The sequence below is a fragment of the Nomascus leucogenys genome, chromosome 1a, assembly GCF_006542625.1.
Source record: "Nomascus leucogenys isolate Asia chromosome 1a, Asia_NLE_v1, whole genome shotgun sequence".
NCBI lineage: Eukaryota > Metazoa > Chordata > Mammalia > Primates > Hylobatidae > Nomascus > Nomascus leucogenys.
Window position 1 is genome coordinate 67542636 of NC_044381.1, and position 134412 is coordinate 67677047.

Consider the following 134412-nt stretch of genomic DNA (forward strand, 5'->3'; position numbering starts at 1 on the left):
ATATATCTCATCATTCATGAGCTGCTCAATTAAGAAAGTCTGAGCCACCCCTAAAGATGGCAACATGAAATAAAGCCATCTTTGAAGCACCCAAAATCACAAACAGGGCCTTGCCCAAGGTTAAGTCATGATTCTGCAGGTAAACTATGCACTGCCACAGTATACAGGGACCCCAAACTGGCTGGTGTGAAAGTCATCCTTCTATAATAGAAATGGAGTCCCAATGCTCTAAATCCTATACACATCACTTGGGGAATCTCTTTAAAATGAAGATTCTGATTTAGTAGGTCTGGAGTGCGGGCTGAGATTCTGCATTTGTAGAATGTGTTTAGTGAAATATTTTGATACTATCATTCTAAAGACCAATGATAAATACACTGAAACTTTATTAAGAGGTCAGGGTATATAGAAAACAAAAGGTATGTTTGCAAAATTATTTATTTACATCTTAAGCTCACATTAAAATTTTTCTAGGATAGAATGGCTAAGATGAAATATACAAAGCTGATATAAACACATAACTCATTAATCTTTATCTGAACAGAAATATAGAGATGGCTTTAGATAATCTGTTTTTCCTTCACAAAACCAATGTTCCCTTAAGTCATGCCATGATAATGTCTCCCCATTAAGAACTTAACTTGTATTGCCCAAAAAAGCTGAGAAGCAAAAAGCTAACTTTGATTTGTTAAACAGCTATTCATATGCCACAAAACCAAAACGATTTTACAGTGCTGAGAGGTCCAGATAGGTCCAAACGTGATGATTTTTAAATGAGTGCTTTGGTTAATTAGGCTTTGACTTGATTTTTGGCATTACTTGTATAATTATATCATTCCAATGAGTCACTACAGGTAATCCATTCAAAACATGACTTGCTTAATACTATCACAAAGCACTTAGCCTTGCCGTGACTGGAAATACCTTTAAGATGCTGACAATAGCAACAATTTCTCTTTTCTTTCACTCAGCAAGAGAAATCACAGAAATCACAAAATAAAAAATTCATTTCTCACATGTTAAAAAAGCAAAGTCTGCCATAAACCCTTAGAGAAGAAACAGTTTCTCATAATATCTGCCCTGGGTATTAGTGCATTATTAAAATACTAGACCTGTAAGATCTCTTCCTATGCCTTGGAAGCCTATGACTTCATGATCTACTCATGAAAAATATGCCGAAGGCTAAATATGCAATGCATTGAAATTTCTGGGAAGAATTCACATTTACAACCATTTAAAAAATCTGGATTTAGTAAGAGTTTTAGAAAAATAAATAAAACACTGTGGTTCTACTTCTCCCCTTCTACTCTCCCTTCACAAATCTGAGCTTAAGTGCAGGCTTCTAAAAAGCAGAAGAGAGCAAAATAGGATGAGAGAGGTGGGTTTTACTATCCACATTTTCCTTTTCTTAATGTAACGTATTATCACAAAGGCAAACTTGATTCCCTTTTCTTGAAACGAAGATCCCATCTTCTGAGACGATCTTAAATAATTGTTCTTAAATCAAAAAGCTTAAAAATCAGTGCTTTTAATAAGCAACCAAATGCCTATAAAATATATAACTTAATATTTGGAAGAGTGCTATTGTAAAGTTTGAAACAAGATCTAAACATAATTTTAAGTTTACATTTAATGTCTAAAAGGTCTTTTAAAAGCTATAAGCTCTATTATAAATTGCCAACTAAATTATAAATTGCCACTCACCTTCTCAAAAATTGTTGCACAAATGTATACATTTAAGGTATCTGTATGATATTTCTCATATTGATCTTTTTCCCAATCTCATAAGTGGGATAAAAAGAGAAATTAAGCACCTAGATGTTGGTTAAATTCATTTGAGCAGCATTTTGATTTTGAATAGAGATTCTAAATGTAGTCTAAACTTTCCAGAAAGTCATATTTACATTCATTGTACATTTTATATACACATAAATACAAATTTATAGGAAATAAACAAATTAACCTACACCTATCATAGTATAAAGGACAAAAATTAAAAATACAACAACTGTAATCACATGCTAAGGCCAGCTATCTGGGAAATATTATTATTCAGTTCCAACAGCAATAACCTTGAGTAACTTGACACATATCACATAAATACACTACAGGTACTTAGTTTATTGTCCTTAGCCTAGGCCAATCCACAGTTTTAAGTGAAACAATTTTCTGTGAAAGCTAATGCCATACAAGTAGTTAAACACTTACTAGAAATGTTTGCACCGCAGAAGAAAGATCTAAAGAAGACATGATAGCAGATGTCAAATATTTTGAAGTATAATTCTAGAGATGGATTAAAATTAACTCTTTATCTAGGGGGAAGTCAGGGCTTTCTGACAAGAGCTGTGCAAAAATTCAAAGGTCTGCTTCATCAGTGTGAACTCCCAGTCCCACAAAAAACAGTGCCTTGTTAAGGCTCTTGTAGGCCTCCTGGGTTGACCGGTGAGACTCATAAGCCCCAAGAAACCCTGAAGTTCCCTGATGGAAATTACTTTGTTGAGATTGAGTTTCTGACATGATGACTTCTTGGGCAGTTTGCTTTCTCTTGTGTTCCTGCCCATAAAGCAGTGCTTGGTTTTGCTGTTACACCTTTTGTAAATAGATGGGCTTGGCCCTCCAGGAATATATCAAAGCGAACTTTTTGGATTATTGTCTCATGAAAACAAGCAGGTTGTTGTGATGAGCTTGGATAGTGCCTTGCACCTAGTAAGTCTTCCACCAACTGCTGGCGGAAGTGGCTAGAGGCAGATACTATAATTGGAAGAAAAAAAGGTTACCGAATCTAAAATGTTGACTGTTCTATAAGGTTTTGATCTTGAGCATGAGTGGAAAGTCCTGTTTGGCACTCCTTGACCTCAGGTGGCATGCCAGTGATTATCACAGTAAGAAATTCTTAGAATCAGATTTGAGGTATAGAAGGAACAAGAAACACAGAAAATTTTGACCTATATTCAATAAACTCTTCTGTAAGTCAGGTTTTTAACCCTAAAATCAAGGCCTTTTTTTCCCCAGCATATTAAATTTACTAAAAATGTAGAAATAAAAATTCTACTATGGCTGTAAATATATGACAAATAGATGAGGTCACATGGTTTATACATTTCAAATTCTTAGAGAGGCCCTACAGTAGTTCAGGAAGACAGTTCACTGTATTGTTCCCTGAGTTCTTGAGGCAACCTCAAGTAAATTCATGAACTCCAAGATTTGAGAGACAGAAAACCTACATGGTCTGCTTATCCCTCTTTTCTAAGAGTAGCTATTTACTCCAAAGTGGTTTGTTCAGTGCTTTCCCTATAGTTCAACTGCTTTAATTATGTGGCTTTATCCATTTCTTAGAAGACCAGCTTCCCAAATGAAACTTTTAAGAGAAAGAAGAAAAGGCTGTTTAAAGCCAGTAAGCTTTTAACATTAGTTAAGAGTGCAATTGAGTAAATCAGTTCTAAATCTATAATACAAAAAGAGTGGTAATACTGTCACAGGTGTTAGAAGGTGAGAATTCTACAGATTTGGGTTTGTCTGACCTCAGTGGTTAATAACCACTTAATAAGCCCTGCCTCCTAACCAATTATACTCTACCAATTAATTGTGTACCAATTCAAAGAACCAAAACTATTATAATGACTTTCCAGTATTTAAATATGTAAGAACACCACCTAAATTTGGTTCTAAAATAAAGTTTATAACAACCATTCTCATCAGATCTCAAACTTCAAATATCTAGACTTTACACATAGATTTGTAATAATTAAAAAAAAATCAAAACCACAAAAACTCATTCAAAACTGGTATTTTTTAGGTTCTTGAATTGTTTTCATACGGCCACATTCTTGGTGGCTATTAGAATTTTAAAATAAATTCAAATCTTGGGAATAATTTAGCGAAATACGTATTTTCAAACTCCCATAAGGATCTATTTAGAAAAACTAATTATGATAAATGGAAACTCCAGTTCTGTTGCTGGCAGTTTTAGGTTAGGCTTCATTTTAACTTTGAGAACCTACTGAAATGTTCATCTATTTCAGTAAAGTGCACAAATATGAGTGTACCCTTTGGTTTGGCTATGACCTCAAAGGAGGTGTAGAAGTCAATGGCGCTGGTGTCAGGTTCCTAACTATATTACTGAGGCTGGCAATCTTCTCCTCCAGGAGGTAATTTTTCTTCTCTGCTGTTTTCTGTCGCTGTTCAGTTACTTCCAGAGCTTTCAACAACTGGGCATTTTCAACATACAAGTCCTTCACCACTGCGTCTGCCTTAGTGTTCTTGCAGAGCTAGAAACAAAACCAGAAACATCTTGACTCCATTTCTGTAACTCTTCTTAAACCTTCAGTTTAAGGTCTGACATAAGGACAGTTGTCTTATAAAGGCAAATCACTTCTTCTAATTACATTCTTTTATTTTACAATATAGCTTTAACATCAGACTTGGCATCGGGGACACCATTGGAAGAAATCCACTTTTTCCAAGCTATTTCTTTGCATGAGATATTTATGTAAGTTACTAATAGAACAGATTAATATTAGATGGCACCAAAACAAGTTTTTTTCTACCTAGATAGGCATTATTTCTTTATTTATTCTTTAAAAATATCAAATACTTTTATAACTTAAATTCCTGAGGTGTCAGGTGTGGACTGTTTAACTCTGCTTGTAACAACAGATGCTTGAACTTACCATTCATAACTACAACCCACTGATTATTTTAAAATTTAGCTCATGTATTATAACAGAGATAAGATTTGGGCAGTTACTTCTCCTGACTGTCTTTGTTTTGTTTGTTTTGTTTTGCATGGGGGCCTTGTCTAGTCTAATCTTTATAGTTAGAATATATGGTCTAGGTTGGGGTGGGAAAACTTGTTAGCAGCCTTGGGATACTCATTGTTGTTCTGGTTAATATTTTCCAGTCCCCCTTCCCATGTTACCTTTTAAGTGTTCATTTTACACCCAATTTCAAGTAGGGCATCTAAAAGTATAAAGGTTTATGAGAATAAAGAGTAAAGAGTAGCTTAACAACCTATTAGCATTTCAAAGGGCAGGGATAAGGATGACAGCACTCTCAAGTTCAGAACCTAGATGACTGGCAGACGTCACATAACATTTCAGAACCTATTTTCTGTTGAACTTCCCGAATACAACTTTTTGTTCCTTCCTCCCTCCTTTCCTTTCCTTAAAAAACACTTTGATGGTTCTTCATCGCCAACAGAATAAAAATCAAGCTTCTTTCTTGGCTCAGCACTGGAGGCCTACTGTCCTGTTCCCCCTTCCTCTCTAGTCTCTCCTCCTGCCTCTCCCAGGACAGTGTGAACTGGCAATGCTGAAGTGTTTATACGTGTCCACACCCCACATGTGGTCATAACCCATGATGTTCCCACAGCCTAGGATGTCCTTCCCCACACTTTCTTAACTAGTTGAAATCTTAACTCTCAAGATGCGGCTGAAGAGGTCTTCAGGAAGCTTTCTTTAAACTCCTGGGTTGGATCAAATATCTCTTCTCTTGTGTTCCCCTCTACTGAAAACAGGACGGATCCCACTTATTTCTGAACCTACCATTTGGCCAAATGCTTGGCACCTTGTAAGTGCATTCTATATGGGCAGGGGCTTTGTTCACTGTTGTATCCATGTGCCCACAACAGGACCTGGCTCACAGTAACTATGTGTTGAATGCTTGAATATGTGAAAAACTGAATGGATAAATGCTCACTGAACGGGACTTTTTCTTCCCTCTGTATTAAGAAACAGGACAACCAAAAGTTGCTGTCTACAGCTGAATTCAGACCCTCTCTTGGGGTTGTTATTCTTAGGTTTTAAGTATCTGAAGAACTAGGTTGGGCATTTTCTGCCCCCCACCCCACATGTTCATCTCAGTTTCCAGAGAGGCTATAACACTCTCCCAGAGGGCAGTACTTTCCGCTTGTCTCTTCAGTGGATGCACAACTAATTTCTAAACACCAAGGCCACATCTGCCACCAGCAGGTGAAATGGAGCAGGCTGTTTAGTGGTCCTGGAATCTGGGGTCTAGATTCTAATTCAAAGTACATGTTTTTGGAGTTTAGCTGTAACAATAAGATACTTTTTGAGGTTTTCATAAGCTGTTGGGAACAGGAAAGGTAAAGTTCCACTTATTATCCCCCTATTTTTTTAACCAATATCATTTTTCAATTTAAATAGGAATATTTCCTGTCTTGGGCAGAGAAAAATCTGTTGATTCACATGGACCTAAAGTATGTGAATGTACATGCTTTAGGTCCATGTGAATCAACAGATTTTTTTTGATCTTTAAAATCTTAGGTCCATGTGAATCATGTTAACATAGATTTACACTTTTAAATTGTGGACAAACATGCCTTAAACAGAGCTTTGGAAAAAATACAGAGTTCATATTTTTTGGGGTGGTATGAGGGAGAGCAAATCCTAAGTTCTTACAGACATTTATAATAGAATTTGCCTTTATTAGACAACATAAGTTAACGAGTCAATGGCAATAAAGGGATGTAAAACCGGAGTTAAAGCTGGAATGTGATGTGGGTGAACAGAGATGACCAGGGAGGCTCACTTGTTCTTTGAGCTGATTCACTTTCTCTTGAAGAAGCCTTTTCACTAGTTTCAGTTTCTGTTCAACTTCTATCATTCGTTCCTCCATGACAGTTACCAGTTGTTCCTGGTTTCCCTGAAGGGAAGAAAAGTGTATTATTCGAAAATCATGTCGCACTGAAAACACTGGTTTATTTTCCCCACAAGATGCCTAGAGAAAGGACGGCAAATGTTTTGCCTTTGTAACAGGAAGGATGGATTTCTCATGAAATGAGAGTTTTGAGCCCTGCATGGATTGCATATGTCAGAAGAGTAACCCTATCAGAGAAAGGATCAGATTGAAAAATCAAAAGAATCTTACCTGTGTTACCATCATCCCCCGATATAAAGCAAAATTCTGAAAACCCATAATTTAATACCTGTGGGTACCTCTAGTAAAATGGACATCCAAGGTAACTTAGAAGATAGTTATCAACCTCCCATCTGTGATCTGGGTCTCTGCAATGTTGTGGGTCTCTCAACAACAAAACAAGCACTGAATATATTCAGGGTTTCCTAACATATCCAATCAGCTTGCAATATGCATGTCTGTTTTTCCTTTGAAGTGGCTGATGACTGTGAGGGTGGTAAGTGTTTCTTTCTTCATAATAGCCTCTTCCTGCCAATTTTTCTAGTCATCTGTTTCCCACTTGTAAATGTGAAGCACACATCTGGATTGGAGGATAGGTTTACTATCAGAGCAGATTGAAAATGAAAAATCTGTTCTCTCACGACGGTGATGGGTTAAGGAGTAAGTGGGTTTTGTAGAGGAGAGAGACCTAGAGAGATTAGAATGCAATTGACTTATTAGAATGCAACCCCCATCCCTCTGCAGTCCACCAAAATGTCCCCATAAGGAATTTCAGATTTCATAAAGGTGTTAACAGCTGATGGTGGTTAAGACATACTTTAAAAGACATGCAGAATGACCAAACATGAGTCAAAGGCTACCATCTGTTTGGATACTAAGTAGTAACAGTCATAAAAGAAACCCTAAATCATGTGGTAACTATCCTGAGGATAAAAATTGTAATAGGCAAAGGTCTAATGTAGGAAGTAAGTTACAAAAAAATTGGGCCTGGAGGACATCTAGCTTTTGAAAAGGCCTATATTAAAAAAAAATAGCTTTTTAAAGTTCAAACATAAATATAAAATGTCTGATGTCTATTTGCCCAACAACAAAGCAAAACAAAAAAAATAATTCAAAGAACATAGAGTTGGCAAAAGAGTGGGAAAACAGGAAAAACAAAGGCAGTCATATACTTAAAATTTATTTTATTGTTTCATCAAAAATTTCCTGTCAAAAAGATTTATACATCTTATACAAAACAGTATAAATACCCCTGGTTTTCTTCAAATTCCATATATAAAAGTAGTACCTTTTGTTAAAAATAGTTACAACATATGGAATGAGAAAATATATAGACTACATCCTTTCAATAATCTTAAATCCACACTCTTTAGAGGGTATAAATAAAATGATTTGTAACAAGCTGATGTTTGTGAATTTGATTCACAAGATCTGTCATTTCTACATAAATAAGAGACATAATACTGCAAAGTTTAACAGTAAAAATAACAAAATAATTTAAAAGAGCACTTAATTCCAACATAGCTTAGCTTATGTTTCTGTGTGTGGTGTGTGTGCATGGGTGGGTGTGTGCGTCTGTCTGCCATGGTAAGAAATGCCATCAATAGCAGCCCAGTTTTCACAGGTGCCCAATCCTTCTGTAGGAATCTGCGTGCACTGCTCGCTGCTCCGGTAGCAAGGCCTAGAGAAAGAAGGCAAGTGGTACACTTCACCCTCATGTCAGGATGAGTTTTTAGGGGGAGTCTAAATTCACACATCTACAATGCAAACAATTTTTAAAAGCACACACATTAACACTACATAGGCAAGCAAAGCAACACAAAATGCAGAAGCGATCACATCACTCCACACACAGAAACGTGCAGATTTAACAATATTCTGTATTCTTAAAATTAGTGTCAGCTCAGCAGCGGGGAAGTGGAGAGCCTGCAGTAGCATTCTGGTGGGAGTAATAAGCAGTTTACCCTGTCATCTGGTTGGAGGATTTTTTTTTCTTTCAAAAATCTTAGTTTTTGTCTAATCCTGAAGGAATTGGAGGAAAAGGATATTTTTTAACATTGGTGGGTGGGTTGGAAACAGCAGGCTTTGAAAATAGTGTGTAAGAGAGCAATGAGTAGAATCTTGGCGGATCATTTGGTTAGAAGGTCCACTAAAAACTGAGATCAAGGTTTTGTAGTTCAATTATATACTGCAGAGTTAAAGCATCTAACACTCCACTGCCACAATTTAAGAACTTTAATATTGGGAAGTTGAAGAGGTATGTATAAAGCTTCCAAAAACAGATTTTAAAGCTCATAAGACAAAAACCTTCTAAAGTTTATTGGAAATACAGCATAGGTACGTATGTAGAGGGAAAAGTTTATTAGAACTGACAAGTGGTAGGAGTACTTCGTAATTAAGCATAGATGGATAGTAGAAGAAACAGAACTGTTCCTATGTGTAGAGTTCCAGGGAGAATGTGACTTTGCAAAGCCACTCTGAGGGGATTCAAATAAGAGATGGGAAATTCCTTATCAAGCATTAATTGAGAGACAAGGTATCTGAACACACAAGCGCATGCAAACCAGAAAGGATTAACATAGAATTCCACAAAGAAGGACTTTCTATTTTATTCCTAGTTCTGAATTAACTAAATAGGCAAGCCCCAAGAGTTAAGAAACTTCTGAGAAAGGATGATGAATGAAGCACTAAAGAGAAATAACTCTGCATACTTGAAAACCTAAGATCGGATGTGGTGGTAAGCTGGGATCATGCTAACGCAAACAAATGAGAAGATTTTTATTTTCTTAAATAGTTTTATGAACTATGTCAACTAGAAAGATGTCACTGACTACACACTCTATTTGTTGTGAAAAGTCATCACTTGTGATTTTCATGGGATGCAGCAGGCTGCACGGCTCTGGCACAGGAAAGCTCAGTGTACTTTGTTAGTAGAGCATATCCTAGCCACATGTAAATTTTGTAATATTTTTGGCATGGGATGGGAACATTAGGCCAATTGTGCGCTATGTTTAAGTGACCCTGATACTTCATCGCCTATTACAAATGGGCAAATCGTCTATTACAGAACACTAAATGACTCAGCTTAGAAGCTGAGAGCTCAAAAGTAGCACTGCAGTTCTATGGATTTGTCATACAAGTAAAATAACTCTCTGAAAGAAGATTTAGGATTGTGATTTTGTTTTGTTTTTTAAATTTAAGAGATGGAGTCTTGCTATGATGCCCAGGCTGGAGTGCAGTGGCTATTTACACGCATGATCGTAGCTCACTGCAGCCTTGAACCTCTGGCCTCAAGCGATCCTCCCGTCTCAGCCTCCCAAGTTGCTGGGACTACAGGTGTGTGCCATCAGATTTAGGTTCTTTCTCTCCACCTTTGAACTGGTATAACTTTCAACTAAACAAGTAAAAGTAACAGGTGATTAACAGGTGATCTACTAAAGAAGAGAGACCTTCATACCTGTGGTGTGTTGGTTTCGGAGGTCCTGTTTTCAAGTTCCTCCTGCAGGTGCTGGTTTATCCTTTCTGCCTGCAGCAGCTGGTGTTGAAGCTGCAGAAACTGCTCCCTGGGCACCATCAGACAGGCTTGCTGCTGGAGCAGCTGCAAATCCCAAGCATAAGGGGATGGGCTAGGCATCGCAGTGGACCTCAGGTGCTGCATCTGAAGGACAAGGGCAAAGCCCTGGTCAGCTGAGTCCCTTCAATCCCAGAGCTGCCCTTCATGGTGTCAGGCAGTGAGGAATGAAGACTATTAATTCATTAATAACCCCAGACCCACTGAAACTTGGAAATAGGACAGTATATGGGCCTGAGGAATATAGAAATGAGAAAAGCTATTTCTCTTAGCAGAGAATATGCTTAATAAGTAGCCTTTCTTAAAAGTTTTAGGCTTAAAAAGCCCCTCCCAACTCTGGAGTGATGTTAAGGGCATGATGTACATAATACATCTGAATTCTATTTCATTTTTTCTTACACTGGAAAAATTACCTTCCCCCTTTTAAAAACTGGGGTTGGAGAAAGTGGTTATGCTTTAGGGTTTTACCACTTTACCATACATAAAGATTCTTAAATGTTCAATGACTACATTTTTTCCAACCCCAAGTTAGCAATTTTTTTGGAAGAACCTCATCTTGCATCTAGAATTATTTTAACCTACCTTTAGTTTATCAATATGTAGTTATACCCTTAAACAGCACAAGATAGACAATTCTGGGGCATAAAGTAATAATATCCTAGAACATCTGGGAACTGGAGAACATGGAATGGAACTATTCAAGACAATGAGGAAATGTGTACCAACATGCCAGTCAAAGTGGCGGGGGAGGAAAGGGAGGACGATGCACGGCATTTTGGCCAGTGAGGCAGGCCACCTCCCATCTATACACACGCAGAGCATGCAACAAACATGACCAAGACTAAACTCAAGAAGCGGCACCTCCAGGCTTGTGAGAAGGTGGAAAAGGACCTCTAAGACTCGGCTATAACTAAATGTTACCATGAAATGTCAGAGCCACTATCCATTTCCTTCTATCTAAATTTCTAAGTGGGGGTGGAGACGTTGCCCACTTTGACATACCTCTAGTTGTAGATTCAGAAAACCACTTTATTTTCATGATAAAAATTATGGAGAATTATCCCATAATTTTATATCAGTGAGATAATTTTCTTAATACATAATGCTTTAAATACTGAGGAAAAGTTTGATGTAAACAGACACATTATACCATTAAAACAAAATGAATACTGGCTCTTAAGTACTTATTAACTGTTACAATCAGCAGAAATAACATGAGCAAGGGGTATAATGAGATGGCTCCATGCTATGAAGGTTCATTGAAAGAGAATGTTCTACCTTCACACACTATCTCAGGCAGAGAACTGCACCCTTCTCTGCTACTTCCAACCACTGAGTTCTAGGTACAGGTTAGCCACAGACAAAACAAAAAAAGAAGAGAAAATTACAGGAGTTATAAAAAGAGAAAAGTATGAGTTATAAAAAGAGAAAGAACAGTACTAATTAGGTCTATTATATACATGAATAAGAGCATATGAAAGATAGACACATTTTCCTGTATATAAATTTTACAGACATTAAAATGTCCTACAACTCTAATTCTGCAAGGCATCTTCACTTACTGTATCCTATTTGTGCCCCTCCCAATATAATGATTTATTAGATTCCAGGTCCAGGCCAGGCGCAGTGGCTCATGCCTGTAATCCCAACACTTTGGGAGGCCGAGGTGGGTGGATCACTTGAGGTCAGGAGTTCAAGACCAGCCTGGCCAACATGGTGAAACCCCGTCTCTACTAAAAGTACAAAAATTACCCAGGCGTGGTGGCACGTCGCCTTTGGTCCCAGCTACTCGGGAGGCTGAGGCGCAGGAGAATTGCTTGAACCTGGGAGGCGGAGATTGTGGTGAGCCAAGATCACACCAATGCACTCCAGCCTGGGTGACAGAGTGAGACTGTCTCAAAAAAAAAAAAAAAAAAAAAATTATATATATATATATATATATAGATCGGGTATGGTGGCTCACGCCTGTAATCCCAGCACTCTGGGAGGCTAAGGCGGGCGGATCACGAGGTCAGGAGATCAAGACCATCCCGGCAACGTGGTGAAACCCATCTCTACTAAAAATACAACCGGGCATGGTGGTGGGTGCCTGTAATCCCAGGTACCTGGGAGGCTGAGGCAGGAGAATCGCTCGAATCTGGGAGGCAGAAGTTGCAGTGAGCTGAAATCCCGCCACTACCTTCCCACCTGGTGACAGAGCGAGACTCTTGTTTAAAATAAAAAAGATTATTCCAGGTCCAGTATAGAATGGATCTGATATTAAATCTCTTACCACTTGGAAATGCAGAATGCAGTATAAACTATAAGCCATTTTGTTGTTTAAGTGTCTGAAATGTTGGCTATCATAGAGGTACACAATAGACTCGAGAACTGCTGATATAGCCTGTAACCCTTTTGTTGAATGTTCAAAACAAATTTATTAAACCGCTCACGTTGAAAAGCCCTGAAGTAGGAGTCAAATTCTAGCCCTAATTTTTTTCTTTTCCTAGTCTAGTGATCTGTGATCTTTAATTACAGTGGGGGGATGTGTTATGTTAGAACAGTGACTGTTAAACTAGTATATAGAGATGAGTCTACTTCCCCCAAGGGAGTGCACATATCAGATTAGAACCATGAAGACAGCTGTGCTCAAATCCCGACTCCAGAGATTCTGATGTAGAAACCTGTCCCTGCCCAGCCCGCCACCCGCTGCCCCAGTCAGGTAAGAATCCCTGCCAGAGTGAGAAGGAATGTACCTATCCCTCAGGTGAGCTGGGACACACTGGGCATCCCCCAAATTAACCTACTCTATAGATATCATACTATAAATAAAAATCCAACTTGTAGCGCTGGAGAGGGGGAATGGTTAATGCTTGATAGCTACAGCCGAGTGATGAACAGGTTTTGGAAGTAGTGGTAATGGTTGTAGGATGTTGTGAATTTAATGAATGCCACTGAATTGTACATTTTTAAATGGTTAAAATGGCAAATTCTATGTTAGGTATATATTTATTACAGGCTAAAAATTAATATACTAAAAACCATTGAATTGTACACCTGAAATATGTGAACTACACAGTATGTGAATTATACCTCAATAACACTCTTTTTGTTTTTTTGTTTTGTTTTGTTTTGTTTTTTGAGATGGAGTCTTGCTCTGTCACCCAGGCTGGAGTGCAGTGGTGCGATCTCAGCTCACAGCAACCTCCACCTTCTGGGTTCAAGTGATTCTTCTGCCTCAGCCTCCTGAGTAGCTGGGACTACAGGCACACGCCACTGCGCCCGGCCAATAACACTGTTTTTAAAAACTTCAATCTGGAGAAATCTCCCAACACTTTGGGAGGCTGAGGTGGGAGGATTGCTTGAACCCAAGAATTCAAGGCTGCAGTGAGCTGTGATCACACCACTGTACTCTAGCCTGGGTGACAGAATCCAAAAAAAAAAAAAAATATCCAATTTGTATAAATCTATAGCGTTAATAATTTTTTTTTTTTTTTTGAGACGGAGCCTTGCTCTGGTGCCCAGGCTGGAGTGCAGTGGCACGATCTTGGCTCACTGCAATCTCCACCTCCCAGGTTCAAGCGATTCCCCTGCCTCAGCCTCCCAAGTAGCTGGGATTACAGGTGCATGCCACCACGCCCAGCTAATTTTTGTATTTTTAGTAGAGACGGGGTTTCACCATGTTGGCCAGGCTGGTCTCAAACTCCTGACCTTGTGATCCACCTGCCTCAGCCTCCCAAAGTGCTGGGATTATAGGCATGAGCCACTGTGCCCGGCCAATAATTCAGTTCCATTTCCTAATGAAAGTTTCATTAGAATAAATAGGTATGAGATGTTCTTTTCAGTGTTCAAATAGAAAAATCCATGCTTTTTCCTTAGCTATTTGGCTCCAGCGTCAAGAACACTGTTTTCCTCCTCTGTTAGCAAATATTTACTACTAGGTCAGAAAAAAAAACAAGGGGAAATTGCTTACGATGGCTAATAATGTCAACTGGTGCTGGGTAAGACGGGAGCAGGTGGGAGAAGAACTGGCCTCTTGGCAGAGCCTCTGGAAAGGCTCTCACAGTGACTAAGTACACACTGCTACTTTTCAATTTGATACTAGACATATGGGCTTAGTTTTAGACATCTTATTCCTCAGAGAATATAATTATATTTCATCAGAAAAGCATGTCTACATCTAAGTACAGCCCACAGCTCAAAGTTTTTAATGCATTCATTATATTACGTAAAAAAAAGAAAAAATGGTTTAGATTTCACTAAAAGTTTCATGAATTTCCCCTTTAGTTAATAAATCAGAGAACACAAAATTGACAAACTTCATTGGTGATTTAAATGTTAGTGCTATGTGTTTGCCCATATTTCACATTAAAAATCAATGCTTGGTGCTTGGTTTTTAAAAGCTACCTTTGCATGTGGCCAGCTTCATAAAAGAAAACACTTACATAGTTCCATTTCTTCTTTTTTTTTTTTTTTTGAGATGGAGTCCAGCTTTGTTGCCCAGGCTGGAGTGCAATGACGTGGTCTCAGCTCACTGCAACCTCCGCCTCCTGGGTTCAAGCAGTTCTCCTGCCTCAGCCTTCCGAGTAGCTAGGATCACAGGTGACCACCATCACGTCCGGCTAATTTTTTTGTATTTTTAGTAGAGACGGGGTTTCACCATGTTTGCCAGGCTGGTCTCGAACTCTTACCTCAGGTGATCCACCTGCCTCAGCCTCCCAAAGTGCTGGGATTACAGGCGTAAGCCACTGCACCCGGCCCCATTTCTTCTTATAATTCTGGCTTAGAAATATGTGTATACATAGTACTTTTTAAGAGCACAAAAAGACAATTTCTACAGGTTCTTCTCTGCCTTACATAAGTCTTATAGTTCACTAAATGTTAGATTGACTAATTTCATTTACCCAAGGTATATCAATGAAATCCTTAAGAAGGATGTATACGTAAGTTTGTTATATCCTATAATTAAACTTGGTAATCAGAAAGCAATCTAGAAGACTGGAACTCAAAGTCCAAGCTGACAAGGTAGTTTTACAAATCTTTTTTTTCTTTTTGAGACAGGGTCTCTCACTGTCACCCAGGCTGGAGTGCAGTGGTGTGATCTCAGCTCATTGCTACCTCCAACTCCCGTGCTTAAACAATCCTCCTGTCTCAGCCTCTCAAGTAGCTGGGACTACAGGTACGTGCCACCACACCTGGCTAATTTTTAGATTTTTTTTTTTGTAGAGACAGGGTTTTGCCATGTTGCCCAGGCTGGTCTTGAACTTCTGGACTCAAGCCATTTGACTGCCTCAGCCTCCCAAAGTGCTGGGATTACAGGTGTAAGCCACCATGCCCAGCCACAGATACATTTTCATAGTTATCAGATGTACCTCTCACAAGGCAGTGCTGAGTTCTAAATGTAGTAATGAAGAACAGCAGCACTTGAAATTAAAACTTCCAAATGTTAATGCTCTCAAATTTCCCGCATGGATTTCCCAACTGAAGAGGGTGCTAGAGACCAATCATGTCTGTAAAATGCTGCAATATAGGAGGGATCAGTGAACTGGTATAATAAACACGGTGATGGCAAGAGTGCTCAGGGCCCCTTGGCTAATCAGAGAGTCCCTGCCCCCTGAATTTGCAGAGGTACAGGTCTTTGCATTTTAGGTCATCATTATTACTTACTCTGAAAAGCAGTATGGCTTCCTATAGCAGTATAATTAAGCAAAGTTGTCTGTTAAACTTGGTAAGGCAGACCAAAGAATTCAACTTGGCAGTGTACTCAGATTTTCACAACGGGAATTCAATGCCATGTCTAGTCTCTCCCAACAAATAGCTCATTCATGGATTAAAATATTCTTCATAGCTAAGGCCATCTGCTGAGAAACTTACCTCCATGAGCTGCTCATCCAGTTTTACTTGTTTCTTTTTCAGGCCTTCATTTTCCAAATGAATTGTTTCTAATTCTTGTTCAAGGGAATTCATCTGACTGACCTGTTTAAAAAAAATATTCCCTTTAAACAAAAACAAAAACACTTGAGTTGCTCTACTTTATTTTGACAAATCTGTGCTTGTCAGAAATCTCAACTCTTGGAAGAAAGCCAAGTTAATTCAGTGACAAACAAATAATATAATTCAGTGTATTGCTTACATTTAAGTAATCTAGTTTTAATCACCTGCCCTCACACAGAATAGATTCCTTAAGGCAGGTGGCTTTTAAACTTGGATGCCACCCACTGTAAGAAATACATTTTATCTTACAACACAGTACACACACCCACACATATGTACAGTACATATCACTGAAATATCCTTACCATGGACCATGCACTCTGATATTTTGTAGTATATTAATAAAAAATGCTGGTTTCCATTAAATTGATTTCATAATCCTCTACTATGGATCTGCAGCAGGAAAAATACTGTCTTAATGCAAACTTAAAGGCTTAAAATTGAGAGTACATAAAACCTGATTTATATAACTTTTCAATTTTAAAGATTTCATGAGTACCTTTTTTTTTTTTTTTTTTTTTTTTTTTTTTTGAGACAGAGTCTCACTTTGTCACCCAGGCTGGAGTGCAGTGGCACAATCTCAGCTCACTGCAACCTCCACTTCCCGGGTTCAAGCAATTCACCTGCCTCAGTCTCCCGAATAGCTGGGACTACAGGTGTGCATCACTGCACCTAGCTAATTTTTGTATTTTTTTTTTTTTAGAGATAGGGTTTCACCATGTTGATGAGGCTGGTCTTGAACTCCTGACCTCGTGATCTGCCCACCTCGGCCTCCCAAAGGGCTGGGATTACAGGCATGAGCCACCGCGTCCAGCCTCACTTTTATAAGTCTTTACTACAGGAAGAACCTAGTGAACTAGAGGACACTGAGTCAGAATATTGCTCAGTAAAAAACATACAACACTATCTTAGAAAACTGATTTTGGAGGAGAACAGCATGAATTGGGAAACAGAAGTGTAGTCTTCCAGGTCCATTTTAAAATTCAATATTAATTAAAAGCCTATCACAGACTTTTTTCCCCCTAATGAGCAGCTAAATGAAACCCATTTTCTTTCTGCAAAGTTTACTTGAATGTACCTGAAATTAAATGACATTTCAGCTTTAGAGCACAACCAGGCCTTCCTACTGCAAATGGTCATGATAACTTTCACAAAAACCAAAAATTTTATGAATATTTTATAGTGAAATATTTTTCTCAGATTTCTAAACACACCATATTTTTTATAAAGAGGTAATAGTGAAAACTGAGTTGCAGTTTAGAAAAAGAAAAGTAACAACTCTGAGAAGTCTGGTCTAGAACTCTAACTTCATGGGACAAATTACAGAAAGCAAACTGATTGGCACTGCAGAGGTGTGACCAGGGGGTAGCCAGCCTCCAGGAGGCCTCAAATGAGCCCCACCTCCGGGTATTCACACCCTTATACAGTCCTCTTCCACACTATACTAGGGTTTAGTCTGCGTGACAAATACAATGCAGCAGAAATGTTGGTATGTCACTCGCAGGATTAGATCATAAAGGGACCACAGCTTCTGTCTTGGTCTTTCGGTCTCAGTGTCTGTTTCATCACTCCTTCTGGGGGAAGCCAGATGCGACACCCTGAGAAAAGGTCCAGGTAGTGAAGAGCTGAGGTCTCAGGCAAGCAGCCATCAAGGAACAGCAGCCTCTTGCTAACAATGAGCTTGGAAAGTAGATTCTCTAGCCCCAGTGAAGCCTTCGGGTAACTGCAGGCCTGGCCAACATGTAGACTGCACCCTCATGAGAACCCTGAGTTGGACCACCCAGCTAAGCTGCTTTTGAATTCCTGACTTGTAGATAAGACAAGAAATGTTGTTTTAATTTGTTACATAGCAATAAAAAAATACAGCCCATATTAAGATGTTTCTAATATTCGGGTGATAAATATTTTGCCAACTTATAAAGGCTTCTAATACTAATAAAGATGATTAACTGCCTTCTTTAAGAAAGCTTAAATATTGTGTGTGGTTTTTTTGTTTTTGTTTTTTTTTTTTTTGAGACAGTCTTGCTCTGTCACCCAGGCTGGAGTACACTGGTGTGATCTTGGCTCATCGCAACCTCTGCCTCCTGGGTTCCAGCAATTCTCCTGCCTCAGCCTCCCGAGTAGCTGGGACTACAGGCACGTGCCACCACGCCTGGCTAATTTTTGTGTTTTTTAGTAGAGATGGAGTTTTACCATATTGGCCAGGCTGGTCTCAAACTCCTGACCTAGTGATCCGCCTGCATCGGCCTCCCAAAGTGCTGGGATTACAGGCATGAGCCACCACACCTGGCCAAATTGTTATTTTTTCAACCATTATTCAATCAAAAAGAACCACAATGCTATTTTGACAAGATAACAGCATAAAGAGATACATGCCAAAATATGCCATCGTAATCATTTCCTTAGAAGTATACCTGAGAAGAAACACACTTAAGAACACATTATAGTGAGAACATAGATACTGGCCATATATTCTCAAAAACTCACCTTCCTGTTAGTAGGAGATTGTTCTTTCTGAAACTGATCACACTCTCTCTTTAAGCTCAATTTTTCTTGCTCTGTGGGTTTCATGGTACCTGATGGGTTTAGATGTTTTTGGTGCTTGGGAAGAAGATTGGATTCCAGTTGACGGACCTAACAAGAACAAATGTAAGAGGAAGCAATGCTAATACAATCACTCAGCCAGCAAAAACAACAAACATAGGGAAAGTTTTAATTCAGTACTTGGGTCCTGTTTAACTTCCTTTTTCAGTCAAGCCTGTAAATACTTGAAGCTAGCTTTTCTGGATTTCAAAAGACCCTTTCTAGGTGAGTCTGGTTGGGTCTGCAAACCCAACACTGTAGGAACAAGACAGGGAAGAAGAGACTTCTGGGTCTACTAACTCTCCAGGAGTCAACAGTGTATGTGATGTGGCTGCCAGGAAAACAGGCACAGCAGTCCCAGGCCCCTTTTTTCTGACATGAACACTACTTTTAGGAGAGAATGAGCTGATAGTCCCATCTGCTCTTATTGGACTGTTCACATCTAGAACAGTTCTATGAGGACCTGAACCATGTCTGTCTTGCTCACCACTGCAGCATCAGTGATAGCAGTTTCTGGCATGGAGTAGGTGTTCTAACTAAATATCTGCGACTCTTCAGAGTTCCTCCTCAAAAGAGGTGTTAAGCATAGCTTAAATATCATTGGGAGACTATGCAGCAGAGGTAAGGAATTCAAGCACCAAGTTGGTGGTTGGAAAAGACCTTAAGCCTTGAAATGCTGTCTGTTAAAGGAGGCACCTTTTTCTCTCATGAGGAGTTATTTAGACCTGCAAGATCTGAGTCTAGTTTTCCCATTTTTGTACTACTAGTCTTGGTGGCCGGCCAGTTTGAAGAATATATGGTTCACATAATTTCCATGAGTCTATATTTTGGATATGAAGATTAAAGTCACAAATATATTTTAATATAAAACTGCTTATAAAAAATACTTTATAAACATCAGGATAAAATTATATGTGAGTAAATGATAAATTATACATTCTTAAAATAAGTCTGCTATAGCAGGATACTCAAATCCATACCTTAGAACCATTCCAATCATATCCAACACTCATTTTCCTATCAAACTAGTCATTTTCAAACATATGCCATGATGTGCAGCTTCTCAAGTTACCTTCTCCCGGGAGTGCGTGAGTTCGGCTTTGGTGTTCTGTACCACGGTCTGGAGCCTCTCATTCTCTTGCCAAAGCAGCTGCTGTTCCTCATTCATCAGATGATCCAACTTGTCCCAGGACAGCCTTTTCTGCTGGTTATGGAGCCCTGATGGATGAGTAGCTATTTCTGGCGCCCAGCTCTTAAGAGAATTATAGAGTGTAAGCCTTAAAAACAAGCTATTGGGTAATTGCTGTTTTGAGACAGGTGTCATATTTACCCAATGACAATGACTCCTAGTAAGTACCTTTCAATTGTCCCCTTAGTCTTCTAACGAAAGTATGTGTAGGTACATATAAATATGAATAAAACAATATTCTTGAAGTTTGATTTAAACAAAAAGGTTTGGAGAGTCTCTGTTTAAAATGGTCTTTGACGGAACAGCCATGTCATGTCCAATAGTGAATATGACTGTAGGGCAAGGCCCAGTTCCATAAAGGACCCAATTGCATTGAGACTGGTGGCTTAAAAGTTGCTTCATTCTTATGAAGTTATCTTTAAGCCCAGAAGATACTCGATTCACAGAGGACATAAAGAGAAAGCTGAAATGCACTGCCAACTCAAAAGCTTTCACGGGCTAAACTCTACTTTCATTTTCACATATGCAATCATATCCTTTTTTTAGAATCCAAAGCACATATTGTCCATGTAATTAACGTCTGAATTCAGAAATGTGCTTTCAGCTACCAAAGTGATTTTTTGGATCTTGAAAATGATTTAAAAAATAAAAAAGATAACACAAATAGATAAGCCTCTTGCCTTTTAAACCAAACATGAAAAAAAAGGTACAATCTCATTTTCAGAAAAAGTCAACCCAGAAGTAATTTTAAAAATGGAAACTTTTTTTTTTTTTTTTGAGACAAGAGTCTCACTCTGTCACCCAGGCTGGAGTGCAGTGACACGATCTCAGCTCACTGCAACCTCCACCTCCCGGGCTCAAGCAATTCTTATGCCTCAGCCTTCCAAGTAGCTGCGATTACGGATGCGTGTAGTACCACACCTGGCTTTTTTTTTTTTTTTTGAGACAAAGTCTAGCTGTGTCGCCCAGGCTGGAGTGCAGTGGCATGATCTCGGCTCACTGCAACCTACGCCTCCTGGGTTCAAGCAATTCTCCTGCCTTAGCCTCCCGAGTAGCTGGGATGATTACAGGCATTCGCCACCATGCCCAGCTAATTTTTTTATTTTTAGTAGAGATGGAGTTTCAACGTGTTGGGCAGGCTGGTCTTGAACTGACCTCGTGATCCGTCCGCCTAGGCCTCCCAAAGTGCTGGGATTACAAGCGTGAGCCACCATGCCCGGCCATTTTTGTATTTGTAGCAGAGACAGGGTTTCGCCATGTTGGCCAGGCTGGTCTTGAACTCCTGGCTTCAAGTGGTCTGCCTGCCTCGGCCTCCCAAAGCACTGGGATTACAGGCATGAGCCACCACGCCCGGCCCAAAACAACTTATTTTTTTATTAAAAGTTTCACCAAGAGATAAAATAACTGAATGTGTCTACTTTTATTGTAGGACAAAATCTTGACATCTGCCCCAAAATGACATCTATAACATTGTTCTTAATTTATTTGCACACAGATTAGGCAGCATTGTGACTTATTAAAATGAGACACTTTCTACCACACCACCATAAGGTGTCAGCTAGCTAACACTTTAATCAGCTCTTCCTGGACTTTCTGGTGCCATAGCAACCTATTTGTAGCAATGAATTATCTCCTGAAATTCAATACTATTGTTTTATGCCTTTTTAGCAGAAGCTGTACTTTTTTGCAAGTCTGTGTATAAGTTCCCAGATTAATTTCTTGCAATGTTTTTCTACATTTGATATTTTTTAAGGTCACACAAATACTTTTATCTATCATTTAAGAAAATGTTTTAGTTTTGTTATTACAAAACTCAACTCAGCCATGGTCTGACTTGCTCAATACAAAAAAAAGATGTGTTTTATATCACTATGGTTTCATTTATATGAAGTTTAGAAAAAAGCATCCCTAAACTACAGTGACAGAGGGTACAAAAGTGGTTCCCTTGGGGTTACTAACTGGAAGGAACAAGAGAGAGCCTGCTGGGTGCTGGAAATGTTCTACATTTTTATCTAAGTGATGGTTATACAAACACAGATATATGAGATATGCATATTTATATATACATGCATATACACATAAAAATAACCAAGTTGTAGTCTTAAGATTTGTGTACTTTACTGTAAATAACTTATACCTAAATAAAAAAAGAACAAATCACCTTGCCACCAGCATTCTGAAGTTGCTTATGCAAAGATATCACTTCTTGTTTTAAAGCCTCCTTTTCCTGCTGAGTCACTCGTAGGTCAGATTTCAACCGGGACATTTGCAGGTTTACATTCTGCAGGGCGTCTTCTAAATTCTGAACCTGTATTGTGAGAACGATCTTTTACTGCTACACAAACTCTTGTGGTCTCACCTCTAGCATGTTCAGGAATGAATAAGGACAAAAGAACTTTCAAGTCCGTTTGTTTCTCTTTACTAAATCCAGCTTTCTTGTCAGTAGCTCAGTGGAAACCCAGGACAGTATGTATATTTACAGGATGTTAAATTATATTTAGGACAATGATGAACTATGGAGCAAGGTATTGCTGATAGTCATCTGGTAGAGTACTAAACGGTATCTTACAGAACCAATGGGTGCCAACTGGCATCACAAAAGATGGTTTCACTGAATTTTGTAGAAATTATGTTTTAGCCTATGATGTTGGACTGCAAAGGACCCTCTTAGCTGAAAATAAAAATATATACTTGTAGAATCCTATTCTAGGCTAGGCATGGTGGCCCACACCAGGAATCCCAGCACTTTAGGAGGCCAAGGCAGGAGGATCGCTTGAGCCCAGGAGTTTGAAACTAGTCTAGGCAAGATGGCAAGACCCCCCATCTCTACAAAAAATAAAAAGCTGAGTGTGGTGGCGTGCGCCTGTAGTCCCAGCTACCTGGAAGGCTGAGGCGGGAGAATCCTTTGAGCCCAGGAGTTTGAGGTGGCAGCAGGTGGTGATCTGGCCTGAGATACAAAGGGAGATCTCACCTCTTTTTTTTTTTTTTTTTTTTTTTTGGAGACAGAGTCTTGCTCTGTTGCCCAGGCTAGAGTGCAGTGGCACGATGGCTCACTGCAACCTCCGCCTCCCAGGTTCACGCCATTCTCCTGCCTCAGCCTCACCAGTAGCTGGGACTACAAGCGCTTGCCACCACGCTCAGCTAATTTTTTGTATTTTTTAGTAGAGACGGGGTTTCACTGTGTTAGCCAGGATGGTCTTGATCTCTTGACCTCCTGATCCGCCCACCTTGGCCTCCCAAAGTGCTGGGATTACGGGCGTGAGCCACTGTGCCTGGCTGAGACCTCACCTCTTAAAGAAGAATCCTATTTTACGCTAATATCGCATATAAATTTTAAAAATTTAAATTCATAAAAGGAATGTTGATACAGATCTTTAAAATAGGGCATAAACTGCCTTAGAGGTCCTATTTATAAATTAGGAACAAGCAGTCATTTTTATGCACTATTCTCAAGCCTTCATAATTAGTAAACTTTGAGGGAAATATCATTTAAATTATTTTGCTGCAATATATTTGCAATATTATTTAAATCATTTTGTCATACTATATTTACTTTTTTTTTTTTGAGATGGAGTCTCGCTCTGTCATCCAGGCTGAAGTGTACTAGCGTGATCTTGGCTCACTGCATCCTCCGCCTCCTAGGTCCAAACAATTCTCCTGCCTCAGCCTTCGGAGTAGCTGGGACTACAGGCACCTGCCATCACACCCGGCTTTTTTTTTTTTTTTTTTAAATTTTTACTAGAGATGAGGTTTCACCATGTTGGCCAGGCTGATTTCGAACTCCTGACCTCAAGTGATCTGCCCACCTCGGCCTCCCAAGGTGCTGGTGAGCCACCACGCCCAGCCTTGCCACACTATAAACACACATCAAGCGTTGGTCAAATTGAATCATTTGGAACCCTCTTAACGCTACTTCTACCTGGAACATTCTTTTTACTGGGATTTCTGTTGGAAGATCTAGGAGAATACTAACTGTGAAGATGAAACAAGAATTGTCCACGTACCTTTTCCTGAGAAGCCACCAGCTGTGACTTTAAGCTCGCACTCTGATGTTCCCAGGATTTCTGTTCCTGCTTCATCGTCGCAATTCTGTGCTCTAAAAGACTTGATTTTGCCAACTGTTTAAGGAAGGGAAAAAGAGGTAAGAGGGCATTTGTGCAAACATAGCTAGCCTTAACTTATATGCCTGCACTTACGCTGTCAAGAACAAGTACCATCTATTTATGTAGGGGAGCAGGGCAAGGTCAAAGGAAATGGTCTTCCTGGCTCCAAATCAAGACAATCCAAAGACTGTTTTATACATCTAATTTTGAGGAGTTGCTTCTTTTTGGAAATTTCCTATTTTTCTTTTCTATTGCCTCATATTTTGAGGGTGGAAGATGGTAAGCTGGAAGGCCATTAAAAATCTCAACAGCATACCATAGGAAGAAAACATAGAATATCTATTAAGGCAGGTGGGGAAAAAAGGTGGTGTTTTTGGATTTGCTAAAGAAAATAGAAAAAAAAGCGTTTATCTATGAAATTGATCTCAGATTATTAAATACATAATTTATATTATAACAAAATAGCGGTATAAAGTAGCACTGTGATATGATAATGAGAAATTTTATATTATCGAGTTTAATAATATAATTAGTAAACAACTAATTTAGACTTCATCAGTCTTGGCTGCAGGAAGTCTAGGGTCACAGAATGCCAAAGAAATGCTGCTCCAGGACACTCTGGAACAACAGACTACCACAGGAGGCCCCTGTGCCACTGTCCACAGAGAAAGGTTCATTACGGTGTGTATTGTATACGACGATGGTAAAGTCTTATTACTTCTACTACCTTATCGACACAGCTATTTAATTCCTCACTCAGAGCTTCCTTTTCTTTCAGCAGTTTTTCGTTGTAGGTTAGAACACTAGAGATTTTTTGCTGGAAGTCAGAGAGATCAGGACATCTGTGCAGCTGTAAGAGATAAACAAATGGACCCTCCCATCACATCTCATGGCTGTAAGTACAAAGGGGTATTTCTAAATAGGGCATTTTCACGGCTGCTGCTATTTGCTTATCTGTAGATATTTCAGAGGACATAAACTCTAGCAGAGACTGTAATAAACTTCAAGGATTCCCTTCTGGCTTCTTTCTGTTCCCCAGTTGACTGTTGAAATGTCTGCTTAGGTAGATTCAACCAGGCAGACATTGTTAAATAATGATCCTAGCTCTCCATTTTACCTTCAGGATAAAATAACATACTGCCATTCTATCATCAATTTAACACATGTGGCATATATTACATTTTCCTCATGCTTTTAACAAGAAAAATGTTTTTCAAAAAATCAGTCAAGACTATAGAATTGGGCTGCGGGGGTGGCTCACACCTGTAATCCCAGCACTTTGGGAAGCCAAGGTGGGGAGGATCACTTGACCTCAGGAGTTTGAGGTCAGCCTGGTGAACATGGCGAAACCCTGTCTGTATTAAAAATAATTAGCCAGGCGTGGTGGTGCATGCCTGTAATCCCAGCTACTCAGGAGGCTGAGGCAGGAGAATCGCTTGAACCTGGGAGGCGGAGGCTGCAGTGAGCCGAGATGACTGCACTCCAGGCTGGGCGACAGAGACTCTGTCTCCAAAACAAAACAAAACAAAACCCTAGAATTGGAATGAACCACATACAAGTAACAACCCAAAGGCAAGTTTAAAGATAAAACCGTGTTTTCAGCTTGTTCCCTGTACTCTTCCTTTCAGAAGGTGCCTATGCTGACTGGCCAGTAAAATGTTGTTGGTGTGAACACACTGGCTTTTTCTCTCCACTTCATGAAATCAAGACAAACCAAATACTGTTTTTATTCCTCTTCAACATCAGTGCTGGTACTAGTCTCATTTTGGGCTGGATAATTCTTCGTCAGGAGTTGGAAGTCGGGAGGAATTCTGGACACTGTAGGATGTTTCACAGCGTCTCTGGCTTTACTCAAAAGATGCCAGTAACCCCCCACCTTCTAGTTGTGAAAACAAAAAATGTGCCCAGACATTGATAAATGTTCTGGGGCAGGGGAGCAATCCTTACCCCTTCACCCTTTTGAGAACCCATGCTTTAAAGAGGCTGTTTCTTACACTTCTTAACCCTTTCCCATAGTTCATAGGTTTTTAACTTTCCTCTATTTCACTTGACTCTTCAATTCTTTATTATCATTATGATTTTACGACCATCTTTCTACTTCCTAAACCTGAAATTCTTTCACATTTAGCTGTAGGAATAGTATGACAAAACAGACTTTCAGGGTTGAATCTTGTCTTCAACTGGTGACAAATCCAGCATACCTTACAAATCTGAACAAGTCAGAAGGATATAGGAAAATGTATTTTGAAATACCCGGGCACTGGTTTAATAAAGGACCTTCTACTTTATCCACTGCCTTGTCTTCCCACCCTCCAGACACCCATAAAGCTTGATACCATTTTGGATGTCTGTAAACTGGTATGTGACTTTTGCTGACGCTATTTGTGTTTCCTTTCAGTGCAATAGATAACACACATAGAAGGGCTTTGTGAACTATGAATCACGATATCATACAGAGTGACACATGCCTTCTAGGTCCACGTTGTATAATAGCAATGATGGGCTGATGCTACCCTATTCTTGGGATCCAAAAGGTTCCAGATGTCTGATAAAACAACTTTCTACCAAAGGCAGACCAGGCTCACTATTTCTTCATCTCACTATTTATACCAATGCCTGTTTAAAAAAAAAAAAGGCAATAAAAAGGTGCTGAATGACATCCCCATCATGTTGTTTTTCTCCTAGCTCTGCTGCTTTCCTTCTGTTCTCCAGCTTAGCAAAGCCACAAAGCACACATTTCCCATACTATGAATTTGAAACCTATCATTATCATCTAAAGGCTGAACAACAGACAGGCTTTCAAAAAGTCAAGGAAAAAAGGATGCTCAAGTTAATTAAGATAAAGTTGGTAATAACAGCCTTGGAATACTTCACCACACCACAGAAAGGCCCTATGAGTTTTAACTTCTGTTATGTTTATATGGACAGGCGACTTCTCTATCACAGCAGAACATGCATTTTGCACAGCAGTAGTTGACTTGAAAAGATTCTTACAAAGCACCTATTGAGTACCAGTACTATACTAGGCATTATGAAAGACACACATACCCTGAGGGTTTTATAATGCTATTAAGAAAGCAAGACGCATAGGAATCAATCAGATCAACATAAACATAATACCAGATTTACAGACTCAATGTTTCCACATTCAGGAAAGGACAACTTTGTGCTTACAGGCTGAAGAGACAGAAGAAAGAAAATTTTATGAGTGCCATCATAATCTGATGCTGAAGTAAACAAGTAAAATGGAACAACTAAATTTTCCTACTTATAAATCAAGATTGTTCCAATTGAAAGACTCCTGTAAATACTGAAAACAGGACAATGTTTAGGACGCAAATTTTTTTTTCCAACAATGCATTTCTCCATGAGAGGACATAATTTTTAAGTTGAGACCTCTTTCATATTTTCATATTTAAAATTAAGCCTTTTTTCTTTCTTTTTTGAGACAGGGTATTCTGTCGCCCAGGCTGGAGTGCAGGGGCACAGTAGCACAATCTCAGCTCACTGGAGGCTTGACTTCCCGAGCTCAGGTGATCCACCCATCTCAGCCTCCTGAGTAGCTGGGACTACAGATGCACACCACTACACCTAGCTAATTTTTTTGTAGAGATATGGTTTTGTCCTGTTGCCCAGGCTGGTCTCAAATTCTTGGCCTCAAGTGATCTGCCCACCTTGGCCTCCCAAAGTATTAGGATTACAGGCATGAGCCACTGCGCGTGGCCTAAAGTTAAGCCTTTGAAACTTTGAAATAGGCTTCTGAAGGCCACAATCATAAGTGAGACTGCATGCCATCATGCTCTAGAACTGATGCCTCATAGTTGCTACAGAAAAAGGCAGAAGGATCAGCTTCTTCAGTGCCTCAAAAATCAGTGTGAACAGAATTAGAAAAGTTATAAGCAAATAGTCCCCCTCCTTTTAGACAAACATATGTTACTTTATAACCTGGCTGGGTGACAGAACAACAATTTCTTAAACTGAAGTGGTTGGGATTCATTTATGATAATAGAATTTTAGAGTGGGCCGGATGCAGTGGCTCACGCCTGTAATCCCAGCACTTTAGGGGGCTGACATGGGTGGCTTGCCTGAGCCCAGGAATTCAAGACCAGCCTGGCCAACATGGCAAAACCCCACCTCTACTAAAAACACAAAAATTATCTGGGCGTGGTGGTGGGCACCTGTAATCCCAGCTGCTCGGGAGGCTGAGGCACGAGAATTGCTTGAGCCTAGGAGCCAGAGGTTGCAGTGAGCTGAGATCACACCATTGCACTCCAGCCTAGGCAACAGAGGGAAGAAGGAAACTCTTAAAAAAAAAAGGGGGGGGGATTTTAGAGTGTACAACATATATGTTAGACACATGGATAATTAGCAATAGCCTTTACAAAAAGGATTTTGCACTTCAGGTCCTCAACTTTGCCAAGCAGTATGTCCTCAGCTACCAAGCTAGTTGACGGGACTTGGTACAAAGGACAACTGGTGGCTAGTAATACCAGCCCGACAGGAGCCCACCAGGTACATATTGTTCTGTGAACCCCCCTTAGCTGCACACAGCCTTACCTGTTTCATTTTCTCCAGTTCTTCTTTGAGAAGGAGGTTTTCCTGTTCCACAATATGGGTCTGTATTTTAACTTCAGAGAGCTCCGCCTCCAGAGAAGACACTAAAGTGGAGGACTAAGAGAAAAATAAAAAAGTCAAATAACAGACATACATATTTAGGCTAGGGAAACTTACCAGGTTCACAAAAGGCCATATTAAGGAAACAATAATATGAACTCAATGACACTATCTAATGACCATTTTTTATCCTTATATGTCAAAGACTTTCCACTTAAATGGCATGGAAAATTCAACATCACTTCATGCTAAAAACTCTCAATAAACAGGTATTGATAGAATGTATCTCCAGATGATAAGAGCTATTTATGACAAACCCACAGCCAATATCATAATGGGCAAAGGCTGGAAGCATTCCCTTTGAAAACTGGCACAAGACAAGGATGCCCTCTCTCACCACTCCTATTCAACATAGTGTTGGAAGTTCTGGCCAGGGCAGTCAGGCAAGAGAAAGAAAGGGTATTCAAATAGGAAGAGAGGAAATCAAATTGTCTCTGTTTGCAGATGACATGATCGTATATTTAGAAAACCCCGTTGTCTCAGCCCCAAATCTCCTTAAGCTGATAAGCAACTTCAGCAAAGTCTCAGGATACAAAATCAATGTGCAAAAATCACAAGCATTCCTATATACCAATAATAGGTAGCCAAATCATGAGTGAACTTCCATTCACAATTGCTATAAAGAGAATAAAATACCCAGGAATACAAATTACAAGGGACGTGAAGGACCTCTTCAAGAACTACAAACCACTGCTCAAAGGAAATAAGAGAGGACACAAACAAATGGAAAACATTCCCTGCTCATGGATAGATAAAATCAATATCATGAAAATGGCCATACTGCTCAAAGTAATTTATAGATTCAGTACTATTCCCATCAAGCTATCATTGACTTTCTTCACAGATTTAGAAAAAAACTACTTTAAATTTCATATGGAACCAAAAAGGAGCCTGTATAGCCAAGACAATCCTAAGCAAAAAGAACAAAGCTGGGGGCATCACGCTACCTGACTTCAAACTCTGCTACAAGGCTACAGTAACCAAAACAGCATAGTACTGGTACCAAAGCAGATATATAGACCAATGGAACAGAACAGAGGCCTCAGAAATAACACCACACATCTACAACCATGTGATCTTTGACAAACCTGACAAAAACAAGAAATGGGGAAAGGATTCCCTATTTAATAAATGGTGTTGGGAAAACTGGCTAGCCATATGCAGATTGAAACCGGACCCCTTCCTTATACCTTATACAAAAACTAACTCAAGATGGATTAAAGACTTAAATGTAAGACCCAAAACCATTAACAACCCTAGAAGAAAACCTAGGCAGTACCATTCAGGACACAGACATGGGCAAAGACTTCATGATTTCTAAGGTAAGTTTTGCATGTTTCTCCACTGTAAAATTACTGTCTTTTTCTTGGAGGAGATACTTTGAGACTATACAAATCCTATTTCTCCTCAAACTTCTGCTTATTAATTTTAACATCTATCAATGCATGTTGTCTACAACTATTATTACTGGGGTGTTTGCCTAATGATGATTTTCTATTTTCTTCTTCATTTATTAATTGGAATTAGAGCTGTTGTTTTCCCTCCCAGCTTAAATTTTTACATCAATATGGACTCATATTTATTTATTTATTTATTCAACTTTTTTGGTGGGGAGACAAGGTCTCACTCTGTTGCCCAGACTGAAGTGCAGTGGTGCAATCCTGGCTCACTGCAGCCTCGACCTCCCGGGCTCAAGCGATTCTTCTGCCTCAGCCTCCTGAATAGCTGAGACTATAGGGGCATGCCACCATGCCCTGCTAATTTTTTTTGTATTTTTTGTAGAGACGGGGTTTCACCATGTTGGCCAGGCTGGTTACAAACTCCTGGGCTCAAGTGATCCACCTGCCTTGACCTCACAAAGTGCTGGGACTACAGGCATGAGCCACTATACCTGGCTGGTATTTACTGTAGTCTGTTTATTTCATAATTATACTTACTTTATTCTACACTATCATTTATTTTGGTGATCAAATTGTTCCAGCTTTGGCCATCAGGACACAGGCCCTTTTGACATGTCCTTTTTTTTTTTTTTAAAACACCTTTTTCCTTCTGGCCCCATGAGATGTTCCAGGCTTATCCTGTATTTTTCTCTGCCCTAGCCCTAGAATCAATCATTTTTCCAAGGAACCCTGGTTCATTTTATAGGAGAATGGTGCTTAGTAAACAAGATCTGGGCAATCCATGCATATATACACATCTATGTTTCTGTATCTATCTAGCTTTGTATATATATTAGAAACCATGAGTTTATCCAAATATCTCAGATCTCAATCTAACATCAGAGGGCTCATCTTAGCATTCCCCATTGCCCCACTTGCGACTTCTTCTCCAACAGTGAGAAATCTAGTTCTTATTGCTCACAACATATTTACTTATTTGTTCAATTCTAGTAATACATATAGTAGTTTCAGAATTACCCATACCTCTCATAAGAATCCTGTTTACTGACTAGATTATCATAGCGTGTAGATACAGTTCATCTTGTCTTTAGCCTGGATAGTATCCAGTCAAGATATTAATTTTGGAATTACTTAAGATAATTGTTTTCTTCCCTAGTGTGGTTATATTACCCATTTATAACACAGTTAGGCTCATCTGTTCACGTATGTGCTCCCTTTGGGTTTCTTCTCCCACCACTACCATATTGATTAGTTTTACTTGTGCACTTATTTTGGGGGTAAGTAAAGAGTATGTGAAACATTACTATGGTTCTAAGAGTCAGAGCTATACGAAAAGATAAACTCAGAGAAGTGTCACTGTTCTTCCTCGTCCCTTCTAGCGCATTCTCATTCTTCTGTTCCATCCCTTTCCCACCCTCCCTTTTTAGTTTCTGGATTATCATTCTTGTGTTTCTTTTGCACAAATGACCAGACGTGTACTTTTTAATATCCCTTTCTTACATGCACAAAGGCATTTTATAGATACTTTTTTGCACTTTTCTTTTTTCACTTAACAGTATGTGTTGGAAATCATTTCATATAAATAGGGATTTCTTTTCTTCCTTTTTCTTGAACAGCTGCACAGTACTACTTCATGGTATGGACATACCCCCCACATTTATTCACCTACTCTCCTACATATCAGCATCTATGTTGTTTCCACAATTTTGCAATTAGAAACAGTGCTGCAGTGAGTAACCCTCTGCATATGAGTTTTCATATTGTTGGGGTGGTATCTTTAGGGTAGATTCCTAGAAGTGAGATTTCCAGGGCAAAAGCTAGGTACATATGTAATTTTGTTAGGTATTGTCAAATTCACCTACAAAAAGGCGGTATCAGTTTGTATTCTCCCAGCAAAGCATGAAAGAGTCTGTTTCCCCACAGCCTTACCAACAGAGTATGCTGTCATATTTTAAAATTGATGCCAGTCTTATAGGTGAGAAATTATACAACAGTGTTGTTTTATTTTGTGTTTCTCTAATTTTGAGTGATTCTGAACATTTTTCCATAGCTTTGAGGGCCATTTTAATAATTTGATTTTATTATTTAGAGATAGGGTCTCACCCAGGCTAGAGTAGTGGTACAGCCTCGAACTCCTGGGCTCAAGGGATCCTCCTGCCTCAGCTTCCTGAGTAGCTAGGACCACAGGTGTGTGCCACTATACCCAGCCAATTTTTAAACTTTTTGTAGAGATGGCGTCTTGCTATGTTGTCCAGGCTGGTCTTGAACTCCTAGGCTCAAGCTATTCTCCTGCCTCGGCCTCCCAAAGTGCTGGGATTGCAGGTGTGAGCCACCACGCCTGGCCCATTTTTATCTTTTGTATATGATTTATTTGTTCGTATGTTTCTCCCATTTTGCTATCAAATTTTTGGTCCCATGTCCCTCCATTTTTAAGAGTTCTTTACTAGCAGGGATATTAGGACTTCTCACTGTGGTATATGTTATGAATATTTTCTCCTAGTTTGTCAGCTGTCTTCTAACTTTGTTTATGGTATCTTTTTGCCAAGTAAACATTTTTTAACATATAATCAATGTTTTCTTTTATTGCCTCTGGTTTTTGAGTTACAGTTAAATAGGCTTTCTTTACACCAGGGTTAAAGACAAATTCACCCATATTTTCTTCAAATATTTGTATAGTTTTATTTTTTATATTTAGTCTCCTAATCCAATTAAGTTTATCCTTGTGCATGGAATGAAATATAGGTCTAATTTTATCTATTTCCAAATGTCTACTCAGTTGTTCAGGCACCATTAATTAAAAAGTCCATCTTTACCCCAGTGGTTTGAGAAGTGGCCTTGGCTATACATTACATTTCCATTTGTATTTGGGTCTAATTCTAGCCTTTCTATTCCACTTATCTACTTGTCTATTCATGTGCCAGGACCATACTGTTTTAATTACTAAGGCTTTATGTTTAAGGAAGTTTAATATAAACATTTCTTCTATTTCGTGGGATTTCCTCAAAAAAAGCTGTCAGGTGGCTACAGACCATACCTGCACTTTACAACGTTCCAGTTCTTCTTTCAGATTAAACTTCTCTTGTTCCCGTTCCTCCAATGCACTGTTTCCTGGCTCTTTTTCCTTCTGGCATAGCATTTCTGTTAGACGTTGATTAAGTTCTTGCAGTTTTTCCTGGTTTTGAGAGTTCTTTTGGCTAAGTTCTGTATTTTCCAAATCCAACTGTTGGTTTTTGATTTTTAATTCTGAAATCTAATTAAAATTAAAATAAGTTTTTAAAACTTGTTACCCTACTTGTGCTAAAAAAAAAAAAAAACAGATTTAGAGACATAATTGTCTTTTCCCTCTCTATATAAAGTTTAAAATATATATATATTTCAAAACAGAAATAATACACCCTCATTATTACAAATTCATTCCATTCACAAGTGTATGAAGAAGTGAGACACTCAGACTAACCCCACTCTACAGGGCAGCCCATTGTCCACAGCTGGATACGTGTCCCTCCAGATCATTTTCTATGCATATACAGAACCCATACACACATACAGATTCTTTTCTTCTCTTTAGCAACAATTTGGAAATTTTATGTTTGGACAGTTTGCTTTTTCTACTTACTTACTTAAAGACTCTTTCCAGGTGGGCACGGTGGCTCACGCCTGTAATCCCAGCACTTTGGGACGCCGAGACAGGTGGATCACCTGAGGTCAGGAGTTCGAGACCAGCCTGAACAATGTGATGAAACCCCATCTCTACTAATAATACAAAAATTAGCCGGGTGTGGTGGCATGTGCCTGTAATCCCAGCTATTGGGGAGGCTGAGACAGGAGAATCGCTTGAACCCAGGGGGCAGAAGTTGCAGTGAGCCGAGATCGCGCCATTGCACTCCAGCCTGGGCAACAAGAGCGAAACTCTGTCTCAAAAAAAAAAAAAGACTCTTTCCAAGTCAGTGTGTTCAGCAACCACCACATACTACTTTTTATTGGCTATAGGATATTCCATGTAGTAGGATATTCCATAATGCATTTATCTGTTCCCATATTGATAAAGTTTTAAAAATCATTATTTCTTTTAAATGGATCTTTTAGAAAATCCATTTATACATGGTAGCATTTTGTATTTAGAATTATTTTTTAGAAGTAGATTGCTGGGTTAGAAGATCTATGTGTGTGTGTGTATATATATATATATATATATATATATATATATATATTCATTACTGTTTCAACAGATATCTCCAATATGTCTTCCTCACAGTGCTACCACCTTATAATCCTAACAACAATGCATGGGCACAGTGATTTCCTCACATCCTTTTAAATACTAGATATCAATCTTAACTTTTTGCTAATTTAATAGGTTAAAAAAAGACACTTACTGAATTTGCACTTCTCTAATCACTAATAAGGCTAACCATTTTTTGTATTCTTTTTTTTTCTGTGACTTCACCATTCATATAGATTGCCTATATTTCAACTGGATTTTCCCATTTATTTGCAAGAGTCCAAAATACATTTTGGATGTCAACACCTTGTCTATTTCAAGTGCTGAAAATACTCTTTCCCAATATGTCCTTGTCTTTTGACTGGTTCAGACAGATTCTTAAATGGCCTTCCCTTTTTATAACTGCATGTTGTAAGATTATACAAATTGAGCACTGAATGGCAACAGCTATCTGAATAAATTGTAATTCTGTGAAATGATATGCTGATTAGCTGGCATTCTGTATATGTGAAATTCTGCCCTAAACTTTCTGCTTTCAATCATGGTGAGGAAAAAGGAAGGGCTAACATTGACTGAAACTGCACAAGGGCTAGAGCTAGTATTTCATAGGTATGGTTTTAGAGGTATCACCTCCTCAATTCTGCTGATTATAAAGCTTTATCAAGCACTTAGGGCCTAGAATAATATATACATTATTTAACATAAAACAGGAAGCTAGTTTAGAGTCAGTATGAGGTAAGTTTCCATTTGCAAATTCAGAATTTACAACCTTACCATCATTAGCTATATGCTATTCATTACCGTGTGCTGTAAATTTATAAATTTCAAAAAACGGGAAAATTTTGGAATCAAAAAACATTGAGAAATATTAAGTATTTCCTTACCTGTTTCTTTAAATTTTCAACCATCTTCTGAACTGCAGCATTTTCTTGTTTTACAGTTTCCGTTTTTTGCCTAAAAGGAATGATGAAAATAAAATTTAATGGTTAGGCTTTAAAAGCTGATGTAAAAGAATTTTAGTCTTTGCAAAAATGTCTTAGGAAAATGTAAGTATACGTCTTACCACATTTCTTCCTGAGATCCATTTAATGTCCCTAATTTCAGGTTAGAAATGCTATCTTCTTCATTTAAAGTAGTAATTTCATTTCTCAAAATAGAATTTTCCTGTTGAAGCTTTTCAGATTCATATCTGAAGCACAGAGATTGAAAAAAAAGTTACAAGGCAGTCATCTGGCATCTTTGGAAAATATTTTCTAGTAACATCCAAAAGGATGAGTATTCAATGCCAGTTAAAAAGAAAAGTCTAAATTAGTAGTCTCTTAGTATTTGGAAATTGAGTTACGACATATTGACACATTTCTTTTGGGAAGTAAGAATTTCACTAAAAGATGTTAGAGAAGTGTAGCTAAAAAACCCTTAAGCCTGGAGAAATGAATCGAGACTCAATGCTCATTCTGGTTGTTGATTTTTCTCAATGGCAAGCATACTGCTTTGAGCAAATGACTTCATTTATCTCAGTCTCAAGTCCTACCTGTTCTGAATACACATAAGCCACGTTACAAAGCTATATTAGCTTAGTTTTAGGCCCCCGGGTACCTAGGGAAAGAAAATTCTCTATGTAAATCAAAGGGCCATAATGAAATATGTATACTGTTTACTTTGTGATTTTATTCATCTCATTATATTCTGATTTTTAGGACTAAAAATGGTCTGAAGAAGAGGAAAAACTACATTCAGAATTAAATTATTTCAGAGACATTTCAGACTTCCTGTAATAGTTTACAAGTTTTTTTTTTTTTTTTTTGAAAAACCAAATTTGCTAGACTATGCAATTTTACAATGTCAAGTGGGCAGTGGTTCAAAATAATTCTGCTTGTATCTCTGCTTTTCAAGCATATTTATTAGAATCTGGAGGCTCCTCAAATTATATGTTCTAAGATAAATTTCCACTGTTTTGTTTTGTCTCTTTTTTTTTAAAGAGACAGGGTCTCACTCTGTCACCCAGTCTGGAGTGTGATGGCATGATCATGACTCACTGCAGCTTTTACCTCTCAAGCTCAAGCATCCCTCCCACCTCGGCCTCCCAAGTAGCTGGGACCACAGGTGTGCACCGCCACGCCCAGCAAACATTTTTTTTTATTTTTCTGTAGAGGCAGTCTCGCTATGTTCCCTAGGCTCGTCTGGAAACTCCTGGCCTCAAGAAATCCTCTTGCCTTGGCCTCCCAAACAGTTGAGATTGCAGGCGTTTAAGCCATGGTGCCTAGCCATTTGCACTGTTTATGGGTTATCAGCATGTGCTTCAAGTGATATGAGCACAAAACTATAAAGACAGAACATTTTTTCTATATTAGCATAAGAAGTGAGATCTTATCTACTAATAATACACAAAAAGTCATTCATTTGTATATAACATGTTTCCTCAAAATGAGGAAAGTACCACTTAGCAAAAAAAAAAAAAAAAAAAAAAACCCTATCCATCCAAATGAAATAAGTCCAAGAAAAAAGTTAAAGAGGTACATTGAGGATGCACGTGGTTAAACAGCAAACACTCGCCATTGTGAACTTTCACACCCCATATGAACATTTGTTTGCTACAGAGGAAGGGAATGCCTCCTAAACAAGGTTATTTTATTTGTTAACACGGCACAGAAGCAGAAGGAAGTCTAGAGAGTACTGCTCTCTTCTTGAAGACTAACAGGTTAGTTTCTCTAGGCACGGCAAGCAGTGGAAGTTAAATCTGGTGAGGTGCTCTGTGGGATTCGTGACGTCTAGAAGGTGTACATACATTACCTCAGAAGTTCAACTTTTTGCTGCATCTCACTGCACGTGATCTGCAAGTCATGCATCATTGCCTTCAGCTCTTCCTCCTTTTCTCCTTGAGAAAGCACATCTTTTTGCTTAACTAAAATAGTGACTCTCTCCTTCAACTTCCTAGTCAGCTCCTGTAACTTTGTTTTCTCCAGTTCTAACTCTGCTATTGTGGCCTGACGCTGAAAATGTTTGTCTTGAAAGCCTAGGAGAGTAGCGTTTTCCTCCAGTATAACTTGATTCTGTACTCTTGGCCTTTCTTGATGTGCCTGAATTGTTCCATGTAACCAGGCAATTTCGTGTGCTTTTACTTTTTCCAAGAGCTGTGTGTTCCCCTCAAGGTACTGGTTTTCTTGCTTACATTCTTCTATGACATGATGTACACTCCTAACGCTGGGCACACACTCTTCCAGTGTCTGATTGAGCTGGAGTATATTTCCATCAGGTTCGATTTCCAGGTTCTCTAAACTGGCTTCCCATAAGCAGCAGTCACACCGCTGGACCACGCTTTCCTGCAGCTTCTCAATCTTGCCTTGAAGTCTCAAAACCAGAACATTCAGCTCCTCATTTTCTATTTTGACCTCATCGTAACTCTTTTCCAGGCTAAGGAATGTTTCGGTGACTTCCTCCATTTTCTTCAGCTCATCCTGCAACCTGAAAACCTCTGCAGTGAGTTCTTTGTTATTTTCTAGTGCCTCATCGTAGCGTGTCTCCATCATTCTCAGCTCTTCCTGAAGGCAGTCATTTTCTTGGCTCACATCTTCATACAACAGCTTATATTTGGGAGAAGCCTCAGGGATTCTCTCAAGCATCTTCAGTTTCTTTTTTAGCACAGAAACATCAAAAAGTAGGTCCTGTTTCTTTTCAGAAGCTCGATCACAGTCCGCACATAACATCATTAGCTGTTCCTGAAGCTGACTAATCTGATTCTTCAGCTCCCAGGATTCAGTCCTGGTCTCTTCACTGTTTTCAAGCTCGGAAAAACCCTCTACTGAAGCTTCAGACTCCTCTCTTTTGACTTGCTGTCTCTGAACAGAGCTCGTCCCTGTACTTCCCAGGTCCCGGACCTCATCATCTTCCAGGTCACTTAGGACATGCCGCCTGGTCACACCTTCTACTTGCTTCGTTCGGTTTTGCTGTAAAAACGGCTCTGTTTGTCTCGCAGTATTTCCAAAAAACTCAGTAGCTGGCTCATCCAAACAAGAAGACATTACTAACCCTGGCTCTAACTTTTGTAGCCTCTGTTGCAATCTAGAAATTTCAGTAGCCATTTTCACATTTTCCTTCACTGCCTGTTCATGAGCTCTCTGCAGGCTTAAGAGGACGTCCCCATTTTCTTCCAACAGCTGCTCCCCTTGCTGAAGCAGAGACAGGGCTCCATCTCCTTCCACCTCCTCCTCTCCTATCACCTGGCAACCACTCTGAAGTGTGGAGAGAGGAGATGCTGCCTGCTGCATTTCCTTTATTTTACTCTGAAGTCTGGAGATTTCTGTGCTCATCTCAGCTCTTTCTCGATCTGCTTTCTCACAGGTCGCTTTGTGAATGTTCTCCATGGCCAGAAGCTTGGACATCATTTCCTGCCTTTCCTGGTCACGTTCCATTTCTAGTCTTTCCAGCCGCTGGCTGGCCAGCTGCTCCGAAGCCCCTGCCTGGCACAGGACCTCCTCGCGCTCCCTCAGTTCTCTTTTGTGACTGCTCTTCAGCTCGAGTATCTGGTCAGACAGCAGGCTTTGCTGGGTTTCAGATACATTTCTTAGGTCTTCCAGGTCTTGGAGTAGCTGCTCTCTCTCGATGACCATGCTGTTCAAATGTTCTTTGTATGTTTTCTCCAGCATCTCTCTCTCCTGGGTCAGGACCAGAGAAGTTGCTTTCTCTCTCTTAAGAGTCTCTTTCAGCAGCTCCTGGGCTTCTGCACACTCCTGGGTGAGCTCGTCCTTCTCAAATTCCCACTGGGATTTCTCCTCGCGCTGCTGTTCCCGGAGGTCCTTGAGCTCTTGGCGGTAGCGCCCCTCCAGGCTTTGCAGAGTGCTTTCACACCTCTCAGTGACTTTCTGACAATCAGACTGAAACTGGGCTTCTATCTGAGAGGTTCTTCTATTACACTCTGTTTCCATTTTTTCCCTAAATATAGTCAACATACAGCATTATTGAAACTGCCGCCAACTCCAGAAGCAAACAAAAACCATTTTCCCATGCACTGAGAAAGCTGCTGAGCAAACAACTGAAATACTCTCTAAAAATGGTCTTAACTTACTCCTGTGTGATTCATTTATACTGGAAAGGGATCTCATTTCTGAAGGCCAAGACTGGCAGCCATAATTCATTTAAAAGACTTACCTCTCTGGAGTTAGGGGGAAATCTTAGAAACTAATTTCTCTGGCATACTCCCGGATGTATTTGTTTATGGATTTTTAAACCAAAGACAAATGACCAAATGTATATTAATCTAATCCCTAACTTGGGAAATATATACCATTCCTTCATTTTAATTAAGCATGCATTATAGGATATCAGTCACATAAATGACACATATTAACAAATTCATTCTGCTTTTGCTTCTTACTTAACGAAGCAGCACCAAGTCAATCAGGATGTGATGAAACGAAGCCCTCAAATAAACCTGGGATTTCACATGAGGAAGGTAAGCACGGAGTGCTGTCTCTTAACTCTGGGAGGAAATGTAACCTTGCCTGGAATCCAGTTTATTAATAGCTTTTCTCAGAAAGCAACAGGATTGAACTAGGAAGGAACCACTTTTGGGATAATCTTATCCTCCTCTTGAGCTTTATGAGGTAGAATAAATCTTAATACGAGGAATACTTCCCTCTTTTACAAACATAACAAAATAAAAACAGTTCCAATCATCCCAAGGTAGGTTCACATCAAAACAATGGCAAAAACAGTAAAAAATATTTAAAAGAATCTACTCAATCAATGGGCTACTATGCCTTCTGATTTCTCCCAGTCTCTTAAGCGATTGGCACTTCTTATTTATTTATTTATTTTTTGAGACAGAGTCTTGCTCTGTCGCCCAGGCTGGAGTGCAGTAGCGCGATCTCTGCTCACTGCAAGCTCCGCCTCCCGGGTTCACGCCATTCTCCTGCCTCAGCCTCCCGAGTACCTGGGACTACAGGCACCCACCACCACGCCCGGCTAATTTTTTTTGTATTTTTAGTAAAGACGGGGTTTCACCGTGGTCTCCATCTCCTGACTTCGTGATCCACCCACCTCAGCCTCCCAAAGTGCTGGGATTACAGGTGTGAGCCACCGCGCCCGGCCACAACTGGCACTTCTAATGCCCTGAGGGATGGCACCCCAGGTAGCTCCATTTCCCTTCACTTTCTTACCTTCCCTCCTGAAGCTCCCTTTGGTGCTTTTCCAAGAGCTCTTTTCTTAACTCCTCTTTCTCAAGAGTGTGTTTCTCCACCAGGCTTGTCAGCTGCTCCTGATGAAACTGCTCTAGTTCCTGAGTCAAGCCTCTCACCTTCTCTTCTGTCCAGACACTACTCTGAAGGCCTTCCCTCTCCCGCTCAAAGCTTGCTTGAGCCTGTGTCAGTCTAGCCTTGAGCTCCACCTCATGTTCCAGCCTCAGCTTCTCCTGCAGGTGAGTCTTTTCCTCCTCAAGCTTCACTTGCAGTTGTTTTTTCTCCTCCTCATGCCTGCAAGTGGCCTCATGATGTGCCTCCTTGAGCACTGCTGCTTGCCCCTGAAGTTCAGCAATTTCATTTTTAAGGTCACTTATTTGTTTTTCTAAGGTGTGCATTTCGTTCTCATGCCTTTGCTTCATGTTCTCCTGTGCCTTCTCGCAGCTGACCACGGTTTTGTCCAGCTGCTTTTCATAATGGCGCACCTGAAGGCAGAGAGTGACACCACCACAAGATTACTCAGCTCAAGGTCACTGAATGTGAAGTGATGGAGCAGCAAGTACTTTTTTTTTTTTTTTTTCCGCACAAGACATTTCTCATTTCCCTATTTTGTTTTAAAGTAACTGAATTCAACACTTTAAGCAGGATATTAAGTCAGGCATGGTTTACATATCTCTTTTAAGTGGCTGAATTTTATTAGTGTCCGAACAACTTTATTAAGAACTGAGCAGCCATTGCACATAGATACCCTCTGTCTTCCCATGCATCCTTTCCAACTGTAAACTTGAGTCTTGAAACATATATATTTTTTGAGACAGGTTCTCACTCTGTCACCCAAGCTGGAGTGCAGTGGTGTAATTATGGCTCACTGCAATCTCCATCTCCTGGGCTCAAGCAATCCTCCCACCTCAGCCTCCTGAGTAGTTGGGACTACAGGCACACACCACCATGCCCTAATTTTTTTTTTGGTAGAGATGGGGTCTCACCATGTTGCCCAGACTGGTCTTGAACTCCTAGGCTCAAGTGGTCTGCCCACCTCGACCTCCCAAAATGTTGAGATTACAGGCATGAGCCACTGTACCCTGCTGGGTCTTAAAATACTTAATTAAATATTAATTGAACACCTATCAGGTACTTGCAGGCCTCAGAACACAACGCTGGGTAAGATACAGTCCCTGCTATCCAGGAGAAACCAGTCTAGACATGGATATGACAACTATAAGTACAGTAGGAGGCAGAAAATTAAAGGTATAGAAAAAAGAGCTACAATGTAACCCAGGGATTCAAAGGAGGGAAAAAAATCACATTTTAGTTGGAGAAATTAAAGAATGGCTTCATGCAAGAGGCAGCATTAGATATAAATCCTGAGGGGTAAGTAGACTTTCGAGAGGCAGAAAGAAACTAATATCAGCATAGTTTGCAACAGCACAAGCAAAAGAGGACAGAGTTTGATGGACAACTGGGAACTACCCAATTTAGCTGGAGGATAACGTAACTCAAAAAAATGGTGTAAGAGAAGACTGGAAACGTAAGTTGAAGCCTCATGGTGAAGAGTTTAGAGGCCAAGGTTCAGAACTTGTACCTAATTTGGTAGGCAATGCAACATCAAAGGGATTTTTTTGGTTTCACTGAGATGTTTTTAAAAAAGAAATTGGGAGATAATATAATGGGTTTCAAGCTTCAAGTTCTGTGATTGCCAGGGCTGAAGATATTACATTTTGGGGAAACTCTCCAGAAAAAAAGGGACTTGCTGTCAGCCTACAAAAGCATCCTGAGGATGTGGGTTCCCAACATAGAATGTGCTGCTCTATGAGAAAAAAGAATTGGAAATGCCCTACACACATAAGGCTGTCAGAGCCAAAAGAAATTAGAGAAGTGGATTGGTGGCAAGGACTTACTTTATCTTCGAGCTCCAGTCTGAGGCAACATATGTCCCTGTGATGTTGTTCTTTCATCTGTTCAATGACCAGCTCTGCCTCAATGCTCATATTCAATGGATTGCATTCTTCAGAACCGAGCCCTGAAAACACATGGGACTCATTGATCCTGCAGCAGGTTCTTTCAATAACACAATGTGGCATCTGAGGAGGGACATCCAGTTTAACTAAGGAATAATTTTCAGCCTGAATTACCAGAGATGTGAACTAATAGGAAATAACAGAGGCCAAGAGAAGTCTTTTCTCTTTTCAAGCACTAGGGCAAACAAGAAGAAATGAAGGTGAACAGATTCTTTCATGTACAGGCAGTGGAAAAAACCTTAATAGAATCTACCTCTTAGAATAGTAGGTGGGGGGGGCGGGGGTGGAAATTGTTGCTTAAAGGTGGCTACCTCCTAATGCAAATGCTGCAAATTGAGGTAACAGCATGAGGTAGTTTGGTCAAACCAACCAGACTCCTACCCATCCAACAGATACTGAATGACGATGTGGCAGGAAAATGAATGGCCAGCATACTTGTCGCTATGCCCTGAGGAGTTAGCTTCATGGGTCACACTATCCATAACCCATCACTCAACATTACAGAAGACTGGCTATTTCCTATGAATTTCCCGGAGTGTGAGTAGATCCCCATTTTAAATTATCAGCTAAAATTTTAAAAAATAGGGCATAGGTTAGGAACCAGGATACAGGCAGTTGTGGGTAGAAATTCTTCACTCATGCATGAGCTCATCTCTGCAACTGCCCATGATGATGACTCAGAATGACACTGAAAATGTGAAGCATAAGTTGGGGGCTGAGCTTGTACACAGAAGAAAAGATTATGACTAATCTCTTAAGGCAGTGGGACCCAAAATAGCTCTGTATGTGGGGATACACAGGCAGATGGAAGAAAGGAACTTTTCTTGGGTATAGGTCTAGCAGCTGCAACTGGCAGTCTTGCTTTGGGTCTTCTCTTCATATTTGATGGCATATTCCCAACTGAGAAGTAACACCCAGGGTGTGAGCCACACCATGATGGTGCAGCTTCTTGTCCTCCTGAGGAACAACCCCAACACTTGGCCGTCTATGGAAAAGTCCGTAACAGCTGCCGAGATATATAATATTATGAGATCCTCAGACTAGAATGAGCTAAGAATCAGAGGGGAGGTCTTAAGGCCTCTTCGTCTCCTCCTTCCCCAATCTGTTAATTATTCTGCAGTAAGAGGAGGAATAAACAACCTGTGTAAGAACGACACTCCTATCCCCAGTAGCAATGGGGAAAGTTATTTATAACAGAATAACTGATTATGAGCTGTCTCTGACATTTAAACTCAACACCCCCGAGAAAAGAGGTAGGCTATCAGGAGAGAGGAAAGGAGCTCATAGTTAATGCGGGAGGCTCCCAAACTCTGCCTTCCAAACTTGCCACTCAAAATCTTCTTCAAAGGCCCAGGAGGCCAGCCCTTATTTATCATCTTTGTTCTGCTGAGGCAATGCAGACATTCAGCACAGCCAGTATAAGAAAACCAGCTATGGATTCTGTAGTTTCTGGCTGGCCTGCTCTCCAAAACCATCTTCATATGAGTTAGGCACACTCTTCCAAGGGGACAGCAATAGCTCAGTGTCTGAATTCTAATACTCCCAAGGCCTGGATTCCCAGATTTGCAGCCAGTTTTTTGTTTGTTTTGTTAAACAAAGCAAATACCCTTGTGGTTTGATTCTTCCATTCCTTTGTTGATGCATATCAAAATCAGATGGAAATGTTCTCATAAAAACTTCAAGGACAAATGAAAAACCAGAACCACAAATGAAACAGCTCAAGAAAAGAGTAATGGCCAAATTCTTTTTTTTTTTTTTTCTTTTTTCAAGTTGCCAAAGTTTTGCAATTTTATATTGAACCACGGTTCTAAAAACAAGGGTAAAGGCTTTATCTACAGCCTGTCCGAATGTGTTTACCATGGTCGGGCTCAATGCCACCGCTGTTAGCATCAAGTTCTTCTGACGGTGAGTTCTTCAACGGAAGCCTGAGCACTCTGCCTTGTGCACGATATTCTTCCAGCTCAGACTGGAGTTCATCTACTTGGTCTTGTAGTACCTGGGATTTAAAAACCAACACAGGTCTTAGATGTGACACCAAAAGCACAAGCGACAACAACAACAAAAAAGATAAATTGGATATCATCAAAACAAAATCTTTTGTGCTTCAAAGGACACTATCATGAAAGTAGAAATGTTTTGCAAATTAAGTATCTGATAAGGGACTTGTAACTAGAATATATAAAGACTATTATAACTCAATAATAAGACAATTTTAAAAATGGGCAAATGATCTGAATTGATATTTCTCTAATGATGATACACAGATGACTAATATATACATGTAAAAGATACTCAGTATCATTACCTATCAGGGAAATACAAAACGAAGCCACAATAAGATACCATTTCACACTTACTAGGGTGGCTAGAATCAAAAAGACATACAATAACGACTGTTGGTGAAGAAGTGGAGAAATTAGAACTATCATACTAGTGGGAATATAAAACAGTGCAACCACTTTGCAAGAAGTTTAGCAGTTCCTAAAAAGGTTAAACAGAGGGTTACCATATAACCTAGCAATTCTACTCCTAGATATATGCCCACACAAAAACTTGCACACAAATTTTCATAGCTGCGTTATTCATAATAGCCAAAACCCCCCAAATGTCCATTAACTGGTGAGTGAACAAAATGTGGTATATCTACACAATGGAATATTATTCAAGAAATGAAGAACTGATACATGCTACAACATGGATGAACTTTAAAAACATTATGTTAAATGAAGGAAGCCAGTCACAAGGGCTAATACTGTAAGATTCCATTTATATGAAACGTATAGAATATGCAAATCTGTAGAGACAGAAAGTGCACTAATAATTGCCTAGAGCTGGGGGGCTTGGGAGAGATTATGGCTAAGTGGAGCAGGGGTTTCTTCCTGGGGTGATGAAAATGTTCTAAACTTGAGTGCGGTGATGTTTGCACAATCCTGTCGATACAATAAAAGACTGAATTTATACCTTCAATGGATAAAACATATAGTGTATAAAGCTGTTAAGAAAACAAGTGGATGAGGCTGGGTGAGTGGATCACCTGAGGTCAGGAGTTCAAGACCAGCCTGGCCAACATGGTGAAACCCTGTCTCTACTTAAAAAAAAAAAAAAAAAAAAAAAAAAAAAAAAAATCAGGCGTTGTGGCAGACGCCTGTAATCCCAGCTACTCGGGAGGCTGAGGTAGGAGAACTGCTTGAACCCAGGAAGTGGAGGTTGCAGTGAGCTGAGATCACACCACTGTACTCCAGCCTGGGTGACAGAGCTAGATTCCGTCTTAAAAAAAAGAAAGAAAGAAAACAAGTGGATGAACTGGGGGAATTTCTGAAGGTACAGCTGACAGATTTTACTGATGAACTCATTAAATGTAAAGACATTTAGAAAATACCTCTATTTAATTAGAACCAAGAGCTAAAGTTTAATTATAAAAGCAGTAGAAATGTTTTCTTAACCATGTATGTATATTTCCTGAAAAGGAGGGCTGCAAGTAACTTCATAACATGATTGTTTTACTCATCTCTGCACAATTAAACTTTTTATCTAAGTAGCTGGAACTCAGTTATATTTGTCTCATTAAAATAAACACGTGTTTCTGGTTTAAGAAAAAAATTCAAATTCCTAACTTTAGGGGAATTTTTTTTTAAGTCAAAGATTCTTGTTATTTCTAAAAATGTTTCCATCTCTCCTAGAAGAAATTGGGAATGATTTACTAGCTAAGACTTCAGTGGTTTCTGTTTCATTTGTATTTTATAAATAAATGGAGTAAAAAATGTATTCAGAAAAAAAAAACCCACAGGACGAAACCAAATGACATCAGATTAGATCTGCAGTGATCAATGAGGAAAGGCTAGTTTTTGAGTAATAATGTTAATAGCTAACATTTATGTAAGTGCTAACTCGATCCTTGGCTCTGCTCTAAGCACTTCACATATACTCACTGATGGAATTTTTGCTACAGCCTTTTGTGGTGGCTACTTTTATTTTTACCATTTTATGCATGAGGAATGGAAGTACCCACAGATGAAGTGACTTGCTTAGGGTCACAGAGCTAGGGAACGGGGAAGGTGGGGTCTGAACCCAGGCACTCCTGCACTTACTCAGTTCTCTTTGTCTACCTACCCTGCACTGCCGCTCATATTCATTTCTCATCTGTGTCAGTCTCTCTTCTTGCAGGAAGAACTCAGCACTGCTAGGATCGAGGTCACCAAACTAGAAGGGGAAAAGGGCAAAGCTGTAATTTTTCCCGAGTGTCCTTCTTTGACCCAACACAGCAAAGGCTCAGTTTCTGGTATTCACCCAGTCTCTTGAGTATGACAGGAATGTGACATGTAAGCACGAACACCACCAACTGGGTGATGGGGAGGATGCACTAGAGTGACGTGTTCGATGAACACAGGCATCATTTCTCAGTGCCAGGCAGTATTCTCCTTCATAACCAACTTAGTAAATTATATCCCTACAAAAGTGAGAGCACCCTTTAGCTACCCCAGTAAAATTCCCTAATAAAAATGTTCTGGTGGCATTGCTTCTGTTCTTTTGAGTAAACTACATAAAATAGGCTGCCTATCAGGAAATGAGATTTGAACAGGTTTACCTTTTCTGCTAACACATTTTCCAAATTTCTCTGAAGTTTGTTTGTCAGATTCTCATATCCTGCCAACTTCTCTGCATTTTCCAGAAGCTCATTTTCCAGACGACTGTTTTCCTGAACAAGTATGGGGAAATTAAATGTGGTACAGATTAAGAAATTAGCAAACTGTGGTATTATTTTATATACAGCATAAATCAGTACTGTAGATTAAAGATGTTCATCTATCTTAAAAGCTGTAGTAGACTACAGGAGGCAAAAGTAAATATAAAAGGTTGATATCTATTTTATAACAACAAAATAAGTTTGCCCTTTTGTTTTTGACCACATAGAACTGTGCTGTCCAAAACAGGTAGCTGCTTAGTAGCCATACTGGGTACTGAGCCCTTGAAGTGTGTCTAGTACAAACTGTAAGTTTAAAATACACACCAGACTTTGAATAGCCCCAAAATGTAAAATAGCTCAGTAATATTTTTTGTATACTGATAATGTGTCAAAATGATAATGTTTTAGAGATACTGGATTAAACAAGATTATCTGAAATTAGTTTCACCTGTTTCTTTTCACCTTTCAATGTGGCTACTTGCAAACTGAAATTATAATGCAGGCCACATAGGTGTATCTATTGGACAGCATTGCAGTAGAATATGAAAATATTCTCAATACATAATATTGACAAATGAAAGAAAATGATTACAAAATACCTTGTTCAGCTGCCAGCAAAAGAGAACTCAGAAAAAGTATAAAAAGTAGAGTAACTCTAGGCCAGGCACGGTGGCTCACGCCAGTAATCCCAGCACTTTGGGAGGCCGAGGCGGGTGGATCACAAGGTCAGGAGATCGAGACCATCCTGGCTAACATGGTGAAACCCCATCTCTACTAAAAATACAAAAATTTAGCCAGGCGTTGTGGCGGGTGCCTGTAGTCCCAGCTACTTGGGAGGCTGAGGCGGGAGAATGGTGTGAACCCGGGAGGCGGAGCTTGCAGTGAGCCGAGATCACGCCACTGTACTCTAGCCTGGGTGACACAGCGAGACTCCATCTCAAAAAAAAAAAAAAAAAAAAAGTAAAGTAACTCTAAAATCAATTTATTGATACCATGATTTGGTTTATATTTAATTTATAAACTTATTTTGGTTTAAAGATGTAAAAACTGTACATATAAATTGCTCACAATTTGTATATGTTTATATTATAATAACACATCAACTAAAATCCATAAAAGTTTTTTAAAAGGATTTGTATGTATAGTATTTTTAAGAAATATTTCCAACCACATTTGCCAAAACACACACACACACACACACACACACACACAGACATGCCATTTGACATTTTTCTTTTCCAGTGTTAAAGGCTGATTGGAAGAACATCATTTTCTAAGCACATTTTGCCAAAAGAATACAGAGCCAGTATATTTTTAGTATATTCTAGTTCACACCCTCATACAGCAATATAAGTAAAAAAAAAATGTACTTAGAGCATTTAAAAAATACTAACTTCCCCTAAAATGCCAATTCTATAACATTAATCTTTCAAAGTACACCTAAATGTACAGGCTAGAACAACATAGAGTAATCTCTGTGTATCAGGCAGTGCTGGTGCTCTGGAGATTGACAAATCAGATACTGTTGTTATCTTGGGGAGGGAGGCAGATGTGGATACAACTCTATATGACCCTGTAGGAAATGTGCTATCTCTTGGTAAGAAAAAAGTAAATGTAATGGGAATGAAAAAGTAATTTGGCCTGTAGTGTTGGGGAAAGCAGTGAAGGGGCATAAATGTGCTCTGCCCTCTGAGGCACGGAGAGAGCTGGGGTAGGTGCAGTGGGGTGGGGGAGGGCATGGCACTGGGACTTGGTGGCAGCAGCTCAAGTTTGAAAGGTATGAGGACGAGCTCCTTTTCAAGAGCCTTGACTGCTAACACATTGTTTTTGTTGTTTTTTTGCAAAGGGTGGTAACAACATGATTGTAACTGATCTTTAGTTAAGTAACTGGTAGCCATATGGAGGTGGAAGAGATGGAAGAAAGAACTGTTCAGGATACACATTAATTAGCTGAGACATCATGATGAATTCTGAACCTAATCAGAGGCTGGGGAAATGCAGAGGAAGGACATAAATCTGAGAGTCACTTCGGAGCATCAACATAACTTACAGACTGATGAGTAATCATGAGGGAAGATGACGAGGAATTTTAGCTTCTGAGACTTACACCTCATGGTGTTGATGTTGATTAGGGAGAAATTCACGAAATGAAACAGTTAGATGGCTAGGGAGTGATAATTAGCTCAGTTTTTGATGTGTGGAATATCAAGAACCTTTTGCGATAGCAATAACAGCAAACATTTCATATGTACTTATTATTTTCCAGACACTGTATGTGCCTCATCTCATTTAGCCCACACATCAATGCTATAGGGTAGGTATTATTATGGTGCCTATTTTTAACATTAGGAAACAGGCTGAGGAACCTGATCAAAGTTTTCAGTAAGTAGTGGTACCCAGATCTGAACCAGGCAGCCTGACTCCAGAGCTGTTGCACCTTATTATCTGGTGTAAGAGTCCAGCGAAGAGAAGGACCACTTCTTTCACTGAGACACAGGAAACAGGGGAGGATGTTTGAGAGGCAAGGCACATTTGGAGGCCGAGGTGGGAGGATCACTTGAGGCCAGGGTTTGATACCAGCCTAGGCATCATAATGAGACCCTGTTTCTACAATTTTTTTTTTTTTTTTTTAGATGCAGAGTCTTGCTCTGTCGCCCAAGCTGGAGTCTAGTGGCACAATCTCTGCTCACTGCAACTTCCTCTGCCTCCCAGGTTCAAGCAATTCTCCTGCCTCAGCCTACCAAGTAGCTCGGATTACAGGCATGCACCACCACACCCTGCTAATTTTTTGTATTTTTAGTAGAGACAGTGTTTCACGACTTTGGCCAGGCTGGTCTCGAATTCCTGACCTCAAGTGATATGCCTGCCTTGGCCTCCCAAAATGCTGGGATTACAAAACACATTTTTAATTAGCTGAGCATAATAACATGAGCCTATAGTCCCAGCTACTTGGCGGGCCGAGGCTTGAGGATCACTTGGGGCCAGGAGTTTGAGGCTGCAGTAAGCTATAACTGCACCACTGCACTCCAGTCTGGGTGACAGAGTGAGACCCCATCTCAAAAAAAAAAAAAGAAGAAAAGGCACATTTGGAGGCCGGGAGAAACAGGCATCCATGTAGCAGGAGGCAAGACCATCTGCTGAGAATGAGGGGGGCGGGCAGGCGAGGAGATGGGGATCTGAGGGTGAGGGCCAGGTTTGGAGTAGCAGCGGGAGGAATCAAGGGGTCAGCCAGGTGCCAAACAGCCCTGAAGACCTAGTGAACCCACAGTGGGAGAGAAGAACAAGAGATGCTAATCAATACTGTGAGCAAAGCAGGAGCCTGGGTAGCCCTGCTGAAATCCAGATTTTAGCAGGGCCCTGCCAGGTCTGGGTGAAGACCCAGCTGGGCAAACTTGGAGGATTTTTGGACTGAACCCTGTGCAAACATGCCCGCTTCCAAAGCTATAGTTTTCCACGTGGTGTTCCCAGCAGGGACGCAGACCACAGAACTAATAAGATGATTACCTTTAAAGAGAGGGCAAGGCGGTCCCGGATATAGTTCTCTTCTGTTTTTGCCTTTTCAATTTCCTGTTCAAGTTCTGAACGCTGCTTGCCTGCCTGCTGCAGGATCTGCTCTCTCTCTTTTTGGAGTTCATTTTTTAAGGCTGCTATTCGCTCCTTGTACTCTTCATCCAGTTTCCTGTAAGGAAGAAAAATGGACAAGCTGCCACCACGTCTTTCAGAAGTCCCAGAATCAATCTACCAAAAATGGAAACACAGAGGCACAGAGATGAAAAGCACCTGGATAAAATATCTAGTGTACCCTGCTTTCCCTTAGGGCTTGACCATATCTGAGTCACTCCAGCAAGGTGTGGCCAAGAGGCTGGCCAGAAAAGTCCCCAGTGCACTGTTCTGCCCCTGCAGCTGCAGGCACCATTGCCCTGGGCCAGGGTGGTGGGTGAGGAGGAGCCTCACTCTGCTGGCCTCACCTGAGGTTGTACTCATTCCGCCGCTCTATGGCCGCATGGTGATCATCCACCTCCGAGGCCATTAAAGACTTGAGCTTCTCGGCCTTGTCCAGATCTGATCGTAGCTTCTCTTTTTCTCTGACCACCTGATCAACTCGTTCCCTAGGATCAGAAGTACACTGAGTTAATGGGAAACTGTTTCTAAGCAACAAGTAGACCCAGAAAAGCTCTCATCTGGCTTGCATCAATACAGAAGCAAAACCAAGACAACCAAAACCCTCCCAAAGCAAAAAGGCATTCCACCCTTCCCTTCAAAAGCCTACATGTCAATCTAAGTTCTCCTCAATTTTCCTATAGTTTAAGGAAGATGTGTGCAGCAGTTGGATAGAAGATGAGCAACATTTGCATACAGAATCGAAGGATGTCTATCCAAGGCATCCAAATGACTTGCTGGACAAGTAGGAAAGGGAATGGGGCAGGCGAACCTTCTGCTCAACTCACAACAAATGCCGGATTTCAGCCTTAAAGCTGGCCAGAGCCGCCTGGTGAATGCTGTTCTTGGTGACCAAAAGTTCATTTTCAAGGGCCAGTGTTAATTCTGTCAAATTGATGTTTCCATCGAGGCTGAAATCCAAAGCCTAGAAATCAGAGCAAGGCATAAATTCCAAAACAAATCACTCAATCCATCCTCTGAAAGCAGAAAACGTGAAGGCTATACAAACTCTGAGAGCTGACAATGGTCTAGAAATTAGACAATTCCATTGCTTTAGTGATTGCTTAGGAACAGCCATCAGTCTAGAACATAGTTAAGTTTTCTCTAAGCAAAGCATAACATGGTTATTTGTGTTAAAAAGAAAAAAAAATTATCTTGGCCAGGTGCAGTGGCTCACTCAAAGTAATCCCAGCACTTTGGGAGGCCGAGACGTGGATCATTTGAGGTCAGGAGTTCAAGACCATCCTGGCCAACATGGTGAAACCCTGTCTCTAGTAAAAATACAAAAATAGCCCAGCATGGTGGTGGGCACCTGTAGTCCCAGCTACTTGGGAGGCTGAGGCAGGAGAATCTCTTGAGCCCCAGGAGGCGGAGGTTGCAGTGAGCCGAGATCGTGCCATTATACTCCAGTCCAGGTGATAAAACGAGACTCCGTCTCAAAAAAAAAAAAAAAAAAAAAAACCCAAAAAACAAACAATAACAACAACAACAAAACTATCTGGCCCTGTAAATAAACACAATTGTAAGAGTATTCCTCATGTCAATAATCTGGGGTTAAAAACATGGAAAGTACTTAACAAAAGGCTCCTGGTTAAAAGGGCTAAAAAAAAGTTACCTTTTATCTTTAAGACTTTGTGAACAGAAGTACCATTAAGGAGAAATAAAATCAAATCACAGTTTCCAAAAAAAAAAAAAAAAAATTGAAAATTTTCAACCCTTCTCCAGTTTGTCATTTTTCTCAATTTCAGCTGCCACACCTTCAGGATCTCCTGGCTGTTCTCAATGCCCTCTTCCTGCCAGGTGTCGAGTATTCTCTCCACAGATGCATGGCCCATCCCATCATCCAGGCAGGAGAAGACCCGAAAGCCAATGGTACTTGTCATTGCTGATGAGGTTGTGGTACGTCGTCCACTCTCATCGAAAGACTGGAAGGAGGAAGAGACTTGAGTAAGCCTAGCTTGATTCCAGGCATTTCAACAAGATATTGGTCAGCCCTGACCACGACGGGTAGAAGGCATGTTTCTCTAATTTACGGTGCCAGGAAAAAGTCATGCAGCCTCTCTGATCTCGGTTCCCAAGTGAGTCCAGCCTACAGAGCTTATCAAAACCAACTGTTTTGGTAGAGAGTTCTATGACATAGATGAGGTATGTCCCTAATTAACACCAGGTTTCTTCTGACCCAGAGCTGACATGACAAGGCATAATTAGTGGTCCTCCCACTGTAATTTATGGTCATTTCTCAAACCCAACCTTTCCTTCCTAATGGTTAAGTCTTTCTAATTCTTCTTTTGCTTCCCTCTCTTTCCTTAGTATTTTGCTTCAGACAACAGATTAATTTATTAGACATTACTTAAATGGGTTCTAACTTTTATTCACAAAGAAAGCACTTTTGCTTATTTTTTACCTGCATGGAAAGGTGCCTTTTTAGTTGTCTATATGGAGTAGATGCTGATGGTGTAAGAGATTTTCCATTTTTAAACAAACCGTAGAAAAAATCTTCTACACTCATTGTACCGTCAGGATCAAGATTATGGAATACTTCCTCGAGCATCTAGAAAAGAGTCATCACATATTTTAAATACTCCATTCAAGTATACAAGGCCCAAAGTATACTTCCGGCCAATACTAATCAGTACCATGGTTGGTCCCAGGACTCCAGAAATATAATTATGCCCCTTTATTCTCACTTTACTGATTTCCCTTTCCAGTAATGATATGCCCTCCTCCTTCCCATAAACTAAATAAAAGTCAATTTCCAACATCTTCATAATCTTATGCAATTTAGCAATTAACTATATTCTGTTTTACTCACACTCCTACAATAGGCAGTCTTTAATGTTGTTACACATTATTCTTACAAATTAAAAAAAAAATACCTAAATAATATAAAGATACAGCTTCCCAGTGTCGTAACAGTAGAAAGTGGTTGGACATCTGTTACACTTTTATACTGTGGTGACTCTCGGTGATATTTTATGTTGAATTTTTGAAATTGGTAGGCTAGCACAGCAAAATTTGGTCTGGGACAGATTACAATGATCTGATTACAATTAAGATTTGGAATCTGAAATCCATAACCTGGGGTTTAGAACCTTACTTGTAACAATACTGAGTGTGTTGGCTTTTTGCTTTAATGTTTTAGCACAGGAAAAACAAGACTTTATGTGTGTGCAATAGAAGGGTTCCAAGACATGTAAAGGCAAGGGAGTTTTGACTGGCTAGTCCGCACCCTCTGATGGTAATCAAATAGCCCCTGTCCTGTAATAGGGAAGGGGAGCTTGGGCTACAGCCCCATCTAGAGGCTTGCCTGGGAATGGCTGGTTCCCTAGCTCCACAGAGGAATGAGAAGGTAAATAGAGCAACGTGAATCATTGAAGCCACAGAACGAGGAGGAAAGGCAAAGCCCTCCCACTAACAGTCAGATTCCTCTTTATTCTGGGGTTAAAATGTTTCTATAGGAACATGCCTCCAATGTACAAAATGGAAATCTCTTGGAGAGCTTGTTAAAATGAAGACTCTAATATGGTAATTCTGGTGGTGGGGACTCAGATTCAGCATTTCTAACAAGCTCCCAGTTAAGGCCCATGCCACTGAGCAGTAAGGAGACAGAATAAGCAACAAATTGCTCTTGTTGCATTTGAGCCTACAACTGGACTCATTCTAACACAGGCCTAAATTATCTGCAACACATTCTCAAACTACTAACATTCATTTTGTAAATCTGGACTGCTGCTAGGATTTATACGATCTCATTATTGTTGATTTCATTCTTCGTGTAAGGGCTTAAGGCAATTCTTTCATCTCAAATGCCTTTTTTCCCCCAATTCACACCCAACAGGAAACATTAGTTTCCATTCTTGCTTTCATACGACTTCCTCTGGAAGGAACTCTGAAACAAGAAAACCATTCTAAAGAGTGGGAACGTTTGCAAGAAGCAACAATTCCTAAAAGAGGATCAAATCAATGGAAAGATATTTGGGGCAAGATTCTGAGGTTGCCAAGATCCCTTAACTTTTCTATCCTGTTCTTATCAACCAAAATAATATTTTCTTGGAGGACAAGGCTTTCAGGACCTTCATACCAGAAATTACAGTCAAGTCCAGGTGTGTTGACTGAAGTTAACAAGGTTAAAAGTTGGGCTCTAACCTTAGATCCACACTGCTTGACCTTGTGACATTAGCCAAATCAGTGCACAGCTTCCAGACTGCCTAAAGACCTCGCACCTAGAAAGTCCTTCCAGTTATTTTAGATGGTGGAGTGGGCAAGTGATGAATAAAAGAGTGTGGATTCAGAAGACGGCGGCGGGGGGGCGGATACGCAGAAAACAATGCCGGTTAAACGGCCAACTAGGGCACGCTCTACACTTTGAGCAGGAGCTGTCTCTGGAACTGTGAGGACATTCTTATTCTTACATGGACCAGGTCTTTGGATAAACTGGTTTACTGAAGTGTACGTTGGAAAATAATCACAAACCCAAACACTCAAAGAGGCCCAGCAGATGATGTCAACGAATGAGGCAAGATGGGTTTAAGACATCAGAAAGTAGTGAGTGCTGGGAAACTGAACACAGGAGTGCATGTCCTCTCCAAAGGAGCTGGCTGCATCTTACTGCCCATAAAATGGAGCCAAATCTTTGGATTTTTAGAAAAATCTGATTTTTTTTTCAATGTCGCAAAAAGTTCAATTTTAAAAACACTGGGCATGACAAATAAAATAGGCTTGGGGCCAGATTTGGCATCGGGCATGCTGGTTTGCCTCTCTGCCCCGTCATTGTTCTTGCTTTCGGAAAGGAGTGTGCTAGTTACAGGCATAAGACAGTGACTCTAGTTCCCCTTCACGAAAGCAGGGAACAGCCATGATTTCACTGTCTCTACCTATAAAATGAGAGGTGACTAAATCTAAAATGGCTTTCAGTTGTAAAATTTTAGGATTCCAAGTAAATGAGATCATCTTGAACTTCCAGCTCCTCTGTGGTTTAGAGCTAGTAATACTAAGTACTATAGAATTTCACTATTTTTCTTTAGCAGGAAAAACACTAAGTAAAAGCTATATTCATTGAGCAATCCTCTACTTGTCCTCAGGCCAGAGGAAAATAACTAAATGTGCTACTTCTTTTCCTGAGCTTTGGAAACCACCACAGAAGAAAATGCAGCTCTCCACAAGTGGCTACAGTTTATTCCAAGAATTGGTTTTCGATAAATAATCCAAGTTTGTGCAATATTTTTTGGCAAAAACAACCCAAGGTTCTGCATATTGCACTGATTTACAATTCAGGAGAATAAATTTAATTTTATGACTTAATAGTCACTAATGAAAAATAAATTACCACTAAGCCATTAAAAAGGTAAACAAAAGGTATACAATGGTCAAATATACATGGAAGAAGGGGAAAACAACAAAAAAAAATTTCTGTAAGCTAGGCTACTTGAAAACTTTTAATAATAAATCAAAAGCTATTATTTGTTTAGAAAAATACCACTAAACAAATATTTCTATTATCTGTTTAGAAAAATAATACCACTTATCCCCCGAGCAAGCAGAAAGCATGGTTTCAAATATCATTATAATCAAAGATTCCCAAAGCAACAACTGTAGCCCTAACCTAACTCTCTCCAATCCTTATTTTCAGCTCGTTGAAAGGCACATCGTAGAATTATTTCTATTCTTTTTTTTTTTTTTTTGAGACGGAGTCTCGCTGTCGCCCAGGCTGGAGTGCGGTAGTGCAATCTCGGCTCACTGCAGGCTCCGCCCCCGGGGTTCACGCCATTCTCCTGCCTCAGCCTCCTGAGTAGCTGGGACTACAGGCGCCCGCCACCTCGCCCGGCTAATTTTTTGTATTTTTAGTAGAGACGGGGTTTCACTGTGTTAGCCAGGATGGTCTCGATCTCCTGACCTCGTGATCCACCTGCCTCGGCCTCCCAAAGTGCTGGGATTACAGGCGTGAGCCACCATGCCTGGCGAATTATTTCTATTCTTATGTTTCACGGCTATTCATGCACCCAGTCCTATCAGTTCCTCTCTTAATTTTTTAGAAAACATAAAGCTCAGAGTTTTACCAAAGAAGAGTCTTTTTGGGGCTCCTTCAAAACTCTTCTTAGTATTTTCAAAACAACCAATCTACCCTTTACCATTTTCTCATGACCAGAATATTGTAATGGCTGCTGGCTGCTCTCACCCAAGGCTCTCTTCATGCCAATATGTAAAAGCAGTTTAGCTCCTCGTCAGCAAGCAAGATTTTTCTATATATTGCTCAATCTGCTTAAGAACTCAGAGATGATATTGAGATGTTCTTTCCAAAAACTTAAATTTATCCTTCTGGCCTTCAAAATACTCCCCCAACTCAAATCTACTGAAATCCTTGCTTAATTCTTCCTCCACGTTTCCCACAATTGACTCTGTGAATGGCACCTCTACAGATACATCTGACATCATGGCTACACAGAGCTAGTGCCTGACAGTTTCACATGGGGTAACCTGCCTAGCACAGTGAGCTTATAATAGCTGGGTAAGTGTCAGCTCTTGTCAGTTTTTGTTTTCCACAACACAACAAGAGCTCCTCGATGGCCGAATCTTCATGAATGACTTCTTAGGAAAAAAGAAAATGGAGTCTAACAAGCTGCAGAAGAGAACCACACTACAGCTGTTCCCAGCCTGTGGCCACCATCATTATTGTTCCTGAATTCTACTGCGAGGCTTACCTCTCCATCCACATTCTGTAAACCATACTGCTCACAGATGGAGATCAGCTTCTTCCGGTTCAGGTGACCGTCACGGGTGATCCCCAAGTCTTCACAAACTTCTTGCAGTTTCTCTTCTATCCAGTCTTGGGGAGGGGAAGATCCACTCTGTGAAGCATTCAAGTCATCTGGGTTCCAAAACCTTAACTGGCCTGAGAGAGAAGCATAAGTTGCACGGTTTCCAAAGGAATTGCAGAGAGAGTGCCTATTCTTAAAGAAAACTGTGCTTTTTGAAAATAAATATTATAAGAAAAAGGCAATAAATGTCAATTCCATTTTGATTTGGTTCTGAAGCTCCCATGAAACAGAATCAATGGTTCTAAGGCTGCAACTAGAGTAAATGGGTACTTTTTGGCTCCCTGACAGTCATACTTGTGTAATAAATATAATCTCCTGTGCAATACTGCAAAGTTCTAGGCTTGTTTTATTTCAACTGAGCACATCACAAGCTTAGGCTATAGTGATCATAACAGAAGGCTGGTTGAGGGCCATTATCGAGAACTCTGTAAGCTCTATCTCAACTATAGCTACCAGAATGTATTACCTCCACTTTCTTTCCAGTCTAAGTACTACAGCATCTTTTACTGAAAAGAAAATAATTTCATGATAAAAGTCTCAAGATTAGCCTGTTCCCAAATCCTTACATATGAATATTCTGACATACAGAAACCAACAGTCCAACTGAAAGAAAAAAAAAAACCAATGGTTGCAAGCTATAAGTTCCCAGTTATCTATACATTAAGGTAAATTTCATTGGAAGACTTAAGGATCAAACTACTTATTTAAAAATCAAAACTGCTTATTTATTCTCTATTAAAAGCCCTCACTTCTAAATTTTGCTTTACACATTAGAGATTCTGTAAAGTCATTACTTAAACATGAGATAATTACTGGCACAATTTTGTGTGCTTGGAAGAACCTCAGAGGGTTGAAAGCAGTATTTAGTGCTACTCCCACTCTTTACTGACAGGAATTAAGCCCATTACTGCTGTGGCGTTTCAACCTAGAGAACAGGTTGTAATTACACGTAAGTACAGTTAATCCACAGAGGGCTGTGAAGTGGGCTGAGGTTCTGTTAGCTGAACCACAGTGCCATCTGGTGGCCACAGGATCAACGTGTTCTGATGCTTCTTAAATACATTTGAAACTTGTCAAGGGATGCATTTTTAAATTAATTAATTTATTTATGTTGTTATTTTTATTTTTTGAGACACAGTCTCTTCTGCTATCCAAGCAGGAGTGCAGTGGCACAATCACGGCTCACTACAGCCTCCAACTCTCGGGCTTAATGGATTCTCCCACCTCGGCCTTCTGAGTAGCTGGGATGACAGGCATGTGCTACCACACCTGGCTATTTTTAGTAGAGACGGGGTATGCCATGTTTCCCAGGCTGGTCATGAACTCCTGGGTTCAAGTAATCCTCCTGTCTTGGCCTCCCAAAGTGCTGGGATTACAGGCGTGAGCCACTGTGCCTGGCCAAGGGATGCATTTTAATAGGTCACTATTTAAGACTGTTAGAAAATTAATCTGAAAGTCTGTATAAGAGAGAAATTAGCCCGTAAGTGAAATTATATATCTTAGTTACCATCTCTTGCATGATATTAAATGCTAGGATTTTAAAACTGAAAGCTATCAATTGGGAATAAATTTTTTGTTGCTGTTGTTCTTAATGTTAATTCCCAGCTGGCCTGCAGCGTAAGAGATCAGAAAGACGGGGTATGGAGAGCACCTGGCAGCCCTTCCCTTCCAGGCACGTCCTGACACACTCGGCTCTTACCTTCCGCTTCATACTCCTCACTGCGTTGCGTCTTCCAGTGCTAGAGAAGGCAAGAGAAGATTAGTGTGCTTTAGAACTTATTCAGAAAGAACTATCCTAGCTTTTCCTAGAGCAGATCACTCTCTGGCTCTGAAATCATCATCTAGGTGAGTCACATAATTTCAGGACTCTCTAGTGTATCCATCTAGATGAGTTCTCTTCAGTTAACCAGCCAGTCAGGACGAGACGCCTAAGAAACTCCACACAGCCTTCCGCAGCATTTCACCAAGGGTTTGTCCTCATTTGCTATGTCACTTATTCAACAGCAAAACCTATCACAATCAGTTAAACCCAGCCAAAGCAAATATCCAGTATCCATCAACCAACAAGTATCTGTATACATGCATTTATGAATTTATTCTTCAATAAATGTGTACTGAGTGCTTCTCTTTGTGCTAGGTACTGTGCTAGGTCTTGGTAATACAACCATGAACAGGACAAACATTTCCTCCCTCAAGAAGTTTATATGCTAATGAAGACATACAGACAAGAAAACAGGAAATACAACAGGGTAGTATTTTAAGTGCTATGACAAGGAAGTTCAGGATGCTATGTGGCTACACAGATGGGATACTTTAGACTTGGTAAATCGGAAAGAAGCAATGTCTAAACTGAGACCTGAAGGATAAACTGCAGAGAGCCAAATGAAAAGAAGGTGGCAAGCCGGGCACAGTGGCTCACGCCTGTAATCCCGGCACTTTGAGAGGCCGAGGTGGGCGGATCACGAGGTCAGGAGATCGAGACCATCCTGGCTAACACAATGAAACCCCGTCTCTACCAAAAATGCAAAAAATTAGCCGGGTGAGGTGGCGGGTGCCTGTAGTCCCAGCTACTCGGGAGGCTGAGGCAGGAGAATGGCATGAACCCCGGGGGCGGAGCTTGCAGTGAGCCGAGATCGCGCCACTGCACTCCAGCCTGGGCAACAGAGCGAGACTCCATCTCAAAAAAAAAGAAAGAAAAGAAAAGAAGGGGGCAGCTGTTATTTGCTGAAGCAAGGAGGCAAGAATGAGCCTGGTGTATCTGTGGCATTGTGAGGAGAGAGCTGCAACTTAAGTAGGCTAGAGAAAGTATAAAATGTACATTACCAGTAAATTACATTAAAGGCAGTTCAATGTATCTGAATTGGACCATTTTGCCACCTTATCAGGCTTCATTACTCCTGCCTCTTCTCCCAAGTCACAGCATACAGTTGTAATTTGTGTACTGCATAAAAGTGCCCCGCTAAGAGCACAGGGCAGGACCAAAATCCAGCCCTTGCTCCACTGGCTGGGGATAGTACAGGTTGTCTTTGGACTAGTTGCAACAAGCAGGTCCACAGTGGCTGTGGCTTCCAGCAAATGGCTTTAGCCTCTCCAGTAAACTGCCTAAAACTAATCACTGTTATGGGGGGTTACTACAACCATCAAAGAAAACCCTGTTAGAAAAGGTGAATCGCCCTTTCCAAACCGGGCTGCTGTCATAGCAGTGATCCAGCTTTACGAATGAAGCTGCCTTTGATAACAAATAACCAGCACATTTTCTGGGTAGCTGACTTGTACAAGACTAGTTGATTGCTTAGAATCCGAAAATAAACTCGACAGGAAAGTCAGCCTAATTAATACCTGTCTCTAGAACTTGGATTCCTCATGACAGATGGTATGCCACGTAAAATTTTTAGATGAAATGTTGTTTTTCAGTAGTTCATTCAAGTTAATACGAGTTGAAGTTCTTTTTTCAGGCAACCTACGCTCATCTACTTTATTCTCCACACTCACTAGTGGTAGTTCTCACCTCTTAAATGAGGGCCAACCACCTACCACAGTTTCACAGGTCCATGTTTTACTTAAATATTTAAGATAGTACCAATTCAGAGAGTTCATTTAATTTGGCCATACCAAGCTGACAATGCTGAGATGGGTTGTTGCTGACAAATGGAAGACATCAAAAGGCCATAACTCAAAATGTTTAAGTTCACTACAATTCATGCAGATTACAATGGAAAGTCACTAATAAACACAGTATCAGTGAAAAGTGAATTAGGACACGGTGTGATTTTTGCTGTGATAACAATTTCATCAGCTCACTCAGCCTACATTTCTACATAAAGACGTCTCTCTAATCTACTGGATGTCTGAGGAATGGTGGGGATGGGGAGCAAGTGGTAAAGTCAACAGTCCTTCATAAATTTTCTTACATTCTCATTTCTGGTCAGAATTAAATTGTTTTCACATAAGAAATTTTAAATCAACAAAACCATCCTGCCTGTCTGTCCCTCCACATTTATTTCCCTATTCAACAGAGCAGACAATTTAAATGCTCATACTACTTCGGCATACAAAATTATGAAAATTCATTATTTAGCATACCAGTTGGAAACACCCCAGAACTAAATCCACCAATTCCACCCATGACAAATAAAATAGGGTTTTATGGTCTCAGAACCATTGGTCGAAACCTACCAAATCTCAAGCAGGGCATGATTTCTAACAGCAGAAATGAATGGGAGAAATGGCAGGAGAATATGTTATCACTGGCCCCAAACCATAAAGAGAGTCCCAGTTGGAACATACAGCTGTAAAAATGCAACACACACACCTTCAAAAAATCCTTGTCATTACTAAAGCATTGGCTCATTTACTTCTCAGTTCATTTGAAAATAGTGAGCACAGAATTCAGAGAAGCGTGATGCTCCAATATACTGTTTCCAACGTCTTATGAGTCTATGGGACTGGGTGCCTATGTCTGATTCACTCTTTGGGACAGTACTTCCCTGCTGCCTTCTTCCCCAGATTCTTACTCCTAACTAATAAGGGATAGAGTATGGAGGCCACTGCATAGACTTAGGAGCCAGACTGCCTGGTGCTAAATCATGGCTTCCCTACCAGGTCGGCCTTAGGCAAGCTTCTGACCACTTCTGCCTCAGGTTCTCTGCCTATAAAATGGGAACAAAGTAGTACATATTTCATGGAGTTATGGCAAAGTGCTTAGAATTGTGCCTGGCACATAGTAAGCTCTATACAATTTTGTTATTTTTATTGGACATATGTTTATATGATACATATAGTATTTTAATTTCCATATTTAAACTTAAAGCATTCAATTGGGTAGGCCTGGGGAGGTATCTGTTATTCATCTACATTTGTAAGAAAAATGCCAAGTCTTCCCAGCAGAGAAGCAAGAAACACAGACAATTCACATAAGAGGCAACATAATTAAAAACAAACAAATAAAAAAAAAAAACATGGGGGAAGGTTCATCTCAACAGCAATCAAAGGATTAAAACCAAAAAGTCATTTTGTTCCCAAAAAAAAGGGTCATTTTCTTCCTACTAAATTAGCAAAGTATTTAAGATATGACTTCTACTACCATCAAGGTTATGATTTAAAATAGGCCTGTTTATATGTTATGGGTAGCACTGTAAATGATTATTACATTTAGTAATGTAAATGGCTTTATGTCTCAAAAGCAATAAAAATGTTCATTTTTTTTGATCCAATAATTTCACTTGGTATTCAAAGACAATGAAATCAAGGAGGAAGAAAAGCCGTATGTGTAAATATGTACATCATGGCACTTTTTGTAAAAAGAAAGTATTGAAAACAATTTAAATATTCAACAATAGAGCATAAAGTATAATACTACACTAGAATGCAGTCATTAAAAGTATAATTAAAAAACCACGTAGGAACATGGAAAAACATCTTATGAAATGTTAAATGAAAGACCATTACAAAAATGCTATCTATACTGTGATTACCACCAGCAAAAACATTTATACAATTAGACAAAGGCTGGAAGGAAATAGACATAATAAAAACAGATGCATCTTGGTTGAAGGACTATGGGAAACAATTTCCTTTTATTCTTTTACAGTTATAAATGTTGTTTATGCAACAGAAATAGGTACAACTCTCACTATTTGCCCACTAAATTCTCACTAAATTTATTTCCTGTGACTTGGGGGTGGGATAAAGGGAAGCTCCCTCCTTTGGGAAAGATTGCTCTGCAGCATCTGCAACATCTCCCCCTATTATGACAGATGAGGAGGTTTGGTGGGAAGCCCAGGTGCTGCTCAGGCTGGTGAATGTTGGATGCCAATGCCTCCTAAAGTGGCAAGATCAGAGACACTCGACTGAGACCTGCCTTGTGGACTGAGACCATCCCAAAGAGACATTCTTGAGACAGTCCAACCCAAAAGCGTCAGATACGGCACAGCCTTCGAAAGCCCAGGCAGCATCCTCATCTTCAATGATTTCACACAAAATCTTAAGGCAAGTGGGGGTGGGGGTTGGGGGAGAAGAATAGTTTAAACATGGTTTTTGTTTGTTTCTATTTTTAAGATGGAGTCTCACTCTGTTCTGCAGCCTCAACCTTCCAGGCTCAGGTGATCCTCTGGCCCTCCCCGCCGACCCACCTACAGGTGCCTGCTACCACACCCGGCTCGTTTTTGTATTTTTTTTTTTTGTAGAGATGGGGTTTTGCCATGTTGCCCAGGCTGGTCTCAAATTCCTGGGCTCAAGTGATCTACCCACCTCAGCCTCCCAAAGTGTTGGGATTACAAGTGTGAGCCACTGCACCCAGCCAGTTTAAACATGTTTTAAAGTCTTCTGGGAGTAGCAGTATCCCAAGAATTCCCCCCAGGACCCTTTGTAAGAAACACAGAACCAGCCAGGACCACCCTGTTAAAAGGAGAAGCAGGCTTATGCTAATGGCTACATTTTCATTTCAAGACCACCTCAGTTAGAGATGGGGCTTACCACACAGATATGAGGTATTCCGTGCTTCCTTCTACCTAGTCTCCACCAAGGGTCTGTTCCCTTAATAAGAGGGAGAAAAGCACAGGGTGGCTGTGCATTTGTTATTAAATTGCTATTTCAGGGGGGTGGGTGGGGGAAGATTCAATTCATTCACAGCTCATTTATTTTCATTCTCACTGCCTGGAGCCAGTGGTTCCAATTAAAAAGCAGGGAAAGAAGGAGGGGAAGGCAGGTTAGAAGGCTGGGGGGATTAAATCATTCGATTACTGGAACACCACCAGTAAAGGGAGGCATCATTCTGGAAAAGGGTCCTTTAATTGCTGATGGCTTACCCAGCACAGTGGAAGCCTGGCAGGTGGCCTGTAGACACAGATCTGCCATGAGCACTAGAAGGACGATTATCACAAAAATCTTTGGAAAAGTAGGGGGGAAAGCGAGGGACAATGGCTGAGATGTGTTCACAAGACTGAATTCATGAGATAAGTTTTATTTCTTCCCTTGAAATGTAGCCTCTCATTGGAGAAAGAATGGATATTAATATACATAAAACTCATCCTGTGGGACTTCAGTTTCTCCCTACTCTGGAGACACAGTTGCAGACAGATAAGCAAAAGGGTTTGGCAGAGACACTGTCTGGGTTGTTTGGCTCTGCCACTTTCCGTGACCCCTCAGTACCTTACAGAGTGAGGAGGACACTCCAGTGCACCCAAAGGGACATGGAGTCATATGCTTGGCACTTAGGAAACCTTAGCTATTGTTATTATTTCAGTCAGAAAAATGATGTGGTTAGGGGTTTGGACTGCAGAGCCATACTCGAGTTCAATTTCCGCTCTACCACTTACTCGTGGTGTGACCTTGGCCAAGTTACTTACCCTCTGTGTGCCTCAGTTTCCTCATGAGTACATGAATAACAATGCGTACCTCTGATGGTGTGCTTCATATTTGGAAAGCACTTACAACAGTGCCCATTAAGTGTCAAGCATTTGTTAATAAATATTACAATGACTACTGTTACTACTTGGATGTGTAAAACTAGGACGAGGGCAGAAAAAACAGCAGACAGACCAGTGCCAGCTTTAAAGAACAAACCCAGAAGAGACTCTCTTTAAAAGCTATAGCCTTGATATGTTAATTGGCTTGATTTAGTTATTTCACAATGTATCCACATATCAAAACATCATGTTGTACACTGTAAACGTACATAACTTTTATAATTATCCCTTAATAAAGCTAAGGAAATCCCCAGAACTACAGCTTTGAGCATGATGATTGTGATGAAGTGGTGAACTTCCAATTCAACTTAGGATCAGGGCTTCCCCTGGGGCCCCTCCCTGCAGTGTCCCCTAGGCAGCCACGGCTGGCAGGGGCTGTCTTGTCCTTCCTCATTACCATGCCAGTGTACTGGCCAACAGCCCCATTGAGAGTAGGCAGAGGGGCGAAGGTCAGAGGTTGTCCAGCTCCAAAATGGCTGCTCACAAGACAGTCCCCACCCCCTCAGGTAGACAAAGGGAGTCCCCCCAAACCCACTCTGTGGGCCGTGCATCTCAATGTCATTCTGGCCATTGTAGCCAGCTCTTGAGTTGTCCTACAGCTGGACAAGGGTGCCCTGCACACAGCGGCTGCACAGGCGGCACCGATTTCTGGAATGCTTTCTTTGGAGGGACACCTGCTTTGCCGGACTGCAGAGCAGATGGCCCGAGCCTCCTGGATCTCCAGCTTCCAGCCCCAACGCCGGGCCAGCATCTGCAGCCTGTGGTCCTGGTGTGGCCCCTGCCCACAATAGCCCAGCCGCCACCCCCACCAGCCATCTGCTCCAGCGCAGACCTTTGCGCCCCGCAGAATGTACGGCTAATTAAAACCATTACGGGGGCAGACACGGGGCATTCTTTCCCAGCAGAGGTTGCTGAGCTGATCTCAGCAGCCTCAGAGCCTGGAGTAGAGTTGTTGTTATTGTTGTTCGTTTTTTTTTTTGGAAAGGAAAAAGCCCTGTAAACCCAGAGAGAAGAGGAAGGAAATGTGCTAGAGTAACATAGCTCCCCAAACTGAGCTGTAGTGTGCATTTAGAAGAGCAGCACATTGAGCTGAGCACAGGAAGTCTGAAAAAACCAGAAATCAGTTTAAGGAGAGTGCCCATGAAAGAAACTTTAAGACTCTTAAAAAATACAGCATCTATGGCATATTTCACTAACAGTCCTAAGTATTTATAAAGCCTGTGCTCTGAGCTGGGTAGTGGAAGCTGAGTGCGCCCGGCAGGGCTGGCTATTGTTTCTGCAGGGACACACTTCCTGGAACTGTGGTTCATTTTCCACTATGCCACCTTTGAAGGCAAAGGCAATGGAGAGTCTGACAGCCCAGCTCCCAATCTCTCCATTCTGAACTCCGGGACAAGCTCCTAAGGCCAGGGTTGTCACGACCAGAATGCAAATCAGTGCCTTTATCTTTAAAGGCAATTAAGTGCTACAAGTGCCTGCGGGGGATAACAGGAATTAATACGATTTTTAAATGCACACACATTTAGATGAGTCCTACTACAAATTCACACACATTTAGATGAGTCCTGCTACACTGAAGGCTAAAAAAGCCTTTGGTACTGCTGGTCCAAGGAAATGCTGAATTTAAGAGTTTGGGCCTTAAGCCTCTTCTCCTACAAAGGTTGGGGACTAGTTTTGGTTCACTGGATTTTAAAGTCCCTAAAGGAAAGAGATTTAAAAAAAAATACCTTTTCTGCTCCTCAGAGCTGCTAAGTAACGAATACTACTTTTCTGTTGGAAAATATTTAATGATATGTAGGACAGAAAATGTTACTGTCATCATGAACATTAATTCTTGATTTCTTGTCTGTTTTAGTTTCTAGTTAGAAGATAAATATTAGAAATTGTTGATCTGGAAGGAGGTGGCAGTGGGGTCTGGTCTCCAAGACAATTCCCGCTGGGATCAAGTCAGGAAGGCTCACCAGGACACTAAAGCCTAGAAGTATGTGTCAGAAAAAGAGACATTTTATAAGCTTTGAAGGAGCTTCTTTCTATCACTTTCAAGTGATCTACAATTGCATCTTGAATGAATGTTTCATCTCTGGGAATAGCCGGATGATCTGATAAGACTTAAGACAATGAAGGAAAAGACTGGAATTCCATTAAAAAAAAAAAAAAGTCCATCCTGAAGACATCATAGCCTTTGGTAGAATAAATGGCATCAGCAATAAAACTACTTGCTTTGTCAAAGACTGGAACAGAAAATTTAAGAAGGGAGTAACAGGAAAATAGGTGCATTTCAGCTACAAAAGATGTTAGCAGAACTTCTCTTGGTTATTAAGTTTACTGCAGAATTAAATATTGACTCTGTATGATGTAAATGAATAATTCATAAACTGCAAAGTTATGCATACATGAAAATGAACATAAGGGAACAGATAAGTCAGTTTCACACTTCTTGAAGAAGTTTCATTTTATGTAGGGTAGTAAAATCAGTTTGTCTTTTTTTAAGCTTTTTAACAACCACCTCCCCATCCTCCTACCCTCATAGTCCCAACACAAAGACTGGATTTGCTTGTAGTGCAGTAATCAGCTTTAACTTTTCTCTCAGGTCCTCACTTAAACCACACTGTGCAAGCCAATGGTTTTGGCTTACACTACTATTGTCTACAGTTGGAAAAATGACTGTATAACACGCCTTGCTGTTGATAAGAATCTTACTAGACCCGATTTATTCCCTGTGGAGAAAAACAGTTAACAAGGTGTACCCTGTTTTCAACCAGGGCAGAAAGCAAAGTGGTCCTGCCCCAATTGTATTAATTGCACAACCTTTTCTACCAGGCCTGAGTAATCGAGAACAGAATTGAGAATTAGTTTAGTTTTGTTTTGTTTTCCCTTCCACCTGCCCTCAGAAGAAACATGAGCATAAAATTCGAGGTCAGTTCAGTAGCTATTAATATACAAGGGAAAAAATGTACTCTTCTTACTCTCACTTGTTTCTTAACAAAGTAAAGCAAAAACAGTGACAACCAAAATCTCATTAATCACACCTCAGGTTGGAATCAAGAAGGTGCCCTTTGTTAGTCTGGATTAATTTAGAATAGAAATGGCCAACTGAATTGACTTAAGCGAAAATGATCCCATAAAAAAAGAAAAATCACCACTTTCTTTTCAATATCACCCAAGATGAGAGGTCAGACTCCCAAGGGATCCATTTGCCAGATAAACACATGAAATTGGAAGTCGAACACTCATGGTAGCCTGATGGTGGGACCTACCTGTCACTTATGAATTAGCACATTCTGCTTCGGGATTTCCAAGTGAAATTCTGAAATGCGTATTTTAGTGCTGAAGATTTAGCTAGGTTACAGTAGCCTTTCCCTACAGAGTAGCTTTATTGCCTTGTAAACTAAACTTGGTAGAAGAGACATGCTTAGTAGCTAGGTTATATATTTTCTGTTTCAGCAGGACAGAATCAAAGTGTCTGATAGAAGCATGGGGTGGCGGAAGAGATTTCCATCTGAAAAGACTTAAGACAATAAAGGAAAAGACTGGAATTCCATTAAAAAAAAGTCTATCCTGAAGACATTATAGATGTAAACATGTAAAATGTTTACAATTTATGTTGGGGCTTTAACATATATGAACTAAAACAAAAGTAAAATATGATCAAAAGCAACTCGTAACAAGATTTACTTTCATACATTCTACTCAGGAGAGGAGGCCAAGGTGGCAGAACATTTGCTACCCCCTAGTGCCAACATGGGCTCTCCCACCTGTGCCACCACATCACAGTGGGCACTCTGAATAGGCACCAGATGAGCTCCAAGTCGCTTGTAAGTCATGAAGCCTGAAGCTTCACAGGGGACTCACATTAAATATAAATTTAGTTGCTTCAAAGCAATCTCTATAATAGCCTCCCTCTCACATGCCTGTGTTTCTAGATGTTTTCTTCTTGAGTGGGAGATGAAGAGTGGAGTTGTAAGCAGACTGCAGTGAATGATTCTCAGTAATCACTGATGATGACCCACAATTTGGGTTAAGCTTATGGGCAATAGGAGAAGGCCCTCCAAATAAGGATGCAGAGAAAACTGTGAACCAGTAACCCAAGAGCCTAGGAATGAATTCTGGCTGACCTGTAGCAACCTCCCCTACTATGAAATCACCTTAGAGGGCAAAAGAGGAGAAAGTATTATTTTATCTTTTCAGATGACTGTCTGCTCACTAATCCCTATAGGATGAGTTCCTAGAAGCCAGCCCCCTTGGGGACAGTTTTTATAGGAGTTGTGACACTGTTCCATTCCACTGCCCACTCCTCCACAATCGTCAGAAAAATACAATTATACTTTGATGCAGCCCAGAGCTAAAATTAGTCTTCTGTTGAGTAGCAACAGTCAGATTTCCCTCTCTTTAACTTCGGATGATGGGTTTAGGCCCTTTTATTGTATTCATCACAAAAAGAAAAAGTCATTTGAGGAAAAATCAGACATGTCTGAGAGCAGGGGAAACTGAAGTCCAAAGGTGAGCTGAGAATCCCTCCTTTCCTTAAGCCGGGATCCAGAAGTCAAAGGAAAACTGCAATCAAAACAAGGAAGGCCTGGCTTCAGTTCCCCATCTTATTACTCCTTATGAAATAGTCACATCAGGGGAGACTTGGCCCCAGTCCCTCTTTCCACATTGCCTGGTGGCCCTGAGATTAAGTATGAGCCCAAGGAATAAATTCCCAACATACCCAGAGAGAGGAGACAGAAGGGCTTCCAGCAACCAAAAGGGAGAAAAAAGCAGCCAGCAGTACAATAAAGAACTGTCAGAGGCCGGGCACGGTGGCTCACGCCTGTAATCCCAGCACTTTGGGAGACTGAGGCAGGTGGATCATGAGGTCAGGAGTTCAAGACCAGCCTGGCCAAGATGGTGAAACCCGTCTCTACTAGAAATACAAAAATTAGCCAGGCATGGTGGCGCGTGCCTGTAACCCAGCTAGTAGGGAGGCTGAGGCAGAGAATTGCTTGAACCTGGGAGGCGGAGCTTGCAGTGAGCCGAGATTGCGCCACTGCACTCCAGCCTGGGCAACAGAGCGAGACTCCATCTCAAGAAAAAAACAAAACAAAACAAACAAACAAAAAACAAGATTTGTCAGATTCAGAACTCATTATAAGAGGAAGAAATCAATCCCACACATCATTGAGAATTTTTTTCCTCCCTACACTCTGCAGCTGGGGGCCACTCTAGAACAGGAAAGATCACTGGGTCTCCTAAGAGATCTGCACAACTTCTGTAGAAGGGACAGAGGTTTCCAGAGCAAGCTTGTACTGCCCATTGCATGAACTTCTGTAGGCCAACAGAATGGCCCTCAACTGCTAAGCCTAATATGGAAAATGACCAGAAACAGGAATGCTGTCTTGCCATAATAGTAGGTAACAAGACTGATGCATTGACGAGGCTGTACCACAAGATTCCTGCATACACAGGTGTGAAGGCAGCAAGTGTGACCCATAACCACAGCTGCTGTGCAAAGCTGGGCTTTGCCTTTTTTAACTGCCAACAGGAACATCGAAAATGTCTTGTGTGAAGCTATTAATTTTTTTTTTTTGGAGAGAAGGTCTTGCTCTGTCACCCAGGCTGGAGTGCAGTGGCACAATCTCGGCTCACTGCAACCTCTGTCTCCCGGGTTCAAGCAATCCTTCCACCTCAGCCTCCCCAGTAGCTGGGACCAAAGGGCATGCACCACCATGCTCAGTTATTTTTTTTGAGTTTCGTAGAAACAAGGTCTCATTATGTTGTCCAGGATGGTCTTGAACTCCTGGGCTCAAGTGATCCTCCTGCCTCAGCCTCCCAAAGTGCTGGTAGGCATGAGCCACCAGGCCCAGCACTGAAACTTAATTTTTTAAAGAGATGAAGTGATTTGAAAACTGACAGGCACAATTCAGCTTACAAAACACTTTATTTTTAGGCAAGAAAGCAGTTGGATGAGCTTTGGTTTGAGTCCACTTTTGGTAATAAAAAAAGGTGTGGTACAAAGGTGTTATCTTGTATTCCTACAGGCATTGCTCTGGTGTGGGATATAACAGAATAGCAAAGTCGAGTCAGTTGGAGTGCTCGCTGAGAACAGAAATCCAGAGAAATGACCCTCTCTGGGTCTCTATTTGCAGTTCTGTTGATGGAGGGTGGTGAATGCTACTGCTTCTGTGTATAGCATCAAGAGGTCATATCTAAGGGGTTTCTGGAGGAGTTAAGGGAAGTTGTAAGTACATCAAGGGTGAAATGATACTCCCAAAATATCATTTTACTAAGACATAAGCCACAAGATTTTGCCCAGGCTCAGGCCTCAACTCTTATCTTTATTTATACATGAAATCAAAGTCTCACTTTAAAAATAGTAAATCTCCCTGGGCACCAGTAGATAACATATAACAAGGATATAAGAAACATGTTGCCAGCAACAAAGTCAGCTCTGCCCAACAGCTTTCTGGGTATTCCTAGATGAGGACTAGAAACTCATGTCAAAAAATAAGTAAGCATTTACTTTCTCAGTACCAGATAATACCTCGGGGACTGAAATAGTTGGGGAAATGAGATATTAAACTTAAAAGTGTTTTCCAAATAACAAAAACTTACCCGCTCAAGTACTGAGACATTTCCCCATTTTTTTTCATAAAGAAGTACATTCCACATCACTCAGGGTTATAGAACAGACTTTATGATACCCTTCCTGACAGTAAGAAAACTATTATGAACACCGTACTAACTGAAGTATGTAAATTACTTGCATCCCTGAGATTGTATATGTAAAATTTTTGTGCGTATATGTGTTTTACTGGGGAAAGACCCCTATCTCAATTCGCAAAGGGACCCAAGAAAGGAGAAGGACTCCTGAAACTGTTCTCAGCTTTTTCTGCTTTTGGCTTTTTCTATTTTCAGCTGTCACTTCTCATCCACACTACTCTTATACCACTTTTGTGGGTTTTTTTTTTCTCTCTCTTCTCTCTTTTAGTTGCTTTTCTACCTCTCTTCTCAACAACATTTCTGCCACTGCTGCTTCACTTGTGGTGAAGGACAAGTGTCATTTGTTTTTTTTAAAAAATGATGCAGACCTCTGATCAGCAGACTGGTCATGTGCCCTTATAAATTTCCGTATTTATTGCCAACACTTGGGCTCAACACTTGGGCTCTTTTTTGTTATTTGTGGATTTTGGGATATTCTGGAAAGTTGAGGAGGACACTGGATGTCTGATTGCTGGGGCCATTATTGGGAGCAAGCTTCCTGTTGATTTCAGTAAGCTGAACATGGATGTTAGACTGCAATGAACACACAGGTGCACGCACACACACACGCACGCACACACACGCACACACACACACACATAGAGTCCACTGGTAATCTACAGACCACTTTCAGAAAGTTGAGGCGCTTTGTTTCTTTTCCAATTTATATTAGTATCTGAAATATCTGCAGCCCCAGTCTGAGCTGGGATTTGCAAGGAATATTTACAGCTTGCTCAGCATGGCATTTTCAATCATGTTCTATAAACGGGATGCTGGTAAATGAGCCATAAAGAAAGAATAAAGAAAATGTTACTGAACCTCCTTTATTGGTAGATTATGGCAATATGCAAAATGAAAAGATGGGGGATGAGGGAGGCTGGCGACACTCCGCATGCTGGACAACGAGACAGGCCTGGGTGCAAGGAATCCAGCAGGAAGAACCATGGCAACTGCTGGGCATTGGAAAGCACCCCAGGCTCAGTATCTTGAGGCAAAAACTAAGTGTTCTAGCTGCTTTATCACACTCAAAAGATAAGATGCAGGCTCTCAAAATGCCTGAACATGTTGGTTTCATTTCCTGCTATAGATGCTGTTCCTATAGTTTGGGGCAAGGGAGGGGGAGGAGCTGGTTCGCCTTTTAAATAACTAAAAATGATCATGCTATAGAGGAGAGAGATATTCAAGAACTAGAAGTGGGAGACCTCAGATGATGTGGAAATACCTGAACTCTAAATGTGTAGATGACGCATGCACAGAAATGTCAGCTCTCCAAAAGCTGAAACGAGGTAAAAACATTCAAAAGATAGAAACATTATATATGTCCAAAAGGCAAGTAATAAGATTAGCAAGGAGTTGGTAACTGAGAAAAGCCCACATCGTGCCATCAACCCCCTCAGCTCTCCTGTCTCTGTGCTGCACTGACGTGGGGCTCCACACTCGTGATCCAGATGAACGTGCATGCCCAACCCCTTACCTCACTGCAGTCACTGGCTGGGATGTGTGAAGGCCGCGCTTCTTCATCCAGTGGCTCAATCACCGTCACTTCGGCAAACTCCTCCACGGACTCTTGGAACTCGGGCAAGGACCTTCGCCCGTAACGCTTCCCACCTCTAACATATTTGGGCTGAGCTTCTAGTGAGCAGTCTGAGCGAGGAGACAAGAGTTGAGGCCACATGACATGAGAATCTCAGTTCTTAGCTGCCACTCACAGCCATCGGACACAGCCTCTTATACCAACCTCAAAATAAACCACCGTTTGCCAATTGTGGTGGCTGTGGGTGTATATGAGCCATCAGGTCAGATGCAGAGCACGCCTTCTAATTCTGAACGATTTATGGGACCATGAGTATATATCTGCACATGACGGGAGCAATCCAACAATGGCAGCAAGGGATCTGACTTAATAGTAGAGGATTAAGGTCAGGAAAAGGTGAGGGGTCACATTTGTTCTTCTGTTTATTAAGCTGAGTTTTCCAGCAGGATGGGAAGCCATCATATTAACAAAGAGACACCTTGGAGGAAGTCTTAGAAAATGGTAATACAACGGACACCAAATCAGCACTGTATACTCAGTATCCACATCAGTTAGTCTGAAACACCCTCCCCTACCTCAGTGATTCCTTTGTTAACCATTCCACTCTCTGATCTATCAGACAAGCAGGATGACAGAACAAAGAAATGGACACAACACATTCTAAGCAATTAATGACAGCTAGTTACTTATATGAAACCCGGCATCAAGATCTCATTGTAAAATTAAAAGCAGTAAAATAAAATAGCAAACGTGAAACCACAGTAAAAAAAAAAATTGTATTGTTTTATCTCTTTGTAAGCATCGGTGTTGTACAAAATAAAAAGGAATGTGCATGAGGAGAGAGTCATCTCTTGACCTTAAAGAAGGACTTCAGCATTTTGACATCACTTGCCTCAGGTTCAACATTCACCACCTTCCCCGTTACCATCACCACCACTGCTGCCATCACCACTGTCATCACCACCACCACCACCACCACCTCCACAACTACAGGCTAAGCTTTTTCTACAATTGGAGCTTTAAAGCAATAAAATAAATACTTCACTCTATTCAAATGTTATCTCAGATATAGATATTTTAGCACCTTGTACAGCGTTAGAATAAAATGTTTCATTAAAGTACAAAAGATGACAATGCTTTGATTTCTGTTGTCTTACTGTCCACACAGACATACTGTCTCTTGAGAACAGATATGTATTCTGTTTGAACATGAGTCTTAGCAAGGTATGTCTGAACTCAGACATGTAGACTTTTAAATGAGATTATGTACACGTATTACAAAAACGACCATAGGTGATTAGATAAGAACTAAAAGAAGGACAGTTCCTTTATCACCACTGAAACCATGTTGGGGTTTAGCTATTACTTCACAGTTTCCCAGGGAGGACCGGCGACCCTCTTTGACTAACCACCTCCCCGCCATGTCCTTCCTCTGGGACAAGCTCAGATTTCACTATCTTCACAAATGTAGCCAGACACATTCTGAAAATGCTCAGCAAAGCTCAGAGTGAAGTATTTATGGTAGCTATATAATTTCTAGTGATATTTATACCCAGCTTTAAAAAAGTCCCAGTCAAGTCATTTTATTAGGTCGAGTGATTCTCTTACAGGAAGTGTTTAAGCATACAAAATTTATACTGAAAATTGCATGCATATTTGAAGGTACCTTTTATCAGAAGACACTGTGTCAGCTTGTGACCATTCAGGAGCGGCCCAGACACCCGAGCTACTTGTTGGCAGCTGACACCCACAGATGCTAGTCAGATAAGAGGCAATGCAGAACCATCCTTAATTTATTACATATTCTTAAATTTTGGTGGCAGACAACAAGATACACCATTAGTGACTATAGGGGTTTGGAAAAGATTAAAAGGAACACTTAGAACCTTGGATAATGAACCACAGTATTTTCCCAGTGTAAGAACAAAGTCGTGTCCTGGGGATGGAAGTGGCGAAGGAGCTCTTATTGCATGCTGCACTTATACAGAGGTTAAAAATAAATAAATAAATAAAAGCAGTGGGAGAAAACAACTATCTTTTAAAAATCCATTGTGATCTAATCCCAAACCTACCGGTGGATGAAATCGTTCCCTGGTTGTTTACTACTCACTACCCCATGTAGTGCATAGGGTAGATGCAGTGGTGGATTCAAAACAGCTCTTTTTCTAAGCAATAAAAGGTAATAGATTGTGAGCCAGCAGGGACCCTATGGAGTTTTGGTTTATTTACTCATTTATTTTTGCATTGCCAGGCATTAAATTGTTTATTTAATTATCTTATTATAATAACCAATTTGAGCAAACTTTAAGTTAATATCCTTCATAGAATGTACAAACATGATAAAGTCAATTTCGAGAGACATCTATTAAAAAACTGTGTAACCTTTTTGGAATAAAGACATTAGCACACACAAAGATAAATGGGTTAAAGTTTTCTCATCACTTTATTTTCCAAACCATGCAAGTGACCAATAACGAAGTGGACTAATCACACCATTTAAAAATAGTCACCTCTTAGAATGACACACTCACACATCCCTCTCCCATTTAGAGCATCCGCCTCATTGCATTTAACATGATACGATGGGAACAGAGACAGCAAAGGTAAGGATGTCCAGAGAGAACATTAATGGTCAACAGCCCTTGCTGGGTTAAGCACTGAAAACACTATGATTCTCCTCGTCAATCTCAATCAGAGATTTAGAACTGAACAGCAGCAGTCCACCGAACCGTGGAGATTATCAGACACTCTTACCCACTCAAGTTAAAGAATGCCTTGACCCTTTCTGACCATGCCTAATGGAAGAGATCCAAAACTGCAACCCTGGGGCTGCGTTTATTTACTTTATGAGCACATCCAGATGAAACCTTTATTTTTCAGGGTGTCATTCTGGAATAATCTTATCTATGTCAGATAACATGGAGGCTTTTGGTTTATTAAGAAACGAAATTATTGACATCACAGAGCTTCCACAGGTGAGAGTATCTGCTCCAATCACCAGCTCCAAGAAGGGACATGAAATGCCTGGCCAATATGGCGAAACCCAGACTCCACTAAAAATACAAAAATTAGCCAGGCATGGTGGCTCGTGACTGTAGTCCCAGATACTTGGAAGGCTGAGGCAGGAGAATCAGTTGAACCTAGGAGGCAGAGGCTGCAGTGAGCCGAGACTGCACTACTGCACTCCAGCCAGGGCAACAGGGCGAGACTCTGTCTCAAAAACAGAAACAAAACAAAACAAAAAGAAATGCTACCAAAACAAAGTATAAAGGACTCCCATGTTTTCAGTGTTTCAGTGTTTGAGTTCCTTGAAAGTGTATTTATGATTCTCCCTGGATTGTCAAGCTTCTGAGTCATTTTTCCTTCTTTCTCATTTTCCATTTCTCCTAGTTGGCATCACTACAAAAATTAAAATGGGCTTCAAAGGAAAGCAGACAAGCCCAGCTTGCCTAGAGGTGTCTCAGACCCCACCCCTGGAAAGCTTATTATGAGACACACCAATCAGAGGACGGTGGCTTTGAGGCAGTCCAACCTGACCTAGTTTAATGATCTAGGTTTTATCCCATAAACCAAATGCTTGGTTATGAGCAGGGGACAGTAGAGAAACCTTGCTTCACCCCTCCACTGGAGTAATGTGGAAGTGAGTGACAGTCTCTACAGAGCACGTGGGAAAAACATCTGATTCAAGAGTTAAAAAGATGAAGAAAATACTATTCCTTCTGGCCTTAGAAATGACAGCTGGGTTGCCCACACGCCACATTTGTTATTTCACATCTCATCTGTCCCAAGAAGAGAAACTCCAGAGCTGTGATACTGTTCCCCTTCCAAATCAGGATAAACCACCATGCAAGTGTATGATGCTGGACCAGGGATCTTGCACTCATAATAAAAAGAAAGTTAAAATATGGTGTCAGGGAGAATGACCACTCTGAGTAGATAAGCCAGCTGCAGCCAGGGGAAATAACCAATACCCACCTCATTCCTCTCCCAATTCCTTTCCCAGCAGCAGTGTGGAGGGGAGAAACACAGCCTCCCCTACTCTAGGTTTCAAGCAGTACAGAGTACACTTTTTAAAGCTCTCCCCTAAAACTGACCACTGCACCAGATCACCACATCTGCATCAGATGTGATACAGGTCACTGCTTAGCATGCTCAGCTTTCCTAAAACCACTGCGTGAACGGCCAAAGCCAAAGCAATGAGGACCTAAGGGAAGCTAAAATCATTATGCAAAAGCCTGAACACTATATATTCAATTGAATGCTTTCTTTGCAAAAACATAAGCTCAGGACCCGGAATGAAGTGGCAGCCATAGCTGCTTCCTGGAAGTTAAAGGAGATTCTTCAAAGATGCTCCCCAGTGTTAGCCACATTCATTTAACGCATAAGCATATTTACCAAACACCTGCCATAGGCAAAACATTATGTTGTCCCTATTGAGGAAGAAGATGGATATTTTATCATGTTTTTTGAATCAAAAAATTCCCTGTTCCCAAAAATGACCTGAGGCCATTTCCAAGGATGAAGAAGAAAACCCTGTCCTTAGGGTGCTGGTATTCTCATTTTGGAATTGCTCGCATAGGACTTTGCTTTCTATGTCCCTTCCTGACTCGTTTAGTGAGCCTGGGAAATCATTCCCAGAGACACCACCCCCATCCAAAGAACCTCAGCACAGGAGGCCCTTCATGTTACATTGCTGCTGAACTCACAGGAGTGCTGAAATCCGTTTGAAAAGGAAAGATAAAAAATGAAGCATGCACAAACCTCAAGGCCAGCATCCCCAAGAAGCTTTCTTGGGAAAAGGCAGTCATGCAGCAAATGAGCCCCACCCAGCCCCATTCTACATCCCACCTCCTCGCCTATGCTGAATGCACCATCACACAGGGATTACACGTGAAAATGCAAACCCACGCCTGATTCTAAATAAGAGAAGGGAAGAGAATCCAAGGGAACACTAAGACCAAGAAAAATACAGACAGAGACCAGTGGAGACTGACACAGAGGGACAGATTTGGACAGAGAATGAGACAGAGACTGAGACCAAGAGAGGGAAAGAAGTGGGTGGGGAAAGAGGAGATAACAGGGACCTAGAGGCCTATGGAGGGGTGGGGAAGGGGAGCAAGAGTTATAGATGTGGGAGGACCACCAGGAAGGGAAAGAGTGGAGTGGGAGACTGAGGAGGAGGAGGAGGGGAGAGGTGAGCTGGGGTGGAGGAAAGAAGGGAATGGGGAGGGGAACGTCTCAAAGATGGGAAGGGACAAGGGGAGGCCAAGAAAGGTTAAACATTAAAAAGGCATCAGCAAAAGCTTTCTGACATGATCTGCCATTCCTTTTGCTTCCCAGTACACTCCCTGCCTCTAGGGCCATCACCAGTGAGCAGCCGCACCACACTTCTCTATGCACCAAGCCCTTTCCAATTAGCACCTCCCTCCCCAACCACTCCTCTCTCTTGGAACCTCCACACAAGATGCAGATGTTTAATTAGGTCTTTCAGTTCCTCCCTGAATGCAGTGACAGAATCTTAGGCGCAGTCTCCACCCAGTTCTTAGCCACCTGAATGATGCTTCTTGCTGGAACACAGGGGCTTCTGGACACAAACGTAACGGGGTGGCTTTGATTAGCCTTGCCCAGGAGGAAGGCTTCCAGGGGAAAGTTACCACCCCCCGAAGGTGCCGAAGCTGGTGGATGAGTGTGGCAAGGCAAGCCCCAGAGCTGACTGGATGGTCTAAGTCTTAATGCAATTGAAGTTCAGTCAACAGGAAAAAAATCTTTGAGTTGATAATGATTATATAATTGTTTCCCCAACCTTTTCATAGGAGGATCAACCAGCAGATCTCTGTTAGGATGCCTGCATCTATAGCCATTTTGGGGAAGAAGGGTGAGATACACTTTTTTACCTAACTGAACCCTCCCCATTGTTCAAGGGGAACTCAAAACTCATTTCTTTCAAGTAATTTCTTGGCACCACTTTCATGGAACCCTTTCTCCTCTGCATTTAGTGTGATGCACACTGTCTATAGCTCCCTATTTATTTATTTAAGATGGAGTCTCACTCTGTTGCCAGGCTAGAGTGCAGTGGCACGATCTCAGCTCACTGCAAACTCCACCTCCCAGGTTCAAGCGATTCTCCTGCCTCAGCCTCCCAAGTAGCTGGGACTACAGGCACGTGCCACCACACCCAGCTAATTTTTATATTTTTAGTAGAGACGGGGTTTCACCATGTTGGCCAGATGGTCTTGATCTTTTGACCTCGTGATCCATCTGCCTCGGCCTCCCAAAGTGCTGGGATATGGCTCCCAATTTCATAATAACCATAGTCACATTTTTCTAAAAGCATTTTACATGTTAGGATTACCTACCCGGATAGACTGTAACACTTTCCATGGGAAAGAGCTGTGCTTTGGAATCAAATGGACCTGGACCTGGACACCCAGTTCATATCAAGGTTTGGAGTGCCAAACCTCATGAAGTCTTAGTTTCCTCATCTGGAGGGAGGGAAAACAATAGGCGCTTCATGAAGTAAGGTCAACATCAGTCTAGCAGCTCTGCCAAGGGAGCTCCAGCCACACTCTGGTCCTTCCACCGGGACTCCTGTGAAGCCAGTGGCGACCCAAAGCCATCAGGCCAGGGAGATGTGTCCAGCATCAAGCAACCATGGGAGCAGTTAGCAAGAGTCTCTCAGTCCTCAATCCTGAAGAGTTCCTCAACCTCGATTTTTGGTAACAACTAAGATTAGTGTAATGACGTTATCCAGTTCGTCACCTCAGAAACTGGAGCTACTCTGATCTTGTTCTTGCCCCAGTTTTCTCATTAGTCTCCTTTCCCTGCGTCAGTGAGCTGATGTGAAAGGAACACAGTGATTTTCTAGGATTCCCTGTAGAAAAAACCGTCATCCTCATGTCCCCTGTTTGGAAACCTTCTTATATATCCACTAAGGTTGAAATAAAATATAGACATGGCTGGGCATGGTGGCTTACGACTGTAATCCCAGCACTTTGCAAGGCTGAGCCAGGCAGAGGTCAGGAGTTTGAGACCAGCCTGGCTAACATGGTGAAACCCTGTTTCTACTAAAAATACAAAAAATTAGCTGGGTGTGGTGGTGCACGCCTGTAATCCCAGCTACTCGAGAGGCTGGGGCAGAAGAATCGCTTGAACCCAGGAGGCAGAGGTTGCAGTGAGCCGAGATTGCACCATTGCATTCCAGCTTGGGCAACAAGAGTGAAACTCCATCTCAAACAAAAAACAAAAAACAAAACCATATATACATACACACACACACACACAACTCCCAAGTAAACTGTCTCATTATCAAAATTCTCACCAGCCCTATTTATTTAATTTTAAATGACATGAGTATTTCTTGCACATATACATATTTTTAAGTTGCCTTTCACCCTTAGTACATTTACCACATAAGTATTCTTTCATAGCCAGTTTAATAGCTACTTAGTCATTCTTTACATAGATTGAGCACAATTTCCTATGAATACACTGTCTAATTTCTTCACTTGCTTTATACAGTCTGAGTATCCATTATCTGAAAGTCTTGAGATCAGAAAAAATGTTTCAGATTTCAGACTTTTTCAGATTTTAGAAAATCTGAAGTATATCAGTTGAACAACCCAAATCTCAAACTCTGAAATCTGAAATGCTCCAATGAGCATTTCTTTTGAGTATCATGTTGGTGCTTAAAAAATTTTGGATTTTGGAACATTTCCTATTTTTGGATTAGGGATGCCCGACATATATATTTTTTCACTATTTTAAATGACTAACCTTATACACACATTTTTATGTACATCTATAATTATTTACATAGCACAAAATCTGAGAGTAGCATGGATTAGCCAAAAGCATTATTACAGTTCTTGGTGCCTATTATCTTAGGTAATCCTAGAAAGGTTCTATCATTTTACAAAACATCAGTGGGGATGGGTGTTTCCAATTTCAGGATTATAAACACAATCCTAATATCTTCTTTTGTTGTTGTAGTTGGCACTGGTGGTGGTAGTGGTTTGCTTTGCTTTTTTCTTTTTTTTTTTAGACGGAGTTTCGCTCTTGTTGCCCAAGCTGGAGTGCAATGGTGCAATCTCGGCTCACTGCAACCTCCGCCTCCTGGGTACAAACAATTCTTCAGCCTCAGCCTCCTGAGTATCTGGCATTACAAGCATGCACCACCACGCCCAGCTAATTTTTGTATTCTTTAGTAGTGACGGGGTTTCACCATGTTGGTCATGCTGGTCTTGAACTCCTGACCTCGTGATCCGGAGTGATCCCACCTCAGCCTCCCAAAGTGCTGGGATTACAGGCATGAGCCACTGCGCCTGGCTTTTTTTTTTTTTTTTTTTTTTGAGACAGAGTCTCGCTCTGTCACTCAGGCTGGTGTGCAGTGGTGCGATCTCAGCTCACTGCAACTTCTGCCTTCTAGGTTCAAGCGATTCTCCTGCCTCAGCCTCCCGAGTAGCTGGGATTACAGGCACCTGCCACTATGCCCAGCTAATTTTTGTATTTTTAGTAGAGATGGGGTTTCACCATGTTGGTCAGACTGATCTCAAACTCCTGACTGCAGGTGATCCACCTATCTCAGCCTCTCAAAGTCCTGGGATTATAGGTGTGAGCCACCGTGCCCAGCCTGTTTTGCTTTTAACTCTTGGAGAAAACTTCTGGTCCTCACTGTTAGCATTTCATTGATGCCAACAGAACAGGGACTAAGTTCTTACTTATCTTACTTAACCAAGAGAAGACAACAGAACGAGCCTTTGGGCCATCTGTGTGTAATACCTCCTAAAATCAGGGACTTCAGCCAGACTTCAGTGCCTAACCCAAGGCCTCTGAACATAGTTATAAACACAAATCTTCAATCACTGAAATCAATAGCTAGCCCAGTGACAGGCCATAAGACCTGGTTCAAGGCACAATTGCTGAGTAAACGAAAAAATTTCTGTTAACTGTATGTATCACTTCTTCAAAATATAAAGAAAATAATTCCAATTATGGCAGTCCTTGAAATTAGGAAGGTCTGTTACAATAAAACAATCATCTGTACCAAAACAATGCCTGGTCCTATTTTTCTAATGAGTTGGCTTTTTCAAACCTGAGTTTTTCCCCACGAATAAACAAAGAGACATTTCCAGTGAATCACATCAAGGAAGAAAGGGCTTCCTGCATTATGCTAACATCTACTAAAGAACAGAAATCTAATGCAAGATGCATCAAACGAGGACAAAATCTCTGGAGAGAGGATCTAGCTGGCATGTTGATGCCATGTAGCTTGGAGCTTGTGCCAGCATTTCCATTACAAAAATCCTCAATGGAACAGAACAGAGCCCTCAGAAATAATGCCGCATATCTACAACTATCTGATCTTTGACAAACCTGACAAAAACAAGAAATGGGGAAAGGATTCCCTATTTAATAAATGGTGCTGGGAAAACTGGCTAGCCATATGTAGAAAGCTGAAACTGCATTCCTTCCTTACACCTTATACAAAAATTAATTCAAGATGGATTAAAGTCTTACATGTTAGGCCTAGAACCATAAAAACCCTTGAAGAAAACCTAGGCAATACCATTCAGGACATAGGCATGGGCAAGGACTTCATGTCTAAAACACCAAAAGCAATGGCAACAAAAGCCAAAATTGACAAATGGGATCTCATTAAACTAAAGAGCTTCTGCACAGCAAAAGAAACTACCATCAGAGTGAACAGGCAACCTACAGAATGGAGAAAATTTTTGCAACCTACTCATCTGACAAAGGGCTAATATCCAGAATCTACAATGAACTCAAACAAATTTACAAGAAAAAAACAACCCCATCAAAAAGTGGGCGAAGGACATGAACAGACACTTCTCAAAAGAAGACATTTATACAGCCAAAAAACACGTGAAAAAATGCTCATCATCACTGGCCATCAGAGAAATGCAAATCAAAACCACAATGAGATACCATCTCACACCAGTTAGAATGGCCATCATTAAAAAGTCAGGAAACAACAGGTGCTGGAGAGGATGTGGAGAAATAGGAACACTTTTACACTGTTGGTGGGACTGTAAACTAGTTCAACCATTGTGGAAGTCAGTGTGGCGATTCCTCAGGGATCTAGAACTAGAAATACCATTTGACCCAGCCATCCCATTACTGGGTATATACCCAAAGGACTATAAATCATGCTGCTATAAAGACACATGCACACATATGTTTATTGTGGCACTATTCACAATAGCAAAGACTTGGAACCAACCCAAATGTCCAACAACGATAGACTGGATTAAGAAAATGGGGCACATATACACCATAGAATACTATGCAGCCATAAAAAATGATGAGTTCACGTCCTTTGTAAGGACATGGATGAAACTGGAAACCATCATTCTCAGTAAACTATCGCAAGGACAAAAAACCAAATACCGCATGTTCTCACTCATAGGTGGGAATTGAACAATGAGAACTCATGGACACAGGAAGGGAACATCACACTCCGGGGACTGTTGTGGGGTGGGGTGGGGGGAGGGAGGAGGGACAGCATTAGGAGATATACCTAATGCTAAATGACGAGTTAATGGGTGCAGCACACCAACATGGCACATGTATACATATGTAACAAACCAGCACATTGTGCACAGGTACCCTAAAACCTAAAGTATAATAATTAAAAAAAAATTACCTCTAACAACAACAACAACAAAACACATAGACATGTATATACCTACGTATTTACAAAAACTAGAATATACGTATTAATAAATAAGTGGGTATGGTTGTGTTCTAATGAAAAAAAACAAAAATCCTATAATTCAAAGCCACAGCAAATTGAATAAATAGCTAATAATTAAGTTGTTGCCCCTCTCCTATTCTAGAAAAATAATTTAAAAATTAGATTGTACACATAGATATGAAAGAATTATGCCACTGGCAATGCTAATCAGTTTGGAATTTACAAAAGACTCCCTACATCCCAATCCATTTTTCTGCCTTTACCTGAATTTCAATATTTTTCACTGTGTTGTTGTTACTATTATAAAAATTGCTTTTTAGGGGAAAAACGCTAAGATTCTTAGAACTATAAATATTTGAGTTAAAAAGATGCTGAAAATAATCTAGTCCATATCTCCTGATTCTAAAAATAAAGAAACTGTACCTCAGAGGAGTTATAAATGGCAGAGCCCAAGACTACAGAAATGATAACTTAATTTCATCTCCTCTCAAATCCCATGACAGCTTTGTTTTTATAGAATTTATATACAACTGCCTTTTATTAGGAGGCTATGAAAACATCAGATATACTATGCATTTGTCCTTGGGAAGAAGAATTTTGTAGTTTCAATGAATGTTAAGTAAAATCTTACATAAACACAAGGCTAGCATTTTTCATAGATATGGATAATGTCATTTAGATATTAGGAGGCAACACAATCAAATCTTGGAGCTGAAGGATTTTATGTATTTTTTCAGCACAATCACTTTCACATACAAGGTGACCAAAGACCACTAAGGTCATGATATATAAGATCACCTGATTAGAGGGACAGAACCAGCATTTCCTAACTCCTCACTCAAGGGTGGCTCTATTAAATCAAGCTGACTTTTCTATATTATAGTCTGGTACAATATCTTATATTTTAATTTATAAAAATCTTTGGTGTTAAAAAATATCAATTCATGGCCCTCTTGGTTTCTAAGGCTGAGCACTATGGCCCCCCTATTATTTTCAGTCTCCTTCTATGGTGTAAAGGTAACCTTTTATCTCAAAGACTACCATCTCCATTGATTTCAAAAAGGCAAAACAAAAATAACACAGACCTGGCCAGGCGCAGTGGCTTATGCCTGTAATCCCAGCACTTTGGGAGGCCGAGGTAGGTGGATCACAAGGTCAGGAGTTCAAGACCAGCCTGACCAAAATGGTGAAACCCCATCACTACTAAAAATACAAAAAAATTAGCCAGGCGTGGTGGCGGCCGCCTGTAACCCCAGCTACCTGGGAGGCTGAGGCAGAGAATTGCTTGAACCCGGGAGGCGGAGGTTGCAGTGAGTTGAGACTGCGCCACTGCACTCCAGCCTGGGCAACAGAGTGAGACTCCATCTCAAAAAAACAAAAACAAAAACACAGACCTGGCCCCTTCTGGTATAAGATGAACTAAGCATGACCAGCCAAATAATGCAGAGGACACAGGCATCCCTGTCCCTAACGATCAGGTGAAACTTGCTTTTTGTTTATTCCTCTTTGCTGCCTCTGGCCACTTGTCAGACCCTTTTGGCCAGGCTGCACTGACCGAAGACTGGCTCACCCATTTGAAAGCTAAAATCCTCAACCTAAAGCCTTCTTGAATCACATCCCTTGGTGATTCAGTGTAAGCACCCTCCTCTGCCACTAGCTGTTAAGACTTCAATTAAGGTACATCCCTCTTTGGGCCTCTAATTGCTCATGGATGAAATGGCAGGGTTTTCTCCAGCCCTAAAATGCTATGATCTATGATTTAAGGGATAGTTACTTCCGTAAAGGGAGAGGGAGAGGTAAATGAAGGTGGCCTGTTGATGTACTGCATTTGAATCCTGACCCTACTTCCTCTGTCTCTGCCCAGCCAAACCAGTCTGCCTGCAGCAGGGTAGAGTCACTTTTTTTTTTCTTGTTCTTTGAGATGGAGTCTCACTCTGTCACCGAGGATGAAGTGCAGAGGCATGATCTTGGCTCACTGCAACCTCCACCTCCTGGATTCAAACAATTCTCCTGCATCAGCCTTCCGAGTGGCTGGTACTACAGGTGCCTGCCACCACACCTGGCTAATTTCTTGTATTGTTAGTAGAGACGGGGGTTCGTCATGCTGGCCAGGCTGGTCTCGATCTCCTGACCTCAATTGATCTGCCCACCTCGGCCTCCCAAAGTGCTGGGATTAGAGGCATGAGCCACCGCGTCCAGCTGAGAGTCACATTTTAGAGTGAGTGGTAGAAATGTTTGAGTGGAAAGAATTGCATGATCCCCACGAACAACTGGAGGGGCCAAGGAGAAATTGGCAAAAGACAGAAAAAGCAGAGATGCTCAGGAATAAAGCAGGGAATGTGGGAGGAAAGGCTGACTCATGTCTCAAAGCACAGGCTCAATCCTAGGTTTTATCCTGCCAGGACAAATGTTAGGGAAGTCATAAATGCTACAAGAAATGCTACCAATAAGTACTTTTCTGCTGCATTACACTGAGGTGGGGCAGTTTTGTGATGAAGACTTACTGCCTACCCAAAGGACGGAGCACACAGCAAAACTATAAAAATCCCTTCTGTGTGTCTTCCGGAAGACTTGTCCAAATTATGATCTTTGCCTGCATAGCAGTGAGGCAGACACATAACTATGAAACCACCATCTGGAGCTAGATTTATAAATATTACTTCCTGGCTGTGACCAAGCTCAACCAGCCATTGTCTAGCTCAGGGATGTCCAATCTTTTGGCTTCCCTGGGCCACACTGGAAGGAGAATTGTCTTGGGCCACACATAAAATACGCTAACACTAATGATAGCTGATGAGCTAGAAAAAAAAAAAAAGGTCCATGCATAAATGTCATAATGTTTAAAGAAAGTTTACAAATTTGTGTTGGGCCGCATTCAAAACTGTCCTAGGCCACATGTGGCCCATGGGCCGTGGCTTGGACAAGCACGGTCTAGCTCGTCCTACTGCTTGGATCCCAACAATGTACAACTCTGGGCGGGGACCCTTCACATCTGTAGTCACTATAAATCTGTATATTTATTATAATTTTCTGGCAGGTGACAGTGACAGTACAGGTTTTGAAGAAATGGCAGCAGGAGGATCATGTGGATTAGTGGCAGGATGGCCCGTTCCAAATCCACATAAAAGCACATTATCAGCACACAGAACCCTGAAGTTATGCTTATATTACCTGTGCTCATGTTAGCTAATATCTACCCTGGCAGTGATGTCACCATAGCTCTATTCAGGCCCCCCAGATGTCGCACCATTGTAATCAAGATGACAGACAACCTTAAAAAAGTGAAAACACCAATAAAATGAGACCATATAAAAACACAAAAGTCCATGTTCTAGCAGCGGTCACCTGTGGAAACGCTAATGTTTGTCTGGAAAATTTCAAGAATGCAATAACCTCCCTCTCATGCTCACTGAGGGCTTCCAAAGAGCTCTATCAAGTGTCAGAGTTAAGAATAACATTGCTAGGGGTGTCACCATCACCAAAAAAGGCGGAGACTCAATCCAGAATCTAAAACACTGCTAAAGGCAGTGTCCGTACACACAACACAAATCTGGAGCACTTCAGAGGGCAGGATGAAGAACTAGATCACCCGGCAAGGGTGAGAAATGAGCTCCCATCTGTGCCTCACCTAAATAGGTCACAGTGAATGACTCCTTGTAGTGACAAAATCTTAATGATTTATGCTCAGTTTCAAAACTGGACTATGTTTTTGATGTTCTCTTTTTTAAAGTAGGGTTTATTGAGGTATAATTTACATAGAGTAAATTTAATCCTTTCATTGCACAAGTCTCTGCATTGGAAAAACTCACAAAATCCTGTAACTACTAGCACCACCAAGATATAAAAGTTTCATTGTCCCCCAAATTCCTTCATGCCCCTTTGTAGTCTACTCCTACCCCTACCCCAACAACCACTAATTGGATAAAACCAGACTGTACTGTAATACAAATTTCCACAATGTTTAGACTCTCCTTTACACATCTACCATATTTCATGGATTTGAAGACACCTCCCCCTTACACACACCAGATTTGGACACTCTGAAATGAGAATTTACAATTAATGTCATTTTACATTATAATTGGCAACAATTTTTGTTTTTAGAGATACATGAAATAACAATGTGCCTTACAACCTATGGTGCTTAGAAAAAAATCAGTGAAGTATAATATTAAGTCTTTTATTTCGAAACATTCATTGAATACGTACTACGTGCTAAGCATTCTTCTAGGCACTGGAAATACAAAAATGAACAGCATGGTTCTCAAGGAATTATCACTTCAGCGGAGGAGACAGATAATTATAATGTAATGTGATAATGTCTATAGCAGAGGATTATCCACTCACTAAGACTAAGTAAAATTATCTCTAGACTGGTCACTCTTCTACCTTCAGGAAAAAATTTCCCCAAATCATATCCTTCCATGTACAAGGAAATAAGGATGAAAGCAGTTACCATTCAGCTTCACTCTACTCATTCCAAGAATGAGTTATTGCCATACCATCTGACATATTGCCTAGAAACAATCCAATTATTTTCTCCATAATACTATGCTGCTGTAGTAGAGAAGTCTCATTTTAGTGTTCAACAGCTGCAAAGCTTTTATGATAATATTGAAGAAAAGTCACTGAAAATAACTGCTCAATCTGTGAAAGGCAGATGTCCCCAATCCTTCATATACATGCTTCAAGGTCCCCAGATTCTTCCCCAGACAAATTTTAAAGGGGAATGCAGAGAAGAAAAGGGAGTGACCTTACCTGGCTCTTGAAAGCGTTCTTCATTTGATAGAGTTCTGGACAAGATGAGTATTAATGCTTCTTTAAATTGGTCAAAATGTACCTAAAAAAATTAAAAATAGATTTAAAGTAATTTCCACAGCTGTAAGAATGCAAACCTATCTACAAGGTACCAGAACTGTTTTCTTCCCATCCTGACAGGCTTGAAGTGAGTCATAATCCAATTTGTTGCCTTTTTCATTTCTCTAAAGACAGAAGGGAAAATAGGCTGATCATTTTGACACCTAGTGCCATAAACATTCATATCAATATTCACCCTGAAAGAAAAAAGCTATATAGCAAAATCCTCTTTATAAACTCAGAAAAAGATATATTTTAAACTCTTAGCTCCTTTTATTTTTCTGAACAAGACCAGAAGAGAAAGACGTTAGGCCAGACATTAGAGAAGCCTTCCCAAGCAAATGATCCAATGTAACGATGTCCCAAAGATGCTTTCGTATCTTGAGATATTCTAGAAGGGAGTAAGCTGTTTTTTGAGGATAACTTGAATATAGTCTTCCTTTTTTTTGGTTTTCATTACCTCCTACTTTTTCTTTTTTTTTTATTATTATTATACTTTAGGTTTTAGGGTACATGTGCACAATGTGCAGGTTTGTTACACAGGTATCCATGTGCCATGTTGGTGTGCTGCATCCATTAACTCGTCATTTAGCATTAGGTATATCTCCTAATGCTGTCCCTCCCTCCTCCCCCCACCCCACAACAGTCCCCGGAGTGTGATGTTCCCCTTCCTGTGTCCATGAGTTCTCATTGTTCAATTCCCACCTATGAGTGAGAACATGCGGTGTTTGGTTTTTTGTCCTTGCGATAGTTTACTGAGAATGATGGTTTCCAGTTTCATCCATGTCCTTACAAAGGACATGAACTCATCATTTTTTATGGCTGCATAGTATTCTATGGTGTATATGTGCCACGTTTTCTTAATCCAGTCTATCGTTGTTGGACATTTGGGTTGGTTCCAAGTCTTTGCTATTGTGAATAGTGCCACAATAAACACATGTGTGCATGTGTCTTTATAGCAGCATGATTTATAGTCCTTTGGGTATATACCCAGTAATGGGATGGCTGGGTCAAATGGTATTTCTAGTTCTAGATCCCTGAGGAATCGCCACACTGACTTCCACAATGGTTGAACTAGTTTACAGTCCCACCAACAGTGTAAAAGTGTTCCTATTTCTCCACATCCTCTCCAGCACCTGTTGTTTCCTGACTTTTTAATGATGGCCATTCTAACTGGTGTGAGATGGTATCTCATTGTGGTTTTGATTTGCATTTCTCTGATGGCCAGTGATGATGAGCATTTTTTCACGTGTTTTTTGGCTGTATAAATGTCTTCTTTTGAGAAGTGTCTGTTCATGTCATTCGCCCACTTTTTGATGGGGTTGTTTTTTTCTTGTAAATTTGTTTGAGTTCATTGTAGATTCTGGATATTAGCCCTTTGTCAGATGAGTAGGTTGCAAAAATTTTCTCCATTCTGTAGGTTGCCTGTTCACTCTGATGGTAGTTTCTTTTGCTGTGCAGAAGCTCTTTAGTTTAATGAGATCCCATTTGTCAATTTTGGCTTTTGTTGCCATTGCTTTTGGTGTTTTAGACAAGAAGTCCTTGCCCATGCCTATGTCCTGAATGGTATTGCCTAGGTTTTCTTCAAGGGTTTTTATGGTTCTGGGCCTAACATGTAAGTCTTTAATCCATCTTGAATTAATTTTTGTATAAGGTGTAAGGAAGGGATGCAGTTTCAGCTTTCTACATATGGCTAGCCAGTTTTCCCAGCACCATTTAGTAAATAGGGAATCCTTTCCCCATTGCTTGTTTTTGTCAGGTTTGTCAAAGATCAGATAGTTGTAGATATGCGGCATTATTTCTGAGGGCTCTGTTCTGTTCCATTGATCTATGTCTCTGTTGTGGTACCAGTACCATGCTGTTTTGGTTACTGTAGCCTTGTAGTATAGTTTGAAGTCAGGTAGCATGATGCCTCCAGCTTTGTTCTTTTGGCTTAGGATTGACTTGGTGATGCGGGCTCTTTTTTGGTTCCATATGAACTTTAAAGTAGTTTTTTCCAATTCTGTGAAGAAAGTCATTGGTAGCTTGATGAGGATGGCATTGAATCTATAAATTACCTTGGGCAGTATGGCCATTTTCACAATATTGATTCTTCCAACCCATGAGCACGGAATGTTCTTCCATTTGTTTGTATCCTCTTTTATTTCATTGAGCAGTGGTTTGTAGTTCTCCTTGAAGAAGTCCTTCACATCCCTTGTAAGTTGGATTCCTAGGTATTTTATTCTCTTTGAAGCAATTGTGAATGGGAGTTCACTCATGATTTGGCTCTCTGTTTGTCTGTGATTGGTGTACAAGAATGCTTGTGATTTTTGTACATGATTTTGTATCCTGAGACTTTGCTGAAGTTGCTAATCAGCTTAAGGAGATTTTGGGCTGAGACGATGGGGTTTTCTAGATATACAATCATGTCATCTGCAAACAGGGACAATTTGACTTCCTCTTCCTAATTGAATACCCTTTATTTCCTTCTCCTGCCTGATTGCCCTGGCCAGAACTTCCAGCACTATGTTGAATGGGAGTGGTGAGAGAGGGCATCCCTGTCTTGTGCCAGTTTTCAAAGGGAATGCTTCCAGTTTTTGACCATTCAGTATGATATTGGCTGTGGGTTTGTCATAGATAGCTCTGATTATTTTGAGATACGTCCCATCAATACCTAATTTATTGAGAGTTTTCAGCATGAAGGGTTGTTGAATTTTGTCAAAGGCCTTTTCTGCATCTATTGAGATAATCATGTGGCTTTTGTCTTTGGTTCTGTTTATATGCTGGATTACCTTTATTGATTTGCATATGTTGAACTAGCCTTGCATCCCAGGGATGAAGCCCACTTGATCATGGTGTATAAGCTTTTTGATGTGCTGCTGGATTCGGTTTGCCAGTATTTTATTGAGGATTTTTGCATCAATGTCCATCAAGGATATTGGTCTGAAATTCTCTTTTTTGGTTATGTCTCTGCCAGGCTTTGGTATCAGAACAATGCTGGCCTCATAAAATGTGTTAGGGAGGAGTCCCTCTTTTTCTATCGATTGGAATAGTTTCAGAAGGAATGGTACCAGTTCCTCCTTGTACCTCTGGTAGAATTCAGCTGTGAATCCATCTGGTCCTGGACTTTTTGTGGTTGGTAAGCTATTGATTATTGCCACAATTTCAGAACCTGTTATTGGTCTATTCAGAGATTCAACTTCTTCCTGGTTTAGTCTTGGGAGGGTGTATTTGTTGAGGAATTTATCCATTTCTTCTAGATTTTCTAGTTTATCTGCGTAGAGGTGTTTGTAGTATTCTCTGATGGTAGATTGTATTTCTGTGGGATCGGTGGTGATATCCCCTTTTTCATTTTTTATTGCATCTATTTGATTCTTCTCTCTTTTCTTATTAGTCTTTCTAGCAGTCTATCAATTTTGTTGATCTTTTCAAAAAACCAGCTCCTGGATTCATTAATTTTTTGAAGGGTTTTTTGTGTCTCTATTTCCTTCTGTTCTGTTCTGATTTTAGTTATTTCTAGCCTTCTGCTAGCTTTTGAATGTGTTTGCTCTTGCTTTTCTAGTTCTTTTAATTGTGATATTAGGGTGTCAATTTTAGATCTTTCCTGCTTTCTCTTGTGGGCATTTAGTGCTATAAATTTCCCTCTACACACTGCTTTGAATGTGTCCCAGAGATTCTGGTATGTTGTGTCTTTGTTCTTGTTGGTTTCAAAGAACATCTTTATTTCTGCCTTCATTTCATTATGTACCCAATAGTCATTCAGGAGCAGGTTGTTCAGTTTCCATGTAGTTGAGCGGTTTTGATTGAGTTTCTTAATCCTGAGTTCTAGTTTGATTGCACTGTGGTCTGAGAGACAGTTTGTTATAATTTGTGTTCTTTTACATTTGCTGAGGAGAGCTTTACTTCCAACTATGTGGTCAATTTTGGAATAGGTGTGGTGTGGTGCTGAAAAAAATGTATATTCTGTTGATTTGGGGTGGAGATTTCTGTAGATGTCTATCAGGTCTACTTTGTGCAGAGCTGAGTTCAATTCCTGGATATCCTTGTTAACTTTCTGTCTCATTGATCTGTCTAATGTTGACAGTGGGGTGTTAAAATCTCCCATTATTATTGTGTGGGAGTTTAAGTCTTCCTTAAAGGTACATAATATTTATTTCCCAAGGCCTGTGATTCCATAAATAAGCAAAAATCAATAGCAAATGCACAAAGGATAAAAGAATCTTAAGAAGTATTTTCCTGAATTCTTAAAAAATAGAGTTATCTTGACTGAAGTTGGAAAGAACCTGATTTTTATTTAAGTAAATAGTCAGAACTAGGATATTACTTCGTTGAAAAGGTAAGAGCATTTTCTTTATGGCCAAGGATATTCTATAACTTAGATGTATGTAATCTCACCTTGGGATTTCTTCTCATCACAATTCTAGTTTAATAATGTGGCACCTATTGACATAGAACCCCCATGTAAATACAAAACTGGTACATTTGTAATTTGTTCTGCTATGGGATGGGTCTGTTTGCATGTCATTACAAAACACTGTCTAGAGGTTTAATATAGGTGACAGATAAACTTCCAAATCAAATTTACAAAAGCAGCAAACTTCATCAGTTATTGAAACAGTGTACAAAAAATCATATCATGTCTTATCTGTGCAAAGAAAAACAAAAGAGAGGAATTCATTGAGATTTATATGTCATAAAATTGTATCTCCTTGCAATTTACCACACTCTCCCAAAGTATATGTGATTTCTCTACCATGCTAGTTTTGATTGATTGGAATTACTTACTGAAATCTTTAGATTATATTGCATATATTTAAGGTGTACAACTTGATGATTTGATATATGTATACAATGTGAAATAATTACCACATTCAAGCTAACTAAAATATACATCACCTCATATAGTTACCGTTTTACAGACTTAAAAAATCTACATAATCTAAGAAGCCAGAGCAGAAGTCTGTCAAGGAAAACCAGGCACCTGCTAAAGATCCAGGGAGGTACAATCCTTGAAAGGGTAAAAGATTGTAGGAAGGTAGGCTATGTTAATTAGGTTTCACAGCCAAACATCCTGGGGGAGGGAGGGGCGGCCAGGTCCTGCTACTGTCCCAGAGTCAGGGATAGGCTCCAGTTAACATGGGCAAGGCCAGCTTCCCAACCAGCCAGTTCACAAACATCACGTACTCAAGAGCTCTGGCACTCAGGCCGCTTGACAGGCATCTGTGAATTTCTACAGAATCATTCATTCTTCTCAGGGAAGCCAGGAACAGGCTCAGGAAGACACACAAAGGCTTTATAGCTAGGTGGGTCCAGGCTTTAACCCTAGCTCTGCCTTCACTGCCTGATGTGAATTGGCGACATTATGAAGCCTCTCCAAGCTCTAGTTTGTCTGTCTGGAAAACTGGGGACATCTAACAACTGATATTTATTATTCATTCAATAAATATTTACTGAACAGCTGCTCTATGCCAGGCACTGTACTTGGCCCTGGTGACACAGTAGTGAATGAGAGTGACAAGTCCCTGTTCCACGATGCTCACAGTCTCAGGAAATGTCACACAGAGTCCAGGCAGCTGCTAAGAGCACTGCATGTATTTTATGGTATTTATAATACCGCCTCCCTGTGTTAGGAAGATAAAATGAGAATTGGGTAAAGTATCAAGAGTGTCCTGGGACTGTTAGATACCCAGCAAGTGGTAGTTAATACTACCAACAGGTATAGTAATAGGGGTGACTGACTGTTCCCATCACTTTTATAAAGAATCAGGGCCATGGCCGGGCACAGTGGCCCACGCCTGTAATCCCAACACTTTGGGAGGCCCAGGCAGGTGGATCACTTGAGGCCAGGAGTTTGAGGCCTGCCTGGCCAACATGGTGAAACCCTGTCTCCACTAAAAATACAAAAATTAGCTGGGCGTAGTGGCGTGCACCTGTAATCTCAGCTACTTGGGAGGCTGAGGCAGGAGAATCGCTTGAACTCGGGAGGTGTAGGTTGCAATGAGCCGAGGTCAAGCCACCGCACTCCAGCCCGGGAACAGAGCGAGACTCCATCTCAAAAAAAAAAAAAAAAAAAAAAAAAAAAAAAAAAAAAAAAAAAAAAATACATAGCTGGGTGTGGTGGCAGGCGCCTGTAGTCCCAGCTACTCGGGAGGCTGAGGCAGGAGAATCGCTTAAACCCAGGAGGTGGATATTGCAGTGAGCTGAGATTGCACCACTGCACTCCAGCTTGGGTGACAGAGCGAGACTCTGTCTCTGAAAAAAAAATTTTTTTTTTATGACTGTGGGTCATGGATAATGCTAGATGAATGACGATATTATCGTAGGTTCATTCTTTCCTAGACATTTTGTCATTTGAATCTCACAATATCCACGTGACACAGTTAAGGCAGAGACCCCACCTCAAAATTGAAAGGTGAGAGGTAGAGAAGGCATGCATCAGGCCTCTGACTGGACTCATCAAGAGCCCAGCAAGCCTGCCTGGCTCAGACCCACTTCCCTCTTGGTCTGACCCCTCAGGGAAATCCCTCGCTGCTGGAAGTCAAATCCTCAACTTCACACGAAGCCACCAGGTGTAAAGCACATACCAGGTATAAGGCAGGATCAGGAGACACATGATCAAGAAGACACTAACCTCTGCCCTCAAGGAGTTTATCAGCTACCCCATAGATTCCAGAAAGTAGAAGGGTGGAATGGGGAAAAAGAGAGGAAGGTTTATTAGTAACTACGAGATAGAAGCTGGTATGTGCCTGAGAGAGACAAAAGCTGGTAGGGGCCTCTGATAAATAAGCATGTCCTACTTGGCCAATAGGGAGGAAAAGAGGGACAGTTTAGCAATGCTTGAATTCTCTAAAATCTTCACAGACGGAGATTAAAGGTTTCGAAATTTATTTATAATGTAGTAAATCAGCCTCATTTTAGATGAAAAGGGGCTCTATAAAATATTAAACAGGATTATTAACTCACAGGCTCTTCATAGCCCGATAACGTCTACTTGGTTGAATTCCTCTTCTCCCAACAAAAAGTCCGAAAATTCACACACCACACAGCAGCTGGTCCAAACCATTAGAGCAGCTTAAGTCTTGCATTGATCTTTATTTTCCTTCTTGCAAGTGTAGACACTGGGCCCTTGGATTTAAATAGCAGTAAATGCCTCATCTTTCAAAGACATAGTTCTCTTGTGGAGGAGGTGACCGCTATTTTCCATCAATGCTCATGAATACTGATGTGGTGGAAAAGCCCCTTGGGACACAACCCAGAACCGCAGTGTTGATGAACACCCCCACCGGTGGGCTAACTATGTTCAGTAACTGCAATGTTTTAAGTACCATTTTTCTCCTCTAAGGGGGCTTTACTATTGTATTTTGTTAAAAAGTAGAAATCTTCATAAATATACAATACAATTAAGTCTCACAAGGTAACAAGTTTCCAAGTTGTGCATACACTGGTTGGTACCTCTTCATTTGAATAATAATTGCTGCCATTCATTTTACAAGTATTCCTATACCTTGTATGCCTCAACAGGCAGTTTGCAGCAATGGGAAAATTACACGACTGACGAAAAATACACATGACATTTAAACTAAATTAAGAGGAAGACCAGTCAAGTCTGATATTTTTTGTCATGTGTTACCACTTCTTAGGAGAAATTTACCTCATCACTTTTCCTCTTCACATTTCATATGAATGCTTTTTTAGAAATGCAATTTGCTTTTTTTTAAAAAAGAACTTAAGCACCACACAAGAAACAAATTCAAACCACACACACAAAAAAACCCCGTAACAGGAAGTGGAATAAGGAAACTAATGTTGCATAAACTCATCTCGTGCAATCATGGAGATCAAATGCAGTTTCCACATGTGTGCAGGCACTACTGGAAATAGACCCAAGGTGGGAGAACTCAAACTAGCACTGAACAAGGTGAGTTTATGAAACAAGACAAAGGTCTATGTAACTAATACAAACTTGGTAGATTTGTTTTTACTAATATAAAGAGAAATTAATGAAAGAAGATTCAGAACATTGTGTTAATTGAAACAGTTACAGAAATATGGACTTATCAGAAGTCAATGCAGAGGAAGATGCTTACAGCATTATGCAAAGAGAAATGAAATAGACTAAAAAAGAGGCAGTTTCGTAATGAAAGATACACTTATATTTTATTTTAAATAAAGTATTCAGGTTATTGTAACTTGAATTGTTAACTTAATATTATTTTATTTAATATTCATTTATTAAATTGTAATATTGTAACTTAATATTAATTTACTGCAGACAATGTAGAGAGAGGCAAAGGCTATTTTAAAAGGTAGGTTTATAAAACCTAAAGCAACTATATGAAGTTGTACTCCAAGACTGGTCCAAGGAATCCTGTTCACAGATGGAAATGAATTCAAACCACCACCACGCAAGAGAACTTCCAGCAAATCTACTCTTCACTCCAACCATGTTTCTTGGTAAATCATTACTAGGAAGTCACTATCAAAGAGCCATTCTGGGTGTGTAGAGGGTAGGGGAAAGGAGCACACAGCCAAATACAGCAAGTTAACAGTGTCCTTGGCGCTATGATAAGCCTTTGATACACACAAATCTCAGTCCACCTTCATCACAGTCTTGTAAGGGAAATATTCTTCCCATTACACTGATGAAAAATCTGAGGCTCAGAGTATGTAAGATAACATGTTCATATGGTTAAAAAGTGGCAAGAGCTGAATAGCCAAGACAATCCTAAGCAAAAAGAACAAACCTGAAGGCATCACGCTACCCACTTCAAACTGTACTACAAAGTTACAGTAACCAAAACAGCATGGTTCTGATAGAAAAACAGACACATAGACCAAAAGAACAGAATAGAAAACTCAGAAATAAGACTGCACACCTACAACCATCTGATCTTTGACAAACCTGACAAAAACAAGCAGTGGGGAAAGGATTCCCTATTTAACAAATGGTGCTTGGAGAACTGGCTAGCCATATGCAGAAAATTGGAACTGGACTCCTTCCTTACACATTATACAAAAATTAACTCAAGGTAGATTAAAGATTTAAATGTAAAACCCAAAACTATAAAAACCCTAGAAGAAAATCTAGGCAATACCATTCAAGACATAGGCACTGGCAAAGATTTCATGACAAAAACTCCAAAAGCAATTGCAACTAAAGCAAAAATTGACAAATGAGATCTAATTAAACTAAAGAGCTTCTGCATAGCAAAATAATCTATCATCAGAGTGAACAGACAACCTACAGAATAGGAGAAAATTTTTGCAATCTATCCATCTGACAAAGGTCTAATATCCAGACTTTACAACAAACTTACACATTTACAAGAAAAAAACAAACAACCCCATTAAAAAGTGGGCAAAGGACATGAACAGGCACTTCTCAAGAGTAGACATTCATGCAGCCAACAAACATGAAAAAAAGCTCAATATCACTGATTATTAGAGAAATACAAATCAAAACCAAAATGAGATGCCATCTCATGCCAGTCAGAATGGCAATCAATAAATAGTCCAGAAACAACAGATGCTGGTGAGGTTGTGGAGAAAAAGGAACACTTTTATGCTGTTGATGGGAGTGTAAACTAGTTCAACCATTGTGGAAGATAGTGTGGTGATTCCTCAAAGATCTAGAGGCAGAAATACCGTTTGACCCAGGAATCCCATTACTAAGTATATACTCAAAGGAATATAAGTCATTATATTATAAAGATACATGCATGCATATGTTCATTGCAGCACTATTCACAATAGTAAAGACATTGAATCAACCCAAATGTCCATCAATGATAGACTGGATAAAGAAAATGTGGTACATATATACCATGGAATACCATGCAGCCACAAAAAGGAACAAAATCGGTGGGGCATGGTGGCTCAGGCCTGTAATCCCAGCACTTTGGGAGGCGGAGGTGGGCGGATCATGAGGTCAGGAGTTCGAGACCAGCCTGGCCAACATGGAGAAAGCCATCTCTACTAAAGATACAAAAAATTAGCTGGGTGTGGTGGCACGCACCTGTAATCCCAGCTACTCGGGAGGATGAAGCAGAATCACTTGAACCCAGGAGGCAGAGGTTGCAGTGAGCTGAGATGGCACTATTGCACTCCAGCCTGGGGCGACAGGGCAAGACTCCATGTCAAACAAAACAAAACAAAACAAAACGAACAAAATCATGTCCTTTGCAAGACATGGATGGAGCTGGAAGCCGTTATCCTCAGCAAACTAAAGCAGGAACAGAAAATCAAACACTGCATGTTCTCACTTATAAGTGGGAGGTGAACAATGAAAACACATGGACTAATTGGCAGGGGATGGGGGGTGGGTGGGGAACAGCACACACTAGACCTGTGAGGCAGGGGGAGGGAGAGCATCAGGAAAAATTGCTAATGGATGCCAGGCTTAATACCTAGGTGATGGGTTGATCTGTGCAGCAAACCACCATGGCACATTTACCTTTGTAACAAACCTGCACATCCTGCACATGTACCCTAGAGTTTAAAATCAAAGTTGAAGGGAAAAAAAATGTGACAAGAAGTGGAACTTGAATCCAGGACTGACTTCAAAGCCTGTGCTCTAACTGTATACTATCTCCAGGTGGTGGTGGTAGTGTGTGGGGAGCAGGGTGAGGGAATGGAGATTCACTTTTGCATATTTGGAGTTTGAGGAAACTGTGGAGATATGTATTCAAATGCAGGGGCTGGGAAATCCAGGATCTCATCCTGGCACTGACTCAAATGAGTCATCTGACCTTGGAAAAGCCAAGGTTTCTCTACCAGATGAACTCTGAGGTCTAAAATCTGAGACAGACACTGAAGAACTTTAAGTCCCCTCTGTCCAGACAGGAAGTTACTCATAAAAGTATCCGTGAAATAACGATGAAATCTAATGAGCATCCCTAATCATAGAAATAAGGCATTATAAAATCAGGTCGGTAGAAGAGAATGGCCATTTAGCATTTGTTCCTCCCTGCTGTTCTGAGTTCAGGCCTTCCCAACAGCTCTCCCTTCTTGATCCCTGTCACACTAAATATCTCTGACAGACACAACAACGTACTGTACACAAAAAACACACCTAATTCTGCAACGAGTTCGGTGAGAAAGCATTAATACAGAGTCAAAGCAAGTTGAGCAGTCTCCTAATCAGGTCTTCTTGTCTGTAAATGGGGAACCACAGACCCTTAGGAGTTCAACTTAGAGACTAGATCCAAGTCTACATATGCAAAAAACCTCCTCCTAGCTATTTTTTCTCTCCCACAGCATAGGCCATTTCCCTTCACGGGTTTAAGCCTCCCTAGTCTCCCTTCCACAAGTCAGAGACAACCAGTCTGACTTTTGTATGAGTTATATTATGACAACCCCATCAGCAGCACCACTATTACAAACTAATGGCAGTTAATATTGAATGTAATTTTGCATACAGAGAACAAGTCCAAATAAGCACTACAAGAAAGTACTTCTCCATTTTCGATTTACACTTCAAATGATTAAAATGTATATAAGAAAAATAAATCTTAAAAAGCTTTTGAGTTGGAAACAAATCCACCACATGAAATTTATCAAGAAATTTAGAAAGGACCTCAAACCCTTTCAGAAATGTAAGAAAATTGAGCTAAATTATATATATTTGTACAGCTATCAAATTTTAATACTAAAAATTTCAACATGTCTTTGATTACCAAAGTCCATGTACCTACGGGACTCTAGAAACCAATGGTGATTCTGCTGCCTGGAGGCTTATTCTCACTTTAAAGTGTGCCAGGGACATAGGGTATTTCAGCATCCAAATTCATACTAAGAATATAGCAATGAAACTCCTCAGAACTTCAGGGGCTGTTTTGTCTCAAAGCTGGTATACTACATAAGGAAAGAATGCTGCTTTTTGAAACGGAGTCTCACTCTGTCGCCAGGCTGGAGTACAATGGCGTGATCTTGGCCCACTGCAACCTTCGTCTCCCGAGTTCAAGCAATTCTCCTGTCTCAGCCTCCCGAGTAGCTAGGATTATCGGTGCCCACTGCCACGCCAGCTAAGTTTTTGTATTTTTAGCAGAGACAGCGTTTCACGGTGTTGCCCAGGCTGCTCTCGAATTCCTGAGCTCAGGCAATCCACCTGCCTTGGCCTCCCAAAGTGCTAGGATTACAGGCATGAGTGCCTGGCCAAGAATGCATTTTTAAAACTGGATATGGCCGGGCGCGGTGGCTCACGCCTGTAACCCCAGCACTTTGGGAGGCCGAGGTGGGCGGATCAGGAGGTCAGGTGATTGAGACCATCCTGGCTAACATGGTGAAACTCCGTCTCTACTAAAAATACAAAAAATTAGCTGGGTGTGTTGGTGGGCGCCTGTAGTCCCAGGTACTCGGGAGGCTGAGGCAGGAGAAAGGTGTGAACCCGGGAGGCAGAGCTTGCAGTGACCCGAGATCGGGCCACTACACTCCAGCCTGGGCAATGGCGAGACTCTGTCAAAAAAAAAAAAAAAAAAAAAAAAAAAAACACTGGATATAACCAAATATTTCAACAAAACCAAGGCAAATTATCTTCATGTCCTGATTTCTAATAAAGGAGATAGAGAGGTATGCAGAAAACACTTCATTTAAGCATCTACAATTAGTATGATTGCTTGGATAAAACTTGGTTCATGGTTCCCTTCAAGTTTTGTAGTATTTGCTCCCCGTGCTACTCATTTGCCATGTATATTACCCAACTAGATTGTAAGTTTTTCAGTGTCTTGAGAAGCCCCTTGTGATGAGGCCTCACCTAGCTGACAGGTGCTTAACTGGTGACAAAGATACGATGGAACTCTTTTCATAACCTAGTGGTAAACACATATCGGCAATATCCCTTTTCCTTCAAATCAGGGATCCACAAGCTTTAGGCATTTCAAACACCTGTACAGTAAATACCTTGCTCAGGTGAATATGGTTTCAAGCTATAAAGCAAGACAAATGAATTGAAAAATAATTACGCTTGTAATCCCAGCACTTTGGGAGGCCGAGGCGGGCGGATCACGAGGTCAGGAGATCCAGACCACGGTGAAAAGCCGTCTCTACTAAAAAATACAAAAAATTAGCCGGGCGTGGTGGCGGGCGCCTGTAGTCCCAGCTACTCGGAGAGGCTGAGGCAGGAGAATGGCGTGAACCCCGGAGGCGGAGCTTGCAGTGAGCCGAGATCGCGCCACTGCACTCCAGCCTGGGCGACAGAGCGAGACTCTGTCTCAAAAAAAAAAAAAAAAAGAAAAAAAAAAGAAAAGAAAAATAATTTGGGGGGAAATGACCTATTGGTAAAACACATAGAAATGGCAAGTTGATTTAAGTTACTTTCATTAACAACTATTAAACATCAGGCCTTAAAAAAAAAACAAGTTACTGAAGGTGCGTTGTAATATTTAAAAATAAATACACAATGTTTGCATTCCTGGTTGAGCGAGACAATGCTTTCCATCTTACTTCTTTTTCAAGAAAAAAAGGATTAATTTAGCCCAAGCCCAATACAGGTAAGGTGGATTTGTATTTGATTTAAAAATTATATTCATTAAGATTTAAAAGACAAAATTAAAGCCAGAAGCATCCAGGAAGTTGATGGATACTAATGCAGCCAAAAGCCAACTTAATGGAAAACGGTAGTTTATAGTAAATATAAATATAAATAACTTGGACCCTGATATCGTTTGGCTGTGTCCCCACCCAAATGTCATCTTGAATTATAGCTCCCATAATTCCCATGTGTTGTGGGAGGGACCCAGTGGGAGATAATTGAACCGTGGGGGTGGTTCCCCCATACTGTTCTTGGGGTAGTGAATAAGTCTCACAAGATCTGATGGTTTTATAAGGGGTTTCCCTTTTTGCTCGGCTTTCATTCTCTCTTGCCTGCCACCACGTAAGGAGTGTCTCTCATCTTCTCATTCTCTCTCACCTTCCACCATGATCGTGAGGTCTCCCCAGCCACAAGGAACTGGGAGTCCCTTAAACCTCTTTTTCTTTATAAATTACCCAGTCTCGGGTACGTCTTTATCAGCAGCGTGAAAACGGACTAATACAGATCCCAAGCCATAAGACTGCAGGAATGCCTGACAGGCAGGACACGCACAATACATATTTGTTGAATGAATGAATAGATTAATATATTCAGATTTGTTATGCTACCTTTTCTTTCTTTCTTTTTTAATTAAACCAAGCTGCTAACCCTTGTAAGTTTTTCTACAAATATCTTCTAAAAAGAAGAAAGATGACTGGCATTAAAAACCACTTATAATTTTACAACTATAATCCCAACTGTATGCATCATGAAAATGATAACACTTGGATGGCTCCAATGAATCTGATGACATTTTTTCTTATAATTTAAAATTGTAGACCATATAGAGTATCTTAATAGCATATGGCCGTGTCTGTGTGATCATCTGAGGAGAATAATTTGGTTTCATTAAGAAATGCAAATTTAACAGTAGTGCATTACTCATGCCAACCCCCCACTCTCAAGACTATCACCAGGGACCTCCCACATGAAATCAATATGCATCCATCTATTTAACTTTTATCACTGGCTCACTAAGTAAATATCACACTATAGACCACTTAAGTATTCATTATTCAGGCAAATAGCAGGCGTCGAAAGCAGGCTGGTAGTGTCAAGTCGTTAACAAATCAATCGATAACTGTTCCCTGTTTGAGTCTACCAAATGAGGGCAAAGATGTGCAACATCTGGAGAGCAAACTGTTGACCTGCTGCCAAGGTGCAGTCTGTTTACAGCATGGCATTCCATATTTACGCAGACTCTAAGAAAACCACTCAAGGAAACCTTAGTTGTATCATGCCTTTTCAGACTTTAATGAGAATTAAAACAGATCAGCCCATTGATACTATCCTTTAGACACCAAAAGTACTGAGATCCCCAAGGACCACACTGGGAGATGCCAGTTTTTTTGCTACCCACAGAGTCTAAGACGGAGGCAGAACTGGAAAATATGTGAACGCATGATATGATGAGGAGCAAATGGTTCAATCTTCGAAGCTTCATTTTAAGATTATTAAAGCAAGATTTTTAGCATTTTATGGGGACCACATGTATTTATAGACAGCTAACCCTCCCCCCACCACAAGAGGCCAAGAATGGCTCCAGTTTTTGCAAAGAAGTCACATATTTTTTTCAAGTGTGAGTCCCATTGAACATCACATTCATGTGCCAAGTGCCTGAGAATATCATCTTTTGCACATTAATTTCAGGATGATGGCTACTCCTGTCTGTCTCAGGTTACAGAAAGCCAATACATGGTACTATATCTGAAGTCACTTACCTCCCTTGTCAGCTAAAAGACAGTGAAAATGAAAAGAAAAAGAAGTTCAGTCACTAGAATAAAGTTAAGCCTCACGACTGCTTCCTCAATTTATATGTGATAAAAACCAGAATGAAGCAACAGAGTGCAAAAAGTGTTGTCCCTCTTTTTCTCTCATCGTTCCAAAATCCAACAGCAAGAGACTTGACTCAAAGCCATATAAACCTATTGATTATAAATAGCTATTAATTATAAATAAGGCAAATAATAAAAGCTATTAGTTATAATGAGGAGAATTGAAGGCAATCTCAGGTCATGGCAGATCAAATATCCACCATTGGCAAGACGAAAAAAAAGACCCTCTCTCACTTCTTACTCACATCTGTGACTTGATCTATGGTAATAACATGACTATTTGTCGTCAAACACAGAGGTTAACATTGGCGTGTGCACACACATCCCTGCTGGAAGCAAGTCGTGCTGGGTTTTAAATGAACCTGCACTGTATTTATTTACCCTGCTGTCTTATTTCCTGGATATAAGGTTTAATTAATACTTCACCCAGAAATAATCCACACAAGAAATAGCTTAATTGGGAGTAAAAGTCATAACAATAACTTTCTTACTGCATTTTCTTTCTCTTCAATGGAAATCTCACCCTCCTCCTTTCTGTGCCAGTGATGAATGTGGAGTCAATAAAATAAACCACAAAGAACAAGACAAAAATTGGAAAACATCCTTTCATTACCTCTTTTTCTTTATCTAAGATGCTCAGTGTACACCATAATTCCAGAGCACAAATTAAAGCAGGCTCTTGCCACCCTAGCAAACTGGACTGTGATATCACACTCATTACATTCTTCTTTTTATCATGTAACAGCCAGGATGCTAGAAACAAGTTGCAACATGTGTGGTCTGCCCCGCCCCCAGCACCCCGGCAGAAACCGCACCCCACTTCCCATAGTCATGTTCTTCCCCAGACCTTACCCTGCCCAAGAGGTTGTCCTGAAGTAACGTCTGCTGCAGCACTGGGGCCACCTCCTCCAAGCTCAACATGTGGCAAAGGTCGGTGAGTTCCTCCTGCCCCAGGGACCCTGTGCCCGTCGTGTCAAAACTGTCAAACAGCTCCTTGAGTCGGGCCTCATGCTGGTCCTGCTCCACCTCATCCATCCCATAGCCCACAGAGCTCACCTGTGTAGGACAGAGACAAGGACAGGTTGTGGCAGCCTCTCCAATCCTACCGTGGTCACCCCCTGGCACATTCCCCTTCTCTGTACCCCACCAGTCTCTAGGGAATGCTCGGGAACACCCAGTTTCTGATGCACCCCACAGCAAGACCCCCAGTCTCTGTAGGACCAGCCCTGGCCAGTGACACTGCTGCATGCACTCACACCAGGGGCATATACACAAGGTCAGATCACACTGGGAGCAACATTAACCAGAATGAGAGGGTCACATACAGTAGAAGACACCCTCCTCTCTTGCCTGGTTCTCAGGCGGACAGTCAGACTGCCAAACTCAAGGCTGAAGGTAATTCTCTCCCAGCTCTTCTAGCCCAGGATTTTAAGAAGGTGAAAAGCCACTTTGACAGCAAGACTATTCAAGTGAACTAATTGTTAGCGCCAGCAGACTGCATGGTCAGAGCTTCTATGCTAGCTGGCAAGCTTTAGACAACCTGCCCCGATGTTGCAATCGGTCAGCGTGACCAAGCTGATTCGTTCTACTTCATTCAGCTTAGATGGGCCCCATCATAGCTAGACTGGAGGGCTGCAGCAAGAGGCACTGGATGAATACGACGTCTGCTACAAAACCACCTCCCTGTTTACATGAAACTAAACGCCTTTTACATGAGTTTCTCAAAAAGCAACTCAATTAACTTCACTGGTGCAATTACATGAGGTGTGACGGGAAGAATATTCCCCGAAGCTTGCTTTAGTGCTAGCGAGTTTTAGGTAATGCTTAGTTGCCTAGAGAAAAGGGAAGACACTATTTCAACCTTTCAGACAGTGAGGTTTAAAGGAGCCACAGACTGGTTTATATGAATCATACAGCATCTCAGGGAACCTCCACTCACTAGAGCATCTCATCTCTTTATGCCTGGTTAACCTGTCTTCCGTCTCTCTCACCTACCCATACTCCAGGCTTTCCGTTTTGCCACCTTCCTTAGGATCAGTAAAAACTTGGAGACGTCAATAACTGAGTCATTTTTGTTAAAAATATACATCATAAAATTCCAGATAGCTCGTATTTTACAAACGAAATCTGTTTGTTTTTTTTTTTCCTTGCATGACAGTTCATTTTTAACGTGCTGGATTTTCCGATGAAAGCCTGAAACCTGCACATCTGAAGGTGCCTTCGCCATGATGCAATGGATGCCAAACATGACATACACCCTTGGGACGGTGACCTCAGCCACCTGCAACAAGGCTCTCAGAACCAGTCCCTTGACTATAAAAAAAGCAGCAGCTTTCACTAACCAAGCATCTTTAATCCAAGCCAAATTAGAGAAAACTCTCTAATTTAGAGGTGATCGTCCGTATGGCAGATCATTACAACATGAAAAACGTGAGCTAAGATGTTGAACACAGCCAGAACTGAAAATAAAAGACCTTTCTGAAACAAATCAGTGTTGCTCTACGTTGTGTTTGCTTTCTTTCCATAGACAGCTGTTCAAAACATGACAAGCTACAACAGGGCCACGATCTTGCCAGGGGTTTCAGCAGAACTGGGTGGATACAGAAGATAAATGTGAACAGCTTTGCCACACAGCTCGGTTTTTACTGGGGCCACTCATTAAAGTAAAGCAACATGGCACAATTTTGGTCCAGGTTCCTGGTCTTGGACAGGTCTCTTCTCCTAATTATCAGTTTTTCTGTTACTAAGGTGCTGCAGGCTCTGGCTGTCTTCCCAGGATTGGTCTGTTGGGTTAACTAATCACTATGTAAATGTTTTCAAAATAAGTTGAGAGTGTTATATAAACATCAAAGCCTCAGAAAAGAAACACCAAGTTGTTATGCAAAGCCACAGGAGTTAAGAATTTAGACAAGGCCAACACTTCGCTAACGAGATTCACTTAGAGTCCACCAGTTAATTGTCAACTAAGATCTGCTGAGAATCCCCAAGGTGCTCCAGGATTTTCAGTGTTGCCATAGCTCTTAGTCTCACTGAGTTTTACAGGCGCCTGGGCTGTTATCTGACCGACTTCATAAAAGCAAGACTCTTCTTTTGCTTGATTTTGCATATATGTTTAAAAACTCAAAAGCGAAAGAATTCTAACACTTTCCTTTTTAAAAATTATTTTTAAGGGGCGGGGATTTGTCCATCTTAAACCAATGAAAGAGAGGAATAAAACACTGATGTACTGAGAAGCCCTGATCTTATCCACGGTGTCGAATGTGATATACTATCATGCCCCACTCTTTGGGAGGTCACTGGATTTTCACTAAATCAAACCTCTTTCATTTTATGGCAGCTTTCTTTTCTTTATCTCTTTATTTCATCTCCTTCCTTCTCAAAACATTGTGCTTGACTGAAGGGGAGACAAGCACCACCCCTGTGGAACAAATGCTCACGCTGAAACATCCAGGAGATGTTACGCATGGTGACAAGTTGTCAGTGCTCATCTGGCACAGAAGGCATTTTTACTGGTTGATATTATTTCCCAAATGTTCATCAGTAATTTCAGGTGCAAGAATTTTTTTTCTCCCCACTTGGCAGAAAGTTCTTTAACGGTAAGATCCACGCTCCTATTTCTTTTATATCCTCCCCCAAATGCATAGTACAGTCAGTCTGTTCTTCACGCCAGGGATTTGGTAAATATCATGGATTGACTTCCTGTATGGATCACTCCTTGAGAGGAAACGTACCCTAAATGAGGTATACAGAAATGGGCATACGAAAATTTTGGAATGCCTATTTCTTACACCTATACACCTCCACTTCCCCCATCCCACCCTTCCTCAAAGGCACTTTCAGCCTCATAAGCAAGAAGTAGAAAGCCAACACCAACTGCCAATCTGCACCGTGCAGCGCTGTCTGAGGTTTAATTCAATAGGCTAGTAATTAAGTAAATGGATTCACAAACTTTGGCTGTGTTGTCTTGGTATGGGATGAAACTTTGGAGGAGAATCTATACTAAAACCTTTCTCAAGTCCCCTCAATTACAGCATGAGAATAACAATATCCATCTGGAAGGTTTGTTGTGAGAGTTAAATGTGGCAAGCAAGCGAGAGTGGCTAATCCCAGAGAAAGCTGATACAAGAGAGAATTTAAGATAACCAAAAGAATACCTGCAGCTACAAAGGAGTGGTAAACTGAAGAGGAGCTAACAAGTGAATCATCTACAGATCCAAAGAAGCAAAGCAGGAGATGTGAAATGCTATAGAACAGACTGAGAATGGGCAGGGAGTGTACTATGTATATAAACATCATCATATTACTAAATGATAATGGCAGCAGGTAATGTTCAGAGCTTCCTCTCTCTTTAAAAGCAGGTTATTAATAAATTTAATGTCAAATAAAAGCAGAAAGCTGCACTGTAATTGGGAATTACTTCTGAACATTTACTATGAGTCTGGCCTAAACTAAGTACTTTATGTATATCATCTCGTTAAATCCTCCCAATTCCTAGAAGTGGATATTCTCATTTTCCCATGCAAGATGTAGAAATTGGGGCTTGACAAAATTAAGCAACTGTCCAAGGATACAGCACTAATCTCCTTGAACAAAATGAGGGTGGAGCCAAGATTTGAACTCTAGTGCGACACTCACTTACATTATCCCTCAGTCCTACACATGCACACAGAACACATGAATGAGACCTCTGAAATGATGCCACTGGCAAACCACTTATCTCCACCTTTATGTGTTAGCCAGTTGAACAGTACTAAGTAGTAGAAATCCCCACAGAACACTCCATGGCCACAGACTTTTCCAAATTGGAATTGAGAAGCAGAGTTCCTTCCTCTCTACCTCTCTTGATCCATTTATTGAATAATTATAGCCTACAAGGCACCAGGGATATACAAATAGAATACACATTCCTTTTTTTTTTCTAAAGCAGCTTTGAGATTTAGGGCGTGAAAGAAATAAATTCTTATATAAAAATGATCATGAAGCGTCCCATATCTTCAATAATGGGCATTGTCCAGGAATTGGTAATTCGTAAATGACTTCCCCTGAATAAACACTTAAGTATGTATAATCTGTGCAATCCAATGCTTTTCAGAGTCAGACCCTAACTGGTACCCAACAGAGGCAGGAATCTTACTCAGAGATTAAGAAAGTTACATTTTGAGTGAGAAATTCTCCTTCAAATTGCAAAGAAGAGCTCCAGTGTTACGAAGCCTGCCATAATAAACCTGGGCCCCTCCTCACCATCTACCTTTCCAATCAAATTGTTAGACAGCTTTATGACTCTTTCGGAATGAAAGAACCAGTATGAGCAATATTTTGGAGTTCCAACTGGGGATGATTAAATAAGAAGCAGATGCACAGAACCATTAATCAAAACATTTACCACTCAATAACCACCCATAATGACAATTATTCTGAGCATTTTCCTTCCAAATAACTCAAAATAAGGCTGCCAAAATACTGCCGACTCTGACAGTGGTGTTCATTACCCCAGCTGATGAAATCACAGTGCCAAATAGGACTGCAAACGAAATAGGTGGAGGTGTGGCTAGAATCATGAGTGGATATGTGGATTTATGAACTTTTCAGTGTTCAACCAAGGTACAGAAAGGAGCTTGTAAGAATGACACCCCAGCTAAAGGGGACGTCTGTTCTGGGCCAGAGGGAGTGAAAAGGGGACAAAGTCTGGCAAGTGAAAACCAAATAATAAATATGCACAATGCCAGAGCCCCTAGCCCAGGCCTTTTATTTCCCATCCAGATGGTTCAGCAGCTGAAGAGCTCTGCAGAATGTCTGCATGCCCCTCTCGGCTCAGCTGCTTTCCTTGAGAGGGCATCATAATAGATGCTTTTGGACCTGTGTGCAGACATAGCTGTTGGGGGTCCACAGACCAGGCAGTGACCACCAGTGACTCATTTACTTACTCTACAGCTGATGTGATGAACACCGACAAACCCCACTTGGGCAAAGCTCTCCATTTATGCCTTTAACTTTCACCATTTGGCAAGTCGGAGCCTAGTAACGCCAATGATCAAATTAAAGTGTTTCTTTTTCTTCTCTCTTTTCTGCAAATACTTTAATTGGCTGCAAAGATTTTCAGGCTCACCATATTGGACTAATTTCAGTATAAAAAGAAAGAGTGACAAGGATAAATTCAAGTTTAGTAAAAGCTCAATAGAAAAAGCAGTTGCAGCCATTTACGAGTTTATGTAGGAGAATATTTCCGCCAAAAACCAGTGCTGCTTAGCAGCAAACTGATTACTGTCAGAATGCCTCCTCTCTGCTCAGTGTCTCACTTCTAGCTGGATACCAAAAGCACAACGATATCACTGTGAATGAAATCATGATATAAAAATATAACACAAAAGCTTAAATGCACAGGAAAAAAGTCACATTAAATAAATTTGAAAAAATGGCCGGGATCGGGGACTCACGCCTGTAATCACAGCACTTTGGGAGGCTGAGGCAGGTGGATCACGAGGTCAGGAGATCGGGGCCATCCTGGCTAACACGGTGAAACCCTGTCTCTACTAAAAATACAAAAAGAAAAAAAATAGCTAGGTGTGGTGGGGCGTGCCTGTAATCCCAGCTACTCGGGAGGCTGAGGCAGAAGAGTCGCTTGAACCTGGGAGGTGGAGGTTGCAGTGTGCCGAGATCCCGCCATTGCACTCCAGCCGAGGAGAGAGCAAGAGACTCCGTCTCAAAAAAAAAAAAAAAAAAAGAAAAAGAAAAAGAACAACCTTTGTCAACTACACTATAATATTTAACTAAGGGAATCCTATCAGCATTTATTCGAAAACGTAAGCAACCTTTATTATTTTACTGTCCTGAAGGATGTAATAAACCCATGCTTTTGTTCAACCTAATAACTGGTAGATTACCTAATCAAGTAGTTAACTCAGGTTAGCTACAGGAAAACAACAACAACAACAACAAAAAAACACCATTAGCCTGGCACAATGTGCATTCAATAACCTGTAATCAACTACTAAGTAAATTACAGAAGCAGAAAACAGAGCTGCATGTTTGTTACAAAAAAAAAAAAGGAGAAAGCTTATAACAACTTCCACTTCTTGAGCCATATTGACTCACATTAATTTAGGATGCCTGAGGCTATGAGTATGGTACCCTGAGGTGTAAGTGAAGGTGATCTTCTCTTCTCACGTCTATGAACAATATTTTCCCAACTTTGTTTTTAAAGTGAGCATTAGGGTATAGATAGATGCTTTGTAATTTTTCCATCCAAAAGCTTGAATAAATGGTTAATTGCTGACTTAAATTGCAATAAAGAAGTGTCCTAATTTCAAACAAGGATGCTCACTTTCAGAATCTCATAATCTTTTCAAAATTCTATTTTATTCATAAATAGGATAAAAATCTTTTTGCAAGCTTCACTAAGTCTCTCCATAAGCCCCTGCCCAACAGATGCAAGTTCAATAGCCAGAATTCAAACCAGATAATTTATTGGCTTACAAATGAATTGGCATCTATAAAAATAAGCCTTTTAAAAAGGCTTTATGCCGTTTAAATCCTAAAATGCTCTGGCTAAGCTTGCCCACCCTTTATCAATGTAAGACTGATAAAATGTATTTTCATTATCAACATAAAATGGAAGCATCAAGATTTTTGAAATGTTAGTTTAGAAAGTCATTTGCAGTGACATTTAAAACAATTTATTTGAACATTTGACTCATGATAAGAATACTGCCTATTAAATTAAGATTGGCTGTTCAGAATTCACTGGAGCCCTATTCTCCCCCTCTGTGACAGTTAACATCTTTTGATATTAAGGGTCATTATACATCTAAAATGAAAAAGAAATAAGAAAAAAGAACCCCACGCCATTCTGAGCAAGTGCTTATTAAAATGACTGATCCTTGACATTTTAATGCAAAGACTGTGAGTATGATGGCTTCCTCTCTATTGCCCCCTGTGAAGCCTTTCCCTGTATTGGTAATAACTTTGCCGATGTCCAACCCTGTGGAACATTCATCCTACCTTTTCCCCACTCTGTAGAATGCTTTCCTCTAAAGAATCACCAGAGAACAGGGAAAATAAACAAATATGCAAACAAATTCCCGGGCAGTTCACATCACCTCCCAAAGGACACTGACAACAGCTGAAGAGACCACAACACACAAACTGTTTTTTCAGCCAGCCTGTAATGTTCCTCCTATACACACTCTGGAAATCCTCACAGCTCCCTTCAACTCCAGAGCAAGGGCCACCAATATTCCAGGTCAGCCACCTATATAATATGCTCACACGAGAGAAGACTCAAGGTAAAATTAAACTGACAGAAAAAAAGCAATTTTCCTTGTTAGAGCATCAAGCCTCTGGAAGCATGCAAACATATGTGTATGTTATGGTCTTGACGAGGACCTAACTAAGAAACGTCGTGGTTCCAGGGGCTTCCCTCATGTGTCAGGATGGACTTTATCAGGATTCTCATCCTACAAAGCTACCACGTCAGTCACAAAAGACGACTACGCAATCTGTTTCGATGTAATAAATTCAGGAGTTGAGCTGTATGGCAAGCCCATCTTCGAAGTCCTCAACACCAGGAAAGGATCTGTCCTAGTTAGGTGCAGAAAGCAGAGCTCATAATATCCAAGTTGTCTGGAAACATGATATATGGTAGGGCAGTCTTTCCAGCCCCCATTTTGTTGGTGCCTTCACCTCGGGTTGTCAGGGCTGGGGTTAGGGAAAATGCCTGTTTCCGTCTCTATCTCTTAACTTCGCAGCGAGAGAGAGCTGTAAGCAGTGACTGTTCCCATCACCTAGTGTCCTTCTGTCAGGGGCCGCTTCGGCAGCTACAGAAGCCTAGCCGCTGGAAGCTTCCTTCCCCGACACTCCATACCTCCATGCCACACCTTTTAGGCAATAACCAAATGTCATTTTGTTCTTTCCCCTTCTCCTGGGCATTACACTGGGAAACTGTTTACGCGCATCGACCCCACACACCTCCCAAAATCTCCACTTTCCGGGCTCCAAGCAGCTCTCCGCTACTCAGACAGCTCGGGCTAACACCTCGGGTTTCCCCACGCAGTTTCCTCTTCAGCGTCTCAATCACAAGGCTGTGCGGGCGGCACATGCCAACGGAACCACCACCCCTTCTGCTCCCTCGGGGACTCAAGTCTGCTCTCGGACAGCGCACAGAAGCGGCTTTCAGCTCCGGGCAGGCGGCTGGGGGGTCGGGGGTACTGGAGGTGCCCAAACCCAGCGGTGCTGCCGGGCGGGGAAGCGGAGGTGCGGCCGCAGGACGGGCGCGCCTCCCAAGTCCCTGGCCACCTGCGATGCGTCCTCAACTCGCCTGCCCACCGCCACTACCAGAAACCTCAGACACCCCATTGTGTGGGCAGGCAGCGCGCTCCCCCGGCCCCGCCGCCTTCGCCTACCTTCTGTCGGTCTCTCCGGAGCGCCCGCACAGCCGGCTGCCCGCCTCCAGCGCTCTGCAAAGCGAAGGAGGACGCTTTGTTAGGGCTGGAGAAACGGGACAATACTTCGCAGTCGGCGCAGCGGTTCCGGGCGGGCGTCCTTCAAAAGGACGCGAATGGGGACCCGCGCGAGCGTCATTTCCATATGTAAGGGGCCAGCTCTTACAAAAGCGCGGCTCTTGGGGGCCGCGGGCTGCAGCGCGCATCCTCCCCGCCCCCGCCGGCCCGCCCCCCGCCCGCGCAGCCCGCGCCTCCGGGACCGGCCCCTCCTCCCGCCTCCGAAGCAGCCCCGTCCCCGCCTCGTCCTCCCACCCGGCCGCCGCTTCCTCCCGGCCCGCAGGGATTGCGTCCGCCCTGGCCCCGGACCCCAAATGGGAAGCCCCCGCGTGATCCGGTGCCCAGTTCGCTCCAGGCTCTCAGGGCCTCGCCGACGGCGCGGGGACAGCGCGAGGCCTCCGTGTACCCCCAGGCCGTGGGTCCGGGTCCCCGGGGTTGCGCCACTTACTGCGTCCCGGGGCTCAGGCGCCCGGCGCCGCCGCGGGAACCATGACCGCTGGCGCACTCCGGGCTTGGCGGCGGCAGCGGCGGCGGCGGGACGGCCGCGCCCAGCGCGCTCGGCTCCCGGCTCGGCCGCGGCCACCCGGAGCTCTGGACGCCGGGGAGGAAGGGCCGGGCCCGCGCGGGGAGGAGGAGTCAGGGCGACGCCAGCCCCGGCGCGGCTCCTCCTCTGCGGCCCGCGCGGCTCCGGCAACCGAGGGAGGAGCGGGCGGCGCCGCCTGAGCCCTCGCGGACGCGCCCTCCCCCTCCGAGCGCCCGCCTCCGAGATCTGAAGTTAGAAACGCCGGGGCTCCGGGTGCGGGTGGAGGAGGTTGGCGCCCCGAGGTGGCCGCCGAGCTGGGGCTGGCGCTGCCATCCTCGCCCCCTGCCTGTCCGCCTCCCTTTCTTTCCCAACACGCCTACACTCACCCGCACCGCGGACACTCGGGCCGCAGCGGCTTCGCGCAGAGGAAGGGCACCCGCCTTCAGCAAGCGGGACTTTAAGCGGGGGATCCCTGTACCTTTTTTGCTCCCGGGCGGCCCTGGATTTCCCAGCCCTCGGGTGTCGATTGGCCGTCAACGTTGGAAAGGATGTTCAGGAGGCAGAAGGGCTCTAGAAGTGACTCAGAACCCTGTAGAGCGAGGGCGACCCTCCTGCCAGGTCTACACTGCCCTCCGCACCTGCCCACCATGTCCTCACAGGCTCCCGCCCCTGTGCAGCCTTATCTGGGTGAAGCTAACCCTCGGTCGCAAGCCACACAGGACGGAAACTCCTTGGAGTTGGTGGTTCCCAGCCCAACAGTTGCTCGATATTAACTGCCTCCTACCCCTGCCCCAGAGTCTCCGTTCTCACTCCCCCATCCCTACACTTCTGATCTCATTGCAGTAAAATAGGATCCCAAGTCCAGGCCGTGGTTATCTTTGAGCCGCAGGGTTAAATGTGTTGCCCTTGAAGGATCCGCCTGATGGATTACAACCCACAAGTCTGGTTATTTTAGCAAGAAACTGGTGATAGCTCCCTTTCTACCGAGAGAACAAGCAATAGACAAGAGGAAACCAGCATTCCTTGAGAATCCAGTGTGCTAGAAACTCGACAGAAATTATCTTACCTAATTCTCACATCACCCTTAGGAGGCAGACATTATTTTGCAGATGAGGAAAATGGATCTCCCAGAAGTCAAAGAGCTTCCTCAGGATCACACAGCAGGAACTCCACAGAACTGTGATTCAAAAGCAGATCACATATCTGGCAAAATTGCATAGAACTGAATATACACTCACAAATGAGAGCACGTGAAACTCATGAAATTTGAAGAAGACATTTGAACTACACTAATGTCCATTTCCTGATTGTAATATTGTTCTACAGTTATGCAAAATGTTACCATTGAGAAAAATTGCGTGAAGCGTCTATAGGGAATCTCTCTATTATTCCTTACAACTTCATGCGAATTTACAGTTATCTCAAAAATATTTTTTAAAAATTTTAAACAGCTCAGTCTTATTCAAAAGCCCAGGCTCTCTTCTTTCAACATGGTATATAAGCGTGCCTGCAGAATAAGAGAGATTTATGCTCCTCTCTCCTTTTTAAACACTCTTGAATAAGTACACACGCACACACACACTCATACACTGTATGCATAGTTAGTTGTTCAGTCATCCAGTAATAATGATACAACACACACACACACGCAGTTCATTAAGAGAATAGTTAACCTGTTACCAGTATACTTACATAGAGGTCATCTTGTAAGACAGACAATAATGCTCACTGGGCACTAAAACAGCCAACAGTCTTGGAAGGTAAGAATGAAGAGGTGTCTTTCTTGTTTCACCTAATCTCTGCCATGGAAGCCTCATCCTACTGGTTACCTCTTCAAGCATCACTTTTTAACCTGCAAAAATCCTTAAGGATGATATTGATCATTAGTTTAAAACAGTGATTCTTGGGGGTCAGGGGATATTGGAAGTGGCATTCACTCCCTGTGCAGGAAGATCAGAATTGCTGGGGGTTGTGTAACTTGAAAAACACAAGATGCGCTTTCTGGAGAGGAGTAAGTGGGGTGGAGTTAGCGCTGGGACTGGAAACTGGGATCACCTCCAGCCTTGCTACAAAGGAGGGAAAGCATGGAGCATCATTACTGCGTGGTGTGGGTTGGCAAGAGCAACCCTACCAAGAAAGATCATTTATTTAACACAATGGGCCTGCAATTTGGTTTGCGTTGAGCAAATGGTTAGTCTTAGTCCAAACTGGAGTCACGGGGAAAAAAAGGCAGAGACTTCCTTTAGAGCCCATCACTTGATCTTCTCTGTTAAACACAAAATAACAGCAGAAGTAGCAACCAGGCTCCAGTTCTACATTATAACCAGTATAAGAGAGAAAAAAAGAAATGTAAATGTTTATTCAGAGTTATTACCCTTTACAAACAAAACTTCACTCTTATCTGTTGCAGTTTATCTGCCTCTGATTTTTACTCTCACTTTGCAAGAACCTTGTTCAAGGACCTAGGACCCTTGAAGTATTTGTACATGAAGTTTTTGAAGGCTTTTCTGCCATATTTCACAGTACTGAACTGGCTCTCTCAGATGTTAAAGCTCTAAAACGTTAACTAAAGAATAATCCAGGGAAGAGAAAGTTACTCTGTTTCTTTTCTTTTTATTTATTTATTTATTTTTTGAGACGGAGTCTCACCGGGTCGCCCAGGCTGGAGTGCAGTGGTGCAATCTTGTCTCACTGCAACCTCCACCTCCTGGCCTCCTGGGTTCAAGCGATTCTCCTGACTCATCCTCCCAAGTAGCTGGGATTAAGGATGTGAAAAACCACATCTGGCTAATTTTTGAATTTTTAGTAGAGACAAGGTTTCACCACGTTGGTCAAGCTGGTCTTGAGTTCTGACCTCAAGTGATCCTGCCTTGGCCTCCCAAAGTGCTGGGATTAGAGGCATGAGCCACTGCGCCTGGCCTACTCTTTGTGTCTTCTTGAAGTAATTTTGAAATTATCAGTTTAGAGTCAAGATGACAAATGAGAGAGAGAGAGAGAAAGTCAGGCTTTGTAAACTTCCTGGGACCTGAAAAGTTTTTTTTTTTTCTTAGTCAAAAAAAGGTTCTAACCAAACATAGTCTACCCTCTCCCAAGTCACAGTTAGATATAAACTATTTTTCATTCACAGAATAGTCAAACAGCCTGTCACTCATGTAGCAATTCCTGGCTCCTTCTAAACTTCTTTGATCGATATCTTTCTTATTTCTGTGACCGTTTGAACTCAGCAGGACAGTTTTCAGGCAAGTTGCAGAGCTGTGTCAAAGACAGACAAATTGTTAAAGTAGATAATCAGTTATAGTCTGGCCCAGGACCTCACTCGGTGAAAGAAAGGGACATCAATGATCTCCCTAAGGCCCTAAGGAAAATGAATGAGGAAAGGAAAATGGGAGAAATTGAGTTCCAGACATACAAGTCCAGGACTAAGAGTTCCAGCAGCAAAATGTTGGTGGTTAAGAACCCAGGAAGAAAGAGGAAAAGTATAGAAAAGGGAAGGGAAGGTGACAGAAGGCAAACTGATTTACACTTTTGCCCCTGGCGGACACCTATTAGAAATTAGGATTCTCTGTTCATTTTCCTTATGAAGAAAATGAAAGAAGAGGAAACCAGGATTCCATAAAATTTATTTTTTTAAGTAAGCATTGATTGCCTACCCTGTGCCTAATACTGTCCTGAAAGTCACACGATGTTCAAAATGAACATCAGGCTGGGCATGGTGGCTCACACCTGTAATCCCAACATTTCTGGAGGCTGCGGTGGGTGGATGGCTTGAGCTCAGGAGTTCAGGACCAGCCTGGGCAACACAGTGAGACCCTCCCTTCTCTACTCCCCTTTTTTTATTAGACAGGCTGGGTAGCACGTGTCTCTGGTCCCAGTTTCTCAGGAGACTGACATAGGAGGATCGATTGAGCCCAGGAGGTCAAGGCTGCAGTGAACAACAATTACACCACTGCACTTTAGCCTGGTGACGGAGTAAAACCCTGTCTCAAACAAAACAAAATGAAGCAAAAATCAACCTTGGTTCTTGCCCTTGAGGAATGCATCATTCTCCTTTGGGAAGGTAAAAATATGCACTCATGAGACAGTAAGGGAATGATGTTAGGTGGCATTGGACTCTAATTACATTCTCCAGTTGGGGGACATACACGAGCTACAGCATGGCAAGAAGAGAGCAATGATTTCCCTAAAACATGACTTCTATTTGATCATTCTGACCATTGCTTTTCACATCAGGTCCTAGATCTTTTTCCTGATATTCAAAGTCCTTCCTGATCAGTGCAAATATATATATCCTCAGTGTCTGCAGGAAACCTACCCTGCCTCCACTCTGCTCATGTGGACCTTCTGATCTTCCCTCTGCTGCTCTTTCAGCCCAGATCGTCAGTCCTCATGTGTATTGAATGCCTTGTCTCTGTTCATTGTTTGGCCCAGCAATTGAAGCATAGCAGGAAGTGGTTATTGCGCATGTGTCTTTTGGATCCCACGGGCTGAGCACTCAGGTACTTTCCAAATACTTGGCATTCACGTGGAGAAGAGATGTTGCATATGTATACATGGGATGGGTGGGTGGGGGTTGATCTTTACTGTTGGAATTATCCCTTTTCATGTGGCTGGATGCTGGCAATGGTCTACTGTTCTAAAGACTGTGAGTGCCAAAGGACTGCCACTGTAGCTTCATTTGAAGGGGACAGGAAATGAAATGTTAGTTTAAGAAACATTGGCGTTCCTTCCCTCATACACTGTTTTTTTAAATTTTATTTTTATTTATTTTTATTTATTTTTTGGGACGGAGTCTTACTCTGTCACCCAGGCGGGAGGGCAGTGGTAGCATAATCTCAGCTCCTCCACTGCAACCTCTGCCTCCCGGGTTCAAGCAATTCTCCTGTCTCAGCCTACCGAGTAGCTGGGATTACAAGCACGCGCCACCACGCACAGCTAATTTTTGTATTTTTCGTAGAGATGAGGTTTCACCATGTTGGCTAGGTTGGTCTCGAACTCCTGACCTCAGCTGATCAGCCCATGTCGGCCTCCCAAAGTGCTGGGATTACAGGAGTGAACCACCATGCCCGGCCCCTCCCTCATACACTCTTAAACACTTAACCAATATGACATGAAATCTTTACTTTTTTGTTAGAAGAGTTTTGAATGGAAAATTAAACATTTTTCCCCAAGCAAGACTACTTTGAATTCTCTAGAATTTGATGTGCACACAAAAGAAATGGCAACCCAGAAACATACATTTTAAAACATTTCTGTTCAGTAGAAATATAATGTGAGCCACACATGTAGTTCAAAATTTTCTGGTAGCCACATTTAAAAGAGTAAAAACATGTGAAATTAATTTTTAGATTTTATTTAACCCAATATACCCCAAAATATGATCACTTCAACATGTAATCAACATAAAAAGTAGTAATGGGATATTTTACATTTTTTTTTGTTCTAAGCCTTTGAAACCTGGTGTGTGCTTGGCACTTGCAGCACATCTCAGTTCAGACCAGCCACACGGGGCTAGTGGCTGCCACAAATGCAGTGTCAGAACAAGAAGAGGATTCGGAATCTGTCCAACACAATTCCATTATTGTTAAAAGAAAGCTGTGCTCAGGAAGTTTTGGTGCCTTGCTCAGGATCACACAGTGGATGCATGACACCCCTAGGCCTGACCTGTCCACCTCAGCACTCGCCTCCTGAGAGGGCTTATGGCTGACTCAGACAGCTGCCATGGAATGAAACCCAGTGTTTACTAACATTTTTAAACAATCACCATCCTTTAAGTCCATTGGCCCCTGAAAATATGATTAGACATAACATTTCTGAAGAAAATAGCCCAATATATACTATTTTGTTTTCTTCTTTCTCTCTCTTTCTTTCTCTTTCTTTCTTTCTCTCGCTCTCTCTTTCTCTTTCTTTCTTTTTCTTTCTCTCTCTTCCTTTCTTTCTTTCATATTTCTTTTTTTTTGAAATGGAGTCTCATTCTGTTGCTTAGGCTGGAGTGCAGCGGTGCAATCTTGGCTCACTGCAACCTCCGCCTCCCAGTTTCAAGTGATTCTCTTGCCTCAGCCTCGGGCGTAGCTGGGACTACCTCACCCAGCTAATTTTTGTTGTTGTTGTTGAGACGGAGTTTCGCTCTTGTTGCCCAGGCTGGAATGCAATGGCGCAATCTCGGCTCACCGCAACCTCTGCCTCCTGGGTTCAAGCAATTCTCCTGCCTCAGCCTCCCATAATTTTTGTATTTTTAGGTAGAGACAGGGTTTCACCATGTTGGCCAGACTGGTCTGAAACTCTTGACCCCGTGATCCGCCCACCTCAGCCTCCCAAAGTGCTGGGATTACAGGCGTGAGCCACCCCGCCTGGCCCCAGTATAGACTATTTTAATACTTAGAAATGACAACCCCGTAGGCCATTTGTTAAAGCACACCCTACCTGTTTTTGACTCAGCTGTATTGGCATCTGAAGGGTACCAGCAGAGAGAGGGTTGGAGGCCAAGAAGGCAGTAGCTGCTGGGCCTTGCCTGTCCTCCAGGAATGCGTGGAAGGAGTGCTTCTCCATCTTCCATCCTCCATCCTACCCACATCAGCTCCTGCCAGCATCCCAAGGACCCAAGCTGTCTGCCGTGATTAATCTCAAAGGCCTTAAAATAACTGAGTGACCTTTTTTTCCCCACTCTACACACTTTGTAATGCTTTATATTCTGAATCAAGCCAAAGCCAAAATCCAAGAAAAGTGACCATTTCAAAAACAGAAAATGAGCCCACTAAGAAGAGAGCATTGCTTTCAATAATGAGAACATTAGGAAGTAAACTGAATAATGAGGACATCTTTGCACCTGGACTGATGAGAAAGCGATTAGATAGGGCATTACAAAAAGCAACATAAAGAGCTTTGATTTGCATTTTGTTTTCAACTGTGAGAGAATGGGTATAATTCTCTAAAGACGTAGTTTACACCTCTTTGTACTAAAATACTGAGGTCAAAGTGATGATAAATCTTACGGCAGTGGGCTCTGTGAGTCATGTTTCACTCTACATAAAATGTTTTAGAGGCTGAAGTGCTAGGGTTATGCTGATACCCGAATGCCATACTCAGACTTAAATAAAAATGTATTTTGTCACTTGATTTTTGATGTTCCATTCTCACACATCATGCAGCCTATCTCTGGGTCCCTCAATGTGCAAACAAATAATATAGAAGGAAACGAGGTCAGCAGAGAGAAAAGTAGTGTTTCTTTAGGTGTATCTGGTCACAGGTGAAGATCAAGAACCAGCCAAACTCTCTCTCTCTCTCTGTGTGTGTGTGTGTGTGTGTGTGTGTGTGTGTGTGTGTGTAAGATAGGTAGGCAAGTGTGCTGAAAGGCTTCTGTTTGCCCCTTCAGATCCTCTCCCTACTCTTCTCCACCTGCTGTATGCCCCAAGAGGCTAACCTAGATGTACTATGTTAACAGGCTCCCTCAAGCCCTAGTTCCCATTATGTTCAGCTGATGGGGTAGCGCTGACAAGATTGGAGTCAAGATGGAGCATAAGGTTGGTGCTTACTCCTTGCAGGGTCTCTGCAGGCTGGCTGCAACCCATAAAGTCACAGCTCGTGTCTCACAGCCTCTCCACACATTTCTGTCACCAGCTTGCAAAGCCACACTCTCCTTTTACCAGTGAGGCCTAGAGTTGGCAATGGCACCTCCTGATCCTAGCTTCCAGGTGGGCACTTATCCTTGTTTCTCTGAACCCAGTCCACACCTTTGTAAATAGTCCCTTTATTACTAACCTTTCTCCAAATACCTACTTTGACTTTATCCACTATTTCCTTCTGAGACTTTGATTGATAACATAGGTATGCATATGTTCCTTGCTCTAGAAAGAATTTCTGTTTTTTTTATTAGCAGGATACTCGAACTTTCCCATTGCCCAGAATCATCGTAGGTCAGTTTCCCAGAAGCAGATCCCAAGATGAGGATTTGTACATGAGTCATATGAAAGGTGTGTTACAGGAGAGACCTCCAAGGGGGTATGTGGGGAAGCAGGAGCAACACAGGGAAAGAAGGAGGGAAAAAGCCAAGTGCAGGTGTTATTCAGGCAGAGTCCCAGTCTCAGCCTATTGCTGACTGGAGCTCTGGAGCGTATATTACACCTCACAGTTTTCCCAGACTTGATTCGGGGGAGCTGGGCTTTCAATTTCCTGTACCAGTAACTCATTGGCTGTGGGCACCTCAGGGCCACAGTAAGCTCCCGGGCACTTTCAGTTCTCTGTGCAAACCGGTGAAACGCCAGTAGTTCAAGGGCAACCCTCTGAAGATAGTTGCAGAAGCTAATGATTAGAAAGCAAAATACACTGAAGCTGGGGCGTGGGCACACAGAACCAGCAAAAGAGATTCAAGGGCATCCGGGCAGAGCACCATCAATTTATGCCTCACATATATCTCCTGGAATTTGAAAGTATTTAGGGAGGGGAGATACACTGAGTATCAGTTGACTATCAATTAATTATCAATTAACAACGGAATTACTGGAAGACAGGAGAGAGTTATCTCCGATATAAGGGAACACACCCTTTGAAAAAACACTGCATATTAATCAAATGGTATTTGTTTCCAATGGACTCAGTTAATATACTTTTAGTAAAAATCAAATCAGGGTCCATAGGCTTTTTAAAAGGCAGAAGCATCTTTGTTGGAATCTTAGCTACCAGATGCAGGTATATTCTGTGGTATGTGTGCATGTGGTTGATGGTAGTGGTTGTGGGGAGGGAGGGTATCAACACTTGCCATTTTCCTCTGAAGCTTCTAACACTTGGAAATTTGTCATAGAAGATTTTCTCATCTGCAGTTCAAACACTTCTCAGCAGGAATTTAGCTGAAGTTGAAATCACCATCTGGCATCTCATATTGAACCAGGTTCTTTGTGTGCCAAGAGCTTCTTCTTTTGGCAATGACGTTGACTGTGATCCTTCAAAAATGTTTCTTGGGTTGGCATTCTTGACTGAACAGAACAAGCAGGCTGTCTTGGAATTTAGGAGGAGATGTGCTGAGCAAGTTTTTGTCCCAGGAATAAAAGTGCGAGGTGAAAAGTTGAAGATTTGAGGTTTTGAAACTCCAGAATTCACATGTTTTATTGTTGTTGACCTAAAACCAGCTAGGGAAAAAAAAATTCCTGCAAAACGATCAGTAGAAGCAAAACGTTGCACAAGGAATATTCCATTTGAATCAATAAATCCTATTTAAGCAACTTCCAGGTGCAAAGTGATATCCTGCCTGCTGTAGGGACGTGAGGATGAGTAAGATGCAGTCTTTGCTCCCAAGTACTTCAGCATCCACTGGCTGGAGGCAGGGGATGACAGTGCATGATTAGGTGGATACAAAGCAGACTATACTAAGAAGCATAGCTGACATCGTCAGCCTCCTCCCAGGTACTCTGGGATCTCTTTTACCATTTCTGTGTGTTCTTCCATCCACTCTGAAGTGCTTTTGCTGCCATTGGCCTGCACCTGTGACTCTCTTTTGGTGGCTGCCCTTGGGCTGCTGTGTGCAAATGCATGCAGAGAGCAAGAAGTGCTTGGGAACTGAATCCCTAGCTAGTGACTGCTCAGTGTGGAAGAAAGCAAGCTCAGTTCCCTTGTCTTAGAGAAGGACATCAATTAATGTCCAGAGTTCCCCTATGGAACTGAGCTGGGCTACTCGCCTTGGGACTTTCACCAAATTTCTCACCCTTGCTTAGTCTCTTTCTCTTCCCTGTCTTACTTCCCTCATTCACTTGCCAGACTCTTTGGGGGGGCATTTCCTTAACAAAACCCTTCCCTACAAATCCTCCTCTCATGAACTGCTTCTGGGAACCCAATAAGGGGCATAATAGGAATCTGAACAAAATGCTATGGGAGCACAGAAAGGAGGGATTAGTTCTGCCTGGAGAACAAGGAAGTTTACATAAAAGGAGAGGGCATTTGAGCAAGGCCTTGAAACTAATTTGGAATTTGCCAGACAGGTAGAATTAAGAACTGTCATGATAAATCTGGGGGAAAATACGTTTATGAAGGAATAACCAAGGTAATGATGATGAGTGGTAGGAGATGAGGTTGCTAGAGTTGGTTGGGATGAACTGAAGAAGAGTCTTCAATGTCATTAAAGAGTTTGACTTTTAAAGTCTAAAAAATGGCAATAATGAGCCATTGTAGGTTTTTGAGCAGGGGAGAAATATGATAAATCTTTTGGGAAAATAATTGAACAAAAATACAAAAGATGGGTTGGAGAATAAGAGACAAATAGTGGAAGCCAGTTTGAAGGTCATTGCAATATTCTAAGAGGGGATGATGAAGGCCTGACTTAGAGTCCTTGACATGAGAATGAAAAGAAAATGGCAGCTCTAGAGATTGAACGATTGGACTTGGCAGCTAACTGGACATATGAGGCAATAACGCAAGAAGTCAAAAGTGGCTGAGGTGTTGGTCTGGATCACAGTGGATAATGGTGCCATCAACCAAGAGAGAAGCCAGGAGGAGAAAGTCAGGCTGAAGAAAAGTCAATGAATTCATTTTGGAAAAAAAAAAAATCCCCAATGACTCAAATACATTTGAATGGAATCAAAGTAATCTGAGAATGAAGAACAAACAAAATGTCAGAATATTTGGATACTCATGAAGTTCTTGTTCAATTTTAGAACAAAAGCCTGGGCACGGTGGCTCAGGACTGTAATCCCAGCACTTTGGGAGGCTGAGGCAGCAGGACTGCTTGAGCCAGGAGTTTGAGTCCAGCCTGAGCAACATAGTGAAACCTCATCTCTACAGGAAAAAAAAAAAAAAAAAATTAGCCAGATGTGGTGGTGCACACCTGTGGTCCCAGCTACTTGGGAGGCTGAGGTGGGAGGATCTGGTGAGTCCAGGAGGTTGAGGCTGCAGTGAGCAGAACTATGCCACTGCACTCCAGCCTGGGTGACAAAATGAGACGCTGTCTCTTAAAAAAAGAATTAGAACAAAAAGATACTTTTAAAAATTAGCTTTCTAAGGCCGGGTGCGGTGGCTCACGCCTGTAATCCTAGAACTTTGGGAGGCCGAGGCAGGCGGATCACGAGGTCAGGAGATCGAGACCATCCTGACTAACACGGTGAAACCCTGTCTCTACTAAAAATACAAAAAAAAATTAGCTGGGCGCAGTGGTGGGCGCCTGTAGTCCCAGCTACTTGGGAGGCTGAGGCAGGAGAATGGCGTGAACCCGGAAGGTGGAGCTTGCAGTGAGCCGAGATCGCGCCACTGCACTCCAGCCTGGGTGACAGAGTGAGACTCCGTCTCAAAAAAAAAAAAAAAAAAAAAAAAAAATAGCTTTCTAGACAGGAATCAAAACCACAAAATTAACAACAGAAACCCGGACATCCTATAGGAATAGGAACACTTAGAATTCTGAATCCAATGCTTCAGTTTCATCACTATTGTACTTTGCTTATTGAAACTAGAGTGAGGAGTCTGTATGGTCTAAAGATTGAATCTGAAATGTTAAGTCTGTATGGCTGTTTGAAGCCATCTTTGAAAGCAGAGTCCTATGACAATAGTGCTGAAATCAAGAAGAGAAAATAGTGCTTTTAGTGTTTACAGACTATTATCTGTGTAATGTAACCAGTTTTTGTAGAGGGACTTTGGAGTAATAGTCCCATCAATGGACAGTGGTCATTTCCTAGCCTTTAATTATTGCTGTTCATTTGCTTATGGCTATGGCTCTGCATTGATTTTTCTTTTTTCTTTTTGAGACAGTCTTTTTTTTTTTTTATTTTTATTTTTTGAGACAGAGTCTCTGTCACCCAGGCTGGAGTGCAGTGACACAATCTCAGCTCACTGCAACCTCCGCCTCCCGGGTTCAAGTGATTCTCCTGCCTCAGCCTCCTGAGTAGCTGGGGTTACAGGCGTGCACCACCATGCCTGGCTAATTTTTGTATTTGCAGTAGAGACAGGGTTTCACCATGTTGGCCAGGCTGGTCTTGAACTCCCGAACTCAAGTGATCTGCCCGCCTTGGCCTCCCAAAGTGCTGAGATTACAGGCATGAGCCACCGCACCCAGCCTGCATTGATTTTTATAAAAATCAATATGCCCATGTGAGAATTGGCATCCCTGCATTGCCTTGACATTTTAAGCAGCACACAATTAGAAGAAAAAGCACAAGTCCAAATTGTTAAAAAATGTTTTAGCTTGAGGAAAAGTCTACTTCATACAAGACACATTGTTTCAAAAGCCAAATGAATTAGGGCAGCAGAGAGGACTTGCTACTCTGTAACAATGTTACATTTAAATTCTCTTTGAGAACCCTTAACACTTAGAGCCTCTACCACTTCCTCCTATCCTAGGCAGGAGGTAGATTTAAGAAGTAAAGTTATGCATGAAAATAATGGAGGAAGAGAAGGTAAGAAAAATAGAAAGCAAGAGAAAGAGGTCATTGGTTGTGTTTATTCGTTCAATCACTTCCTGCTGCCCTTCTTTCTTTCATCCTCCCCCCGTCTCCCTTCCTCTCCCACTTTCAGGAATTATTGAATACATACTGTGTGCCAGCGACTGTACTAGAAGCTAGAGATATCACACTAAACGAGTGAAACATACACGATCTCTACTCTCATGGAATATAAGTCTATCATACTTGATTTCAGATTCTATGTGTAAATAAAAGATTATCACTTTTCACCCTTGTTCTCTCTCTCCCCTTCCTATTGTATATTAAAGCATATTGGGTTCACCCATTTGTTGGGCAAATGTCCTAAACATAACCCAATTAGGCTGCCTTCATTTGAAACCCAACTCTCCCACTTAATAGTTATATGGGTTTGGTCAAGGACTTAACTTGTTGACTTTCCATCTCTTCATTTATAAAACATACATAATAATAACACATGCCTCATAGGATGTTGTGAATATTAAAGAGTCAATTCATTTAGAATTTAGAACGGGCTCTCGGACACACTGAGTTATCAATTGATTTTAGCCACTACTGTTTTATATTATGCACAGGAATAAAAAGATGAAACAGATTATATTTTCAAGGAGCTTACAGTCTTGCAGATGGAGACAGACAGGTACACAGATAAAGGCAATAAAGCATGGTAAGTGTGGTGGGTGAAATGATGAAGAATGGAGACTCTAGTCAGGGGACCACAGAGAAGGGAGCGGTGAATTCTTTTGGTCAATTCTTTTGAGACGGATGTAATATCAACCCAAAGTAGTTTCTTATTTCCCTGACCCTTTGGTAAATGATCCTTCCCTATTAAATGCCTGTTTTGACTGCTTTATTTGCCCATAGTTGTTCCACTGTAAATTAATTACGTAAGCACAAATGAAGGCTTTTCACTAATGGACATTGTGGTCCCTCTTTATTTACACTCTGAAAAAAGGACCGTCCCATAATTGGTGAAATAAGGTTACATTTCCCTGATTCTTATGCTCAGCGCCGTATTTCTTATAGAAAACAGAGTTGCTCCTACAAGGGGAATTCAGATATTTTCTTACCCCAGGAGGTGGTCAAGGTAGTCTTATTCCTTCTGCCAATGACTGGCTAAGTCATGGACACATGATTTCATTGCGGCTAATGGGACCCAAAAGGAAGTAAGCTGGGGTTCTGAGAAGGATTTTCTCAAAATTGCAAGAGTAGTTTTGTGATGAGTCACGTGATTAACCATGATGAGTTTTGGGATGAGACCCTGGAATAAGTGCTGGACTCAGTGCCTGAATCAGACTGTGGAAATATTAATTTATTTTAGTTTTACTTATTTATTTATTTATTTATTTATTATTTTAGAGACATAGTCTCACTCTGTTGCCCAGGCTGCAATGCAGTGGCACTATCACAGCTCACTGCAGCCTTGAATCCTGGGCTCCAGCCATCCTCCCACCTCGGCCTCCCAAAGTGCTGGAATCATGGGCATGAGCCACCACTCCTGGCCTAATTTTTTAATTAAAAACAAAAAACAAAATAATATGAGACTAATGGAGGAAACGCTACTATCCTTCTCTGGATATCGCTGGTCTGCCTGTGATGCCCGGCACTGCTGCAGCCATCTTGGAACTATGAAGGGAGATATTCCCGGCATCTTACGGATGGTAAAGTAGAAAGATGGAAGTAAAGTGCATCCCTGAAGGCATGTTTGAGATGCCAAATTTACCTCTTTGGGCCTTGATCCATCTCCAGACTTTTTGTTGTGTGAGAAAATAACCCCTCAATTATTTAAACCACTTTTAGATGGGTTTTTTGCTTTCAGGCAAATCTTTCCTACAGAAGCCTGTATTATTGTCTCCAAATATTTGGGGCACTTCCCTGCTGGAAGATTGTACATACTCTCCCTTTTAAGCCCAGGCCTGGCCATGTGACTTGTTCTGGCCAATAAAGCATTAGCAGTATGATGGGCCATTTCCAGGTAAAAGCTTCAAGAGTCAATATGTGGTTTGACGTGCTTCCTTTCCCCTGCCCCTGTGATCAGGGAAGCATGCTGAGGTGGAACCTCCTTCAGCCTTGTTTCTCAATGACTATGATAAGCAGGGCCTTCTTGTCCCTCCCACAAGGGACATGTGGAATGGACAAGAAATAAACTTGATCATTGTTGCTGCTGAAATGTGTTGTTCTTGTTATCACAGATAAATGCAGCCTATATTGACTAGGAGACATCCTAGAAGCTGTATTACTAAAAACAATGAAGTGAAGGCAAAAGCTTGAGATGCAGGACCTTAACCCTGAGTTGCCAGGAAACTGATTGAGAGCAGTATATGTCAACGACTAAACAGGTATTAGAAAGGACAGACTCATCTCTACCCACCCCATACACTTCCTGGTTAGTGAAATGAGCCTTGGAACAGTAAGTAATTTAATCCAAATAATGCTTTGAAAATGTCTTTACTTCAATGCATTATTCAGAGTAAATTAATCACAACTTATTAAGTGTCTCTTCAGTATCTCTGACAGTCACCTCATCACTTTGCCCCACCAACTTTTTTTTTTTATATATAATGACCTTTCTGTGCATTACCTTTACAACCCACTCAACAGACACCTACCTAGGGGCTTTTGGTAATGGCTCAGTGATCACATGCACTAATATTAAATGAGGGTGATGTGTCAGTGGTTGGGACAGGAGAATGATGATGATGAGATATGATAGCTAATATTTATATAGCACTTGTTGTATACCATGTTTTATTCTAAACACCTCGTATATAGTAATTCCTTTAGTCCTCACCTATAATGAGGCTGGCATTATGATTATCTCTCTTTTATGGATGAGGAAACAGAGGCACAGAGATATTAAACACCTTGCCCAAGGTAATGCGACTAAAACGTAGTGACACTAGGATTCCACTCCAGGCAATTTGGCTCCAGAGTTGTGTTCTAACTCTGATGATTAACTAAGCGGGGAGAGGGTTGTTCTTGGGGCAGCAGTTCTTGGAGAAGCAGTTCTCTGTGGGGCCAGAAGTAAACAGTCACATTGAGCTCCACCTGACTTGAATCCTAGCTGGGTGTTGTCTCACAATTTGCAAAACATGTCTATGAACTGTTTTCCTCAGCCACAGGCTGATGCTACTAATAGTTCTGTTCTCTGAGAGTGGCGAACAGTTAAGTAAATGAATCATGTAAAAGTCCTAGTATTGAGCTAGGCCCTGATTACTGTCGACTGCATGTTACTGGGGCTGCTGGAGGTTTACGGAGTAGACCCTCAGAGGTGCAGAAGTCTTGGGCATGCAAAAAGTCATGCACAAGTATGAAAAGAATTTCTCTAGGAGCCTGTAGGAGGGTATGAATTGTAAGGCCTGGGAACAGTTAGCTGGAGAGTTACTTCTGTGCTTTGCAGACACAGCAGTGACTGAGATGCACTTGGTGCCCTGGAATGGATGGCTGGGTAAGCCATTTGGACCAACTGTGATTTAAAAAGGGTAGGCCAGGCACAGTGGCTCATGCCTGTAGTCCCAGCATTTTGGGAGGTCAAGACAGTTGGATCACAAGGTCAGGAGTTCGAAACCAGCCTGGCCAACATGACAAAACCCCGTGTCTACTAAAAATACAAAAAATTAGCTGGGCATCGTGTCGCATTCCTGTAATCCCAGCTACTCAGGATGCTGAGGCAGGAGAATTGCTTGAACCTGGAAGGTTGCAGTGAGTCAAGACTGCGCCATTGCACTGTAGCCTGGGTGACAGGGTGAGACTCCATATGAAAAAAAAAAAAAAGAAAAAATTAGCTGGGCATGGTGAAGAGCACCTGTAGTCCCAGCTACTCGGAAGTCTGAGGCAGGAGAATCTCCTGAGTCCAGGAGATGGAAGTTGCAATGAGCAGAGATCATGCCACCGCACTCCAGCCTGGATGACAGTGAGACTCTGTATCAAAAAAAAAAAAAAAAAAAAGGGTGGGGAGAATTTTTTTTCTGAGGCACAAGATGGATATGCGGATGTACATATGAGTAGGGAAGTGAGGGAAAGGGGCTTGGATCTAAAGTTGTTTTGGAAAAGCTTTGGAAATGTAGTTCAAGAGAGATAATATTTAGGGAAAATGAAATGATTTACCAGCAAGTCGTACAAGTTGTATCTCTAAAATATATTTTAAATCTGAACACTTCTCACCATCCCCACGGTGAGCACTGCTAGCACCTTACCTAAGGTCACCATAGTGTCTCCCTAGACTCCTGTGTTAGTCTCCTAACCGGTCTCCCTGCTTCCATTCTTGTCCCTTCCTTACAGCAAAAAGTCAAACTGTTTTTTCTCTACTCACACTCAACACAGAACACTTCTGGTCACAATGATATGTGAATTTTTCCCCACCAACAACCAATTCTCCAAATACCAGCTGAGTGTCCTACAATTCAGGTCAATTCTGCAACTAACTGGAGTTAGTGCAGATCTCCAAGTTCCCTATGGCACAAATCCACAAGACTGCCCCCCACTTCAGATGCCAATTGCAAGTCATAGGTTGCCAGGTTCTGCCCAACTTGGCTGCAAATCAGAGGCTCCAATGACTCCCTTCTTGGCTTCAATAATTTGCAAGAGCAGCTCAGAGAATCCAGGAAAACTGCTTACTTACTATTGCCGATTTATTACAAAGGATATTTTAAAGCATAAAATGGGCAGCCAGATGAAGACTTACATGGGCAAAGTTCAGAAGCATCCTGAGTGCAGGAGCTTCTATCCCTGTGGAGCTGGGGTGCATTACCTTCTCAGTAAGTGGATGGGTTCACCCACCTGGAAACTTGCCCAACCTCCTAGTTCAAGGATTTTTATGGAGGATTCATCATGAAGGTATGATGGATTATTAACTCAATCTCCATCCCTTCTCCCTTTCCTAGAGTCTGAAGGGTAGGGCTGAAAGTTGCAAGCATCTAATCATGGCTTAGACCTTCCAGTGACCAGCCCCCATGTAGAGGCCACCAAGAGTCACTTCGTTAGAACAAAAGACTGTCCTGTTACCCAGGAAATTCCAAGGGATCCAAGGGATTAGGAACTCTGTGTCAGGAAATTACAAGGGTTTTAGAAGCTCTGTGCTAAGAACTGAAAGCAGAAAATGTGTGTGTGTGTGTGTGTACATATTATTATTTATTCTTTTTTGTAGAGCTGAGGTCTTGATATGTGGCTCAGGCTGGACTTCTGGGCTCAAATGATCCTCCCTCTCAGCCTCATGAGTAGCTGGGACTACAGGCATGTGCCACCATGCCTGGATGAAATATATATATTTTTATTATGTACACTGCGTCTTCCATTTGCCTCACGGTAGACAGAGTGATCTTTTAGAAATGCAGTCAGTTCTTGTGGCTTCTTCTCCTTATAATAAAACCCGAATTCCTTGCTACATAATCTGGCCCTGCCTCACTCTTGGATCTCATCTCTCACTAGTCCCACTCCTGCCTTTTCCCCACACTGTAGTCCCAATCTCCTTTCTGCTTTAGGGTCTCTGCATTCTCTGGTCCTTCCTTTGCCTGGAATACTCTGCCCGTGCATTCCCCCACTACCATCCTCAGCTCTTTGCAAGGCTAGCTTCTTTCCCCACTCTGGTCTTGATCCAGATACCACCTTTTTCAATTTCCTGACCACCTTGTCTCCTTTCTCTCTACAACTCGCTCTCGGCCACTATCCATCCCATTGACAGATTTTGTTTTCTTCATAGCACGCATCACTATCTGAAATTGTCTTTGTTCATTTGCTTGTTTATGAGTTTGTTTCCAGTCTTCCCTGTTTGACTAAATGGCCTTTGTTTACCTGATTCATGGCTGTACCCATCACTTAGAAAAGTTCCCAAATGCATAGAGGCTTCATAAATCAAGAAATAAGTAATTTAGGCCAGGTGTGGTGGTTCACACCTGTAATCCTAGCACTTTGGGAGGCCAAGGTGGGTGGATCACCTGAGGTCAGGAGTTCGAGACTAGCCTGGCCGACATGGTGAAACCCCGTTTCTACTAAAAAAAAAAATACAAAAATTAACCAGGTGTGGTGGCATGTGCCTATAATCCCAGCTACTCAGGAGGCTGAGGCATGAGAATCACTTGAACCCAGGAGGTGGAGGTTGCAGTGAGCCAAGACTGTACCACTGCACTCCAGTCTGGGCGACAGAGCAAGACTCTGTCTGGAAAAAAAAAAAAAAAAAAAAAGAAGGCCGGGTGCAGTGGCTCATGCCTGTAATCCCAGCACTTTAGGAGGCCAAGGCGGGGGGATCACGAGGTCAAGAGATCAAGACCATCCTGGCTAACATGATGAAACCCTGTCTCTACTAAAAATACAAAAAATTAGCCAGGCGTGGTGGCAGGCACCTGTATTCCCAGCTACTCAGGAGGCTGAGGCAGGAGAATCGCTTGAATCTGGAAGGTGGAGGTTGCAGTGAGCCAAGATTGTGTGACTGCACTCCAGCCTGGGCAACAGAAAGAGACTGTATCTCAAAAAAAAAAAAAAAAAAAAGAAATAAGTAATTTACATTTAATTTCCATCAGTAATATGTTTCAAACAGGTTACTTACATGGCCCAGTGGAAAAGAGATAAAGGAGAAAAAATAATTTTATTTACATGCAATTGAATATTGATGCATTTTTTGGATAGTGCCAATAGAACAGTGATATTTGAACATATTTTTGTGAGGTTAATCTACCCCTAGAAAACCTGAAATTACATATGGCTCAAAACAAATAAATTTTTCATAGAAAATGTAAAACCCAGGAGCCACTATTGATAGGTTCCTATGCTAAAATTTTATGAAAATATAGAATTAAATATTATGAAAATGTAAAATGTAAGCTACAATGTTTCTATAATAAAGAACTTATAGTTAGCAAGGATGGAGAATACAATGTCAAAATCTAGCTATATATGTATATAGAATTAGATATATACACATCATCAAGTATGTATGTATACAATAATCTACAATTGTACATGCAATGGTATATATAGCATTGTATACACACATACTTACCAAGTTTTTTGAAAAATTTAATGGTACAGAGTATTTATTTGGAGTCCAGTAATATATTAACAATATGTGAGCATTAGTTGCATTTGCTGATTTGTCTTATTTCCATATTTAATTCAGCATTTTTATATTTTAAGATTCTTAATGGAGGGTCCTCTGGGATATACTCATTTTCTAGTTCACATATGACTAAGTGTGGTCATATTTGCTGATTGTGTAAAGAAATAAATATTAATTCTGACTGGTTTTGAAATAAGAACGCTTGGGGCACCTCTTCTTCCTTCCATTTTTAGATACCTCTGTTAGAGGCTTTAACACTTGGGTGGAAGTGTTTTTAAAGGAGCTTATGAAGATTTGGAAAAGATTTTATTTTTAATATCCCAGATTGCATCCTCTGCATCGGGTTGGTTTTGTTACATGTGCTCCATCTGTCTCAGAGATATGAAAACTCAGTAGAGGAAAAATGGAAAGGGCAAAATTGTTTGCCTTGTTTTATAAAATTGCTGAAAATTATTTCATATGTAAGCTCTAGTGCATGGATTCCTTCACTTCTAACTTCCACAACACTACCCAGGTGCCTGTCAATCTGCCAAATGAGGT

The 134412-nt window shown here is 41.3% G+C and overlaps 1 protein-coding gene, 1 long non-coding RNA gene and 1 other non-coding gene across 16 annotated transcripts; 2 read left to right on the plus strand and 1 right to left on the minus strand.

The window, feature by feature from the left end:
* Positions 1 to 368: 368 nt before the first annotated feature.
* NIN (ninein) lies at positions 369 to 115535 on the minus strand. 14 transcript variants are annotated; one of them, XR_004029618.1, is made up of 33 exons: positions 114358 to 114382; positions 113814 to 113867; positions 105268 to 105471; positions 88936 to 89017; positions 75130 to 75219; positions 73404 to 73573; positions 59422 to 59461; positions 57606 to 57796; positions 53312 to 53458; positions 52665 to 52832; positions 51696 to 51832; positions 51216 to 51356; positions 50752 to 50926; positions 47149 to 47259; positions 46674 to 46763; positions 44421 to 44559; positions 42444 to 42565; positions 40528 to 41030; positions 37163 to 39301; positions 35436 to 35561; positions 35257 to 35326; positions 33185 to 33400; positions 28634 to 28747; positions 24804 to 24926; positions 23978 to 24091; positions 22135 to 22281; positions 19857 to 20036; positions 18689 to 18835; positions 16082 to 16183; positions 11507 to 11567; positions 10115 to 10315; positions 6550 to 8338; positions 369 to 4268 (listed from the first exon to the last, which is right to left on the minus strand). XR_004029618.1 is itself a non-coding variant. In XM_030810306.1 (32 exons), the coding sequence occupies exons 3-32, from the start codon at positions 105448 to 105450 to the stop codon at positions 4059 to 4061; spliced, it is 6492 nt and encodes a 2163-aa protein (XP_030666166.1). In that variant the 5' UTR covers positions 105451 to 105471; positions 113814 to 113867; positions 115499 to 115535; the 3' UTR covers positions 369 to 4058. The 14 variants fall into 14 exon arrangements, 9 of the variants coding, with proteins under 9 accessions (XP_030666166.1, XP_030666198.1, XP_003267719.2 ...); XR_004029620.1 differs by lacking the exon at positions 75130 to 75219 and having other exon boundaries at positions 114358 to 114495; XR_004029616.1 differs by lacking the exon at positions 11507 to 11567.
* Positions 104946 to 106903, plus strand: LOC105739264. The gene is made up of 2 exons (XR_001115193.2): positions 104946 to 105345; positions 106574 to 106903. It is a non-coding gene; the product is annotated as an uncharacterized LOC105739264 (long non-coding RNA).
* Positions 115536 to 128063: 12528 nt separating the features above from the next.
* On the plus strand, positions 128064 to 128151 carry LOC115836062. Its single transcript, XR_004031064.1, has one exon. It is a non-coding gene; the product is annotated as a small nucleolar RNA U83B (small nucleolar RNA).
* The last annotated feature ends 6261 nt before the right edge of the window (positions 128152 to 134412 follow it).

Coding starts and splice junctions, on each gene's coding strand:
- NIN (XM_030810306.1), bottom strand. CDS start 105,450: ATGGATGAGGTGGAGCAGGACCAGCATGAGGCCCGACTCAAGGAGCTG. Junction 51,357..51,695: donor GCTGAAATCCGGCATTTGTT/GTGAGTTGAGCA, acceptor TTCTGATCCTAG/GGAACGAGTTGATCAGGTGG. Junction 24,092..24,803: donor TAAATAGCTGTGTCGATAAG/GTAGTAGAAGTA, acceptor TTCCTTAAACAG/TTGGCAAAATCAAGTCTTTT.